At 36.3% G+C, this 109112-nt stretch overlaps 3 protein-coding genes across 8 annotated transcripts; 2 read left to right on the top strand and 1 right to left on the bottom strand.

The window, feature by feature from the left end:
* The first annotated feature begins 12164 nt into the window (after positions 1 to 12164).
* Positions 12165 to 63054, top strand: LOC121411282 (aminopeptidase N-like). Of its 3 annotated transcripts, none has more exons than XM_041603915.1 (19): positions 12165 to 12354; positions 30347 to 30768; positions 31124 to 31449; positions 33605 to 33881; positions 35713 to 35833; positions 36416 to 36570; positions 37515 to 37628; positions 38200 to 38334; positions 38632 to 38763; positions 39135 to 39310; positions 40143 to 40234; positions 40560 to 40696; positions 41482 to 41685; positions 42518 to 42600; positions 42998 to 43138; positions 44057 to 44224; positions 44927 to 45067; positions 60247 to 60328; positions 61629 to 63054. In XM_041603915.1, exons 1-19 carry the CDS (start codon positions 12351 to 12353, stop codon positions 61773 to 61775), a joined length of 3057 nt encoding a protein of 1018 aa, XP_041459849.1. In that variant the 5' UTR covers positions 12165 to 12350; the 3' UTR covers positions 61776 to 63054. The 3 variants fall into 3 exon arrangements, with proteins under 3 accessions (XP_041459849.1, XP_041459848.1, XP_041459850.1); XM_041603914.1 differs by lacking the exons at positions 60247 to 60328; positions 61629 to 63054 and adding exons at positions 52102 to 52183; positions 54008 to 56901 and having other exon boundaries at positions 12170 to 12354; XM_041603916.1 differs by lacking the exons at positions 12165 to 12354; positions 60247 to 60328; positions 61629 to 63054 and adding exons at positions 23635 to 23734; positions 52102 to 52183; positions 54008 to 56901.
* Positions 63055 to 66777: 3723 nt separating this feature from the next.
* Positions 66778 to 76743, top strand: LOC121411281 (RNA polymerase II degradation factor 1-like). 4 transcript variants are annotated; one of them, XM_041603913.1, is made up of 8 exons: positions 66778 to 67182; positions 69075 to 69375; positions 69710 to 70240; positions 71133 to 71266; positions 71625 to 71745; positions 72701 to 72906; positions 73525 to 73775; positions 75552 to 76743. In XM_041603913.1, the coding sequence occupies exons 2-8, from the start codon at positions 69115 to 69117 to the stop codon at positions 76199 to 76201; spliced, it is 2154 nt and encodes a 717-aa protein (XP_041459847.1). In that variant the 5' UTR covers positions 66778 to 67182; positions 69075 to 69114; the 3' UTR covers positions 76202 to 76743. The 4 variants fall into 4 exon arrangements, with proteins under 4 accessions (XP_041459847.1, XP_041459846.1, XP_041459845.1 ...); XM_041603912.1 differs by having other exon boundaries at positions 66778 to 67189; positions 69078 to 69375; XM_041603911.1 differs by lacking the exon at positions 66778 to 67182 and adding an exon at positions 67246 to 67471 and having other exon boundaries at positions 69078 to 69375; positions 72704 to 72906.
* An 8365-nt stretch (positions 76744 to 85108) lies between these two features.
* On the bottom strand, positions 85109 to 94813 carry LOC121412225. The gene is made up of 5 exons (XM_041605130.1): positions 94058 to 94813; positions 87964 to 88008; positions 86573 to 86625; positions 85924 to 86004; positions 85109 to 85493 (listed from the first exon to the last, which is right to left on the bottom strand). Exons 1-5 carry the CDS (start codon positions 94197 to 94199, stop codon positions 85407 to 85409), a joined length of 408 nt encoding a protein of 135 aa, XP_041461064.1. The 5' UTR covers positions 94200 to 94813; the 3' UTR covers positions 85109 to 85406.
* Positions 94814 to 109112: the final 14299 nt, after the last annotated feature.

Here is a 109112-nt window from a genome sequence, read left to right as displayed (position 1 = left end):
CAAAAAAAAAGCATTAACAAAAGCAACATCAAAACAAAATGTCGATATCGATTTGATGGGAGAGAGGATGTGGGTGTGTGTGTGAGAGAGAGAGATAGGGGGGGGGGGGGTCATAGAAGAAAAGGAAGAGAGGGGGGCTACCTGAAATACGCAAACAAAATATAAAAAAAAAGAACATCACCGTCATAATGCAATTCCAAAGATAATTTAAGAAAGAAAGATTGAGTTGCAGAAAAAAGTCCTGTATAATCAATTACTAATTCCATTAATTAAATGATACCTATAGCGTACAGGAGTATATGAATCCATATGTTGGTTACGGTGTTTTCACCTCGGCCTTCATTCGACCATGCAGGGATGCGCTCTCACGGAGTCGGAATACACAGGGCTTGTGGCCATGGAGCCCCAAAGGGATGCTCTGTCGAGGGTTCTTGTGTCAAGAGGGGTCCTTAGACAGTAGCAGGCCTTAGGTAGGGGCATGCTCCATGGTATAGGGGCGAAGGATGGGTGACGCTAGTGCACAATAGAAATATTAAAATGAAACAGTGTGAGTGAGAGTATGAGAGGGGGTAGAGACATGATAGAGAGAAGATAGAGGGGCTGGGGAGGGGGAGAAATAAAGAGAGAGAGAGGGAGAGAGGGGGGAGAGAGGGTTGGGGGTATGGAAGAATAAAGGATCAAGATGGACTCTAATCGACTTAATCAACGCAAAACCATGGAACATCAATTCATGGACTATAATTTTTTTCCAGAACATGATAGCTTGAACATCTCAACAACAATGACTTCTGTATTTTTTCTAACGGTACACAGTAATGTTCGATCATTTTGTAAGCAAAATACTATAGCTTTATTTTTTTTAAATAATATTTTGATTCTCGCTTTCCTTTAAAACTAGGTGATATTATTGAACATGTTTTGCCTTTTCAAGAAAAATAAGCCCTTCTTTATACCGTTACTTCATCTGGGGAGAAGTTCATATTAATGGATTCGCACAATTCGTTTCTTATTATCTATAAGAATAAACAGGATCAACGAAAATCGTTCTTTACTATGACACCGTTAATATATTTAAAGGTCCTGAAATGTCATCGAAAGAAGGAGGGGGAGTAGTGTAATCCCAAAATGACTTCGATAATGCTGTCCAAAAAGTGTGGAAAAACTCTTTAAAGACTCTCCGATTTAGTTAGTGACAAAGATAAGTGAGGCAAAGTGCGTGGGTCGAGTTGATGCTTTGGGAGGAAAACTAGCTCTCTATTATTTACGATTAAGGCGAACCATGCACGCAGTGAAATACAAATATATCACTCATTAAAGAAAGTCTCATAATGTGAATTTTGGTTTGGACTCGCTGACTTGCACCAGGTCTGTATGTATTATTCCACTCATTTGTCATCCTCTTTCAATGTATAAATAAATATATGAAAATCATCTCCTTTAAGAATATCATCGATGCTGATAATGTTCTTTCTTTCCTTATATTGGCCTACGAAAAATACTTTGTTAATTTTGGTGGGTGGCGAGCACAAACGGAATTGTGAATAACCTAAATAGAGCGCGCGAATCGGTCTCGAAAGCCAATAGATGATTTCAAGAATCTAGGAGAGTTTTTTTTTCTCCCGCCCTATTGAACCGAGGCCTAATCAAAACATGCAAGCGCGAAGCGCGAGTCAAATCTTTTATGATACTGGCCTGTAAAAGAGCCATTGTAAGCACTTTCATTATACACATAAATACGATGCATGTTTCACTTAACAATAATGGGAGCGCAAGCTGAAATTGTTTGATTTACTGACCTGCACTGAGACGGTTTGAATGTATTCATGAATAGACCGAGTATCTCACTGAAAATGATCATGCGAAAACGGAGCATGATGAAATATTTTGACGAACGGAACTGAAATCTGGATATTATTAATATTATGTATTTGTGGAGAGAATATTAAGACTTATCTCATTAACCTGCATGAAAATGAGATGTACTGTAATTATTTTTTGTGGTTAATGTTATCAAAATAATGCTATACCCTTTTTGATGGGGACCGTGGTGTTGAGTCTTTTAAAACACCAACAACTGGGGGTGTTTCATAAAAGTTGTCGGCGCTGACTAAATAGTCAGTGCTGACTATTTCAGTGAAATCCTTGCATTTGATTTGCTGAGAAGCTCTGGCCTCTGACTGTTACTATGGTAACTGTCGGGGAAAGAAATCTTGTCAGTGCCAACAACTTTCATGAAACAGTCCCCCGGACAGCTCTTACACAGCAAACTTGATCAAGGAAAATGATTGTTAAAGGTCAAGTCCACCTCAGAAAAATGTTGATTTGAATCAATAGAGAAAAATCAGACAAGCACAATGCTGAAAATTTCATCAAAATCGGATGTAAAATAAGAAAGTTATGACATTTCAAAGTTTCGCATATATTTAACAAAATATTTATATGAACGAGCCAGTTACATCCAAATGAGAGAGTCGATGATGTCACTCACTCACTATTTCTTTTTTTTTATCGTTTGAATTATACAATATTTCAATTTCAACGAATTTGACGATTAGGACCTCCTTGCCTGAAGCACAAAATGTTAAATTAATGGAATTCCATTGTTCAGGAAGGAATGAAACTTCATTTCACATGACAATGACGAGAAAGTAAAGATATTTCATATTTCATATAATAAAATACAAAAGAAATAGTGAGTGAGTGATGTCATCAGTTCCTCATTTGCATACCGACCGAGATGTGCATATAACTGTTTTGTGAAATGAAGCAAAACTTTAAAATGCCATAACTTTCTTATTTTACATCCGATTTTGATGAAAATGTCAGTGTTATGTTTGTTGAATTTTTCTCTTTTTATTCAAATCAAGTTTTTGCTGGGGTTGGACTTGTCGTTTAAAGAAACTAGGTAGGTAGACAGAAAAGGGGGAGGGATTTCTTCAAGGAAAATGCCCCCCTTGAAAGAGAAAGCGAAAATTTGGATTTTTCATGAATTTCTGATAGAAAGAAAACGATTTGTAGCAAGTTTATCTACTCTAGTATAGGTTTCCCCGTCCATTTTCGTCAAAATTTCAACCGATTTAATGATGTAATAGTTCAATTTGCAACTAATTCGAATGACCTATGAGATCAACATTTAAATACCCAAATACTTTATTTAATTTAATCATATTGGCACGCCATTTCATGGTTATTTCATTTAAACAAGTATAAAGATCGATCAAATTCAAATAGCCGAAAAGGTGTTTTCAAATTCGCAACGGTACCCTTCTTGCGAAGGTTTAGGAATTCAAAATCATTAATATGCGATCACTTATAGGATATGCACAGTGTTTTTCGGTTTTTTATTTTTTTATTTAATTGGATGTTTACCATTATACTGAAATGTATCATCCATCTGAAAAACCATCATCGGAACAACAACTCGTTTTTCCACTTTCATAACTATAGATCGTGGTCAATACCGTCTCTTCCCCACTACGATATAATTTACAATAGTATGAAATAAAAAAAGAACAAGATGATGAAAAAAAATACCTACCATTGGCACAGATCATCCACCCACTCACTGGCGGATCCAGGGGGAGGGGGCACACCCGGCTCGTGTCCGTGCCCCCCCTTTAGAGCCACAACTAAAAAAAATCGTGGACCGTCCCTTATTCTTTGGTTAAAAACCTTCTGTTTTGCTCGTCAAATTCCTAGGGAAAATGCCCCCCTTTTTTTGGAAATCCTTGATCCGCCCCTGCACCCACTCATTAATCACTAAAAGAATAACCGTTCACAACCATATCCTATAAGTATTAAATGAATTGCGTCTTTATCAAACATAATGGAATAAAATTATTCTAACTGAAAGATCAGAAAAAAGATAGGGTAAAGTTTGGAGAAAAAAAATGTATAACGTTATAAAAGAAAAATGAACACAGAAACATGTTATCTGAATTTGGACGTTTAAAGTGCAAATATGTGTGCCGATTAATGAAATTGAAAATGGTATTTTGGGTGAAATTAAACGATTAGTTCGTCGTTGCGAAATTAAATGACAACTTTTGGCCATTAATTTGAACGAATTTCTCCCTAAATTGAATTTCTACCAAATTCAAAGGAATGATATATAACGGAATTAAATGATGAATAAATGAAAATGAACCGTGTGTGCAGAGGGTTGACAAAATATTTCGAATTTGAAAGTCCTTTCATTAATTTAAATGCAACCCTGATGAAATTGGACGGGAAAACCTATATTAGCAAGCAACAAATGGCATAGTAAATGAGATAGAAATGCAATTAGGTGTAAAATATATGAAGCAAATGATAGTATGTTCACAAAATGTGTATTTCTATCTATTTGGTTTTTATTTTCCTACAATACAATATCTCCCCTCCTCCTCCTTTCTCCTTTCAGACCCTCCCCCAATAGTGCCAACCGATTTTTTTTTTTTTTTTTGGGGGGGGGCTGGCCCGGTGCCCTATCCCCAAGTTAGGGCATTTTCAGTGTGTGAGAAAGATGAGGACATGTGTGAGACACTTAAGTGGTCTCTGTGGCACTTTTTGAGAATTATGATTACAAAGCTAATCTAAAAGGCTCATCACTTACTTCTTATCAGAGTAATAAACCATGAAAGCACAATTGTGAAATCTGCCGCGCTGCGAGTGTATTTCCTCGTGCGTAAAGCTTTATCGGGCGATGCTCCGTGTTTTTCAAAAGGATGTCAACTCATTACAGCCCTAGAAAATTTCCGATAAGAAAAATACATCAATTTTCTTCCTCTCCATGACCTTCGTCAAACACATGAGATAGATGATGGTAGTAACCTTAACTCGATGGAATTTTCAATCAGAATTCAATGATGCATCTATCTTCTTTGCTAGTTTAATATTTTATCATGTCGTCGAACATCACGTTTTTCCAATTACGTAGACGTGTGTTTCAATCATACTCACCATCATCAAGTGATTGGATCGATGTAGAAATGTTTAGAATACACTTCTCGTCTCAAAGTCTTCTTTAACCACCCAAAATATCCTGAAAATCAATTTTCAAAATATGCTTATTTCCTGTTACGTTCCCGTATTAAATATTTTGGATATGTTTCTTTGGACGAAGGAGCTTAATCAAATTGGCGTTAACGCTTGACATTTACATTCAGACTACTTTTTTTCTTTATGAGAACAATTTTGTTATTGTAAGCGGATGGTAAAACCAAACGTATATAACCGCGATTGAACTTTGCACAAGTGGTTTTAGCATTTAATTTACATTGAGGGTTGGTTGCTGTGCTAGATAATATATTTACTGACTGAATTATGAATTTGACTAAATTAACGCAGGTTAACATTATACAAGACATGCTGTAAAGTATAGGATTCTTGCATGAAATTAGTTTGTCCTTTGATAATTTTGACAGGGCTGTAGTAGGCCTATAGCAGTTTTATATGTTAATACAGTGCCCATGGTGGGGGGGGGGCGTTTCATGAAATTACTTGTCGGACGTTTTATCCAACAAATCTCACTTTATCCGACAGTTACCATAGGAACAGTGCCTCTCAGCCAATCAAATCAGGGAAAGATGTCAGATCTGACAACTTGTCGGATGAAAATGTTGATGAAACGCATCCCTATGGTGTTACATCCCCAGCATCATAATTACATTTCAATCTGACCTCACATTCCATTTTATTACATCAGATTATTAAATTTGCACTGACGATGATATGATTGTATATTCATCGTTTTTTACGAGTACAGTCAAAATTGAGAAATTCGTTCCTTTCACGCCGCTCTATAACATGAAAAGAAGACAGAACTGTATCGAGGTACCGGTAATTTGTAAACCAGTCCTGGTTGTTTGAATATTTTATGGAGTCGTTGATTTTCTTCACACATTGCTCGTAGTGAAGAGGTTACCTTTGGGTTTTGATTTATTTATCAAAACGTATATCCGATGTATGGTCACCATGGTCATATACTCAGATCTACTCTGCCTATATTAAGTAGGGCCTACAACGAAAGGGATGATAATATTTATAAAGTGGATTTCATATATACTTGCCAGCTCCATCATGTAGCGCTGTGGCCCAGTGGATTAGTTTCCGGGTTTTGGCGTAATTTTCTTCAGCAAGAAATTGATCTACAATTTAATGCACTCATCCCAGGTGAGGTAAAGGGGTACCTGGCGGGAATTCCTGGCGGGAATTTTTTCCTTGAAACGTATAGTGCGCGTTGCATCCGCTCTGGTATAAAGCAAGTGTGATTAATGATGCATTACTGTAGAGCGCTTAGACACTTCTAATATTTTAGGTTCAGCGCCTTATAAAGAAATATAATAATGGTAATTATTATTATTACCGCTTTTTCAGATATATTATACGAATTCCTCCATTACGTCAAATCTATTTAACGGGCTGTTAACACCCTTAAACCAAGAAGAGATAGCGAAATGTTCTTTTGCCATGTAATCTCTTAAATAAGAGCGACATAATGCAAACTCTCCCTCTATCTATATTATTATATTTTGTGAAAGAAATGAAAGTGAGAGAATAATAGATGTAGAGATGTAGCTTCACTCAAGGTCCCTCAGAGCTGTCATCGATTCTGAATCATCAAACTTTCAACCTTTAAGGTTGAAAAATGCCTTCACCGGGCATCGAACCCGGGTCCCTGGCTCTGAACGCCAATGCCTTAATCACTAGACCACGGAGGCGGGCCAGCAGCTTGGCGAGACCGAGTTCAATCAGCCGGCGGGAAAATTTCTAACCTTTCTCTGATTCCTTGTCTTTTGGTGCAGATGAGTTAATGAACAATGAGTAGCCGCGTGCCGAAGTTGGATCCCAGCTACATGTAATACATGCCTTAATGCATGCATTCATCCGACAGGAGACAATGCATTAAAAGAAATTAAATAAATGCAAACAATTTTGGGGGACCGAACTCTATTTTCCTGATTCAAACCTTTTTAATGAAATAAATGAATAAAATGAAATAAAATGAAATTAAAATGGATTGTCATATCCCCGTTATGTGATGCAAGTTGTCTACCCTCCCCATCAGTTTTTTTTTTGCTCATCTCATTACGCCACCGTGTGTCATTTTGTTCCAAGTGATACGTTAATAGGACTTATAAATACAAGTTCAATTGCATTCTGATTTATTCGAAGAAAGCTTCTTACTTTCTTATATACATGGGGATAAATACTGCATGCAGAGAGAAGACGGCATGCTGTTCCCTCGACAATTGCAATTACAATAGAGCGCCAGCTCTTGTCAGTGCCATGCATGTGTAGATGTACGGATTTACAAGTAGGACATTGAGGAAGAGGTAAATGAGAGAGCTGGGGGTAGGAGCGAGAAAGGGAAGGTACAATGGACGAGCAACAGACAGGGAAGATATTGGGATGGCTGGAGAGAGAGAGTGAGAAAGAGAGAAAGAGCTGACAAAACGTGTGATAAGTGATAGCTTCTTTAATAATAATAATTATAATAGGGATTAGAGCATCTCACGAAGCTCCTGTATCATATTGATGACATAATTCTGTTAATTTGGCACGGCACATCTTCAATTGAACTTTTCAGTATTGAGGAATGAACCAGTTTCTTTGTAAAAGGTATGCGATTATTGACATATGACTCTCACCAGGTGGTCATTTGGCAAGTTTAGGTATGTGCCTCTTGGCACAAAAATGGAAAACGGAAACAAACAAAAAACATCGTATATGATAAAATTTAATAAGAGGGGTCACCCTCTGCTTTAAGGTACGCGCGTGAACCTTGTAAGTACCCCTGCGTACATTTAACAGAAATATTTGCGATGTATCTCAGAGCGGCGTCCGACCTATTAGTACCCTGATCGGGCGCCGCTGGAATTTAGGCATCAGCCAACGATTTTTGTAGAAGTCATATCGGTGACCGAACAGTGCCCTGTTGATTCCCCATTACTCAAGGCCAAATCTGGGGAACTTTTCTGCTTGGCGTTCGAGCAGTGATCGGCTGACGACCCACCGACTCCCGGGCGGTATCCAACCGGCCAGTCGTCGGGCCGATTTTGAATCTCGAACGGCCGGTGACCAATTTTTTACCTAAATCGTTCGACGGCGACATCTCGATTACTATACGTCAACCACCCGGGCAGCGAGCGCATTTAGGGCGGCAAGTGAAAGGTGAGCAGGCGCCGCCAGATTTGAGCGATGACCGTAGCCCTACCCCCCCCAAAAAAAAAATAGCCTGGTCGGCGACCTAAAAGGTGGATCCAGAATCCAAAATTTCATTTAAAAATACTTCTCGCCCCCCCCCCCCAAAAAAAAAAATGTCGAAACTTACCACAAACTGTGATTTTCATTAAAATGTCAACATTTTTGCTCGCTTGCACATTTTGGGTCCATGGGAACACTCAGTACCTTATATGCAATGATCTGCACCCCTCAAACGGCTTATTAGTCACTTCACACATCAAACAATATTTTCATTTATACATTATACGCACACGCACAGGGGCCGCGTCGTGGTCTAGTGGTTCTGACTCTCGCCTTCCAAACAGAGGGTCGTGGGTTCGAATCTTAGCCATGGCGTGTTTTCCTTCAGCAAGAAATTTATCCACACTGTGCTGCACTCGACCCATGTGAGGTGAATGGGTACCCGGCAGGATTAAATCCTTGAATGCACCAAGCGCCTTTAGCAGCTGGAGCTACAGCCGGGGTAATATATAGTGCGCCACTGAAAAGGCAACTAGATAGATCGGCGCCTCATAAATGCTATATATTATCATTATTATTATTAACGGTTTTCAAAGTGTGTGTGTGGGGGGGGGGGGGCTGAGCCAAAAATTGGGGGGGGGGGGGGCTGACCATGCAAAAAATCACAATCATATGGTTATTTTTTCGTTTTTGTACACGGTTTTGGAAAAAAAAAAAGGGGGTGGGGGGCTGAATCCCCCTCCGCCCAGCCCCCTCCCGCTTCCGCGGCCCCTGACGCACACCCACATGCATAACGTGTAGATGCATACATGATAGAGCTGGCCGATTTGAACCCCCCCCCCCCACGGTATGAAGACCTGTCTACGCCACAGGTTCGTTCTAATATCCATACATGTTAGCTTCGAACGTCAATGCTATATACTGTAGAGAGGGATGATCTAGACGAAGAGCCGAGAAATCGGTGAAATGCAGTCAATATTTACGAGTTTGCGTCATTGGAATAACTTCTCTATAATGATCCATAACGAGCACGGGAATGGTTCGTGGTACAAACAGGAGAGAGAAATAAATAGAAAGAATGAAACAGATTGGGAAGAAGAATGAGAGGGAGATGAAAGCCAAGGAGATAGATACAGAGTGCGATAGGAAAAAGATGAAGAGAAATAGAGAGAGATGGAGAGAGAGAGAAAAAAAACAGGGAGATATAAAATTATATTTGAGAAATTAATCCATTAAACTTCATTTTAAAAGTGTCGTGACTTTATTACAGTGGCAACACCTCTGTCATGTCTTTCATAATTATTTGGCATCACACTTTTACAACGAGCTTGAAAATGACTTTGAAAATTAATTTGATGTTTTTATATACCGGGCATGGTGGATCAGCGGTAGAGCGTCCGCCTCATGAACGGGAGGTCGTGGGTTCGATCCTCGGCCGAGTCATACCAAAGACTTATTAAAATGGGACCTTCTGCCTTCTTGCTAGGCGCTCAGCGTTTAGATTGGAGAAGGGTAATAATAACATGTTATGTTATGCAGGGCCTGCTGGTAGAGCAGTTTCCTAACTGAAGTGGCTACCCTGGGTAAATAAAACGTTATTATTATTATTATTATAAGACTTTGGAGGTGAAGCGGTCAGACGGTCTTGAAATAAAGCTCCTGAATAATGAATATACACATGAAAATCCGGGGTTCGAAACCTAGTCGTGACATTTATGCTCATTTATGCTTATTTACCCAGGGTATGCTCATGAGCAAGGCGTCTTACTTTCATTGCTCTTCGCGTCTATTGGATGGTAACATTAAAGATTTGTCCCATACGTAAATATTCGCTTTAAAAAGTCTGTCAAAGCCCCCTAAGACACATTCAACCTACCCCCCATAGATGTGAGAAAGTGAAATCCAGGGTCTTTAATGCTGTATGTTTCATCTGCTGCAAATAGAATAGAATAGATACACAGTTTGCGTGGTTGCCCCCGTAATACATCATTAACTCTGAGCAGACATATTGTTTAACCCTCGTTAACAGAGTTCCAAATGGATTTCAAAATGGATTTCATAACCCCAAACTACTGTCTACTGTTACAGTAGCTGAAAACACATGTAAATGAAAAGAAGCCATGAGAAGCTATAGCATAGAGAAAAACGTCTTTTAGATGTATTAGGTTAGGTGATCGATTTTTACAGAATATTGACTGTTGATGTGACACCTTGTCTACGACCTGAAATGTCAGCATGCAAAGAACATGTATATGATTGATACATCATGATAAAAGAACGATGTAAAATAATATCCACTTTCGAGAGTTTAATTACGTATGTTAACAACTGTTTGATATTCTTTGCCATCCATCCCTTCATGATGAGAGCAGGTGTAACATTTTGTTAACAATGCAGTGTAGTATAGATCATAATTAATTAATTTGGATTTCGATTAATAAAAGATAACGTTTACATGGTTTAGGAACTATACTGAGACAAGAGCAGATATTTTTCTTCAGTTTTCCAAAATGATAACATCACATAATCCAAGGAAAATTTTAATTATTCAAACATCTAATGCAGTAATTTTTACTCAAAGTATTCAAAGAGATTGATTATTATTATTCAAGTCATATCAGTGCATCCATCTTACCACTGTGAATAAAATCGTGTCATGAAACGGAATATAGGCTATATATATCCCACCGCTGCCACCGAAAGTCGATTATTCAATATGAATTTACCAATGGAAAAAAGGGAGGGGGTATAGATGGACTGACGAATGTAAAGAATACTAAGTACAGGTATATCACAGCTTTCGATATATTTATAGAGCTATTATATTGTTATCCATTTGCTTTGAAAATGAGAGTCAAGTAACAGTCTCGACTCGAGACTTAACATTTGACACATGATATCCTTGTTGCTCTGACTTTTGATCCAGGCCTTTATATGACATTAACGATAATATTAAGGCTATGATTACTTGTTAGTTTGCTAATATAAGGCCTGATACATTCCCTCACTCAATGTTGCACTGTTCAGCGACCCTTCTCATCAAGTGATGTTTCAAAACAACAGCTTAATCCAAGCAATGCACGTTATTCGTGATTCATGACACTGACTCAGTCAATGACTTATGGCTCAATTAACCTGCGCTGAGGTACCAATTACTTCTTCCTGTACTTTTGATTCCAACGAAATAGACTTAGTACTGGCCCAGCCACACCTATCAAACAAACTCCATACCGCCGAAAACTATTACGTTATTATCAATGTCAGGGCATTTATCTGTTTCGTTGGTATGACTAAAGCATAACATCAAAATGATAATAGCGCGGCATATTATCCTGATTATGGAAAATGTTAATACCCAACAAGAATAATTAGAAGGCATTTATAATAAGAAAATTAATTTTAACTTAGATAAATATTACCAGCCAGAACTCACATCTAGGATAGCACATTTCAAAACCTTAACACGTTATGACAGCAGATATTTGGGTCTTAGGAGATTTAAGTGGCTAAATAATCTGAGCTAGATTTCTTTTAAAGGTAAATGTGTTTGTTTTTTCTTATAGCATATTTCTAGAACTATGGATGAGGAAAATAGAGATAACAGTAAAATCGTTGCCCCTCTTTTGATATTCTCAAATTACACGCGTAAAAGTTTAGGAGCAATCTAAGGACTCAAATGAATGGAAGACAATTCCCCGACATCATCTTTTTAAGAATTAATTCTTTTCTTCCCAAGAATGGCACTAACACGAGACACAGCCCGCAATGCACAGGCTAATTATTTACAAATGTTAAAAGTGTCGTTTGGAAAAAGTGTCACTCTTAAAGTACTTTCTTTGAGTACCTCAGTCATTGTCTGACTTGTCTGACGATGTAGCGAATAACGTGCGGATGTGCTCCTAAGCCACTCGGTAACACTGCCTTTCCTATCATTTCCTTCCATCCTAACACTAATTTCTAGATGTGGGGCCGTTCCACATTCATCAGTAGTGTATTCGCAGATATCCACAGTACATTGTGAAAGGTGACTGCGGGAGGAGAAGGTTGTTTATAGACTATGTTCAGGAGGTAAATAATCACAGGATATACGGAGACTACCAGCATACTAACAAGTATATATTTTTTTACTTCTAAAAAGTAAAAGGATTCTTTTTGTTCCAAGCATGGGTGAGTCTCTACTTTTTTTTGTTCTTTACATTATTCGATCATGATTTATCTTCATGAAAGCTCTCCCAAAGAAAGAGAAAGATAAATGTTAATCTTGACAATTTTACATAATCTTTATAAGATTGTGTTACCCCTCTTTACCAAATGCGCCATCACTGATAAAAAACTTTTAAGTTATAGGCCTGTACCGAGTCTTCTGGCGACTGAAATATAGTCAGTTAAAAGTGAAAACAGATATTAATTGAATGAACATAAAAATCAACGCCACACATCGAAGCTAGAATAAAACGTGCCTTCTCATTTTTGTTTGTTATGAAGTAACTAAAAATAATACGTACTAAGTTTTGAACACCAGCATGACAATGTACATGATGTAAGAATATGTCAGCTTTTGGCCTGAGTTGAACTCAATAGCACATTCGACTCGATCAAAACTTTACGAAATCAATGGAAGACGATTAATAAAGCAAAATATAAGCAGGTTTGAGGAACTTTTGCAAACCCAGACAATGTAGGCCGTGTTCATTGAACATAAATATAGTAACGGAGGAATAAGCAGTAGTGCAACTGTGCATCTTTTGAGTGCGTCACATAATGTCTACCCTTGCAATCGTTGATTGACTCACCCCTCGTAATATTGCTCAATAATACAGATAGTAAATACAATTTCAACCATAGTTATGAATGCCTTTGAAATTCAAGAGCAAATTACAAGCTTTCTTTTTTTTTTTACAATTATCTCTCTTTTAACATAAAATAATAATGTTGGTGTTCAATAATGATATTGAGAAGAGTGATTTAAAGGTCAATTTTAGCATCTATTGTCTTGGGCTAACTGGAGTACAGGTAAACGGAGGCTTGAGCGGGGGAGGGGTTCTGCCACCAAATTTTCACGACCAAGAAGAAAAAGGAGAAAGAAAATGAAAAGGATGTTAACTATTATGTCAGAATCTATCACAAAATTGGCCAATATTTTCGCTCATTCACAACTTCAAAAAAAATTCCATGTTACGCCCCCTCAAAATGTTTGACTCATTACGCCAGGAGAAACTAAATGCATTAGTCTGGATCTGACCATCTCTATCTTTATACGTTAGCGTATATTAGCATCCACTTCGCAGACGCATTTTGGAGCGTTGAGAATCTATTGAAAATGCCCATCAAATCACAATGGAAAGATTAGAGGACTTTGTCGAAAGTTGGTGGACCGGGACAGCACATCGTCTTATGTAAGATTCAGACCGTACGAAAAATTAGGAAAAAAATAGGACGACACTGTTGTTTTGATTCATGGACTTTCGACAAAGGCTTTTGACAAAAGATTATCAGCGTTATAAAAAGAGTCTGGGAAGTAATTGCTAAATTGTTCTATTATTTTCCATAGACTGACACCTAGAATCGATTGTACAATTCATCGTCATGATTGTTGTGTCATAGAGGTGGAGGTGCCGTGGCTGAGTGGTCTAAGGCGCCTGGCTATACATGGAAAGTCCGGGGTTCGATCCCCGGCCGCGGCACCTATGCCCGTAAGCAAGGCATTTAATCTACAATGCTCTTTTATCCTGCTTTCAAATAAACGGAAATGCTATATGCATTATTGGTAACTGGGTGTGCACTAAACAAAAAAAGTCATAGAGCCGTGGGTATACCTTCTTGAGAATTGAATTTGTTATCACTTCTCCCAATGGTTTAAGGAAGACGTAGTGATTTGAATACATTCAAGAATTTCGTTTTTACACGGAACACACATTGATCTCTAAATTATTGTTACAATACAAGGGGTATGTTGAGGAAATGATTGTGGGCATGTGTTGCGATTGGTGAGATTTTTAGTCCCTCTACAGGCAACGAGACGACCGATGAACAAATTTCGGAATGCGCGGGGGGGGGGCACATCCCCCGCTCCAGGGATTACCTCTCATGGTTAAGGGCACTCCTTGGTTGTTTTATTCACAATTAATCGATAATCATGTGTAATATTCATTAATATTTGTAATCTACCAGAAACGGGGATTGAAATTCGAGAGCACTTTTCTGATAATGAACCTTGTACGTGCCTATTTCCTTTTCTTTTGTTTAATACTTAAAATGCCATAACGCCGTCTGTTTTCCATAACTAGAATGTTTTCTATAACTAGAACCCTCCAACCCAAAACCATGTCAGGATTGTACTGCAGCATGGTGTGGGGATATTTTGATTGAGGGGGGGGGGGGACAACCGATTTGTGACGTCATATTTTGTCATTTAAATAGCAGGGGTAACGTAGAGTAAAATAAGTCAGACCTCTCATTTTTATACTCGCCTTTCCCGTTTCCTTCCATTGTCTCCCTCTTTTTCTATTTTCTCATCCCCTTTTCAATCATAAAAATAAACGTAGGTAAGGAAGGCGGGTTGCCCCGTACCCCCACCTTATTGGATTCTCTCCTGTTTATAAAATGACAATCATCGGCGGATCCAGGAATTCATGAGCAAGGGGGGGGGGTGCTGAATATTGATTGATTTCTTGAGAATTTTCCCACAAGCAAACGAAATCATTACTGAAAAAAAGACAAAAAAAAAATTGGACCCAATTGCTTAAATCTGGCGAGTTAAAAATGATGATGACGACAATGATGATGATAATAATAACATCAAACAATTACAATGATGACACTACTGAACTTTCTAATTCTAATAGTGATGATTATGTCGATTGTATACGAGAAAACGTCATCGGTAAAGCATCATTTTTGTGGATATCACTTGAAATATTATTACAATTCATTTGATCATGTCGATGCGGAGTGGCAAATGACTCAAACCGTTTAGATCCTTTACTTTATAGAATCAAGTAAATAATCGACAGCACCATTAAAGTCAAGGGGTTACAATAGTATAAATAAAATCATATCATGACATTGTTTACAACATTCATTGTGAGTAAATAATTAGCGATGTTTATTATAATAAAGTACAAACCCATTAACACAGTTCAAATTTCAAGTTAATGAAATGGTGAGAAAAGATAGCTAATCTGAAAATGATATCAAGTTAGAGATTAATGTCTATTAGGATAGATCATCGTAATGGTTTATTCACAATTAAGCCTACTGTCGGTTTTAAGTTCAAGGGTAGGACTACATTTATCTCATTTATAAACAGATAAAGAACGTGATCGTAATATTTATAATTACTATTACCTCCAAAAACTATGACACAGAATCCAGTCCAGGGGGTGATTACCCTATCGTTCTAAGAAGAAAGAAGATAACTGGGTGGAGAGGTAGAAGAAAAACAAAACTGGAAAAGAGATGACTTCATTTTCTCATAGTATTTAGAAAATGTATTTCTAAATTACACCCAACAACAACTATATAGCTTTTGTTTGTTTAATAAGTACATTGTTATATTTTGGTTTCTTGTCCCTTCCCTTAAAACAAAAATCCTGGCACCGCCTGCCCGACGTATATGCATTTTTGTGATGATATATGGCTCGCAAACGGAAGGGCTGTATACCAACTATCGTGTTAAAAGTTGTCATGGTTTAACATTCAGCATAACGTACTGGTCAATGACTCCTTGAACGATATGTGAGGTACTAAAGTACCATTACTCGCTTTGAATACTAAAACCCATAACAACCTTGATCTTACGAAGGGGAGTGTCAAATGTTAGTTCTGAGAAAATCAAGGTCCAACAGCTCTCGAAAAAACAGGGATTTGTGACAGTTCTAGATAGGGCCCCCATGGGACACCCTAATATGAAAAGTGTAGAGTATGGGGTTCTTAACTCTCACTATTAAAATTCCCATGGTAGATACACGAGTTGGGCAAAAAATGCCCAACTTTTAGCCAACCCTGGGTAACATACTGTCCACACAACTATTGGTTAAAATCTGCCCAAATTGGGTAAGGAATTTGCTCCATTTGATAACAATGGGCCAGAATATATATATATATATATATATTGTACTAACATACATTACCCAACATAGTGGACAGTATATGTTGGCCCAACATTTTAGGTGTGTTTGAGTAAATGTTCGCTTTGAATGATGCCCTTTCTATCTTCACAACTTCATGCATTTCACATGTTTATCACATCAACTTTTTGCCCCAGCGTGACTCCGAGTATGATTAAAATGCCATACTTTACTTAGATTTTCATAAAAGAAACACCCCATAAAAACATTTATGATGGTTTATATGAAATATGATATAATTCATACTTGAACAGTACAAATAGTACATGTATATACAGTCTGTCTGTTTTTGTGAGCTCGTCAATAAATGCAAACTATCTCAGAAAAAATTTACTCGATTGAGTTAGCAATAAAGACATGGATTTTACTTTTTATCAAAGGACAAGTCCACCCCAACAAAACTTGATTTGAATAAAAAGAGAAAAATTCAACAAGCATAACACTGAAAATTTCATCAAAGTTGGATGTAAAATAAGAAAGTTATGTCATTTTAAAGTTTCGCTTATTTTCAACAAAATATTTATATGAACGAGCCAGTTACATCTCAATGAGAGAGTTGATGACATCACTCACTGTTTCTTTTGCATTTTATTTTATGAAATATGAGATATTTTTATTTTCTCGTCATTGTCATGTGAAATGAAGTTTCATTCCTGAACATGTGGAATTCCATTATTTTAACATTTTGTGCTTCAAGCAAGGAGGTCATAATCGTCAAATTCGTAAAAATTGAAAATATTGTATAATTCAAACAATAAAAAACAAAAGAAATAGTGAGTGAGTGACATCATCGACTCTCTCATTTGGATGTAACTGGCTCGTTCATATAACTATTTTGTTGAAAATAAGCGAAACTTTGAAATGTCATAACTTTCTTATTTTACATCTGATTTTGATGAAATTTTCAGCATTGTACTTGTCTGATTTTTCTCTATTGATTCAAATCAAAAATTTTCTGAGGTGGACTTGACCTTTCAATATTTTTTTCGAAATGATAAAAGTGGGTATGATCATTTTGATTAAATCAAAGTATATAGATTTTATATTTATCCCTTCAGAGATACATACGTGTATTTCATAGTCAACAATTTGGAACAAATTTGGATTTTCGGCAACGTCATTCCAATACAAAATGCGCCCCTTTTTGGTAAATTTTGTAACACTTATCACATGATGAATATAATGATAGCTTACGAATTCATCTTGCTGTAATGTCTCACTGTTTTATTATTGAGATAAGGGGGGGGGTACGATGACAGGTTGTTCATTTTTCTCTACCAATAGTGATAACTTATCCATGTATTTATTTCAAAATATAGAAATATGTATTAGCTTCTGAACGCTGCATGCAAACGACACTGCATTGCAATAAAACAGAAAATTCACATCGTATGCGGTACATAGGTATTGATAATTGCTTGCCATAAGTTGATCTTAATACGTGATCAACATGGAATCAATAATCAATAAAATCAATGATCAATAATAATTTTACCCCATCATTTACTCTCAGTCGTTGCGATTTTGTTTGACTGAATATGATTGTTTTTCTTCCGAGGAAGCTATAACGCTTTTAGGTAAGATTATTATATTACATTGAGGACGATAATGAGAATATCATAGCAGACAGGTCTTGTGGCATACATACATGAATCGTTCGAAAATCTGATTTAGTAATCATTTGAGAGTGAGAAGCTTTTTCAAAAGACGTGACATAAGCCAAATTTTTTGCTGTGTCATAAATAGATTGTCTGCGTAGAATATAGCCTATGATATATTACCGAATTCAAACATGACGGTATAAACTATCGATATGATTTGTGTACTTAGTCAAGTATTAAACACTCCAAATGGATCTGTCGATTTATCTAATTATATTTACAGAATACAATTTGTGATAATATGAAGTACAACGATTTGGTTGTACAAGAATTCTTAGTGACAGTATTTTATACTTGTACCATGTGTACGGTGTTTATGAAATATTTGAGACAAACATAATAAATAATGATATTCAGAAACTAATATTAATATAAATTGTTGATTATATACATTTGTATGAATCGGATAACCAAGAATAAACATTTGTTTGACTGATCATTGGTCTGCTATTATCTCCCAATACAAGTGTCACCATTTTACACTCCCCGCATATGATTTGAAATAATGACACGTGATTTAAATGTATTGTTTAACTTTGTGAGCAGCCGATTTAAAAAATTCTCAAACCAAGATGAAACAAGTGTACAAGGGCATGTATTAGAACTAATAAACCCTGAAAACAACCATTATTGAGAATGAAAAGCTAAAACTACAAGGCAAACCCCGATTTTGTAAATATGCGTCTTATAGACACCTAAACAGTACACATAAGTGTATGGAATGAAATTAAGATGGTGTTTCCGGTCACTTTATATTTCAATTTTTGAAGCACTAAATAATTATTTTCGAACGCAATTTTTTCTGGGCTTCATTTTTGTAACATATCACAGACACAGGTGACAAGTGTGACCTTCTAGCTCATATCTTTTAAAAGTCAAACCAATGTTAACCAATCACTTTAAGTTGATAGATATTCTGTTTCAATGGGATCACCATCGCATTGAAGTCAGAGACTTGGGTTCATATAAAAAGAGACTAGATAAAAGAAAATAAAAGCTCTATTAAAGGTATTGTTTAACTTTGTGAGCAGCCAATTTAAAAAATTCTCAAACCAAGATGAAACATGTGTAGAATTGCATGTATTAGAACTAATAAACCCTGAAAACAACCATTATTGAGAATGAAAAGCTAAAACTACAAGGCAAACCCCGATTTTGTAAATAGGCGTCTTATAGACGCCTAAATAGTACCCATAAGTGTATGGGATAAAATTAAGATGGTGTTTCCGGTCACTTTATATTTCAATTTTTGAAGCACTAAATAATTATTTTCGAACGCATTTTTTTCTGGGCTTAATTTTTGTAACATATCACAGCCACAGGTGACAAGTGTGACCTTCTAGCTCAGATTCTTTTAAAGTCACATCAATGTTAACCAATCACTTTAATTCTATAGGTCCAACGTAGTTCTCTACGTATCAATACTTGTTCCCGATGCTGATTTGAATACTGTCTTATGTGTTAATAATAAACTATGTATTGAATTTATAATAGTTAATGAAGTAGAAAAGCCTGCATCATTATCAGTTTTGTTATCTTGCAACTGGTCATTCTCTGTAAATATTCGTAACACCCATGCAAGTAAATAACTTTGTCTCTATACACGTATTAGTGTTAAAGGGCAATAATATTTGCAGCTACATCCGTTTATACAAGCGTGTGATATGGAGCTAGGTTACTTCTTTTGTGGTATATACATGTATATTTTAACTAATTATCTTTTTCAATGCTATTTTGTCAATTTGAAGAGTCGCCGGAGTAGAAAAAAAAATCGCTCACTGGTACTGGGACTTTCAAACCATTCATTAATAAGATCTTAATGACAGTGTTTGAATGAAATGATACCCAGCCTTTCATACATTCATCAGTGGGTGAGGCGGCGATGCAAAAGTGTGCCACCACCTACTGTGGGGGGGGGTTACACTTTTCAAGTAGAAAAGAGTTCTTAGAGGGTTCTATGCTTGTCCCGTATCTGGAACCTTTAAAGATTACCTCAAAGGTTCTAAATCATCATAAACAGCCACTTTGGAATCATTTTTAAAGGTTATTTACAGAACCATTTCAGGTTCTTGAGTCCGTAAAAAACCTTTTGAGAATATTTTTCTTCTTCGAGGGTTCCAAACTGCGGGATAAAAGTTTTCCAATTCGCACCTTCTCTTTTCTAAGAATGTATATGCCCCATGATCAGGGTAATTCGATGTCCTCATCTCGAGTCGTCATCCTATATTCTTTTCAGTTTACATTGAAAAAAAATGGGGTAAAAACCCAGTTCTCTCATAACGTGCAATGATGATTGAGCTACTATTATATACTGTAGTATCTCCGTCAAACTGACCTGTCTCAGTATGGTAGCCACCTTACAATTATTCACAAATTGGGTTCAATTTGGCAAATTCAAGGTCCGAATCGTTTCTCCTTGTGTCGCATTTCTCTCTTTCTCCCCCCCCTCCTCTCTCTCCCCCTCTCTCTCTTTATCTATGAACACATCTCTACCCCTCTCCTTCTCTCTGTTGCAGTTTATTGGGCCAAAATGTTGCACGAATCAGTCTTTAGCGTGGTATTATTGTGATACATTTGGGGTCTATGAAAGTGTAAATAAGGCAACAGTGATAATAATAATTTACGAATAATATAAATCCTGTTTTATTAATGACATTTAAACCATTAAAACAATTAACGTTTCGCTGACATAGTTTTATTGTTCTTTACTCCTTCATTTTGCTTAATACGCCAGTCGGGTTATTACGGTTGTAAATCAGAAATTCTGAGATGTAACGTGAACTTTGTAAATTAAAATCCACATACTTTTTTTTCGTTTTAGAAGAGTTGTTTTCAGGGTTATGGAACCGCGAGACTGTTACACATTAGGACAAACACTAAACCAAACACCCTATATCACAACAGACTACATAACAGACACGTTATATAACAGAATTGATATATGACAAAGTCCACTAGGACAATCAACTCTAGGCTGATTTCCATCTATGACGATTACCCAGGAAATTGAAAAATTACCTGCTAGAATATATATCTCAAGAAGATGATGACTATAATGATGATGATTATGACGATGATGATAATATTAGTAATTTTAATAGTACTGCTAATAAAAATAATAATGATGATGATAATAGTATACTACTCCTCCTCCTCCTACTACTACTACTACTACAGCTACTACTACTACTACTACTACTACTACTACTACTACTACTACTACTACTACTACTACTACTACTACTACTACTACTACTACTACTACTACTACTTCTACTACTACTACTACTAATAATAATGATAATAATTATAATAATACTACTAATCATAATTATTATAATTAGTGATGACAATAATAACACAATGATAATATTTATAAAGATAACAGAAACTACAGTTAAAACATCGACAAGTATATGTGGCTGTGATAAATAAAGACAATGTAAGAATTCTTTTTGGGAATACGGTATTTATTTATTTCCACACAACAGGTGTGTGACACAGGGAAGGAGATAAGAATGACTGATACAGACTCCCCCCAAAATATTTTAACAAACAAATTCATTTTGAACTTTAACCTCTTCTATTCGTAGAGCAAACTGAATAACATCAAATATCAATACTCTTTGGAAAGAATTTGTTGACTGGTAAAATAACCTCTTTTAACCATCATCTCGTAATAAAAGATCTACTGGTCTTTTTGAAGATTAGAAGTCGGCTAAAGAATCAAATGGAATTTTGCATGTATTCAATATATTGACTTCTTTACTTATTTTTTTAATAATTCACCGTTTAACACTCGATCATGAGCAATGTAGGCCGGATTTTATTTCTTAATCGTAATAGATATTAAGGGATCATTTTCATTATTGATTGCAGTTATACAATACAATATCTTACGCAAGTTCATGTACCATTGATCACGTTTCTGTATTAATTTGCCAGTGTACCAACATTGCAATATAAGGAGTAAAGTAGATGCATATAATATCGTATATAAATAATTTTACTCCACAGATTGACTTTTGAATATTTTCTTTTTATCGTCAAAGGAAAATCATACCTAAAAAACCCAGAGGCATCAGGCGAGTAAAAGTGGGAAATGAAGAGACGATTTCGTTTGAAATGTGATGAAAAAAAACGGACAAAATAAAAAAGTGAAGCTTGTGTATAATATGTGCCCATGAACGATATCAAATATTATATAAAAATCCTGACGTAACAAAGGGAAATAGAGAGAGATTACAGGAAGGAAGCAATATACCATTCCAAACAAAATTAGAGGAGGTTATTTTGTGTTCACCATAATTTCAGGACCGTAGCTGTAGTATGCATAAGTTCCCTAACACTCAACAGATTTAAAATATCACGAATCGTCAATTATCTTTTTAAAATGAATAAAATTCTTATAGATCTAGTTCTTGATTTATTAACTAAGAGTATCAAACAGACGCGGAGTCATGTTTATAAGATGGTGCCGAAAACGATTTTTCAAATTTTTACCCATTATAGAACGTATAAAGTTAATGAAAAACTAATCGTCATAAGAGCTTATGTATAGAATTTTCTAATTCATCTCACTCCAAGAACAGGAGCTACTAGTTCGTCGCTGACCCGATACAACAACTGCTAATTACTTTGCAAAATAGTCATAGGTTTCGTTCTTAAAAGTTATGACTGGATTCTATGTTATATTATACAGTTACAGATAAGTTGTGTAAGAACTTTACTTGGTCATTCTTGGTATTGACAAAATATTGTACAACCGACCCCCTTTATCTACTTTTTTTGGGGGGTCACCTTTGAACCATCTGGGAGTAATATGCAACGCCCATTGAGAAGCAAACCCCGTTGACACTAGAGGATGTTTGCTTCCTGGAGATCGCACCAGATCGCATCACTATGACGCTCAAAATGTGAACACATTGGTTGTATTCTGAAATTCTGCAACCATTATATTTCTTTCAAGCTGATTGTGGCTTGAATCCATGATGATATGGAAATTTGACGGTATCATGAAATCCAAATGAACACTAAAAAACGTTAGTATTAACTTAATATAGAAGAGAAACCACTCAGAGACTATATACGCCACATGCCATAAAGGCCAATCAATGGTCCGGTTTTAGCCCCGTTTTTAAGTAGATCATATTGAACCTCATTGCAATATTTAAGTTCAGATCACGACGTACCAAACTTCCATTTTATTATACCTAATTTTTCTTTAAAACTTTCAAGAAAGTTCATGCCACGCAGATTTATCGCATTTTTAACATGGGGGAAACTGGTGTACCATTATTTATTTAAACATTATTTTTGTTTATGTTACAATGAAACATAATATTATGCTATTCCATTTTTGTATAAACATATTCATACAGACTTTGGGTCCTAATAGAAATAAACACCGTATGGTGTATTATCGTACTGGTGAAGTGAAGTGAGGTGCAGTGTGCGACACTTTTACATTTCATACGATTTCTAAATCATTCAGTGTTCTTAAAACTCATTTTCAAAAAGCTATGTTCATGTAATATATATATTCTGCCTAATCCATCGACATTGGTATATAATACTACTGGTCCCATCCCTGAATCAAGTGTAAACGAGGTCTAAAGAGATCTGTATCGCAGAATAAACACGGCAGCGACTGGCTACATTTCATTGCACACAATAAACCAAATCAGATACCTATTATCACAGGACCACTGCAGTTTGGTCAGTGACTCCGCTGGAAGAAGCAGCGTTTCTTGTTTCGTAAGTCTTGAATGTAACTTTTTTTAATCAATAGTTCTATTTTATGATATAATTATTCTTTGTCTCAGTGTTATCATTGCTGATTTGTGAAAGTCAAGATCCAGAAAGAGCAGCAAAAAATGATACTAATCTCCGCGTTGTTTTTTTTTACCCTCTCTTCTGTCTGGATTACCCTTCGTTTGTTTGAAATCTACCCCTGGCCCCGGGAACCTACCTCCCTATAGGCTCTAGATCCTTTAACAGTCATCCATTTGAGATAGCTCAGTTCAACTAATAACTATTATCACGTGTTGTATTAAAAGGAGGTAAATGCAATGGGTAATTTTATGATTAGCAGTACTTGTTGTAATATGACTATCATCGGTAATGTAGCTTTTTTTGCTGATCGTATGGGGTTGACGAACCGTGTTACTAAACGTGAACCCCCATTGGTACCCGAGGTTCCTCCGAGGGGTCGCCTGACCTGTCTTGTCCCATAAGATCTCAGAGACTTGACGCGCATGGGATGCCACGGGGCAATTTCTGCTTTTGTTTCCTTCTTCATCCCTTGTATTGCATTTCACAGTATTTTTTTTTAACTTTTCAATACAAGGGCGACACCGCATGGTGAGCGGGTGTGTGTATCGGGTGTGTGTGCGGGGGGGGGGGGGTGCATATGAATTCTTAAGAAATGACATTAATGAGTTAATGACACTTGTAAAGAACTTATCATTCAAGAGTTCAAATATTACAGTGCCTTGTGCTCATCAATAAGTATTACGATTGTAACAGTTAAAGCCATTGACAGAATTTCAGTATTGTTCAGATTTGTTTCGCATAGTGACATGAATTTTTGCTAAATGCATGGATGAAAAAAATCTGACAGTGGTGATTGTCCATTCACATGGGGAAGAAGAGTCTATCAAAATACTATCATCATCGTAGGCCTATATTATTTGTCATTTTTTATTTTTCATATATTTTTGTTTACTCAGAAAGTGGTCTTTATAAAACATGTGGTCATGGTATATGTGATTGCTTAGGGTGTACTGGTATATTTGAACCCTTTTTGGTAATGGTAAGGATCGTTGTCATTTTCCATGCAGTGTCTAGATAAAGATATAACAAGAGAGAAAGGGAGAGACGAAGAGTGGGGGTGAGAAGAGGCTGTACAGCACATCTTGCCACGTGATACAAAGTAAAAAAAATGTCCGAATTGGCGTCATTACAAAATCTACTTCTTATCGCAAGGTGTTCATAAACATGATAAAGGCTTGCACAGGCCATATAGCCGAAACGATCCGATCTTCTGATGGCCATATAAATGCGAGTTTCCACTCACATCCCCAGGCCCGCAGACGTCATAAATGGCTACTGGGAAAACAAATAGATGACTCGATTTCAAAGTACAGAAATATACATCTCCAGTCTATCTCCTTCCGAATGCGATTTGTCAAGCGCTTGAAACAAGTTGGTATATTATATTCCCTGGGGCGAACAGACAGTAATGTTACTCCTTATCCGGTATGTCTTCATGTTCAGAGTTGTTTGTAAGGCAACCCTAGATGATATTTCCTCAGTCATACAGCAGTGCTGTTCTTGTTATGTCATCCGCTTCCCTTTTTTCGTCAGTACTTGTGCATCCGACGCGAGAGGGCAGTGTGAATTACCATAATGAGGCTTTGAATCGGGTCACAAACCTTGGACTTCTATTTATTTTTTCATATAGTCTTGCCTCAATTTCTAATTGAAAAAAAATCTTTGAAAATTGTTCTTAGCGATACTAGAGCCTGCATGATTGGCTTACTGATTGAGCCACACCAATCGACATGATCGAGTTGATCATTGGGTCGGAAATGACGATAATTATGTCATCCTCAGCATTCAAAGTCATATAAATAAGAATATTTAAATCAACTGATCGTTGGATAATTATCAATATTCGTCCAAATAGAATCGATCAGGAATGTTTTTCTCTTATCAATGGCAAAGGAAAATCTTGAAATTATGCTTCTACCGTAAGTGTTTCTGGCTTATTGCCATAGTAATACAATAGGCCTATAATTGAATAAATAGAAATTGTAAACACATTCAGTATTGCACTTCTTGTAGTTCCGGAGAGAGGATAATACGCACAAAGAAACTATTGTTATATTGTAATTTTACCCTGATTATGATTTAATGATATAATAAAACATACAAGTAAAAAAAACCCTGTTCTTATCAAACAATATATGTAAAATTGTCGCAAAAGGGAAGTTAATATATTGATGAAATTATCACTTGTATTTTATAAACCCATTTGAGTGTCTTCCAAATTACCTTGAGTCTACATAATGTACACAACTTCTGAAACTAAAACATCACATACTTGGTAAACGAATAACACACTGAAGAAGTCAATCAGAATCTAACTGGAATGCATGTACGTGGAATTTTAAGTCCATTTTCGGACAATCAACTTTGCAATGATCTTTGTCATGATTTATTGATAATAGGATCATAATTAGGATAAAACATGATAATGATTACAATGAATATGAGCATCGTCTTAATGAAATCTGTCTTTATTTTGATGAGAATGTCGTGCTGATTTCGGCTGGATTCTATTTTTTTTTAAATGTGACTGGATATGTTTCCATATAGCATCAACATGTATGGTTCATAACGATCAAAACCTAATAATGTACATATAGGTCAGGCGCGTGTACTATGAATTCCTTTGGGGGCATAATGAACGCCAAAATATAAATATAATCAAGCAAAACATGCTTCAATTGAAATGTCTGTAAACAACTTTTGTTATAATGTCGCAAATTTGAACAATAGTCACGACCACCACCATATTCTGTCCCATATTTTCCATGTCTTCGGACTTTGTTCCTCATGAAGATCTTTGAAACGAATTCAGATGTTTCTTAAAGATGAACCTCCCTGGTAAATATTGGCTTTTTGAAGAAAGAATCTGGCAAAATACGATCATTTGTGAAAAATATTATCACAACATAAGGAAGGAGGAATCGATGGCTGTCCTAAATTCTTTCAGGTCCATGGAGTGCGAAAGAAGACACTTAATTGGCAGCCTGGAGGCGATGTATTAAAAAAATACATATTCCACTAAATAAAGTATTTTCTTTGTAGTTTGGTCAACATGTCACCTGGTGGATGGATGTATGACATGTTGCATTAGTTCAGTCAAACCATAAATTAATGTATAACGTTATCATAATCCACGCTCGATTGATTGAGATCAAAGATTCTACTTTGTTTTGTACAATACATAGCATAGATTCAATTAAGCAAAGATAACGGGTGTGGGTATCTGAGATGAATGTCAAACATGTGGGAACGGTTGATTTGATTTGATTTGATTTATTGTTTTCTTCTGCATCCATAACATTTGTATAATACATTTTTCATAACATAATAAACATAATATGTTAGCATTTTTGGCATAAATTGTAAATAAAGATTACTAAAAAGATAATTCCAGACAAAAATGATTAACTATATGATGTTCACAATTTGCAGGAGAAGGACTGTCATCATAAGCAGATTGCTTGAAAAAAATGACAATCCCAAACTTATACTAATTGAATTAATACATTTTTAACATTGATAAAGCAGAATGGGCATATTCTTTCAAATAGCTGAGGGTGATGGTGATATGATGATGATGATGATGATGATGATGATGAAGGCCATGGAGATGATGATGGTCAAGATGAAGATATTGGTAATGACTAAAACGAAGGAGGAATAAATTCACGATAAAAAGGATACGACACAGAAATTTTACTTCAAGTATTCTGATAATAACATAGATTTAACGTTTGCCTTAAATGAGTGAAGAGACGAACATTGTTTAACAGGCTCTGGTAGAGAGTTCCATAAATCTGGACCATGGTGTCTTATGGATCTCTGCGCAATAAGCAATTTGGGGTTAATTAAATGGAAATTTGAAGAGTTACGGGTAGGGTATGAATGAATAGATGTATTCAGAGTATAAAAATTGTGGAATGAAGGTGGGAGCATGTTATTTACGTACTTAAACATAAGTAGTAAGCTTTGAAGAGTATTTATGTCAAATACTGTTAGAGTCTTTAGTTTATGGAATAATGGATTTGTGTGTGAAAAATATTGGGAATCAGTACAGATTCGAATTGCTTTTTTCTGTAATAAGTATATTGTATTAATTTTAGTTTTTGCACATGTTGCCCAAACTATGTTGCAATACGATATATAAGGCAATATTAATGAATTGTATAGTATGACAAGAGTTGTATGTGGAATTATATTCTTCATTTTGTAAATGACACGGTGACACCGTGTCATATTCAGATCTTTATCCTTTAGGTGGCAACATTTTTCAATGTTACAAATAAATAATTGAAAACTGGGACCAACATATCTTACTATAAAGTGAGCTCTCTAGTGCATCAGTATAGATGTAATGTAATGCAAGCTTCAGTAGATTCACTATTTGGGTCAAGTGACTTGATATTGCAGAATAATTTATGATAGAGAAAGTTTACAAAGGTATACTTTTCTTGGTCAAATATGGCTTTTCAAGTTGTTTTCTCTGTAGACAACTATAGAAAACAGAAAAAGGGATCGGTTTTGCTTATTTTCCCTTGGCGATTGACCCTGTGATTGAACTTGTGTTGAAGCACAGGTCACTGAGAAGTCCAAAAAGATGCGACAGTTAGTCTGTATCTCAGGATACGAGAACTTATCAACCCCCCCAAAAAAAAAAAATAATGTTAATCCTATGATATAGATAAATCAATATCAGTCACCTAAGTAATGTTTTATTTTTTTCAAATTCATAAAACACAAATGACAAATAACAAATTGCTTAAATGATTCAAAATAATCACTTGAACCAACACAAATTATACAACAATATTGAAAGAAACAACATTTTACAGAATGAATAACGGAGAACACTTTCCATTTGTATTGAAAATTTTACATTAAATTTAATTGAATGATTGTCACAAGATATAAAACAAACATAATTATGTATAGCTCTACAATGGCATTCTTACTAAATTCTTCATGGAAGGGCCTTTGATTCGATGAAAATGTTATTAAGGAATCAACAGCTGCATTTTTTTATCGTCTGTTGCACTCGAGAATGAGATTATAATAATGTGAGAAAATGAACTTTGTCAAGCGACCGAGTTGGTGGTTCGCAATACAGTGCGTATCAAAAAAAGTTTACACTTAGAAAAAATCCTGTAAAATTATATTTTTGTAATATCCTGACGATTTTTCCACATTTTAGCATTGGTACAGATCCATTTAAGCAAATGACGATATAACTGTAGATAAATATTTCCGCTTGAGTGAGCACGGCTTACTTTTGAAAAGTTGATGAAAAATGATTTGCGCAGAACTTTGAAATAGGTATGCGAATAAAAGTAGACTTTAATCATGAAGAACACGTAGAATTTAGCTAGTAAAATTGATTTGAAGATATCTTTTACCTTTTTAAACTTGTTTCCTTGCCCAAAACACTTCGAAGAGTGTATTGCGCCCCACCCCACTCCCCCACACAACGAGGCAACCGTGACGATATTTCCTTTACACTGAGCTGTGATTTACATGAAATGGCTTAGGCTTGATTTTGTTAATCATTGTCAAGCTTGGGAAAAGTGTGGAGAAACAAGTTTGAAATGAAAAATGAAATGAAAACCCACTTTAAATGATAAAAACTTTATAGTGAAAATGCTGGAGATGTCTGATATAAACTTTTGTTCAGATTCAGTTATGTTCTCAGATCCAGCTGGCACTAAAAGGGTAAAGGTTGTGCTTACTAAGTGTTGAAATTTCAATTTGGGTGGCAAAATTGTTACAAAATGCTTAAATGTATCCATTTTATTTCAATTGGCTAAAAGTGCCAGGGACATTTATGAGAAATGCTTTGCAGGGTAAGTTTGTTTTCGCCCTTTCCCCTTGACACAGCGTGAAAACAAGCATTTCCGCGCAAACAGATTTCTGCGAGCTTTACAAAAATGGACAGTGCCCACTCAAATGTAACATTCTGTCAAAACTTTTACTTTCATTGGATAGATAAGACCCAAACCCAAGATTATATGTGAAAAAAATTACCCACATGTTGTATATTTTGTAACTCCCAGGGCTTTTTCAAAGTGTAAACTTTTTTTTGATACGCACTGTAGAATGTATTAAGTACTCACTTGAAGACTTGTTACTTCAAGTGATTGACACAAAGCCGTGACTGAAAAGTTCCAGTTATAAATTGAAAGAAATTATAAATAATGTAATATTCGAAGATACATTTTGGTCAATTGCTTGTTGAGCTTTCATCTTTCTCCGTATAAAAAGTTGGAAATATTTGTGTATGTTAATTGATAAACTTACCTTAGTGTGTTCCTTTATTCTTAACATGACAAATGCTAGCGAATGACACAAATGAGAAAAATAGTGTCAAGAAAATACACAATCCACATCATTTTTCAGAGAAATAGGCTATTAGAAAAGTTAAGGATGAAGGCCTTGGAGTAAAGATGGTACATCTTACACATGCATTTACGATTAACTATCAATAAATAAATATTGATAATGCACTTTTTATGATCCCTCTATCTCTTTCTTTGGATATAGCTGGTTCAGCGACGCAACCCACTGAAAACAGCATGGCGATGGATGGAAAGTTTGAGATTGACGAAGAAGGAGGCCCCAAGAAGTCGAGCGGTTACTACTGCACGACAGGTCAGCTCCTCTTTCTCGCCATAGTCGGTGCTGGTATCATTGCCGGTGTGGGATGTATGGCTTACTACCTACCCGACCGTTCCTGTGAGCTACCTCCCACCGAGGAACCCGGGAAGGTCACGGAACCTCAGGTACAACCCACGGAACCTAGGGTGACGGAACCACCGGTGACGGAGCCACATGCGACGGAACCGCGCGCCACCACGCATATGATGTCACCAACTCCGACCGATGGAATATGGGACGGTCGTCTTCCCCGTGACCTCATACCAGAAAATTATCAACTTTACCTCAAACCCTACCTGTATGACGAGGTGATTATCAACAAATTACCACATAGTTATGCGATTGTAAGATAGGGGATAGCGTGAAATAGTTTCATCTTTTATATCTTGTTCTGTTTGGAATGGAGTTGGCGTTGATAGCACAGTCCTTATGCGGCGAAACGTAGACAGAAATAAGTATAATAATACAGTGTTCAATAAGCACCGTAGTGCTCTTGACTATATAGAAGTTGATATGCATATAAGTTCTACGTTTTAACTATGAAGCACTTTGAATTTAAAGTTTGGTACAAATTTAGAAAAAATTACTCCTTCAATTGCTTATCGCAGTAGCAAGTTTTAACAAAGATTTCCCTAATCGATTTTCCGTCTTGTCTACCTCCAGGACCTTCGGCCAAATACGGACGACCGGAGGTTCACTTTCGACGGTAGGGTAAAGATCGTGATGGAATGTAAAATGGATACTGACGTCATCACCCTCCACATCAACAACATCACCATCAGATCGCACAGCCTCGAGTCGAAGAACGGAGACATGATCGACGTCACACACGTTAGCTACACACCAGAGTACCAGTTTGTCCACTTCCACCCCGCTACGATGTTGAAGGAGGGAACGGGCTATGTACTGGAGATCGAGTACCTAGGAGAACTGTGGGACGGTCTGGCTGGTTTCTACCGTAGCAGCTACACGGAAGGAAACGAAACTAGGTGAGAGGTGATCGATCACGATATCGCATCATGACGCATGGGTGTGGCTGAGGTATACTTGCCATGAAAAACGGAGGGGAATCGTATCGGCAAGGATCTCCGGGATGATTGTATGGGGGCGGGGGCGGGGGGGTGCGGGGATTCCTCTGCCTCTTGAATTACGTTTTCTTTTACTTTTTTCCATTTTCACTTTATGCTTCTACATTGATTCAGGATGTTTTGACTTTTCAATATCAATATTTTTGTTACCAATCGTATTTAGTATACTTTTATCATCATTATTATTATGATAGTTATTGTCATTATATCATTACATATTATTTTCATTATCTTGTTATTTTCATTATTATTAGTAGCATTATTATTGCTCTTATCATCATGATCATTTTCATTTCATTGTTACTGTTTAAAGTGTTATCAATAAATTTGAATGCTTATCTTTATAAATAAACTTCGTTAATGAGTGTTGTTGGCAATCTTACATATTCTAAGATTAATTTTGTTTTAAAAAGTGGGAAGCTAGCTTTGATTTTTGTGGTCCCAAGATGCGATGATAGTTTGTCACCATCTACTGTCTTGTAATTAATTCATTTAAGAGGAATCTTACTACATATATATTTTGATATAGTGTACAGTAATATCGTAGAGCTGTATGTAGAGCACATATAGAGAAGGATAGTTTTAATGGATTAAGCGTTATATCAGTTTATTATTATCATATCATTATTTGATTTATTTTATTTTACATATATCTACACCTAATAACGACAATGACAATGAAAGTTTGTACAGTGCTTAAGCACTCTGCAGCATAATTACACTGGTATTATTAGAGCAGCTGTTTCGCTCACTGCACCTTAAGGAATAAATTCATGTCAGGTATCCATTTACCTCTCATGGATTGAGTGCAGCATAGTGTTTATCAATTTTTTTGCTGAAGAAAATAAAGTCATGGCTGGGATTCGAACCCACCACCCTCTGTTTCAAAGTTCGGAGACTAATCCGGAGACCGGGCCTTACCACTCCGTATTGATTTTGTGTTTGATAAATCTATTTCGTAGCATTTGAAACGAAATGTGTGTAATTGACAGAAGAGTAAAAAACCGTGAGAGGTAATTAAAGGGAAATTGATGTTAGTAATCGGCTTTGATAACACTTGCATAGTATAACTAGAGTGTGAAACATCATTAACACTTAAGTAGACTACATGCATACTAAATAAAAGCCTGGGAGCCCGCTCATAATCCAAAGCTTCAGGCTATAAACTAGTCCTGGTATAGAAGTAGATTTTGACTATTAACTTCTTAACTGGGTGCTGTTTAGTCACGTGTGCAAATAAAGATATATTAAAGCATCGTTAAACAGTAAATTTGTTAATTTTTAAACCGAGTTGTAATTTACGGTCACACAGGTAGCAACATGAAGACGTGAATCTACCGAAATGTGTATTGATACCTGATCACTGGACGCATTGTCTCACGTCATTTTATATCATTGATCAAATATAATTTGCTAACTTCGTCTCACTTTGAGTAATACTCTGGGCGTAAGTAAACAGATAAGAAAATTTGATAACATCGGCCAGATACTCGAATTCGGGGTAAAGTTCAATTGATGACCAATCCAGCCATAAACCTATGCCTAGTCGTGTAAAAACAGACTTGCAGGACTTTCAGATGATGGGTGGGGGGGCTCAAAAGTCGCTGGGTAATAGTTATGCTACTGGTATGTCATTGGGATAGGCGAAGACACAAAGGGATTAGGGGGGGGGGGGGGGGGTGATTTGTCTATAACAAGTCTGCCCTTGGATCTACCTCTCATTCAAAAAGATTTGTGTTTTATATAAAAGTTTGACTGATTCTTAAACATAATGATGATGATAATTAAAAAAATGTTTAAAAAAACATATTTTTCAATTCATTTTTAACTAAACATATTTTTTTTAAAATGAATAAAAGAACCATGAGCAAACAGAGATGCAGTACCCCCCCCCCCTTCTTTGTGTCCAAACAATCCTAGTATGTGTCTATAATGCTATACCATAGAGTTAAATACGTACTAAATTTAGGTTTATATAACTCTATGTGCTATACTTATTTCTTCTTTCCAACTTTTACGCCTTCCGCTCTTTAACTTCCTTCGACACCCCTTTCAGATGGCTCGCCACAACCCAGATGCAGCCTACCGATGCCCGCCGAGCCCTTCCATGCTTCGATGAACCCGATCTTAGAGCTATCTTCTACACCGAGATCGAACATCGTAAAGACATGGTCGCCCTCTCTAACGGCATCGAGGAAGGCGAGAGGGACGGTAGCAATACTGGCTGGATGATCACCAACTACAGGGCCACTCCCAAAATGTCCACTTATCTTCTTGCTTTCGTCGTCGGCTACTTTGACAAGACAGAAATGTATACTGAAAATGACGTCCGTGTGAGTTACAATCATTTTCATATCGGTAGCATTATTTTCAACTCAAACTGTTTCCATATTCTTAAAAAAATAATAGCACAGTATTAATACAATAATGGTACAATATTATTAGCCCTTCGTCTGTTTCATTACTTTCAAAGAATTACCGACCACTTGAGTTCACATTATTTCAAAACCATGATATAATTCTATTATTTATCTATATAAATGAAAAATCAAATGCAAGGTTGAGTCCATCTTATCATGACCATATAAGTAAGCAGAAACAATGCATGATATATGCAGTTATTACTTTCTTCCTAGGAACTGTGTATTTTCATACACATAGAAGAAAATAATTCAATGATATCAAAAGAAAAAAAATAAAATCATTTTATTATTCCAGATAAGAAAAGGCCATCCTGTAAAGCATACACTTATATCTATATATTATTCTATTTCCGACATATACATAACCAGAGTTCTTGTGTCTCTTTAATCAAAGTTGTTGTAGTATGGTAGTGTTGTTAACATTTTAAAATCACCTTTGAAAGATGTGTTCTTTAAGAAAATACAACGTTGTGGTATGACAAATCCAACATAATTCGGTTTCCTCTTAAAGGGGAAGTTCACCCTGACAAAAACTTTATTGTAAAAATAGCAGAAAAAATAATAAAAAATATTGCCGAAGGTTTGAGAAAAATTCATCAAATAATTAAAAAGTTATTAGAATTTCAATTATTTGATTTGTGACGTCATATGCGAGCAGCATTCCTACATAGCGAATGGTAAAAAATCAATAAAATGTCATTTTCTCAGAAAATTGAAAATGGTTTTCACTGTACCTTTTGTATATCAATAGACAAATTATTTCACACCCGATCATGAATAGAAAATTAAATTAAGTCATCAGGAACCATGCAAAATTTGAAATTCATGCATTTTATATTACTTAACACATGGGGCAGCTGCTCGTTTATGACGTCACAAATCCAAAACTTTGAACTCTAATAACTTTCTTACTCTTTAACGGATTTTCCTCAAACCTTCACCAATATTTTTTACTATTTTTTCTGCTATTTTTGCATGAAAGTTTTCTTCAGGGTGAACTTCCCCTTTAAAGGGGAAGTTCACCCTGACAAAAACTTTATTGTAAAAATAGCAGAAAAAATAATAAAAAATATTGCCGAAGGTTTGAGAAAAATTCATCAAATAATTAAAAAGTTATTAGAATTTCAATTATTTGATTTGTGACGTCATATGCGAGCAGCATTCCTACATAGCGAATGGTAAAAAATCAATAAAATGTCATTTTCTCAGAAAATTGAAAATGGTTTTCACTGTACCTTTTGTATATCAATAGACAAATTATTTCACACCCGATCATGAATAGAAAATTAAATTAAGTCATCAGGAACCATGCAAAATTTGAAATTCATGCATTTTATATTACTTAACACATGGGGCAGCTGCTCGTTTATGACGTCACAAATCCAAAACTTTGAACTCTAATAACTTTCTTACTCTTTAACGGATTTTCCTCAAACCTTCACCAATATTTTTTACTATTTTTTCTGCTATTTTTGCATGAAAGTTTTCTTCAGGGTGAACTTCCCCTTTAATTAAAACTGGTGGACTTCTTCCTCCTTCAAACAGTGCACAGATAAAATTACTCTGACCGAGTGGAAAATAAACCAGTGACGAAAATCATATCAAAATGTGACTCTACATGTATTGGTTTGCAAATATGTTTTCGTCCGATTATTTTAATTAATTGGATGTAGAATATCATTACAGACGGTTCTGTATATCAATTTCTCATTTATTGTATTTTCTCTTTCTTTTGCCGTAGTTCCGAGTATGGTCACGACCAGAGGCGGTCGAGTCGACAAGATACGCTTTGGATATTGGAGCTAATATCACCACATACTTTGAGAAATATTTTGATACACCTTTCCCTCTTTCAAAGCAAGGTATGCCACCATTTACCCAATATCACACCTGCAATAACATTTCTAGTGAAACATTGTGTTGTCCTTCCGTTATGTCTCTGATTCTGTTTTCTTGGGAAACTCTAAAAGTGCCATTTTATTTACGAGATTGCGAGATATTATAACTTACCATTCCGACTTAATTGTCTTATTTTGGTAATATGGGAACATAAGATATCTTGACAAGTTGACTTGTAAAATACTATATGATTTGATATTCTTAATAGTCGACTTGGCGATTTATGCTTTATATCGACAGGACGGCATATATTTTTTAGAAGTCAAGAAGAAGAAGAAGAGAAAGAATTAGAATAATAAAATGACAAATAAAATTGATAGAAATTTTGAAAATAAGAAGTACTGATTAGTTAACATGATTTGATATGTTTAATAATCGACTTGGTAATATATGCTACATATCGACAGGACGACATATATTTTATTCGAAGTCAAGAAGAAGAAGAAAAAGAGTTAGAATAATAAAATGACAAATATAATCGATAAAAATTTTGAAAATAAGAAGTACTGATTAGTTTGTCTGTCTTTTCCTTTTTCTCTCTATAGATATGATTGCCGTACCCGATTTTTCAGCTGGAGCTATGGAGAATTGGGGTCTTATCATTTACCGTGAAACCGCTCTTCTCTACGATGACAAGGTCAACTCAGCAAGCAACAAGCAACGTGTTGCCGTTGTGGTGTCCCACGAACTCGCTCACCAGGTAAAGTTCAGTAGTTTCTGAAGTACGTTTCAAGTAAATGGTTAATTGGTTGTCGCATGTGGCGACACCACGCGACCACAAATGCTACCAACAAGTGTTGCCAAATGCCGATGGTACCAAGTCACAGCACGAACAGAGCCGACTCTAAACCGGCCGATGGTTTGTCGTTGGTTATAATGTCAATGCTCGTGTGGGTCTGGAGTTGGCTTCGTCGTTGAGACTGCATGTAGCAATACGATACGAGGTTCAAAACCTCCGCAGTACGTCGCGTCGGTTGCAAGCCTAACCTTTATAAAGGTTCACGCTTTTATTTTATATGGTTGAATTTCCTTGGCAATCAACAGTCATCAATTCTTAATATATCCAATAATTTATTTGGTTCATACGTGAAATTTTTCACCTGAATGATTCGACAGTATCCTACGGTAGGAGAATAAAGCCAGCAAAATAAAATACATATTTTTAATGGTATCTCAATCAATGTTTGGCATGGAAAATAATGTGACCAGGCTCCGATATATAATTTGTTATCATATTATGGTGTTTATTGACCCCAATTAATAATAAATTTAATTTGGCATCATCAAGACCTGTTTGACAGAGAAGTTATCGTATTTGCAAGCAGCGACTACAATATCGGCAGCAATGACAACAACAATAACGATGAACAAGAAAACAGGAAAATCGACAGAAAAAAAACATTTCGAGAACAATTTTTTTAATGAGCATCTACTTTATGGACAGATGAACAAATACGATATTAGCATATTTTATAATCTCTTTGTCCCCTTATTTTCCTTTCTCCCTTTTTCAAATTCCAGAATGGTATTCAATTACCTTCTTTTTTTTACTTTCTTACTTTGACATCATAACAAAACTTATACCTAACGACTGTATGATTTTATATTAAATATAATATTTTCTTTTTCTTTTATTTTCTCCAGTGGTTTGGTAATCTCGTCACCCCTATATGGTGGGATGATCTTTGGCTCAATGAAGGATTTGCAAGCTATGTTGAATACCTTGGTGTTGATTACGTGGAACCAGATTGGGGAATGGTGAGTGAACATTGCACCCCGGATGGTAGATAGTGGGGATGGGGAGAGGAGGGGGGGGGGGGCATGGGTCATTGGACCCCATGGGAAAGGGTGGAATATTATATCATTTTCTGAATATTATGTAAAAATCCTCCACAAAATTAGATTTCATGTCAAAAGTCAAAATTTTCTCTCACTCGCGACCTTTTAAAAAGTTATTTTGTTCTATACGCCCTGTTGTGTGCCCCCTTCAGAAATGTTAGTTGATTAAAACCACTAAACTTCAGTTAGAGAGGTCCTTAAGTGATTTAAATTGTTTTGGAAGCAAAGTTGAATGATAATTTTTAAAGTATTTACTTGTTATTTTATATTATTTTAAGAACAATGAAAATTAATATGTGTACACTATAATCTACTCTTTTAAATGCTATAGGATACACTGATATCAAATATACAATATTGGTGATTGATTTCATCATTATCAAATATGGGTATCCGGAGGAAAACAATGAACATATTATCTATTCTGATCAATACAAATAAAAAGATTCTCTGTAATCATGATATTGTGGATTTCTTCGCCTTATAACAGAGAGAACAATTCGTCGTTGTGGATCTGCAGTCGGTATTCGAACCAGACTCTCTTGGTACGTCACATCCGGTCAGAGTACCTGTTAACTCACCAGATGAAATCAATGAAATTTTTGATTCTATTTCATACAGCAAGGTAAGTACTGCATAATCACTTTAGGTTATTAACTATAGAATATAAACTATAGCTGAATAAAATTACACATAAACAGTTATTGAATATTTATCCATAGCTATTTCTTTCGCGTCAAGTGTTTTTTTTTAATCAGGGGGAAATTTATCAATAACAAACTTGTGAGATCAAATATTTAAGATGTAATTTGTTTAGTGAATCTCGAAACTTGACTCAAGCCTCATCCACTAGACCATGACACTTAAGATTTGCTGATATCGATTTTGAAATAATTAATCATTTATATTATTTTTTTTCCAGGGAGCTTCAATTATCCGTATGTTGAATAATTTCTTGGGTGAGGAGGTTTTTGTTGATGGTCTAAGCTACTACCTCAATAGTCATAAAGAGAGTAATGCTGATTCTGATGATCTATGGTTTGCTCTCAAAGAGGTAAGTCTATCTATCTATCTATCTATCTATCTATCTATCTATCTCTCTATTTATTTATCTATCTATCTATCTATCTATCCATCCATTCATCCATCCATCCATCCATTGTGATTTGCTGAGAAGCACTGTTACTATGGTAACTGTCAGATAACACGTCCGCCAAGTCCTCTCATGAAACGCTGTCAAAGGAAACTCTGTTTCCAGTTTTTTCTCTTGATTATTCCATTTCATTAAATTGTTATGTTTTATTTCATTGTTCTTCGAAATGAAAATAAAAATGAGCAAAAAAAAAAGCTACTGACACAAAGTTATGATCAAGTCATATGGATTGCACTTCATACTGTACTATTTCCTCTCATTGCGATTTGAAGGCAGATGTAGGTAAGGGTAACAACGACGTCAAGGCCATCATGGATACCTGGACATTACAGATGGGTTACCCCGTCGTCGATCTCCGCCGCCACGGCGCTAACCAACTCAATGCTTCACAAGAACATTTCCTCGTCAATCCAGAAGCCGGAGTCGATGACAAATATATCGACCTCGGGTATGTAGTTGACACAAAATCATCAAGATTAGATGGTTATGAAGACGACAGGGCGGCGTCACGGGGAGGTGGTTTGGGGTAGGGGTGTGGGCGGCTACCTCTTTGACTTTTGAAGTATGGTGAACCAAAAAAAAGGGAGGAAGGAAAGGAGAGGGGAAAATGATAAAAGAAGAAAGAATAATAATACATATCAGGGGTTCGTTGCAGAAAGAGTTGCGTTTAAACGCAAGTCAAAAAATCAATCGCAAGTCCCAAATGCGCGCTGTTGATTGGTTGAAAATCAAGTTGCGCATGAGTTTTAGAGTTGCGATTGATTGCAACTCTTTCTGCAACGGACCCCAGAAACAGGAGTCTGTGCCGTAGTGACATAACGATCTATTATTCAATGAAAACGTATCATGTTACACTTAGTTTGTCTTCAAACCTCCAATATCACGTTACCCTGGCGCCACCCCTGAAATAAGCTAATGCTTTATGGCAATTTTGAGCAAATGTCAGCAAAATTATACCTTAATTTCAAATGCATACCATTTGATAATTGAACAAAAATTATGTATGGCGAGTGGAGAAAAATCAATTGGATTCATAAAAAAAAATACGCAGAGAGAGTGGAAGGATGTACTCAAAAGTAAGGCTTATTAAGTATGCACCTTTAAATAATTATTGCAATGAATAAAGTTGTAGATGTACGGTACAGCCCAGAAAAAAAAACGACCGTTGATGAAACGATTTTAGTAGAATTCTTCGTTTTAGGATTCCATTTAGTATATTAAGTCAGATTCAATTTGAAATTGTTCTCTCATTCTAATTTATTTCTTTGTTCTTGTTACAGATATTTGTGGTATGTATACCTGACCTACACGCAGAAAACAGGAGCCGATTTCACCACACCTCATTATACGTGGATTGAGAAAGAACCTTGGGGTAAAGTAATCTTTGTTTGGATTTGATTATGTCAACGAAAAATAAAACTTACTTAGATAAAATAACTGTAATGTTGAACAAGAATTATACTTTCTTACGAGTATATGTTCCAATACCTGCTAGAAACGCATAAAAACGATTGTCATTAAAAACAGTTGAAAATAGCATACTATGGGAAAATATGTAGACCCCGTTGATAGACCCTATTGTAGTGAACAGTAATATTAAAGATATTAAAAGATTCAGTTGGATATGGACATAGATTTTGAGGTTTATTTGCCATAACAATTGCGAGTATCTTATCCTTTTTTCTTACTTTTTTTAGCCCTTGTCAATCTCTCTTCAAGCATGGCTGCTGATGACTGGTATCTGGCTAACATCCAACAATTTGGTTTTTATCGAGTAAATTATGATAATGAAAACTGGGCTCGTCTAAGTCAACAGTTGGTACAGAATCACACGGTAAGCCAATACACATTCAAATATTGTTTTTCATGGACTCATGCCATAACCGTCCTTGGAAGGAATTTTGAACTCTTTTCATTTTTGGAGGGGTGGGGGAGACATTTTAGGAAACGTTAATAATTGATTATGAAAAGCATCGGTGGCATTTCAAGGATTACATTCGAGTTGTCACTTTCTTTGCTAAGAATGGATCAACTATAATATTTCGACATTCCTAAAGCTATTTGCTCATTTATTTTGATGTTGTGATTAACGAAGTCTCAGGTCGGCAAATGTTGCCCCAAATCATCTTTGCAGATGCTACTCACTGCAGATTTCCAATTTTCCTATCAATCATTCATTAAATCTTTTATATAAAAATATTATTTTGAATTAATACAATCAGCCGACCCCCATACTCTTTGGCTCGAATTCACAAAGGTGGTTTTTGCAGAAACCATGGTTTCTAAAACCCACGGTTTCTAAAAACCATGGTTTCTAAAACCCACGGTTTCTAAAAACCATGGTTTGAAACGAAACCACCTTTGTGAATTCGGGCCTAAATGTCTCGGCAAAACCAAAATGTATATTTTTTGTTAATGCAACATATTAAGCTCGCCGATAGTCGTTTGAATATGATGTTCCATAAATGTATACGAAATAAATGTAAGGATCACCCCCCAATAAAAAAAAAATACAACCCAACAAATTACTAAAATCTAGTCATGAAGAATTTATCAATCGCTTCAGCCTCTGACCACCCCTCCTCGTTTCTCTTTCCACCTCTCTCTTGTTTATTACAGGTGCTCCCGAACGAGAACCGCGCCCAACTGATCAACGACGCCTTTAGTTTAGCTAGGGTGGGGCGTGTGGATTACCCCATCGCTCTTAATATAACCCTCTATATGGATAAAGAAATGGATTATATCCCTTGGGAAGCAGCACTTGGTGTTATATCCTACATTACAGATATGTTTAGCAGGTACTCCGGCTACGGACCTTTGGAGGTAGGACGAAAATGCATCTTTAGTAAAAATCATTCCTTTTTAAATTTGTTCATCCATGTCTTCATAACACCCAGAATGGTCTTGTACACGTTTGGTGCACTCTTGCCGAGGTTGGGGCTGGGAAAAACATAACAAAGTGATAGTTATGTTAAATTGCTGTAGTACTGCTTAGGATCACAATGAATTCAAATTTCTTTGAGTAACGGGACATTTTCATACATGATTTTTATACATGACAGACCAAAACCGCCTTTTTTGGGCCAACTTAGGGATAGTACACTGTCTCAAAAGCTCAATCTTTTCCATTTGCAGTGCCTGTCTATTTGTATCTTATCATGGCCCTAGGAATATATAACTGTCAAATACAAATGAAATGATCTTCTAGAAAAGATAAAGGGCCATAGTAGATTAGTGTTTAGTACCTATCATGATGATCACTGAGAGGTAATTGAATAGTAACAAGAAGAATCAGGAAATGATTTGCTATATTTCCCCTTTGTATTTAATTTCATTAGTCTATCTATATCGATCTAGTCTCCCTTCATATGGACAAACGACAATAATCTCGATAGCATTTTACAGCAGCACCATAGTAATACAATATTTTCCTAAGCAAATGCTGAAGATAATATTGATATTAGTCTATTGTATGGTTAACTCTATACACTGCTTGTATGAATAAGCTGAAGGAATTAGCTATTTGAAATCCTACCGACCATAGTTTGATTAATCACATTCTCATGTAGCAAACATGGAGATTACAGAATGAATGATTTCAATAAAATGTTGATTGTATTTTCTCTCTTCCTTTTGTTGTATTTTGTTTTGTTAGAGGTACATGCGCAAACAAGTTGAGAACCTGTATAACTCACTGGGATGGGAGGACGATCCAGTCAATGACCCACATCTTACTCAGTAAGTTTCCAACAACATGATAAACCAAACGAAGAAAATATACAATTTTTCTCAGATAAAGCGTTGTCTGCCGTCAAAATAATCAACTGATCCGTGGCCGAGTTGGTCTGAGGCGCCTGAATTTGCACATGAAAAGTTAGGTTGTCAAAGTGAAAAGGCTTTAGGCATTATTGATTCCATTGTGAGCACGTAATTTATGAAAACAATTTTCAAAATTGAAAACCGGCCTCGCCTTTCATTATTTCATATTGTAGATCTGCTTTATGCACATGATCTCCATGTATATGAATTCACGTCATCCATGACAATTATAGCTGTCTTTTTGAAGTGTTGATCTTCTTACCTCGCTATTTGGTCATGACATTTGGTATTTCTGTGATTTGATTCCATCATATAGGTATAACCGAATCAACGCCGTTGGAACTTCATGTAGATATCGCAACCAAGATTGTCTAGACTACGCCTCAGATCTATATCACATGTACATGGAAAACGATGCTAATAATACTGCAAACCTACCTGATTATGAAATCAACCCGTAAGTAAAAGGATTATGGCTTTATTTATTTTTTTCTTTACTTTTCATGAAATTTGCCATAAACTTCTTTCTATCATCATGGTCGTATTATGCTATAGTCAGTGGCCCGTATTCTGAAGTCAGGTTTAACTTAGACCACGGTCTAATTCTGTGCTAAAGTTATGGAGAGCCAAAAATTTTGTTTTTATTGTATATTTGTTATGTTTACTATTTTGTTACTTTTTGCTTTCATAATGAAGAAAAATACCCCATGCAGTTATCCTTCCCAGACAATTATGAACAATTTGAGCGACAAATGAGTTGATAAATTGAATGTGTACTGTTAAGGATTTGTGCCCCGATTGGCTCTCCATACTTAAACCACTACTTTAAACCATGGTTTAATTCAAACCTGAGTTCAGAATACGGGCCTCTGTCGTCAGGTAGATATATTTCTAGCAAAATGAATATTTGTGGTCGCAGATACTGTCTCTATCTTTAAATACATTTCCAGCAGAAAGGGAAGAAAAGGTGACCTAATTAAGAAAATAGTACCAGTCAAGAAATCAACATCAAAGGAGGCAACAGCAAGAGAAGGTTGTATCAGACACATCAGAAACTTCAAAACTTAAAGTCCATGGCAAAAAAGCAGCAAAGTCAAAGTGATTTCCGCATGCTCAAATTGATTGACATGTTCTAGATGTTCTATTTCTTCTTTGTTTGTATATTTTTTGTCATTCACATGAATTTGAAATAGATACTGGGTTCAAAGAGGATTCATCTGTTTCAGAATATGAGGTTCATGAATAATTTCTGAAGGCTTTACCCTTGCCCATGCTAAAAACTTTTCTGCATAGATGGCGTCAATCTTCTCTTGTGATGAATCAAAAGAAAAGATCAAACGTCTTTTAAATTTTTATTTATTTTTTGTCTCCATAGCATTACACCTAACCTGAAGACGACTGTCTACTGCTATGGAATCCAAGAAGGTGGCCAAGAAGAATGGGATTTCGGCTGGAAGAAATACGGAGACACTAATGATGCAGCTGAACAAAATAAATGGCTCTATGCCTTGGCTTGTTCACAATCACCATGGATTCTAAGCAGGTAAAAGGACGCTAAGGGCCTGAAGGATGGTGTTGATGGTGGATGTGATGATGATGATGATGGTGATGATGATGATGATGGTGGTGGCGGTGGTCGTGATGATGATGATGATGATGGTGGTGATGATGATGATGATGGTGGTGGCGGTGGTCGTGATGATGATGATGGTGATGATGATAATGATGATGATGATGGTGATGACGATGATGATGAGGAGGAGGAGGAGGAGAAGGAAAAAGAGAAGGGGAAAAACATTGCGCCAAACAAATATACAAATGATACGCTTTCTCACCAAGGAGATGATTGTGATGGTTATGAATGATAGTGATATAGGTATGATGGTGGTAATAATGTTGGTAGCGGCGGTGGTGGTGGTGGTGGTGGAGGTGATGTCAGTGGTTTTGATGGTGGTGTTAATAGTGATGGCATGCAGATGATGATGATGTTGATGGAGATGATAATGATGATGATCGTGATTGTGGTGGTGGTGGCGATGGTGGTGATAATAATGGTGATTGTGGTGGTGCATGGTGGAGGTGATGATGATGGTGGTGGTGATGGTAGTGATGGAGATGACGGTGGTGTTGTCAACGACTTTTGTCATCTCATTGAAGCTTAGCAGTTTACAATGCATGTCAATCTTCTTGATTGAGTGGGCTACATGGCATTAAAATTAACTTCATTCTATCTATTTTCCATCAGATACCTGGATTATTCTCTTGATCAAAATTATCTTCGAAAGCAAGATTCATCTTACGTCATAAGATACGTGTCACAGAACTACATAGGCCGTTCGTTAGCATGGGACTTCCTCCGAAACGAATGGGACACAGTATACGATTAGTAAGACCTTCTAATATATAATTCATATAAACTCTTTATAATGTTGTAAGTGGTTCGATTCACGCCTAAGCTTTGACCATGTTTAATTGCAGAATTTTGTCTAGCGATTCCGATTCGGGGAAATCTGAAAAAGCATATTATATTCCTGCAAAAGTTTTTAGTAACAATAATTTGTGCCGGTGGAGCATAATGCTTTTTATTTCTATTATAGGCCCAATGTATTTTTAAAACTTCTGATATTAAATTTGGCAAAAATGCCTCCTCTGATATGAGGATACATATATATATATCACTATGTTGATTATCAGGAAAATATGTTAAAACAACAATTAAGAAATCTATAAAATGTAGATTCATTTAATTCAATTACGCTTTTTGTTCCAGATTGCTTCTCGTTTTTATAGCATCAATATTTGATAGCGTTATTTACATCAATAACTGGGATATACCCATTTGATTTGCTAGTTCATTACGATGAACCTGCGTGCCGAATATAGAGTACACAATTTTTCCTGCGCGCGCGCTGCATCTCCCTACCAACGCACTATCCCAAGATCGTCGCGCAATTTGGCGTCCATTTCCTCTTTTACTTTCGCCTGCGGTCGAGTGCAGTCGCAAGCTAAGTACACTCTCAAAATTGCATTTCTGTTTTCCGTTTGGATACTTTATTGTGCAATTCTTCCCTTATTTCAATCTTATTTTCTCTCATCTAAGATTGTTATAGGATTATCACGTCGCGCGGAGCTTCCGTGATATTATTTTAACGTTTCTTGTCCCTCTTCGTGAGTTTGTTTTTTTAAAGATACGTTTCTCACAGGCGGGTTGTCTTCACCTCTCCGCCCCATAGCTCCGCGCCTTCCTGCTCGGGCGTTGTCTTCGCTCCTTTTTAATCCTTTTAATTCTTTTTATTCACTGACTTCTTCGTTTATACGACTCGTCGTGAATTTAATTGATTTATTTCTCCACAGATAGGTTCTGTAGGACGTTAGGAGCGTCGTATTCCAGCCTCGTTTCAAGTTCTTTGTCTCTTGTTTCGAGTTAGTTGATTGTTCTTTTGTTTCAATCAATCCTTTGCTCTTGTATTTATTAATTGAATTAATTGGTTAATTGATTAATTAATTAATTGATTGATTCTTTTAATTCTTGACTTGCTCCTTTGCCTCGATTCAAGTTCTTTGTTTCTTGTTTCGAGTTAGTTGATTGTTCTTTTGTTTCAATCAATCCTTTGTTCTTGTGTTTATTAATTGATTAATTATTCAATTAATTATAAAAAAAAAAAAAAATATTTTCTTTCCTTCACAAGAATACTTAGAATTTTTTTTAGGAAGCCGTCTCCTGTCAGCGTTCGTCGCCTTTGACTCGGCCTTCCTTCTCGGGAAAGCTATCTTTGTTTTTCCCCCTTCCTTTTCAAGTCAGCTACCGGTCTCTGGACTTATAATTTTTTTTTCTTAAACTTCTTGTTTATAAAAAAAAAAAAAAAAGAAAGGGAATCTTGCTCCCCTTTTTTCCTTAGCTGATCCTCACCTCAAGAAAAATTATTATTTTTTTTTCTTTTGAACAGGTGGACACAACAAAACAACAACAAAAAAAAAAGAAGAAAACTTAGTGTTTTCTTCTTTTTAGATGCTTCCCCCCTTCCTTCTTTTCAGAATTTTGGCGGAAGCAGATTCTTGTTGTGATAATCAAATAATTAATTTTTCTAACGGACTTCAGGGACAGTGTCTCTTAATAATTCTCAATTATTACTGTTTCCTTTGTTCTGGGATTTTACCTTGTATCATCCTTGTGAGATCCGTTTTTGACTCTCAAAAGTCCGCTTTTTGAGGTCCTTGTCTTCTGGGTTGGGGTTTGTTCCCCCCCTACCCCCTTTGCTTCTCTTTTTTTTCTATCTTACTACTAGATCACCCTACGGCAATAATGAGCCTTTCGGACTCTCTTTCTGAAGAGCCTCAGGCGGCTGCTGTTTCGGGGCCCGACACCGGGGTCTTATCCCCCACCACAGGTAGTATAGATAGCGAGAACAGAGTCAGAGCCCCGTGGGCTCTCAAAGGGGTGGAACCGTGGACGCGCGTTCACGTGCCCCGCTTAATAAGGGTGGAACCGTGGATTTGCGACCACGTGCCCGCACGGTGATGGCCAAGGCTTCCGTCCCGGAACCTGAACCTTATTGGGGAGCGTCGCACTAGTACAGAAAACGGCGACTCCTCTAGGGCTGTCAGACCCACCGGCCATCGGGTCACCTAAAGTCCGGGGGGAGAGCACGGGTCTCTCCACCCGGCAAAGACTAGGCTCGATGCCGTGTAAGACCCCTCTAGGGAGCGTCGGCAAAGGGCTACCAGCCCCTAGTCGGAAGAGGCACCTGAGTCCGACCGTGTCGGACTCTCAATTCAATCTGACGCCGTCAGATTCGGCCGACGCCTCCTCTCGCTCGGCTAGCTCTCCCCGTGGGAGAGCTAAGGAGAGGAAGACAGGCGCAGCCCAGCCTCTTGTCCCTTCTTCCGCTCCGGCGCCGGAGCAACCGAAGAAGAAGAAAAGAAGAAGAGGAGAACCACAGACGTAAGCCCCGCTCCGTCGGGCGGTCTGTCCTCTGATTCTTTTGATGGCCAGGCCTCTCAGCTTCTCAAGCTAATCTAGAGTGCCCTCCAGCACTGCGGGTTTTTACCCCCAGGCTTGCCTGCTTCAGCCGACGGTACTACCAACCGAGCGGATCAAGCAGACACCGGCCATCCAACACACCTCGGAGAGTCACCGGCAATATCATGTTTCGCCGGCTCACGCACCTGCAAGGGAAATTCCCGCTAATACACAGGTGCTATCGACATACGGGCGTCGCCCGCCATTATGTCACCAGACTCCCAATCATTATACCCTCTTCTGCCCCCGGCGGGGGCCGCATAGAAGAGGAAGAAGAAGAAATTCTAGGTCGCTAACCCCGCTGTGCGGGTAGACCTTCCCTTCTGATTCTTGTGCCGACGGCCAGGCGTCGTAACTTCATGTTACAACAGAACGCCCTCGAGCACCACGGATCTTCATCCTAATGCTCTCTGTCAGCTAAAACCGCCGTGTCGAGCACCAGGCAGGTCAAGCAGACAGTCGCCGTCTCGCACCTCGGAGAGTCACCGGCAATATGATTCGCCGGCCCACGCACCTGCAAGGGAAATCCCCGCTAATACACAGGTGCTATCGACATACGGGCGTCGCCCGCCACTATGTCGCCAGACTCCCGATGATTGTTCCCTCTTCTGCCCCCCGGCGGGGGCCGCACAGAAGAGGAATAACAAGAAGAAAGTCTAGGTCGCTAATCCCACTTTGCGGGCAGACCTTTCTTTCTGATTCTTGTGCCGATGGCCATGCGTCGTAATTTCATGTTACAACAGAACGCCCTCGAGCATCACGGATCTTTATCCTCATGCTCCCTGTCAGCTAAAACCGCCGTGTCGAGCACCGGGCAGGTTAAGCAGACATTCGCCATCTTGCACCTCGGAGAGTCACCGGCGATTTCATGATTCGCCGGCTCACGCACCTGCAAGGGAAATCCCCGCTAATACACAGGTGTTATCGACATACGGGCATCGCCCTCCATTATGTCACCAGACTCCCGATATTTGTGGGTCAGGCGTCGCACATACTCCCATGAGCAGTGCGGGTAATTCACCCACGCTTCATATCAGCTTCAGCCGCCTTGCTAAGCACTGTGCGGCTCAAGCAATCACCTGTCCTCTCACACCGGGCATTTATTGAAACGCTGTTCACCTACACGGTGACCCCCGTTTCTATGCAGGTGCTTCCGACATACGGCTTTCAAGCATCAATATGTCGGCAAGCTCTCGGTGACCGACGGCTGGACTTTGCATCCGTTCAGGCTGCATCTATGCGTCCCCGAGCATTACGGGTTCTTATCCTCGTGTTCTCCGTCATTATAAGACCGCCGCGGTCTTATTGCTGGCGTCGGGTATTGAGCGGATTGAGACTTCTCTCGCCAACCCGCACTCCGGGGAGCCATCGGCGAGTTACCTGCATGGGTATTCCCCTTTTTATGCAGTTACTCCCGAATTCGCCCTCTACGTCAAGCCCACGTACGGCGACGACTCCTTCAGCGGTAACTCTCTCCATTCTACCCCCTAAGCGGGCCCGTAGATTGGAGGTAAGAATCTCTTACATACCGCATGCCGCACTTCTCTCGTGAGAATGTTTGGCTGCTTTGAGGGGGCAACCTATCACGTCCGCGGTCCGTCCGCCCAGGCGACGGGACCGTCGGTTTCTGGCCTGAACCTCACTTTCTATTCGAAAGTAAGGGTGCCCTGTCTTACTTAGCTCCTACCCTTGCAAGGCCAGAGTCAGGGCTAGTACAGACACCCGTCCTCCAGCGATCGCCGCTGAAGAGAGGGCGACTCCGATATGAGCACCATCACCGCTCAGCGGTATGTCTCACTACCTCATAGCTCTCCGAACTTATGAGTATGTATATCGGATCTGAATGTCACGGCGATTTAAAGTTCTCCTGTGCTTAGTAATCGCTACGCCTTCACCACCGGTGCATTATGGTTATGTTAACCTATTGTCTCGTATTCGGGCGGCTCGTTCGAGCCCTGCCCGAGCTGCCATCACCGGTCGTCCAGCCGGACACCGCCGAAAGCACCCGCACCGAATACCTGGAGGGAATCAGCTTTTCATATGCTAGATATCCCTCCTGTTGACATTCACAGCTGTTCCCCGAGTCCTTCCCGGTCGGGTAAGCATCATCTCGGAGGAAAGAAACCGCCGTACATCTCATGAGATTATTGGCTATGTACGTGCGTTCAAGCTTGTTTAAAGCCCCAGACTTCTCTGTCGGCATTCTATGCCTATTTTCTGGGCACACCCACCGTACCGGGTCGGCGAGTTTACACCAAACAGTACGCCTTCAGACCATCGGTCGAGCTCTAACAGTCTATGTTATAGACTGCTCTCTATGTGGGTCAAGCTTGCGGGCGTCTCCGCCGTTTCCTCCTTGTGTGGAGTGGTCTACGGTGGATGTCTTACCGTGCCCATTTGTCGAATCGTCTTCTTATTTAGAAGCTTTTTCACTCGGCACACTCGAGTCACCTCGCATGCTGCTTTCATCCTCCCTCCATGCAATGCATGTGGCCATGGTCACCGCACGACCGAGGATGATGTAACCGTGGATGCATGTATGCTTATGCCTACCTAACCACAATCACTACGACCCGCTTTTTCTCGGGCCGACTGCGGATGAGTCTCTCCATGTAAGTGATTTACTTCACTGGAGTTCTTCTTTTAGAAACTTAGATGCTCATCCCCCACTGCTTAGGGCGTCATTTTTGCCGCCCCCCGCAGCTTTTTGGAACTCCTTATTCTCCGATATCGGACTGTTCCACGCTGCCGCAACCGGCGCCGGCGGTGCTTGCTCTTACGATCACCTGAGAGACCAGGCCTCGTGGCTGTTTTCATAAACAACTGGTTCTCACCGCAGACTGATGGAAATTTTTGTGTTTATTTTCCTCAAGTCTCCCTCCTTCGCTTGTTTCTTCAAGCGAGGACATCGACACTCTTAGCCAGTTTCCGTCCCTAACTTGATAGGACAGGGCCGTTGCTACCTCATTCGATTCCGTTGGGAACGTACTGTTGAGGTATCATATCTGGCGATGTCTGTTCGTTAGAACATCTCTTGATTGTCGCCTTCACGTATGATCATGACAGAGACTTTTCGCCAGCTCCCTCTGGCGTACACTTGCTGCTGCTAGGGATTCCCCCGCCCGGCGGTCATCCATCGCAGCCTAGCCTCACGGGCTCTCTCGGCAATGGTGGCTTGAGCCAAGCCACCTCTTCCACCGCGGGCACTGCACCCTCAGATGGGTGCTTCGATCAGTACGGGAGAAAGGGGATCCTGAGTTCTCTCTCGATCACTCGGTCTATCACACTTTTGTCGTGATGTGTACCGCGCTGTTTCTCTGACACGCCCGGTTGAGCTATTTTAACCAGACTGCTTTATTCTACATAGGCAGCAGGTCCGCGGTATTTCTTATTAAAAGGATGGCACTCAGTCGCTTTCTCGACCCTTGACTGCCTTACGAGTGGTTTTCTTAAATCCCTACTCTCCGTCGTTCCTAGTCCCCTTCGGACCGCTAGTAACTTTCTGCCACAGCTCTCTATCAGAATTCTGCAGATGTTCTGCCCTCACGCATTTGAGACGGATATCGAATTCTGGGCGCTTTCTCCCACGCGGAGGCTTCTGAGATCTCTCGCCTTCTCAGATTGTTCGATGGATCACTTACTGAGCCTTAAAGCTACAGTTTTCCGATCACGATTCTTGTTGAAAATTTCAACAAATTCCGAATTTTACGCTCTAGTCAGCTGGTGATGTTGTTCTCCTGACACTAGGCCGAGGGCCCATGATACTTAGTATCATTCTTCTTGGGCTCTTTCTTGGAATCGTCGTTCACGACTTCTCGAGGTCCGTCTATTGACGCCCCTCTTTCCTTCACTCCTTGCTCTTAAGGACTTCTTCACATGAGGCTTTATCGCCTCCCCTGTCCGTAAGGCAACGGCCTTTGTGTCTTCATCTCCCTATTTTAACGCACTTCTTAGTCTAGACATGCCTCCCTTCACGTTGAATCCGTGTTGGTCTAGCAAATCAAATGGGTATATCCCAGTTATTGATGTAAATTATGAAAATACTTACCATGATTTTCTTATTTACGAGATAACTGGATATACCCATTTGAACCCTCCCTCCTACCCCTCGCCTTGTGTGACAACATGTCTTGCCCGCAGGCTCATGAGAGGAAATGGACGCCAAATTGCGCGACGATCTTGGGATAGTGCGTTGGTAGGGAGATGCAGCGCGCGCGCAGGAAAAATTGTGTACTCTATATTCGGCACGCAGGTTCATCGTAATGAACTAGCAAATCAAATGGGTATATCCAGTTATCTCGTAAATAAGAAAATCATGGTAAGTATATTCATATTTTTTGTGTTGATCGTTACTTTATATTTTGATTTGTTATGCTTCATTTTTCAATGCGAATGCACAGTTACGGCGGAAGTTCGTTTTCGTTCAGTAATATAATTGCTGACGTTACAGCAGACTTCAACACCGAGCTCGAACTACAAGAGGTACGTAAAACGTAGAAAGATAATATTATTCGAATGCATTTGATTTGGTCTTGAGATGGCATGGGAGTTTCATCTTCACAAACGCGTTGAAATCATTACTGAATTTGTTTATCCACATCTGTCGAGTTTTCATTCTAGTGACCAATAAGTTTTGTACTTCGATTGCTTCATCAAAATGAATTACCATCGCTCTTTTGCATACCCGATTTTCATTTAGTCTATTGTAGTCTTGCCACTAGTTGTAAATGTTACATATAAAATTGTCTAGCAGCATTCTTTTCATTCTGGTCATATTATGTCCTCCTGCATTTATTTATAGTAGCATGCCACGTAGTCTTGTAATTGTCTTGTAATTGAAAAATGGTTACTGCATTGCATTTTGTGTGTTTTTCAAACATATTTTTGTGGATTGTAATTTGGAAAGAATTGTTGTAGTAATATCTTGATATAGTATTAGTATATTTTATAGGTCTTGATGCATTTTGTGATTTAAAGAAAATCCCCTCGATTTTGATTTTAAAACTGTTTTTGCTCTATAGCCTAAATAAATTCCCTTAATTTGACGGGATGTATTCAATCATTGTTTTATATGAATTCAGTTAGCACGCTTATATTCTATTCCCGTCAGGGTTATTAAAATGTAATTAGCGTATAAGTTCACTTCCATGTGCGATATTCTTATGTTAAAGTGTTGCATTTCACACAGCTTCTTATTTACGGTGATGGGGCATACTATTACGAATGCATCTTTCATCCCTCTGAAATTGTGATGATTTTTTTATAGAATAAATTTTCAGATTTAAATGGCCCCCTTAAAATGCTATTAACCACCATGCGCTTTATCTAAAAATTGATCATGGAATGATTTCTTTCGTTTATTTTTTTAATTGTATATCCCAAATTTAAAGAAATATGAATGATACAAAAACTACAAAAGCAATAGTTTTGACATTGCCCCAGCCCATCCTCATTCATTCTAAGCCCAATTCTTTCTAATTCTTTCATCATCTTGAAAATTACGCTTGATTCACTGAGCAATAATGCTGTCATTGTATCAACAGCTATTTTGTAAGTCTAAATATTCATAATATACACTTTACATAGCCGTTCACAACAAAATATACCACAATGTGTTTCATTATCATCTATTTTAAGATTATTATTCAGATTAATAAATTCTGTCAGTTGTTTTCCAACACAGTCAACAAAATCATCCAAAGAACCAAATTCAAATTACCTGCGAGAATATAAGCTTAAAAAACACCTGTATTATGCACTACCATCTGAATGGATTCATACATTTCACGTTTTTATTGTATACAAAAAAAATATTCAGTGAATGTTTGCATAAATTCCTAGGAATTACGGCAGTTTGCGTGTACTCCTTATTCTCGAATTTACTTGTATAACTGTACGTAGACCATACATATTCGTTTGAACGAGCCAGGATATTTTTGATAGCATGTGATTACTCTCGTTTACTTCGTTCGATAGAAGATGTGCATGCAAGAATTAAAAACCCTTGCGTTATCCATGTCAAGAACGCCATCCCATTCTTGTTTGGTGATTATTGAAGCTTATTTTAATTATTCTAACATTAAAATATTGTTGGTGGTCTCGACCGAAAACAAAATGCCGCTTTTTATTGTTTGGCGACAATATCTTATCCCTGTTTTTTTTTTTACATTGTACTTATTGTAGGTTATTGCATTACTATTGCGAAAGTTTGGAAAGAAAAATGATAATTCGAAAGCAAACCATACAAGATAAATGAACTCTTTTTCCGAATTAACAGGATTTGATTTTATGTTTAATCCTATATAGCTGAGGGATTTCGCCGCAGACGGTAAGGATTTCGGATCTGCAGCAAGGACATATGAACAGGCTATTGAGAAGACAGAAGCAAATATCGCTTGGATGAATAATAATGCTATGGATGTAGCAAATTGGTTCGAGGGAGCCGCACCCATGATTGGAATGTAAAGGCAGACCACGCCCAAATTACCATTCCCCGATCGATGAGGGCGTCAACCCCCGGTATACCATCATGACTACCACTGATATGATATCATCATCGTCAGAATTATCATCTCCAGTTCTATCGCCCGTTGTAATGTCTAGAGGAGTTTTATCGGAGGATTTGTCAAGCTCAGATATGTCAGAGACATTTCCCCTCTCTAAATACATGGATATTAAGCAATCCGATACACCCCTTTTCTCCCAATGAAAGACGAAAATTCATAAAGTTAGTTGTTTTTAAAGTGGATTATAAAGATCTGTGCGGTTTCTTTTTTAGGATTGGTGAACCCACTTCTGCATAACATGTCTCCACACCAATTAATATATTTGTTTTTTTCCTTTTAACACTGTAGCAATTTCTAAACGTTTGTATTCATAACAATTTTATTCTAAATTCCTCAATTTTACCGAGTTACCACCCTTAGCATCCATATTTTGAAGAAAAGAAAGCGAACGCTGTATTTTTAGATATTTTGTTTCCTTTTTCACAACAAACAACAACACCAAAACAAATGCTACATGTTTGCGAAACCGTACCAGTATTTCGCGAATAAGAAATAAGAGTCTTTTTGTTGGTCGTCAATGTCTTAATTTAGTGTTCTGTGTCAGAATGTAACAAAATATTGTGAAATATTCAGATTGTATATCAAATTACTTGAACTCGTAGTTTGTCTGAGACCACTGGTGTTTTTTTTCTTATACTTTGTCTTCTTTTCTTTTATGATTCACGTTCCTATTTTTCCCAATATTTTCATGGGCCAAAGTGCTTTTGCTGTTTATTTTTTATTAGTAGTATGTTTTTTCATCTAGTTAGAAATAATAAAGACATACATTTCAGGAATGTATTTTCACATGTGTTTGATTGTAATACATAAGTAGTTTATATAACAGAATCATTTTGGAAAAAAACTAAATGAGTGATAATGTTATTGATATCCATTGAAGATATCATGTATTCTTTGTGGCATGCATATTCAATATTTCTGATACGAAAAAGAGCCTTTGTTGTAATGACAAAGGGAATTTGAATAAGATATAACCTCGTCTATTGGCGCTACAGACTTGTGTGTACATAATGGATATATTATGCGAGAGAATTGTATTTTCATCTTTATCATAATAGAATTTAATTGTATAGAAAAAAATGTTTGTGATCTTGGTATAAGTAATACAAACTATAATTTCTGATATAAATCTAAACCAAATACAACCAAAGCAAAAACTGTCAAAATCAAGACGAAACAATGCCAGTGAGTTGTTTTCATGATACTCAATAAAGGAATTGTGCTTTGGTTTTTCAATCGTCTTTGAAAGCCGCTGTTAACTACGATCAAGGCAACTCTTAAAGTCCGAGTCTTAGAGAAGAAATGGGTCATTGTATAAGACGTCAGGATATGAATTTATATCCGTTACACAATTTATTATTTTAAGAATGATAACCGATCTCAGTGTAATTAGATCTTCCAATATAATCAACCAGAACAAAATCAAAATCAAATAAAAATCGAAGACAAGTTCATCACTGTTTATAGGAAGATTTCGTGAAGCGATTAGAATTTTTAAATCCAATTACGATGCTGAATTCCCTCAGAAACAAATCTAATACATTATTCAATTTCTGGTCATCGAAATGGTTCATATTTGACTGTTCATGTCTGCTGATGATATTATGGAAAAAGAAATCGGGTCGTAGTTACATCGTTAAGCGTGCACTTGACTAGAAATTATTAAATACTTAGTAATTGTCTGTAAATAAATTTATGTTTTTTTACCAGACATAATGTACGTTTTTCATTTACAAATATATGTATATAACTCGAGAAATTTCTTGTCCATGTCCACGCTGGGCGTGTATTAGCTAGGAGTTGTCATCGATTTCATATTTAGAACCAATATTTTATTGAAGTGATTGAACTGTATACGATGCTTACTGTTTTGAGATACTAAAATGATGGTTATTCATGAAAAATGACACATGATGATGCCGCGCTCTATTAATATTTCATTTTGTTTGGTCGACCCCAAAAAGAGGCATATACGTTATTCGCTTATTTACATCAAGACATTGTTTGTGATGTCATTTCAACAAAAGACACTTCTTCTTTTACCGCCATCTCCCCTTTTCTGATACTATCACCTTCAAAGATCATTTTGGAATATTTTTCGTCATCAATACAATTAGGCTTACATGTTCATGTGAAAGTACGAGTTTATTTTGGAAATGGTATAAGTCTATATACCACCATGTTCATTTCATGCAGTCTACTAGTCGAATACAAACTTGCATTAAAAATGCACTTCAAATCACTGATTACTTAGAAATTTTATTGATTACCGGATGTTCCTAAATGTTATTGTTATCTCAGAGATTTCTTACACTCAGTCTTTTAGAAATAGTATAGAATAGCTGACGTTTCAAACGCAATATACATAATGTTTAGTACTTGTATATTCCGAAAGATTTGAATGTATTTGATTGCCATTGTCATTCAACTACCTTGTGTATTTTCAAATCAACTATATATATATAGATAAATTCAAAGAAAGTCGCTATCACCATTGATTTTTTTTTCAGTAAAATGTGCACATTTTTGAATTTGTATGAAGATATTTGAATTGATCATTATTACGAGGTATCAAGTGATGTATTTATAATGATTGTGTTATGAACTATGTTGATTTTTATTGAATAAAATATACTAAGTTGGATAATCAGAAAAGAAAGACAAAGAGAAAATTACATTTTTATTTCGTTTGAGTGGAAGAATGATTAATGATAAAGCGTCATGTAACCTTACTGTAAACAAGAATTATTTACGAAGATTAAATATTTATGGAAAGATTATTTTGGGATTGGTGAAAACACATATTTGATTGATTGAGTCAAAGTGTCTTAAGCAAGTTGACCCCAACATGTACACATAGAATAATTGACACACCTAAGGGGTGAAACTAGGACTTCGGGGGGGAGGGGGGGGGGGGGCGCAAGGGCATGGGTATTGAAAAAAATGGTCCACGTACTTTTGGTAATTTCTTATGAAAAAATAGGTTCAAGTTGGGCCCCCCAAAAAATCATATCGCCGATAATAATTTTGACAAGCATGAACAATTTATCATGAATGAGTAAGCATTGAGTGATAGATTGTCATTTTTCAAAGATCATGTAAGACTTTTTTAAAAATCAATATTCGAGTAAATCTGATAATTTCGTCTCATTTATTTCATTATGTGGTCAGTTTAAAAGTTCATTGATTTACACAACAATTGATAGCCCTATTCGTTAACATTTCCCCAATAATTTTGAAGGATTTAGCCATGAAAACAATTTTGGGAATTTTCCGAAGAATATCGTGTTTATCGAACATTGCAAAATGTACTTTAAAGGGAGAGAATATAGGTGTATAGGTCTAGACTTGAGCGGTAAACAACTACAGAAATTACGATATTTCAAAGATGACTCTTGAGACATCAAACTTGGTAGGCTAATGTTTGTTCATTTATGACCCATATACACTCTAAAAAGGTTTACCCAATATTGGGTAAAATGGGAACATGCATGTTGGTTGGGTAAAAAGATACCCAATATATTGTAAATTTTACGCAATGTTGCGTTGAAATAGCCCAATTTGGGTTAAAAAAGTACCCAGCAAACATGCATGTTCCATTTCTACCCAATTTGGGTAAAATTTTACTCAATGTTTTTAGAGTGTAGGATCAACTATACATTTACACTCAGAAGTTTAGTGAATGTCGGTGTGAATACAGTGGTCCTTAGTTTGTGAACCCGATCAGAAAATGAACATACTTAAAGTGTTACAAGTTACAAATTTAAGCGTGTATTCAGGTGATAAAATATTACATTCAATGAAGTTTGTTTCTCTTGGATCACCGAACATTGTAGTGTTGCATTCAACACTCAGAAGCATGAAGGAGTGTCTGGTTAAGAAATGTTTTTAAAAAATATTTTGGTTGGAAATTTTCGCAGTATGATTAAGGTGGGGGGGGGGGGCGTGTACATGGCATCACGGAAAAGGAAGGAGAGGTATCTTTTTTAACACCCCGAAAAACTAATAATACAAGAAGGAAACATTGAAATACAAAACTAATAAACATGGTCAACTTCAGGGACGAAAATACACGAATTTTAAAAAGGGTGCCCCATACCCCCGGCTGCAACGTCCCTGCTGCCACTTGCAAAAATACTCATCGTATATAGATTTGAGAAAGGTACTTTCCAGTGGCGTAGCTAGGATTTTGTTTCCGGGGGGGGGGCACTGGGGGGGTCCTTGCTTTTTCAGGGGGGGCACCATTTTGTCCGATGTGTGTGTATGTGTCACAAGGGTGGATCGACTATCGCTAATAGGGGACGGGGCCCGAAATTATCTTCACCTATATTTCCCACTTAAGTCACTTCTTAGTTTTATTCCTATAAAACAACATAAACATGAAATAATCTCATAAGCCTTATAAAAAGTGCGAGCGCGAAGCGCGAGCGATTTTTTAATTCTTTTTTACTTTCATGTATTTTGTCCTTAAAATTCAATATTCTGGGCAATGTTATGTGTGATCTTTAACAAGATTCGTATGTAACTAGATGGTTTCTGCGAACGCCAAGCGCGAGCAGAAATTTTTATTAACTGTTCTAGCATTATCGAAAAGGGACATGTTATGAACTACTTACAGTTACCCACGAGGACGAGATATATTTCAATAATGCGAGCGCGAAGCGCGAGCAATTTTTTTGACATTCCGACCTAAAAAATGGTCTTACTAAGCAATTTTTGTATAAATAAATGGGATAGATGTGTAACTTAACAATTGGTGCGAGCGAGAGGAAGAAAATTGACATTTTAGACCTAAAAGCGGGACACTCATATTCATATTTTGTAAATCATAAATAGGATATAATTAATTGGGTATCATTAATAATGCAACCGTGAAGCGTGAGCAGACAATCGATATTCTGATGTGAAACTGGATAATTTAAGTACACTTTAAATAAAGAACATGCAGGCTATTGCGCATGTTTTAGATTTAGACCTAGAATCTGAGCATTCTGAATACATTTGTTTAATGGAACATTATGGAATACACGTAGACAATAGGGACTTGGCAAATCAAATGACCAGGCAGCCTGAGCTTAAAATGCTAATATGTAGACCATAAAACGGGCAGTTTACAGAGCACTTAAATTTTAATTGAAAAAAAAACAATTAAAGCTCGATGTTCGAGGTAAAATATGTATTGTACAATGACTTCAAAACTTGTTCCATATCAGCCTATCCAGCAAGATATGAATCTCATCAACAGGCAATTCTGGCGCGAAGCGCAAGCAAATATTGTATATAGTAATGTGAAAGATTTTTTTTTTGCTTCCCCTCACATTATTTCATTCACTCGTCTTCCTCCTTTTATTTTCCTCTTAGTTTTTTCCTTCTGTCTCTCTTCTTCTTTTCATTTTCTTCTTTCTCCCCCTTTTTTCTTTGCTCTGCCAATTTTTTCAGGGGGGACACACCAGATCTCAGGGGGGGGGGGGGACGTGCCCCCAGGCCCCCCCCGTAGCTACGCAACTGGTACTTATCCTTCCAAATCTCGATGTATTTAGACACGTTACTAAAAAAAGTGGATGATCAGAAGTGACCCAGGATGGCTTGTAAAGATTTTCTTGTTCCTCTATACAATACCGGAGGCGAGACGAGGCTCTACCATACTAAGCTGCAGTACAAGCTTTGATATTCGATCCCCCCCCCCCTTTCCCGGGAGCGATCGCCGCCCATGTCGCTCATTGCCATACGTAACTTATCATCTCAGACAATTTTTGTGTGTGGTTACCCCCATTGTGATGATTTTCAAGTAGGGTAATTTGTGTAGGATGGTTCAGGATATCCGACAAAAAGTCGGTTGGCTTCATCGTTTGCGTCCAGGCTTGGCCTAAGGTATAGAAATTATAAAGGCCTGTCACAAAAGCTATTATGTCTAGAGACTTCATGGGATGGTAATCTTGCTTTTCTTTTGTTTTGTTTTTCCCCGCCATTTTTCTGCAGCTATGGAAATAGTTTCTTCGTCATGCGTTTAATAATCCAGGCAGTCACCAAGTACATGAACACTCCTGGTGAACTTCAGATGGTAATAACATTAAAGGACAAGTCCACCCCAACAAAAACTTGATTTGAATAAAAAGAGAAAAATTCAACAAGCATAACACTGAAAATTTCATAAAAATCGGATGTAAAATAAGAAAGTTATGGCATTTTAAAATTTCGCTTCATTTCACAAAACAGTTATGCACATCTCGGTCGGTATGGAAATGAGGAATTGATGACATCACTCACTCACTATTCCTTTTGTATTTTATTATATGAAATATTTTTATTTTCTCGTCATTGTCATGTGAAATGAAGTTTCATTCCTCCCTGAACATGTGGAATTCCATTATTTTAACATTTTGTGCTTCAGGCAAGGATGTCCTAATCGTCAAATTCGTAAAAATTGAAATATTGTATTATTCAAACAATAAAAAACAAAAGAAATAGTGAGTGAGTGACATCTTCGACTCTCTCATTTAGATGTAACTGGCTCGTTCATATAACTATTTTGTTCAAATAAGTGAAACTTTGAAATGTCATAACTTTCTTATTTTACATCCGATTTTGATGAAATTTTCAACATTGTTCTTGTCTGATTTTTCTCTATTCATTCAAATCAACATTTTTCTGAGATGGACTTGACCTTTAAAGCACACCCGAATTTTTTTTCAATGTCCCATTGTCAAATATTTGACTCGAACCAGTGGCGAATTCTGACATCAGTTCATATTAAAATGAGTTGAATTTTTAATATGTTTTACTGTTATTTTCATTAAAAAAATTGTTATCATATTCATGATCGAGTTTAAAGCATAATGATGTCATTGTTTTGTGTTTCAAGAAGGGTTTTCACCCCAATCCATCCTATCCTCAAAAGAGGTATTTTAAGTTGTTTTATGGGCTATTATGTATTCATTCAAAGTTTGATCGATAAATGAATTAATACATGAATAAATAAATTATAAAATAAATGAATAAATGAATGAATGAATAGATAGATAGATAGACAGATAGATAGAGACAGACAGACACAGACAGGCTGAGACAGAGTGATAAAGAGATGGACACATTAAATGGAGAGAGAGAGAGAAAGAGGAAGGGAGATGGATGGTAGAGAAAGAAGGTGAGTGTGATCATAAACACGACATTAATTAAGAAGTATCTGTTGGGTGGGGAAATGATTTTTGGTGAAGGATATTCTCTACAGAATTTCCGCCTAATTATTGACTATTGATATTCTCACCGTGAATTTTATTGAGCTCATCTGACTGGTTGATTATCGATGATATTTACTGACATTAAATATACATTAATCTATATATCCATGTAAAAAAATACAGGTACGAGATTTCAAGGTAGGACGGGACTTTGGAAGTTCTACAAGGACAATGGAACAAGCTGAAGATTTGATTCAAGCTAATATCTGGTGGATGGATAACAACGCTGCTATAGTTGAACAATGGTTACGGAGCCAACCAGGGGAATAAGAATATAATAAATCTTCTTTTGTCAATGGTGAAAATGGGAGAAGTTTGATCCCCGTACCTTGTGTTTTGAAGACAAGGTTTAATTGAGGCACAAACTCTTAAACTTGTCTTTCTGAAAAGAAAACGTATTTCAGCAAAGTCAGAAACTTCCCAAAGGTTAGAGTTCATGTCAACTTTACTACTGTAAAAAAATAGTTAAAAGCAAAAAAGTACGAGAAATAATTACTGATTCCAAACTCTAAAAAGCGATCATGATGATGATCAAAACAAATGTGATGATTACTTCAAAATTTTCGACAATGAATTTGATAAAACCTGGGAGCAAACAATAATTGTCATGTTCTTCCTTAAAAAGTACATATATCTTTAAAAATATGTGAAATTGTTGATGCATAACTTCGGTAAGAGGGAGGGGCGATCCCCCTGGATATGAATTACACAGAATAAATTTATTTTCGATTTTTTTAACAACGTAGAGAGCAAATAGTCTACTTTATATGATATGAATAAGGTTGAGTATTGGTTTGCCAGACGGGGGGGGGGGGGGGGGGTAGAGAATGTATGTTGGTGTTGCTCTGACGTCACAGCAAGATGACATGAGTGAACTCTAAACGACCGTCTTGAAAAGTATATTTTGCATCCTGACAAAGTGAAATCTGTAAAAAAAAAAGTAATATGATACATTTTATTGTATTGAAGATGCAAGGCCCTTGGAAGCGGGGGTGCTGAAGTACCCCCAATATTTTCGCCGGGGTGCTGCGTGTATATTATTGTGTATAATTTCTCATAAGCAGCACCCCATGGAAATCTTGTAGGTGTACCAAATTGTAAAATAATAGTGAACCCCCCTCGTTTTTGTGGCTTGTCGAATTTCTCGGAATCAAATTGACCTTCTTTTATAGCCAAGCCCCCTTTTTTTTACTAGTCAACTTTACATCAGCACCCTCTGTAAAAAGGATCGTTCCCACATTACATTTCAAGCACGTTGTTTAAGCCCGTCACACTAACAAGTATTGTTTAATCTTTAGTAAACGACTGTTAAACAGTTTCAACAATTAAGTTTAAAGAACTTGTTGTTAGAGTGACAGGCTTAAACAATGTACTAATTTTCTTTAACTGCGCAGGATCCTCTCAAGATGTGTACTTTTATCATGTATTTATGAAAATTTCAGTTGCATCGTCCAACACAGCTATATGCAAACTGTAGACTGAAATTATACTTAATAGGGCGTAGTTAGAAATATGAACTGAAATCCTGTATTAAAATTTTGAAAACCTATGTTGCATTTTTAATCCGTTTTTAATGTTGTCCTACATTTCTTTCTATACACAAAAAAAGTAAGTCCCCCTTAAACAAACATCAATAATTTACGAACCAATGCGAGTTTTTGATATATTTTTACATGAGCATGCATAAGCTACCCTCTGGTTAAATGTTATGGACGTATTTTACGTCATGCTTCAGTGAGCAAAAATGTCACAAGCCAAATATCATTACTTTGATTCCATTTTATCGGAAGTAATTCCACATTCTCATCATGAAAAATAGTCAGAAGGCTTGTAAATGGTACTTTCTAAAAGACGATAGAAATTTTTTTTGCCTAAATTTCACGGTTGAATAACCACAAGTCCAAAATTGCTATAATTATTGGATAATTTGCCCATTTCTATCAATAAAAATGATAGAATATGATGACACTTATTTTTTAGAAGAGCATCTTCAACAGTATTCATCGTTTCACGGATCAATGAACATTTATTGAAAACAAAAAATACGATTTTCAAATATCGTAGGCAAGCATTGTTTCATTTTGGTAACTGAAAATGATCTTTTCTCAACTTTTCGTAATGTTCATGACCAATTAACATGCTTGAATGATTCAAAGGCGTTTGATTAAACATTCACGCAGCTTGAATGAACATGTGGAATGTGATTAGCTCTTTTTTACGTTATTGGAAAAAATGCAATTTGTAACTATGGATAGCTGTCACAAACCTTGCATAGATCATTTGATTTGATTTTTATGAAAATCCCGATGTTTAATGCATCAGTGAGCACACAATGTTCGAAAAATATGCAAATGAGAAGAAAGTTCAAGGCCTTGGCCTCATTCTTTGCCGTATCGAATGGTTATTTCGGTGTGCGCGCCTTTTGGATAGTACTCTGAAGCCATGTGCGAAGTTTCATGAAATAACTGTTGGCAGAAGTAACAAAAACCGTCCATGAAACAAACACTCTTTTTATATTTGTTAAAATTTTGACTTTCTCTCTCATAGACTAAAGTACATTGGGCGCATATGTTTAAGAATAAGTAACCCCTTAGTCAGTATGGTGGAACTTTTTTTCAAGGCTGTCTTTAGCAAAGTCATTTGGCAGTAATGTTTATCAACCTATGGACAGAATTCTGTGCAAAAATGAAATCGATTTGCTCATTTATGGATGAGTGAGCACGTATCAAAGTGGGAAAATTTGTATTTTCAATGTCACAGACTCATTGTAATGGGTAATAAAGTGAATATTGGGGGCAAATTCGGTTTCAAATGTGACTTTAATTGCTGTTGTTTTTATCATCCATCATTTCTATCACCACACACTTTCCGAACTTTAAACATTTTACTGGTTGAGCGAACTTTAAACATTTTACTGGTTGAGCGAGCACATTCGAAAACTTAGGAATGAATACTCTTTATACTGCATACATGTATTCTTTTCCTATCAATTTCTCATGATCAGCTTAATTTATGGACAAATCAGTGGTGGATCCAGAATTTTAAAATGGGGGAGGGACCTATATTCGGGGAAGCCACCAACATTTTCAAATTTTGATAAGATCTAACAAGTTGTAGAGGATACTTCCATAAACCCCTATGATGATACGTCACAATACAGGGGCCGCGGAACGGTTTTCAAAAAGGGGGGGGGGCTGACCATGCAAACAAAAATCACAATAGTATGGTAATTTTTACATTTATGTACATGTACATGCTTTTTGAAGAAAAAGTGGGGGGGGGGGGGGGGCTAAAGCCCCCCCCCTACTTTCATTGTGCTCACTCAACCATGAACATACAATATCAAAACTATGTGTATAGAGTAGCTAAACGGATAGTAAAACAGCATAACACCATAAATTCAACTAAACACAACTTTTGCCCAACTTTGTATTTGCACAAGCTAAAAAACGACTCTGTGACTTTAAAAAATGGTCATCTTTAATTCAATCTTTAATTACTCATGCATGACTCAACCGATCAATCTCATTTTTCCCCAGGAGCTGCTTAATGAGTGTAGAAAACCACCTAAGAAATATAATATCTGAAAATAAATAATTACGTTCAAAAGTTACAGCAATTGATTTAGGGGAACTTACTTTTTTTGTTGTACATTCATTCATTCATCATCCATTCACTTCATGTCTATCCACATTGTATATGATCCGAGAGGTTTACTTGTATCTACGGTATGAATTACTATGCCTGGGATGTTTTCAGTAATCTCAATATGCAACAATGACCAAGATCTACTTTGTTTGTAGGCCTATGCTTGCCGTTGTTTACGTTTTATGAAATACATATAGAATTTAGACTTTAGTTGTTCAACTCTGATATTAAGCTAGTGGAGATCATGAAGATGAAGTATTTTATCAATTCGATGAACGATAAAATACCATGTTACGTGAGAATGTTATTCATAATACATTTTCATGATAGATAGTATAAATTATGTTTCAAGTTTACCCGCTATTGAGTCGAATATGAAAATTGTATGTTTTCTATGTGACCATGCCCATGGTCAATTTTTAATTATACTCATGTCAGAAGCGATTCCAGTATCACAGTTTGCTCTGACGCAATTTATTTATTTTTAAACACCAAAATGTGTAACAAATAAAAAAAGAAAGTAAATGGAGGTTTGACAAAAATCTAAAAAAAAAACCCATTTCAAGCAGACTTTTGATTTTCTTCCCCCAAAGTTTCATTTTTGTGGAGTCAGATATAGCCTTCTTGCACACTGATCTTCCATGTAAAAATCCTGATACAAAAAAAAGAGAAGAACTAAATCGCACACCTCAATTAAAAAGTTCTTTGACAATATTTACAAGACAGTGATCCAATAATTGGACACAATCATATAAAAAATAATATGGAAGGGGTGGCAGAGAAAAGGGCATGGTAAAATAACTATTGTGATTGTTTTAAGATTGATTTTATTCACCAATAAAAAATATATACATATAAAGTGTATAGTCCTTTGGGAGATTTTCGCCAAACCTCGATGTCACTCTCATTTTCTGTTTTATTGAGATGCATTTGATTCGAGGGTGAATTTCATCTGTGTGTTAAAAATCAAATAGTGCCAGTGCCCCTTTTTTTCATTATAATCTGTTCGATTATGATCTATAATTTGGTGTGACGAGAAGAGGAAGAAGTGGAATAAGGGAGAGACAGACTGAAGGAAATATCGAGAGAGAGAGAGGGGGGGGGGGGGTCGAGGGGCGGTAGAGGAGATGGAAAAGGGATGTGTGTAGGGGCAGAGTGCAAGAAAGGGTTAAGTTGGTTTTCTTATCTTGAGAGTGTTCTCCGGCTGAAAAAAAAATGTACCCATTTTTGATGTAGCTTACCAGTTAACTCAATGTTCTAAAAATGGGCCTATCAGTTTTACCAATCCTTGCATATAGACTAGATAAAAGATAAAGTCATAACAAATTGTAAAGGAGACTCAGTGGAGCTTTCTTGGTTGATCGGGAATTTACCCTTTCCCTCGCTTTTCTCTGATTGGTCAATAGTATTGTACTACTTCTAGCATGGAGAGTCTCTTTCCACACAGGGTACACATCAGTATGCACCTGTTGTGTGCTGACCTGGGGATGCACCCGTTTCGTACCCCCTAGCACCCCTAGGACACGGGGGCGGCAAACCGTATCACATGTCTGCATTTGACCAATCCCAACTCACTGTTCTTCGGTGACGTACGAAGTTGCACCACCCTAGCGCGTCCGCTCACGTCACGTCACACGACCCCACGCATACTGCGATAGGAATACGAGGGTGGGGAAACGCCATTCCTCTTGGACTCTTTTGGACAGATTTTAGTGATAAAAAGTTAATTTCTTCACCAGAGAAGCTTTGAACTGACATGGGAGAGATTCTGGAGGTGACCCAGCAATTTTGAGTTCTGTTCTAATCATATAATCTGTGTTGTTTTAGGTGGTTTCTGGTAGTGTCGGGGTGACACTTCGTATGCCAAATATCTACGACACACAGTCACACACTGTACGCCATACAAAAAGCGATTTGTGCATGCAGTACACAGGACTCGGTGTATGATAGAATGTGAATACTGTGTGTGCGAACAATCATCTGAGCTGAGTGAGAGCTAAACCAGTCAGACTGGAACCGAACAAGACACTTACAAGGTAAGTATTAATGTGAAACAACATTTTCAACGTTGCTAATGCCTAATGCGGTGCTAATGCTAACATAAAACGGCGTTGATCTTAGAGCAAGGGAGGAGGCGAGAAAGGCGCGGGGTGATGGTGGGTCGGGGTCTGGGGGTCACGTGCGGGGTCGATTCGGGGGCGGGGTCACATGTGTGCCTTGATCGGTAATTGGGGGCGGGACCAGCTAGGCCCATACATTGGTATTGGTACTTGGAATTGTGTACATGTAGGTGGTGTAAAAAGAATGATGTTTTCAAGGTAAGTTGTTAACTACATGTTTAAAGGTGAATTAAAGAGAAATAGTTTTTATAGACAGAAAAAGGAATTTGAAAAATATTAAAGGAGTGGTTGAGAGGGGGGAGGGGATGTGGGTCATGATGTGTTAAATTTGACCAGACTCTGCCCAGACTCAATCTGAAATTCTTTTATAGAACATACTGTAGGGTAAAACAGGGGAGGATCCAGGATTTTCTAAAGGGGATGGGGCGCATTTTCCAGAGGACAAAATTTACAAGCCCTCCCCCCCAAGAAAAGGTATTCAACCAAAAATTAAGTACATTTCGTCCACACAAAAATTTGACAAGCAAAAAGAAAAAAGAAAAAAAAGTGCTCACTTTCAAAGGGCGGGGGGGGGGGGGACACACATTTATGTTTTAATGGCTATTTTTATATCACATATTTTCATTTGTCTCTCAAAATAGGGCACAAGCTGGCTGGGCTGCCCCCACCCCCTGGGATCTGCCAGTGGGGGGGGGGTGGTGGTATGTCTTGACCATATAGGTACAAAAATGTTTTTTGAAAGAGCTAACAAAAATCTTCAAAAAGTTGATAACCACCTCATAATGTTCATAATTGAATTGTCTGCTGGGTAGGGCATGATTGGAGAAGTGGGAGAGCGGGAGGGTGATGTTTACACAGTCAGAGAACTTTTAATGTACAATATGATGTGTTTACATGTGCATGTCAAATGATAACAATGACAAAGTGAAACTAGATATAGGATGATAAAAATTTGTAAAATAAAAAGGGGTATAAATGTTAAACATAAAACTAAATACATGTACAGAGAAAGAAAATACTGGAGTAATTGAATTTTTAAGTTAGCAATATTTTGTGAAAACAGTTATGCACACTGCGATGATTATGTTATTACATGAGATCAAGTATTACCTTCAGTGTTCATATATTTTTACATATGTCTGAAAGATGCTTACCAATCATATAAGTTTTTAATCCTTTTTTTTCATTCTTGGAGGACATGATTTGAAATGATATGATTTCCCACTTTAATTGTTTTTTTATAAAAATAATAAAATATATGTATTACATCAGCTTGCTCTATATGTTCATTGTAATGAAGAATGAACAGTCAAGACATACATAGATCAGTTCCACCAAAATAATGCAAAACTTCAAAATGTCACAATTTGCTATACTGCACCTTGTCCAATTTTGATAATATTTGACAGTGTTTTGTGTTCAGATTCTTTTATCTGTTCACAACTTCACATCATATTATTTTCAGCCTGGAGTACCCCTTTAAGATACAAAGGAGAGATGAATAACAGTGTGAATACATGTGAAAAACATATTTACTGAACAATGAAAATTTAAGAAAAATAATGGCATTATACCCTGGGCAATTGGGCATATTAATGGTCATATGATTTTTTTAAAAAAGGAACTATGATATATGTATGTATTTCCTAAATACATACATGAGCAGTTATTACCAGAGATAGGTTATGGTTGTTTGTATCATGTACCAGAGAAATCAAGCCAAGTGTTAGGTCTAATAGGTATTTCTCAAATCAGTTTCATAGTTTATATGGCATAGTTAATAAATTCTCTATTTTCATTAAAGAGCCAGCATAAAGAGGAACCAGGACAAACCAGATATTATGGCAGAAAGTCGACGCACGTCCATGCCCCAGACCCTAAGTGAACTCCAGCTCTATCGAGTCTTAGACCGGGCCAATCTCCTCCCTTACTATGCCAACTTCATCCTTCAGGGTGGAGATGACGTTCAGCAGCTCTGTGAGGCAGGAGAGGATGAGTTTTTAGAGATCATGTCTTTGGTCGGGATGGGAAGCAAACCCCTCCATGTTAGACGTCTGCAAAAGGCACTGCAGGAGTGGGTTGCAAATCCAGCAGCTTTTCAGGTATTGTAATAACGTAAATGATTTCTGATAAAGATCTCTTGTCTTTCTCTGATGTACATACATTTAAGTGCATACTGTACCTGTACTGTACCTGTAGCTTCAGATTTGTTATTTTCTGTCTTATCACCACTGTTGTTTATTTCTTTTTTATTATTTTGTAAAAAGTTACATTCAGTTGACATTTACATAGAAAGTCATACTTGTAATAAATATTAGATTGGAGAGAATCCAAGAGATGATTAATGAATGAAATTTTATTTCAGGTCTTTTGGTGTGAGTCCTGTTGCAAGAATGTATTAATCATTCTTCTTAATCACCTGTCCTCTATTTTCAGGAACCGCTAGCATCTCAGTCAACCCATCCAGGTCAGATGTCTGGTATTGACGTCCCTCTAGCTGTCAACCTCCCATCCCATGGTCATCACTCCTCAGGAAGATGGCAGCATGGGAACGCATCCACATCATCCTCACCGGGTCATCCGTCTACCACCAGTGCCACACCAAGTCGCATATCACCAGGAACCTCCCACCAAATATCTACCACCACCCCACCCAGCTTCCGCCCCATTGGGAACCTGTCATCCCCTTCCCCTGCTGTCTTCAACGCAGCCCCAATCGCTCGCTCGGACAACCCGGTCCTGAGCAGGGAGATTGTCGAGAACATCCGGGCTTCGGCGGAGAATGTTGTTCACTCGGAAGGACTGTCTCCAATGCCTCTTAACAAGAAGGTCACGAGGGAAGTTGAGTACATCCTTAGTATGTCTCCAGATCACCCAAGCAGGATGGATGAGATACGCAAGTGGTCAAGCATCTATGGCAGATTTGACTCCAAGCGTAAGCTGGAAAAACCTCTCACATTACATGAAGTAAGAATCTTAATTGAGGTTTTTGGATATTGGTGAACTGAACTTGTCAAGGCATTATTTATATTAAAAGGGTGTGGGTTAGACAATGCCTCGTGTAACAATAGAAAATCCTCTGAGGCTATGCTTCAAGGATAGGGTCACATTCAAAAGATTATACTTTATACTGGAAAGTTACTGGTACCAGTATAAAAAGTTTTGGCTTATTATGGTCACAGACAGATGTACATGTACATGCAGGTAACAGTGGAAACAAAATTACATCAATTGATAACAAAAAACAAGGCTGCAACAAGTGTACAAACTTCTTTAAATTGTGCAATAATGTCTTTTATGAAACAGCCTAGAGACCTAAAACATCAATTGAAAACACCCCACAAAGACTCCAGTATTTTATTCTGTTTTTATTATTCAGTGAAGTTTGCTGTATTGAATTTCTCAACGGACTCCTAGTAATGTTCCTTCATTCTAAGGACAATGGAACCACGTGCATGGCAAAGTTATATCCCACTTGCCTTTCAGCATTCAAAGCAGCTGCACTCACATTCATCTGTTGCCTAAAACTGGATCTCTTTCCCTTTTCAATGTGTAATTCCATTGTAGAATAAGTACAACTTGAAAAAATCAAATGTAACATTGTTTTTGATTTGAGTTGCTTTTAAAACATGATGTTCTGCAATGTGCCTTGTGACTACATGTATAATGGAATTCTTCATCATTGATCTTCATATTGTTCAAACCAGTACATCCTTTTTGAACAAGAAGATGGAGGGGAAGACTTAACTAGTATTAGGTGTAAATGTTTATGTAAACATGGCATATATCATGCAAATATATAGAGGTACGGTGCAGAAGCGAGATCAATGCTGATGATATGCACTGTTTATTTTTACAGGTAACCGTCAATGAAGCAGCCTCCCAGCTGTGCAATCTTGATCCTCATCTGATCTTACAGAGAGAGAAACTCTTTCCTCTAGCCAGACAAGTGGTCAGAGACAGTGGTTACCAGTATAAACATGGACAGTCAAGGTAAATACATATAAGTCAGCCCTTGTTGCCCTGTGGTTGTCTTTTTAGAGTTTCAGTGTTATTTTGAAATTATAAGTTAATTCTAAATTTCATCATCAAATCATGTGTATATAATGCTATGGAAACATTTGTAGACTGTGTACATGAACTTGAAGTTTTTGTCTTAATTTTCTGAAAAGATGATGCATCTTTCAGCCATTATTCACTATGCATTAAATGTTGAAAATTCTAAGCCTGAATGCATGTTGTGAATTAACCTCACAAATCACAATCAGAAAACATGTTTGTATTAATTTTTCATTTAAAAAAAAAATTATTTGAACACTTTTTTCAATCCCTTATAAATCTCTGTTTTTAGATCATCAAAAGGCAAGTCCAAGGGCGAATCCAAAAGCAAGAGAGCAAAGATTAACAACGATCCGGATCTAAACCCAAACCCGCGGACGGTTCATGCAGAGATTATGAAGATCAGGAGAGAGGTAAGATAGGGCTCTCAGGGAACATTGCAAGAAAACCCTATAATCGAATCTATCAATCTTACAATGTAAATAATGGAATTGCAAATTGCAGCTGATGACAGGTCTGCTATGTGTACTTGCAACTTAAATTATTAGCTGAATTTGAATTGGATCTGCCAATTGTATATTTACAAGTGATATTTGCAATCAATTTCAATTGATTTTATGCAACAACCCCTTAGTTACATCTTTATATAACATGGTGGCATGGTAAATTGCCCTTTTTATTATGATATCCTTCCATTGTGTTTTGCGTCACATTGTTGTCCTCTTAGACAAATATAAGAACTTGTTCCTTTATAGTTGCATTTAGCTATTATTTCTTCATTCCCATCGACTATTCATACACACAATGAAGATGAGTTTTGGTCATAATTATTTTCTTTAACATATTTTACATGTAGTTATTCAGTACATGTACTATTGAGTCTATTTGCATTTGTAAAATACTTCCTTTTATCATTTGTTCTAACTATTTTTTGTAGTGTAAGGTTTCCTGGTATGTAGTAAATTTGAGAATCTGAATAGATTGAAATTGGTTTGCTAAAGGAAGATGTATTGACACACATACATTAGTATGACTGTAGTCATATCAGCTATCTCATACATGTAGTTGGACTGACCATTAGGGCACTACTAGCAACACTTACACCTGTACCTCTCTTAAAGTTCTCAGCTGTCCAGAGTATGATAGCCATTTACATGTCCTTTATAATATCCGTTATAATGTTCTTTTTTATCATTGCTAAAAAAAGTCCTACAAATGTGATGTTGTAAGTTGAAATTTTGTAATTTTGACATAATTGTTTAGCCCATGCTTTGTTTTTCCTGGAGATTAAATTCCATTAACATACCCAAAGAGATTCAAATAAGTTACAAGCAGAGAATGATAAGTGAATTTCTGTTTCTTTGGAAGGAGAGGTTGAACGAGATCACAACGCTGTTGAGCAACATCAAAACCCAACAGTACGACCTGAAGGCCAAGATATCCATCGGCAAAGCAGAGGACAATCTTCAGAAGGTCTACGATCTACAGTTAGAGTTGGAGAAACTGACCACCCAACAGCTGGCCTACATGACGGAGCAGACAGACCTGATCAAGAAACAGAAGCGATCAGACAGGTAAAATTGTCTTGTTTGATACAGTGCACACTACAAGTTCACAAGACTATGGTGGGGTTGTGGAGGTACATGTGTAATAAAATATATTTCAGTCCTGAAAGCCTTTTTACCGCACATTAATTGAATTGAAATGAACTTGGTCAGTCAAAGAAGCAATCAGTTTTCTTGTTAGAAAATGCAGTTTACTTGTTACTCACTACTAATAGTCAACATAATTATGTCAGCGCTATTAAAAGAAGTAGAAAATTGCAGCATCAGGAAATTAAAACTTTGAAAAGTAACTAGAGAATACATTTTTTTACCTTATGAATATTTACTTGCTGTTACAATTCAGTGTTTGGACTAGAAAAAATGTGTATTTTGTCAAAAATGAGTTTGGATTTAAAGTATTCCAAAGATACAGTATTAAAAGGTACTTGGCCAATGTGTTACGGTATTGAAAAACTAGGCTAAGTGGATAATGATATATCATTAGGAAGTGAGCAAGTATTTTATTGTTTGTTGATGTGGCTGTTCTTAGCTAGGTTCTGCATATTAGTCCTTCCTGTCCAGCTTGAGCCCTAGCTGAGTGGTTTCAAAGGGTTAAGATCTTATAATCTTCTTTTTAATCTTCACCAGGTATTACGTTGCTAAAGCAAAAGCTGAAGGAAGGGATGAAGATGACGAAGAAGAGGATATTTTACATGAAGGTTCAAACAACATCTTGCAGGACGACCAACAACAGCATCAGTCTCAGCATCAACAACAACAACAACAGCAACAACACCAACAAACACAACAGCAACAGTCACAGCAGCAACAACAGTCACAACAACAGCAACAGATGCCTCCACAGCATATGACCTCACAACCAGGACAACAACATCCTGGTGAGTCTCAAAAATACATGTTAATACTTTGTGATTTGGTCTTAAATCCTTTCTTTGTTTTAAATATGATTTTAGCATAGCATACATTTAATACAAAGGAAGGTATTGAAATACTAAAACCTAAAAATACTGGTTTAATTTGTATCAGAAAAGTGAGATTATTCTCTTGAGGGGCAAGTCTACTAAAAAAAAAGTTGATTTGAATGAAGAAAAAAAATAATCAAACAAGATCAACACTGATAAATTTCATCACAGTCAGGTGTAAAAGAAGAAAGGTATGACTTTTTGAACTTTGAAGTATTACTCATTTTCACAAAACAGTTATATGCACATCTTGATCTATATATATGCAAATAAGGGAACTAACAACATAATCCACTCACCATTTTGTATTATGTGAAATATGGAATATTTTCTTGTGTGTGTGTACATGAGATTTACAGACCTTTATTGGTCAGATATCATTATTTATATCGGGAACAGACTATTTATGCCACCATCCAAAAGACGTGACCATGGCTTAAACCTCTGCATCAATTCATAACTTTCCCCACCGTGCCCAGTGCACTCATTTTTTATCGTAATGTAGCCTTCTGTCAAGGCCATCCACTGTTTTATTAGTGTTTAAGGTCTGATAAAGAATAATGTTTGGTATTGAAATATTACACTCACAAGCTTGAGATGCAGCGAGCCATGGACCGCATGTTGAAAATCCGCTACAAATGTGGCAGAAGCCAACCAGGAGCCATTGTTCTTGATCGCTCACCTCACACACACATTTACAATGGACAATACAAAACAGTAATACTCATAGTTCGATTGGTCAATTGGCGTAACGTTCTAGTCATAAAAGTATTTTGGAAGATGCGAAAACGCAACCCTTTTTAAGGACTTCGAAGGGCAAAGGGAGATTTTATATCGGCCGGTTATTTAGGATAGAATCAGGGACAAGAGGGTTTCTTCAACAATGCTGTGACATGAGCACATTTCAATGAGGAAGAGACATGTGACTGCTTTAGACTTAAGTTAAGGTAAGAGAGAATAGGGGCGAACATGGAGGAAGTAAATATGATTCCTCCGTGAACATATTGAATTGCCATTGTTGTAACCCCCACTGTGATTTGGTTAAGAATCTCCCTATTGTCAAATAATCTGCAAAAAGTGAAATGTGTGATCCATACACAAAAAATATACATATAATTTTGATCAAAATTTTAGCACTAAGCTTGTTTGATTTTTTTCTCCTTTTATTCAAATCAACTTTTTGTTGGGGTTGACTGCCATTTAATTACATCCACTGAAATGATATCCATGTTAAATTTTATCATGGTCTTATGATTTTCTACATAGTTTTCTCTATTGCTTTTTAACCTATTTTCCATTTTGTCCAAATTTCCAGTTAAAATACAATTACATGTAGACAAAGTGGAAATTAGATCAACTGGGCATTAGACTCAGTGGGACTTAGTTTAGGTGGGTATTAGAAAAAGTGTAATGTGGACCAAACAGCATACCAAATCGGTAGTAAACCAAAAGGGGCTGAACTTCAGCCCATGTGGGATAAGAAGTAAACCAATTACCTGCAGACTGAGTGAATATTATTCATAATTGGTGTTTTAATTCAATTCCAGAAACCTGACTGTAACATAATTCTTTGGTAAATAATGCCTTGAAAAGTTAATGTAATTTAGGAAAGTGTAGGTGTAAAATAACATTTGTTGAGCTGGTCAATTTACAGCAAAAACAGGTCTTTGTCTCTGACCCCATGTTTGACAGGTCGTAGGTCAAAGTGCTCCTCGCCACATGTTGATCAAGGAGAGCAACACAGCACTGACAACACCAACAACCAACAACAAAGACAACAGCAGCAACAACAACAACAGCACTACAACTCTGCATCAAGGACTGATGATAACGACGCACAAACCGAATCCTGTGGACACATGCAAAGACAGATGAGCAGTGGTCAGTCAGTTGGCCAACAAGGTAGGAGGGGTAAGAATCAGCATAGTGGTCATTCTGGTGGTCACTTGGGTAGTCAGACCAGGGGATCTGGTCAGCAACATCAACAGCAACAAGGGAGTGGGGAGCAACACTACAACAACCCTACCACCAATCCAAACAACACTCTATCCGGCAATCAGTACAACCACATCTCTACTACCCACCAGCAGCATCCAGGTCCTGATGATGTCGTCCACGCCGGTCTGCCAAAGAGGGCGGCATTCAAGGCCCAACGCCAGATGATGCAGCACCTGTTAATGGATGAGGGGATAAGATTAGCACAGACGTTTGGAGGCTACCATCAACCGCCGGTGACCTTAGTACCAAATATGCCTCAGAGTAGTCACTTCCATCATGGTGTTGTTGAACAACGTCAAGCAGTTAGCTCACCATCACAGCCTATGAGAGTCATGCAACATTAGCTTGTATGATTATCATTGACCTTCTTCTGCTCAACTTGCCATGATATTGAGGCTCGACACAGCGGATCAGCAGCAAATCAGATGGAACTTTGTGCTCGAGAGATAAGACTGTATGATTTTCATTTACCTGTGGTTTATGCATGTGCCAAAGTAATGTGCCATTAGTGACAATCTTGATATCGAAATGTTGTTCATCTACCAACAACAAATAGAAACGATGACTGCTTTGAAATTGTTCTTACATCTTTAAATTTTATTGTACTATATTCAATCATGAAGATGGTTGTGAATTTAGATCCAGAGTGTCTCTCTGCATGAAGTTGTTACCTTCCAAGTCTAATATGAAATATGAATGTTCATGTTCTTTATCTATTACAGGGAAATGATATTAGATAATACTTAAAATCAGTTTGTCATCACTTAAAGGATGACATACATGTATTGGTTAAGCAGCATAGTCACACCACTTAATGAGTTGAGGGAGAGTGAAAATACTCTCATTTATTTCTTTTAATATATATATATACCGGTATATGTAAAAACATACAAAATATCATACATTTCAATGTCAATATACAAATATAATCATAAATCATTAAGATAATGAGATTTTTAAAAAGATAATGAAAGAAAAAAGGTGTCCCAAAAAGCCACAAAGGCTTGAAAATAGGGAAACCAAGAATAAAACATAAGAATAATTATGGGAAATGATTCGCAAATATAGCAGAATACCGCAACATGTTGTGACAGTAACAATCACACACAGAGCTAGTGACATGTGTTAAATAAAGGTATAAGACTAGAGTTCGATTGCGATGATCGGCAGTCACTAGGTTCAGCTTCCTTTTCTAGTCTGAAAATTAGATAAACTGAAGCCAGGCTGTGATCTGAGACTCATCTTTTTAAAGGGATAGTTCACCCTGGTGGGAGGTGGTGTAATAACAGCAGAAAAACAACAGAAAGATATTGGTAAAAAAATTGGTGAAAATCCATCAAATATTAAGAGACTTGATGGATTTTCAAAGTTTGGTTTTGTGACGTCGCATACAAGCAGCTCCCCCATTGGTCATATTAAGGTATATATGCAGTAAAATATAATGTTTCCCAAGAAAATTGAGAAGGATTTTATTTGTGTTTTCATTATATCAACAGAGATCAGACACTTCATTTCACACCCACTCCTATAAGAAAGTATTTACAGTCGGTCTGAACTATAAGAGCATGTGTCAGTTGAACTTTGTCGAACATATTTCTGTGGTCTTCGGAGATGACTTCGGCAGGCTCAGCTGAAATCAAATGGACATTTCCACCCCAACTTCCATGTTTTGACTCGTTATAATGAACCTTTTATTGTGAGTTGTTGGTCATGTTGATATGGAGAATTATGTATTGTAAATTCAATTTAAATGATTGTAGTTTTATATAAGAAGGTTATGTCCCCAGCAATAAACTGAAATTTTACAATTTGTACAAAATCGCCTTTAAAACAAAGAATTACATAAAAGTTCAGGTATACACTGTATGTATTATCTTCATATGAAGATTTCCGATATAGATGTTATCTGTTGAAGTTTGATGGGAAGTTTGGTGGTATGGATGACTCTTGAAAAGGTTTATGATACATCATGTGATGAGTCCTAAATGGACTAAGAAAAGTCAACAGAAATAGAGGTGAAATGGAGAGACGAGAAGGTGGAAGGTTAGAAAGTAGACTATTCTTTTCTGAGATGAGTGTAATCCTTGAAAGGACTGTAAACCAGAAAAGGTGAAAGGCTTGAGTAGTTGGAGAGATGAGAGAAATCGCCTCTCCTGTTCTACAACACATATTTTATATACATTTTTCACTCTCCAGGAGCTATACTGCACTCTCAAAAGATGTAAATCCCCCACTTCAAAATGGCTGCTCCCTTGTCTCACTCCAAGAGTAGTGCGATTAGGGACCTGGGGGTGTTTCACAAAGATTTGAGTACGACTTGGAGTCGCACTTTATTATCCGAGTTGTGTACGGTATGAAAGTCTTGACTGCATTGGTCAGATCGTGTCATGAGGACGCGCACTATTACGTACATGTATAGATCTATCAATGAGATCGCGCGTTGCACATCATGTATGCGTGAGCATTTGAGTGTGACTTAAGTCATACTTAAATCCTTGTGAAACACCCCCCAGATTAGCTCTTTTGAATTTAGAGTGTATACTCCTCGATTCAAGCCAGCCTTCTCCCATCTCTCCAACTACTTAAGCCTCTCACCTTTCTGGTTTACAGTCCTTTTAATGACTACACTCTCACCTGTCCATTTCACCTTTACCTTTATTCACTTCCTTAGTCCATCTAGGACTCGCTACATGGCTTGCCATAAATAGAGCAGCCAATTAGTAGGCTTTTACCCTAGTTACTATGATTATTAAAAGGAAGTGAAATTGAATAGAAAATTTCGCCACAAAATAGGATTTTTTTATAAAATTGTAAGAATGATTATTTTCAATATGTTCTTCAAAATTTTAAAGAAAAATGATAAGGCTGGAAAATAGGATATAAAAAAATAGATAATTTTTCATTCCCACAATTAAGGTTGGCAGCTGTGCGTGAACCTCTGCCGAGGTTAGGATGATATTGATGGGATTCTATATGTGTAAATTAAAAGATCAGTTAGAATATGAACAGTCACTATGGGTTGGAAGAATGTATTGTTTCCAAATGAAAGTTATTGGAGTAACACCGACTGCTATTTATTACTAGAACAATGATCTCCATCATAAAATTGTTTCCATGATCAAGTTGTTCTTTGCTAGATGGGAGAAAATTGGCACACAACCAAGAACTTTGCTATATTGTCTTCTCAGATCCAAGGTGGACGGAAATTATCAATGCAAGAAATGGTTAGAATGATTGAAAATAATGGTTTATAAAGAAATTGTATTTGATGTCATGGAATCATGAATATCTATATGCTCATTCTTGTATTACTGGAGGAATTATTGCTTGTTCAGTTCAGTTCTTTCTGTCTAATTGCAATGAAAAACTTGCGTCAAATTACTATCATATAACCGACTTTGAATCCTCTTTAGAAGTGATGTAAAAGTGTGCAAAAGCACCGTGAAATCATCATTTTAGGTATAAGGTGTGTTGTGTTTTACCAGTGTTGTAGGCGTCATATCATTCCAAATAACTTAAACTGATTAATCAACTTTGTTTCTTCTAAAGTTTTATAAAGTTGGTTGCATTTTATAAAATTCCGAAACATTTTTATGACATAAGCATAGACGGTATTGTGTTATCTGTATATATTGATACTTTTCTATGAGAGTTGAGTGTATTTGTGCCTTTGAAATTGTTAAAGAATGTCTCTATATATTTTAAGATTTATTGAGTGTACAGCAAAATTAAGTGCTGTGCCCTCTTGCATTTTGTTGTTCAAACTTGTTTGAGGGACTTTGTTATGTCATGTGAAGCATGATGCATTTTTGAAAAGAAGATTGGGATACTTGAATAGAGCGTTTATTTGTATTTCAGACTCTGCCGTTATGATTTTTGCTGTATAAATGATGTGTAGTAGAGGAAGAAATATATTGCTCATTTATCTCATTTGCCATGCTAAATAAACTGATGCATCATGTACAACCCAAACCCAAGAAATTGATATGTTCTTGGCTGTTTAATTCACGTTAAAGTGTTGATATTTACATCAAGCATAAAATATTAGTTAAAAAGGCTTTTACAGATTGCAATCTTTACAGTCCATAACAATGTAGAAGTGATACACGTGAGCATGATTGCATATATTCATCATGAATTTCAAACCTGTTTATTATGAGCACACAATGGAAAGAGAAAATGAGATGAAGAGCGAGAAAAAAAAATGTGAGACAATTTCTGTGATATGTTTTCTCTATAGAGAGATGGCCCGCTGAGACAGTTATGACTTTGGTGAAACCAAGAAATTTTAGCAGAAAAACAAGCTTATTTTCCTTTCATTTCATCGAATGTACCAACGGGATACTATTATAAAAGTATAATGTCTATTTACAGAGACATGATGAGGACTGCATTACTTCTCATCAATCGTGAATGATTAACTCTAGAATTCTCCCCTTCTCGGTCCCAAGTAGTTGAGAGGAGTTCATCAGAATTGAGAACAAAGAAAGCTTGAAATTGAAACCATATTATTAAAAACATTTTCACTGTTTACTTCCTCTGTTAATCTTACTCAACTTTAGAACAAGTTTAATTAACCATTTCGTATTATTGGTGATAAGTGAAGTGGGATGAATTGAATTATGAGACCATATGTAGCAGACAAACGTGTTCGTATTCAAGTGATGAAAAAAGCGGAGATTAAAAGGGAGAGTAGAAAAATAGATGAAAGAATAAGTTGGATTAAAGAATTGTGCAATGCACTACTCTTAAATCGTTGGTGAGGACAAAACTGACGTCACCGTTTAGCTCCTCTTTCTCCGTACACTGGCACAGCGCACCGCCAATATTAATTACTTCTCAGAGATAACACGTTTGAGAGATTCATCATGTTTTTGTTTGTATTGTTGTTGTTTCCAAGTTGTCGTAAATTGGTGTCCTATAGAATGCTATAATCTCCACACACCTTTAAGCTGGCAATGATGACAAAGATGAAAACAAAACAAAGGTGACAATGACAGCTTAAAATCAGTATTGATTGAATAGTTTCAAGGCAGTTTATTGTTTTACCACTGCAAATATGAACATCGGGATAAGAAAAAAAGTCGAAACATGAAAGACATGATATGCATCTGACAGATATATACATACAGATCAAGGATTTACATTCAGTTAATAAATAACAATCACAAATAATTCATATAAGACAAAGCATGACGCAATAAATACATACAATATTATACACAATTCACGTACACTTATTTATGCCTTTTTAAAAATTTGTTAGACCAAAATCTTCCAGGTCAGACAGAAAATAAAATATAACACGAAGGATGCGAAGGAGAATAAGGAGGGGGAGGAGGAGAAGAATACACAAAAGGAGAACAAGGAGAAGAATGAAAAGAAGAAAATGAAGAGCAGAGGGTAGGATAAGGAGAAGGAGAGGAAGATGGAGAAATGAAGGGAGAAGAAAACAAAGGAAAGAAAGAGGAAATGAAGAGGAGGAGTCACGGGGAGGTGAATACGGGAGCTCCGAGCAGGAGGAGGGGTAATTCCCCTCAATATAATGATGCACCAATCTATATTTGGTGTTTTATTCGTTGTTGTTTTTTGGATCGGACCGGAACGAAACCCATTTCCCAGGGATACACTGAGATGAATATCATTATCTCCATGAAAGATGGTTAGAAATTCATTTACATGATTTATGAATCAAACTTTTCTTTATACCGTACCCGGATTCTCCCTTTTCTTGCAACTGAAATCATTCATAATCACGTGCTGGGAATGTAAAGAATTATTGACATTTTGTCTAAAGACAAAAAAAGATATTATTCTCCCGAAAAAACACGATGGGCTGGGCGCCAGTGCTGCTCTAGTGAAGCGGACAATGAATGTCCCTACATAATACCAAATATTATGCCCTTGAAGCTATGACATTTTTTGCCTATTATTAAGATTTATAACATGGTCGATTCCGTATACCTGGCATTCCTTCCTATTCTGTATTTTTAAAACTTCTTTTTGTCACTTGTATGTATTCATGATGTGCAAAATAGAACAAAATGTAACTACTTGAATAGTAAAAAAAGAATAAAGAATAAGCGTCGCCTGGTCTTGAAAGCACTGTGAAATATATTTTACTTATTTTTTTTCAGTTTTTTATTCATTTATGGATTATTATTACCATTATCATTATTATCACCACCGTTATTATCATTGTTATTCATATTTTTATGAGCATGTTGCTCTATAGAAGAATAAAATAATCATTTCATTGGAAACTTATCGATGGGGGGGGGGCTCGCTCACTTGTTTGATTGCAAAGTTTTCAAAGGCGTGCATTGTATTCAAAGGGTCCTCATTTTTATTTATGTATTTTTATTCATTTTTTTTTTTTGGGGGGGGCTCGTTACGTCACTGACGAAAATGTAGTCTGTTTCAATATCTATTCCGGGTATAATCAGGAAATTGCAAGAAATATATTTCAGTTCCTCATAGATCTTACTTTTATTTACATCGAAAACTATGATAAAAGGGGGAAAAATGAGTGCTCATTGCACGTGAAATATTGCTAATGTCTCTTAATCTAGATATTACATGTATGTCAGTACAGATACTTTTAAAACAATAAATCGAGGTCAGATTCGATCAAAATTTTGACTAACACGATAAAAAAATAGCACATTGTTTAAGCCTGTCACTCTAACAACAAGTTGTTTAAACCTTTTTTTATAATTGTTCAAACTTTTAAACAACTTGTTTAAAAATTTAAAACAGTGAGCGGGTGTTGTTTAAATGTGTAAACAGTTGTTTAAAAAGTTTAAACAATAGTTGTTAGAGTGACGGGCTTAAACAATATGCTTAAAATATTAAACAGCGTTTATCAGTATAAGGCGTCCAAAATCAAGATAACGATATTGAGATTGGTGGTGATTTTTTACCTGATTGCTAAGAAAGCATGAATGCTTGTAGGCAAGCAACCAGAGGACCGACGGCTTAAGGTCCTCTCCGAAGGACCTGGTACTGAGGATTAATGCCTTACCAAAGGGCACTAGCGCACCTAGTGGGAATCGAACCCGGGTCACCGAAATGACGAATCCCCCGCTCTCCCAACTGAGCTATAGCGCCGCCTCAAAATATGGTTAAATGTATATTGAAAATATGGTTAAATGTATATTCAAATCTAAACTAGAATATGATGTTGGAATTTCCCTGAAGTGTAACACCTTTTGATGATATAAATCCAGGATTGTGGGGACAGAATAATTGAAAAAATTATATGCTTGGTGTTTGAGCAAAAGATATGTGTTTGGATGTGTTTAGTCCTCAGAATGATATAACTTCTGACACAAATTAAGATTACATGACCGCTTTCTATTTAAGCATTGATCGGGCATAACGCTATTCCAAATTGTTACCAGTGACAGAGGTGTACATGAAAATGAATATTTAATTTGCTGCATGTATTTCATTATATCAAAGAATCAAAGTTTTTATCAAACAAGTGGAATGCCTCTGGCGGTCTCACCTGCATCACGCGATTCAATATAGCAGCAGTGCTGACTTTGAAAACTAATATAAAATAATTATTCACAAAAACCCCATTCATATAATGATACAATACTACGTTCATTGACATTTGACCTTGATGTGACCTAAAACTTGTCAGTGATACTTGATTACCCCTATATCCACATTTTATACACTATATCTATAAACTGTGGAAGTTATGACAGCAATCTAATAATTACCTCTAAAATAGCCAAAGTTCAATGACCTTAAATGACCTTTGACTTTGGTCATGTGACCTGAAACTCGCATGAGATGTTCAATTATGCTTGATGACTCTTATGTCCAAGTTTTATGAACTAGACCAATAAACTTTCAAAGTTATGATGGTAATTCAACAAATACCCCCTATTTAGCCAAAGTTCATTGACCCTAAATGACCTTTGACCTTAATCATGTGACCTGAAACTCAGGCAGGATGTTTAGTTATACTAAACCTTAACCTTATGGCCACGTTTCATGAACTAGGTTCATATACTTTCTAACTTATGCTGTCATTTCAAAAATGTAAGCTTCGGTTAAGATTTGGCGTTGACGCCGTCGCCGCCTATACTCTCACTATGCAATGCAGGTGAGACAATAAAAAACACGAAAAAAGACAGTCGCGTAACGAAAAACAGAGTATGTGGCACGTGCGAATTTGCACCACTACGCACATTTTTGACAGAAAATACGCTGAAATCACGCCTCTTCAGTCTTTTCACAAGCAAATTATGCTCTCTCTCGCTTCTGATGCTTGTCAGATTAGAATTCTGAATAATTATGGCCCTGTTTTGTTTTAATCTAAACTGTTGCCCTTTTTGCGATCCCTGAAACAGACACACGGGATTTATGTCCCCTTATTCCCACCCTATATAGATACGCCCCAGAGTGATACAGCCTCCAATACACCCATCTTGTTACAAATCAATATGCTTTTTAACTAAACTTGCTAATACTTCACATGCCAACTATTCCGGTTTCAAATTAAGATAACTCGTTGCCCGATTAAGCATTGGAAAAGAACGTTACGGACAACTACCTGCAAATTTGAATGGACACCTATTTGTATGAACGCAAATTACAAAACATCTGGACAAAACATCATGATACTCAAGGCTGAAAATATACATTTTTAACAAATAAAGTAGCATTGAACGTGCAAACACTGACAATTTGATCAAGGAGGATGAGAGTAAGCATTATACATCACGAAATGCAATGAGCGAGCTGATGCTTTTTATGTCGTATTTTATTTTATGAAATTACAGTTACATCAAAATTTACTTTAAGAATGTGAACCCAAAAAAAATTATTACTAATTTATTGTAAAATACTGTATACAACTCGGCTTATATACACAATGAAACAACAGCTAATAACGATATTGTACAGTATAGATAAAAATGTAAAGGTAGCTTTGGACGCGACAAAATTACTTTACTCATTGCCATGGGCGGAAATCCCAGGGGGGACGTGTCCCCCCTACTCAAAATAGTAGGGGGACACAATATCAAATGTCCCCCCTACTATTTTGGGTCTTTGGTGATGCTAAGAAATATATCACTCAAAATGTGAACAAAACGTGCGTTTTCGGACGAGATGACCTTTTTTTCTTTTTCTTTTTTTTGCTTGTCAAATATATTTTCGTCAAAATGACCTTAAATTTCAAGTAATAGCCTTTTTTTTTTTTTTTTTGCTTGTCAAATTTTCCAGACCCTTGTCCCCCCTACCTTTTGGGAGAGATTTCCGCCCCTGCTCATTGCATATTCATGATGACGGCATATTGCCGATTCACCGAAATATTAATAAGTTCGTAAGACAACTTTGTTTGCATTCGATTTCGATGCAACTTTCAGTGTTTGGTTCGTTCACGCTTTTTATTCAAATTATTAGGCCTAGTATTATTCAGCAAGAAACGTTTACGAATTGGATGTTAAAAATATATAGAAAAATCAGTTAATCGTAGTCGTTGGTGTCGTTTTAGTACTGATCAAGGATTTCGATTGTTCGAATGAATCATGATTTTTTGCTGAAAAGTCGATTTTCTAAAAGCTGGTGATCTTTCTCCGATGTTTCATGTTTGCGTAGTTTTGCAACTAATGCCTGTAGGATTAAAATGATATGTGCAAATGAAATAAGAAAAAATTGTGAAAGACAAAATACAAGAGTCTTATATTCTATTTAAATACATTGAAAAGTAGCATACATTTATTGACAGTGATAATAAATAATTTATCAATAGAAATAAATTTCTAAACGATGACAGAAGTTTTATGAAGACATTGAAAATGTAAAATGCTCAGCTCACTTTTGCAATAATTGAAAATATATCTGCATGCCCCCCCGAATCGCCAACACTGGTTAAGACAATGCTTTACCTTTGCAGTGTATGTCAAGTTCAATTTTTGATTCTTTTGCATTTTGCCCGACTGTTCTTAAGTGCTAAAGTTGATAAAATTATATTTACCATTTCTTATATGAACACCTGAAAAAAAAAACAATTTATTGATATGCAAATTGAAAAAAAACTCACCTTCATAAAACTTTGTTTTCTTTCTGTGGAGAGGCGATCCAAACGAGAATCAAAAAGAGAGATTCTTCTCCTGATTGGGAACTGTATTGAAAAAAATATATGTATTATTTTCAGGTCCATTTAAAAAAAGGAAAATACACACAAACGAGGACTGTTTGGGAGTTTCCCAAAACAGTAAAAAGAAAAAAGAAATGCGTATATGACCATTGGTGACGTACTCCCGTCATAATGTTATTTACGTCATGGTTTGGAATAAACGATTAATGAGATGAAGTACTCCCCTGGTTAAGGTGGCGATGACGGTAACAATAATGACTGGACATAAACTTTCATATCATACAAGTATTTACTTGTTTTCTATTCCCGCCATTGTTCAGATTAATGAAAAAAATACTATATTATCTTTCAAGAACGAATGTCAATCACACACTGCCTATATAAAGTCAACTCGTTCTATCAGCGTAATAGACGATTCTCGTAAGGAGACAATAACTCTTTCCCCAACACTATCTATCGCCATTCCTTAACGCACTATATGCCCCGATCTCAATTATCATTACACTTGAGTCATCAATTTAGAGAGTTATTTCAATTTCATGTGTCTGAGTTGTTTCTAATTATGTGTTATTAATGTGCTGTCAAAACTCACCTTTTTTCTGATGACCTGTGAATCACTAATTGAACGTTTTCTCCCACCCGGCGCTATAAACAAAGAAAATGGGAATATAATTATGAGGATATATCAAGAAAACCACTCTAGTCTAATTGATGCCCTATCCATGTTTCAGGTTGATGTGTCACCCATTGTATTTCAATGGAATCATATAATTGTTGAAGTTTTAAAGGTATTCAGTCACCGTTTTAAAATTGCGGATGTAAGCGTTGCTCTACCAATACCTGCTCGAATATACCGAGAAACGACTAATAATTACGCATGATTACCGATACTGGTAAGTACTAATGTGCGACATGATTAACCATGAAAAAGTCAAATGTAAATGTTTACTAAGAAGCTAATTTTCCTATATCTTGGCACACTTGCGTACAGCTGCTTATATGGGGCTTAAGAAATTTGAAATTATTATTGTTTTGAAATATTTTTTTTTCAATTTGTTTCCCCTCCACATGGATTTTATTATTATTCAAACATGACAAGATATCTTTTCAATGACAAATCAAATTAATAACAACGAAATACAGTACAAGTTTTGAAATATCATTGTTAAAAAAGGAGAATGAAATCTTTGGAACAAGATAGCTTGTGTGAAAACAGAAAAATCAAAGAAACAGATCAACGAAAGTTTGCTAAAAATCTGACAAATAATGAGAAAGTTATGACTATTTAAATATTGCGATCACTATAATGCTATGGAGATCCTCAAATTGACAATGCGACAAAGATGTGTGATGTCACTTGTGAACAACTCTCCCCATTACTTTAGTATATATTTCACTTAAATTGCCTCTTTTATCACATCTATCCATAGATCATGTGTTCTTTTTAGAGGACGGTATGTAATACAGATTTCTAAAGTATACATCATGGATAAAGAGTTTGTATCACAATAAGAAAAAGCAAAAAGAGACATTTTGAGGGTATTTTATAGACCATCAAAGTGAAAGTTGTTCATACGCGACATCACACATCCTTGTCGCATTGCCAATGGGAGGATCTCCATAGCATTAGTGATTGCAATATTCAAATGCTCATAACTTCCTCATTATTTATCTGATTTTTCTCAAACTTTCTTTGTTCTTATTCTTTGATTTTTCTGTTTCGACACACGCCTACTTGTTCCAAAAGTTTCATTTCCCTTTAAAGTTTTGCTGGTTCTGGGCTTAAAAAAATATTTTTGCCCCATTGTGTTGTCTCCTTCAAAACTATTTGACAACTTCTTCACACAATTAAAAAATCAGGAATAGAATGATTAAACAAGTCATTTCTTTCTTGAAATTGATATAAATGATTTTTAAAAGGGTATAGCAAATGGCCCCAAATAAAAAAAAGGTGGGGGTGACTTGTACTTGATATCAACTTACTTCCACAGTACATTCGGCATAATTCTGTTCTGCATCTTGAACAATCTGAAAAGCAAGAAATCCGGAATAGAAGTGTTAAAAAAAATGCTTTTGTTTTTATATACATGTAAATGCTTCGATGTCACCTTTTCCGCAATGTTTTTGTGACGAAGCTATTTCATATAATCATACATTAGCATGCAAACTAAGTCATTATCTTTCCAGCGCATCACAATATGAAGAGAACTTCAACCTGAAGTCGCTATAGTTTTGATGAAAGCAATGAAGCAAATAAATGAAATAAATACATTAAAGGGGAAGTTTACTCTGATGGTAACTTGGTTTTGATAAAAGTAAACATAACAAAAATATACATTAATACTGAAATGAAATAAAAATATAAATAAGAGAAAAACATTGGTGAAGGATTGGTGAAAATCGGTAAAAGAATAAAGCAGTTATTCATTCTTTTAAACATTTTGTGACATCACAGACGAATAGTGCCTCCGTAGGTCGTGATGTGACGGTGATATAAATCCCCCAAAATGCAATTTTTAAAATAAAAATTGAAAATGATTTTTATTTATGCCGGGAATATATCATCAGATAATATAATTTCATGCCACTTCCATTAAAAAGACTGAATTTTTTGGAAATTACACTAAAATGGGGAGCTGCTCGCAATTTCACATTTTATGAAAGTTTTACTTGAATTTAGGTATGGCTCCTTGGCTGAAATGTTTATCTCGCGTAAATAGAAGTTAGATCTACATGTACTTTTGTTACAAACATCTCGACTGTATTTATTTATAAAATAAAAGTCAAGTCCACCTCAACAAAAGATAATTTGAATAAATAGAGAAAGATCAAAATAATCAAAATGCTAACATATTTTCTTTTAAACAAATCAGATGTTATATAACAAAGTTATGACATTTGGAAATATCGTTCATTAAAAAAATATGTGCACAAAATAAGTGATACGCAAATGAGCGAATGGATGATGTCACACACTTACTAATGCTAAGAGTTATAGAAAATTTTATATTTTAGAATTTACAATGAGGAAGCTCATTTATTACATCGCATGAGGTACCCCCCCCCCTAAAGGACTCAAAACTTGTTTCACACAAGAGTACATTCATGTTTCATAAATAATAATATTAAATAAATAATGAGGAAGTGACGTTACTGGTTCCGTCATTAGCATACCGACCACGATATCTGTATTACTGTTTTGTGAAATAAAATTAATGAAGGTTATGTGTTATTCATTTATTTTACATTTGATTGTGATGAATATTATATATAATATTATGCGTTTTATTTTCTAATGTTTTATTAAAATAAACTCTTTGCTGGTATGACTTGACCTTTAAAACACAGATGGAGACTATTTGTAATCTGTCCCGTTCTCACTTTGAGATTTCAACCCCCTTTGCAATAATTCATACATCATTTTTCCACAAATCACTTAAAAGGAATAGATAATCAATTCAGTGAAGTTCATGAACTCTATTTTGAGCGATCTATTTTCTCAGTGACAGTGTTCGACGCTCATAAAAATCTCTATAACAACATTTTAGAGTTAGTCCTCAGTGGTTTCATTATTCTATAAATACCCCTTGTCTTCTAAGAATAAAGAAGCAATCCCATTTTTTTTGCAATCTCCGAAACCCCATGGGGTCTAAAGTCATGAAAAGGAACATGAATTCAATTACTACAAGTTTCTATGCCATTTTGTTCGGAAGAAACATTATGATCAGAGTTGTATGACTCGAGATGTGAAACGTTTTTCTGTGCAACCCCACCGCTGCATGTGATTGAACTATTGAAAGATCATAAATATATTTGAATGATTTATGTTGGATGATAAACTGGAAATAACAATACATTGTTAATCATTGCGCACCGTTGTAATTTCAATCTATTATGACTTAATTTCTTCTTTATCATCAAACCTTAATGATAAGATGATGTGCCCAAAATGTGTTCATGAAACAATGACCCCCAGGGAAAAAAAAATGCGATGTACGTATCGACAAGAAATTCGTATGCACAACTTGCAGTTTATGATATTTAAAATTCAATGTATTAAAAAACAAGGAAAAGTGAGTATTTGACATCATTTACATCCCGGGTTTGTTATGCATATAATTTTGCAAAGTGCCACAACTTCGTATTCGATTTTTTATTTTTGTCTCACTCAAATGCTGTTTGCTTTTACTTCAAAAACTATATTCAAATGAACCTGATATCAAGATGAACATGGCCATTATAGTTGCACAAGTAGTCCCGAGGGGGGGGGGGCATGGGGACAATCGCCAAAACTTTTGAGGTCGGTTTAAGTTTTATAAATTTGAACAAAAAATGAATAGATAATCAAATAATTTTCCAAAGGGAAGGGAAGACACCCCTTCCATAGGCTTACCGACGCAGAAGACAGTTGCTTCCCAAAAATTCAAAGACCAGGGGAAGTGGTAGGTTTAGAGAGTGAAAATGAAACGGAAATTTGTTTTTAAAATAAAATCAGTTTCTGTAAATTCCGTTGAATCTATCACAGAATTTTATTTTCATTTTAAAGGATCAAAGTTCGTGCTCGCTGACTTTGCTTCGCGACTAGTTTAGGCCCCCATCATGAACCATGTTCCGCCTTTGATATTTCTTTATATACGTATTACGAAACTAATTGTATCCCCTTCTAATTTTAAAATCTGGATACGACCCCGATATGAGCTTAAGGGGAATCCCCACTATTGGGACCCACCTGCATACCCTCATCAGTTCTAACATGATATGAGACAAAAAGTTATCAATGATTAAATCTCTTCTAGCCCTAGCTAGCCCCAAGCAAGGGTATAACGCCAAGCTACAATACGACTGTGAAGAATGTTTGCAATTCACACTTTGATGTGCCGGCTAACAATGTAATTATGATGTATCATACAATGATCTGAATCAAATCCTATTCTAAAATCCGTCATTTTAAGAAATCAGCAAATCCATCACACATCCTAGAAATCTTTCTCTTTTACTGAAGGCAAACAAAATAACAAAGATTACGACGGTCTGGTTTTCGTTGAAGTACATTGAAATAATTATACATGAATTCAGATGAAAGTCGCAATGCTTAAGAATGTGGAAAGTACCTAAATAATTAAGATGCATAAATCATAATAGTGTAACGGTTATAGGTTCAAAATTATTTTCATTTGGTTCAGCGGAAGCTACATGTCTCAATGGTGTTTTTTTTCTCAAAAAAAAAATCAGGAAAGGGTCAAATGTTAAAGCCTCTCTTATGCTTTGGTAACTCAAATTGTTGGTCCCTTTTTTAGTTTGTAATTAAATCATGATAGAAATGTATTTTAGAGGATGTACTTTTGTAATTTTAAAGAAAAACGATCGGAGTCCCGACAAAACTGAAAATAACCTCTTGCAAATTTTGGCCTTTTGACATAAAACAATGATACGGAATAGATAATGATATTATAACTTTAATGAAATTATGTAAGACACAATGTTCAAAGGACCTTCTTTAAAAAAAAATTACCGAGAGAGGACGCTAAATATATGTGAAATTTCATCTAGAATCAACGGATGAAAAATAATTATAACAATTATATATAAAAAGATTTAAGATTAGCACACTTGAATTTGAATTTTAAATGGTGCGCCACTGTACAACACCTTGAATGTTGCAGGTTATATGCCTCATGCATGTTCCCTTGATTGAACATTTACTGACAAGCTTTCGACAGGTATTTAATGAAGGTGAAATCAAAGAGGTACTCCTTGCTGAAATTGATATGATTCGGAAATCAGATAAACATCAAAAAGATAATTTCATCAAAATCAGACAAGGAATAACAACATTATATAATTTCAAATTTTCTATTATTCATGTGAAACAATTAATCTATGCATGTTTTAATCAATATCTAATAAGCGAGCTGAATGATGTCATCTTCCCCTCATGCTTTTCCATGTTATTAAACAAAATTATATTTATTCAAATGTCCTCCAAGAATGTAACAAATACGATTGACTATTACGTGTTTTGACTTTATTATAAGAGAGACATGTTGCACACACGTGAATGAAAATATGAAATAATTATGATTTGGAATGGAAAATAAATAAATTGAGGAAATGACATACATAGCCTACCTGTGGCTAAATTTGATATTTAAAAACCTTGTTTTTTTAAATCTGATTTTGATAGAATTTCAAGCGTTTTGCTCTTTTAGTTTTTACTCCATTTATTTAGTAATAAGTTCTGTGCAAAATGCTATGCTCTGGTGCAATGTATTACCTAAAAGGACACTCTGGGCTGAAAATACTTATATCTAAAAAGGAGAGTAAAATTAAGCGAGCAAAAGGCCGAGGATTTCATCAAAATCATGAAAAACTACGTTATTGAGCTTTATGGTAAACAAGGTTTTGTGAAAACAGGAGGTGGGCTGATGATATCCCCACTTTCCGTTTTGAAATGTGTGTAAGTCTGTCAAAAATAAATTTACTCTCCCTTGAAACAAAATAAGCTACAGCAATAATTTTCTTACATATTAGATCAGTATAAATAAAAATTAAGTCAATCCATTTTTTTCATTTTTAGAGGATAAAAATTTCTTAAATATAATTTCATAAAATAAACAACAACAAAAAACAACAGGGGTTATTGCATCATCAGCTTGCTCATTGCATATTCATGAAGACAAACATAAACCTGTTTCACCCGATGATTACAAAATTTCAAAGTGCTATAACTTTGTTATTCCTTGTCTGATTTTGGTGGAATTTTTAAGTGTCTGTTTTTTGTCTGATTTTTCTTTATCTGGTCAAATCATATTATTTTCAGTTTGGAGTCCCTTTTTGATGGCATGATCCTACGTCTTTCATGGTTTACTTCTTGATAAATCATGATCCGTTATGTTCAGCCATAAAAAATTAAAGGTCAAGTCCACCCCAGAAAAATGTTGATTTGAATCAATAGAGAAAAATCAGACAAGCACAGTGCTGAAAATTTCATCAAAATCGGATGTAAAATAAGAAAGTTATGACATTTCAAAGTTTCGCTTATTTTCAACATAATAGTTATAATTATGAACGAGCCAGTTACATCCAAATGAGAGAGTCGATGATGTCACTCACTCACTATTTCTTTTGTTTTTTTATTGTTTGAATTATACTATATTTCAATTTTTACGAATTTGAGGATTAGGGCCTCCTTGCCTGAAGCACAAAATGTTAAGATAATGGAATTCCATGTGTTCAGGGAGGAATGAAACTTCATTTCACATGACAATGATGAGAAAATGAAAATATTTAATATTTCATATAATAAATTCGAAAAGAAATAGTGAGTGAATGATGTCATCAACTCTCTCATTTGGATGTTACTGGCTCGTTCATAATAACTATTTTGTTAAAAATAAGCGTAATTTTAAAATGCCATAACTTTCTTATTTTACATCCGATTTTGATGAAATTTTCAGTGTTATGCTTGTTGAATTTTTCTCTTTTTATTCACATCAAGTTTTTGTTGGGGTGGACTTGTCCTTTAAGAAACCAACTTCAGACCCGACAATGCGCAATTACGTTATTCTCAATGACATACCATGGATCGGTTTGGAGTCGTTTTTTTTAGGTGTGACTGTATAAGATTTGAGTGAAAGCTTACTTTCCTAATCATGATACGAATGCATGCATGTATTTGAACAAAGCTTAAATAAAATCCGAGTAACTAGCAATTACACCACTAGTAGGAATCTTAAAATATGTTTAAGTTTTGTTTCGAATGCAACGATATTATTGTATATAATTATATCATCGGATCACATTCAGATACAAAAATAATAATTGCCAGTTACTAGTAATGCTAGGTAAAGTCAGGACAGGAGCACCGCGCTAAAGGGGGCAGGGGCGAACCGGGCGCGGGTGATCTTTTCAAGAAGTGAAAAAAGAGAGGGAAAAAGAGAGACCAAAACAGACAAACATGAAAAAAGAATAGTACTAAAGAGAAGGTTCTTGATAATCAATAAAGAAGGAGGCGTCACAATTAGGAATGTCTTGTACCCCTTTCAACATATTTTGGCGTCGCCCCATAAGAACTTACCTGGGGGACCTCGCCGTACTCGTAACGAGGACAGATGAAGATCATCAATGAAATCACAAGTCACCACATCGGTTATGATGCCAACAATGACGACGAAGACGACCAGATGTACATTACAACTAAGATTCATTAACCTCGTCATAACCGATTCCTGAACTAAGATGTCCGGTAACAAAAATGGTCGCAGATGTCTAAGTGATGACGAGCTTGACAATGATTTCGAGCGTGTTGTATTTTTCGATAAACTTCGATAACGGTTTCAACAAGAGTCGTTGGTGATCGTTGGTAGCTAAAAGCTTGGTAATTTCGAGAACACCCCAGCAGTGATGGGCTTGTTGCAAACCAAACTGTATTTGTCATAAGCTTGAAGTACCGTGAGCCATTGAATAATGTCAACCATCTCTTCTTGGTCTTGCGTCGAAATGGTGTCAAGATTGGCAACATCTCCGAATATAAACGATGTCAATGATGTCCAAAACAAACCGAAATGATTCCGATACATGGATATAGGTAATGAAACAGATTAAGAAATTAGGAGGGGAGAAAGGGGGGATATATACGATGATTACTTCCGGGGCCTTTTCCTTCTTGCTGAATTAATGCACCGATTTGCGCATGGGCGCCTCGTCTGGTTCGCCTATCTGGAAAAAGCACAATGAGGAGAGATCGCTACTTATATCTCTTTAGGGTTTTCCCCCGTTTTCCATTGGCAACGCGATCGAGGATGAATGGGAGGGCAGAGGGGCTACTTTCTATTTCATGGCATAATATCTTATATTTTTCTATATAAAAAATAATTGGAATAAATTGCTTTTATTTTGGAAGTGCGCATTTGCATTTCCGTTTTTTTTTAAATTCTTCCCGCCTTTGTTTTTAATAGTCATCCGCCCACTGTAGCGTGTTCAATTCTCGCTATAGGCCTACTATAAAAACGCTGTTTAGGGGATAGTGGGGGTAATGACGAACATATTTCTGATCAGAGCGATAGCAAGAATCAAAGTGAGCCTTATTAATAATAATAATAGGCATTTGTATAGCGCCATCTATCTAGAAATATTCTATTCCGAGGCGCGTTGTTATTATTATTATTACCCCGGCTTTAGCTCGAGCTGCCTTTCAGCGCTCGTGCATTCAAGGAATTAATCCTGCCGGGTACCCATTCACCTCACCTGGGTCGAGTGCAGCACAATGTGGATAAGTTTCTTGCTGAAGGAAATTACGCCATGGCTGGGATTCGAACCCACGACCCTCTGTTTCAAAGTCAGAAGACTTATCCACTGGGCCACAACGCTCCACATTCCAGAACTAGTACATAATTTGATTAAAAAAAAACACACCATATACTGACTGTAACAACGTCTTTATTCAACATCAAGCATTCCTTTAGAATTTATAGTACAAAACGCAGATTTTCGGGATTATCCCGCACTTCCGGGCCACATTCGTGGAAACATAAACAAGTAAAGATATGTAATTTGGATTCTTTTCGATTATTCTTTAATCGGAAGAGACAAGTCAACAGATCCCTGCATGGAAAGTCAGACAACGTTCTGTGTTACGGCTATTATGTCGTGACAGCAGAACCTCACCTCTCCTAGGAGATATTGAGATGTTCGGGATTACCCCACTCTCCCCTAATATTTTAAGCATGTCGTTTAAGCCCATCACTTTAACATCAATTATTTAAAAATTGAAACAAGTTTTTTAATTTTTCTAACCAGATGTTGAAAACTTTGAAACAATTGTGTAAAAGTTTAAACAACTTGCTGTTAGAGTCACGGGTTGAAACAGCGTGATATTTTTTTTTTACTGTGTAGATGTAGAATAAGATAATGTAAATGAATTTAGTGTGGAAATTTCATATCCGGTAAGTTAAATTGATATTTTCGAGAAAAAAATCGGAGGCGGGAAAAAAATCAAATGTTGATAGAAATTTTCGTTCCTTGACTTGGGTTTTGCAATGTAGACAAGATCAAACCCTTCTTGCCTAATACACACTGAATATCGATAGTAAAAGGGCAACAGCCTCCACCCTGACTAGCGTGCATTATTTTGCCTGATAGAATTCAATTAATTTCATGATTGGTTCATACGAAATGATGCAATACTTCGGGTTTTTTTTTTTATTGAGATGAACATGATTGTGTGATTTGATGCAGACAAGCCTGTTTTTTTTAGATGTACACTCTGAAACAAATCAGTCAAAAATGAATAGTTAATAGGTTCAGCTGGTTCAATCGTTATTTTGTCATACTTGACTATTTTCTAAGCTTTTACTACATGCACTCTAAAAACAAATCAGTCAAAAATGACTAGTTAATAAGGTCAGCTGGGTGCAACTAGAACAGATTTATTTCTGACTGGAATATATGTCAGAAATGTGACTATCAGTGATTGCCATATCAGTTGCTCCCAGCTGACTACTGGTCTAGTAAATTTGACTGATCTGTTTTAAGAGTGTAGAACAGAGTTATTTCTGACTAGAATATGTGTCAAAAATGTGATTATCAGGAACTGTCATGTCAGTTGCACCCAGCTGACTACTGGTCTATTTGACTGATTTGTTTTAAGAGTGTAATTTTTAAAAATCATTTGGTTTCTCTGACTTGTACTTTCTTTACATGCGATTTGTTTTTGGTTATGATAAATTTGCAACAGCAGAATAATAATGATAATACTATATAGTGTGGGGTTTGGTTTTTATTTTATACTCTCCGTCATTTCAAATTATGCTATTGTCCTTATTTTCAGAAGTCGTTGCACCCGAAAACATGATGGATGATAGCATATACTTTTAATAATAATTGCATGGTCGAATCATGCCTATAGATCACACCCACAGTGATTAAAAATTGTTAATCGACATCGAGAATGGCAATGTAATTAGACATTTTTAGTCCTATATCTGAAAATAGCATAATTAACCCTTTTAAAATACCCAACATTGAAAGGTCAAATTAATACAATCATAATGTGAAAGATAATCATGCATCCCCCGCATCAGTTCCATATTCCACCACACCTATACACACCCACACACACAATACCGCACGTAATTTACAGCACACGCCAATTCAAATTTACCAATCACTAAATGCACCTGCATGCAATTCACGAGTGATATTCATAATAGAATATTGATGTTTCAAAGAAGGACAATTATTTCACTTTCCCAATCATGCAAAGTTTCAAATTAGGATTGATGAATATACCTCTATCACTTTGGGCAGCAGATAATAAGAATTTATGCAATTAAGAGCAGATAACTTGTAAGATTTTGACAAAGGCTTACTGCATGTAAAAAAATGTGGCCAAAATACTGAATTTCCTGCCATTCATCACATGACAATGAAAAAATAATTATCCATACTTTCTAATTTGGCTAATATTGCGTCATTTTTTTTTTGCTTGTGTTTCCGTCAGTCTACATGTACGTCTGTCCGCTATTCTCCATTATCGACCAAACTATATAGAATTGTGCCCATTCCCAGTTTTTAAACTGTAGGTTTTCGTTTAGTACATTTAGGGGGTTAAATTCAAACTATGAAGTTTATATCAACTCAATCAGCTATAGAGTCAAAAATTCTTTCTTGCAATCAAGATCCACACTGTTAAACCCCCCTGATTTTACAGAAAAAAAGAAAAAAAGATTTTGCAAAAAGCAATAACAGAATCATTCTGTAAATTCATAAAACGAGAATTTTCAAGTTCTGCAATTCAACAGAACAGGTCTGTTTAAAAAGGGAAAAGGGTGTTTTATTAAAGGAAATCTGTATATCAAATACCAATTTCCTGTAATTTTACGCAATCTGGTAAGATTTTAGGTTTTCTCAGGACTTTGCTGCAGGAACTTCTTTTATTTTAAGGATAAATTTTCTAACAGTGCACACATCTCATGCAAAAATTAGTTGTGAATGAAAACAACAGGAAAGTAGAAGGGACTCTAATGCCGATATGATAAATTCAAAGATTTTATTTGGACTCAACATGGTCCGAACCAGCTGAAATAAGTTGAGTTTTATTACTGCTGAACTATACCCCCCCCCCGTTTGAGGCTTTTTTTTCACAATATATCTAATTTTCTAAATCCCCAGCGGAAACAATTTTATCCGATTGATAAACTATTAAGAAATTTTGTTGAGCTTTCAAATTAATTCCTTGATAAAAACAAGATTTCCCCTCGCAACTAAAAATTGCATGTAAATCAGGGCGGCGATCATTTTTATATATTACTACTTAAATATGAATGAAAAAAAAAACTTCGTAAGAATGGTCCTACCTGCCTTAAGTTTCATAAGTCATTGTTTCTTTGTTTTTAGATAGTGCTCTTTTTGAAAGAAAAATTGCCTTTTTTCCCTTTGCCTCCCCCCAACTTTCAAATTCGCTCCGCCACCCCTGATTTAAACCCCCTTTCCACTGTCTACAGAATGGGGATAAATTGTAATTGTTCCTTCGTGTAATTCAATATCTTTTGTCAGCGAGCCAGTTCAATGTGACGTGAAACATGCATGACGTCATTGTACACTTATGAGGTCAATCGAGGCAACAGAAGCGATGTGCAATGGATGATGGGTACGGTGCGCGTTCCGCATTATGTAATCGACATGCGCAGTGCGGAAGTTGAGCTGATCACGAGGCGGTTTCCACTCCATGACGGGCTCCATGACTACCATCATCATGACAACAAAATAAACAAGAGAAAAATATGCAGTATACAATATATATTTTTATCTTTAAAAAAAAATATATATATACTATTAATTGTAAAGAATCAAGTTGTAAATCATGAACTTCGATGTCATTCTTTGTTAATATAAGATCTTGATGTGCCCATTAATCTATTATCACCCGGGGCATCATGATTTACTATAACAGTTTGATGCAATGTGAAAAATTGATAATCCAACCAGAATGAATAGGACTATTTCAAACTTTTCAAATGACTACACAATCCTTTATATGTAATCTTTATTCAATAAAACTGTGTGATCGTCATTTAATCAAATTCAAATGACAATTGGTACTACTTTTAGTGTTCCATGTACTTGATAAGAAGAGGCCGCGGGGCACGACCTCCTTGGTCGAGAATGCCCGGCTCCATTGCTCAGTAGTGAGAAAATGAACAGTGAAACGTCACGTTGAGAGCTTATAGCTATTCCTAAACACACACACACGCTTCACCATGGTAACATTGTTGATTTTCATTGCAAAAATGGTTATGTAGGAGAAAATGTGATGCCATGCCAATGATAAGGATAAAATTAGGCAGATTTGGACTAACCATTTTTATTTAAAAAACTTTGCATTGCGTTGCCTCTCTCCCTTCTCAAGAATACCGTCAAACTATCCCCCCGGGGGGGGGGGGGTAACTGCATGGCGTACATGTAGATAAAGGTGCTATAGGGGCCATGACCCCGAAAACTTTCACGACCAAAACAAAAGGGAGAAAGGGGAATAAAGGAAAGAAAACGGGATGGAATATGACCATATTATTTTGTTAGTCAAGATCCCGCAGCGTTTCAAAAATAAATGCCCCAAACGCCATGTCTGCACCCTCAGTTTTTTTGCTCATTGAAAACTATTTGTTTTTCAGTACCTACTAATTCTGATTTTCCACTCAACCAACTTACAATCAAAGCATCAACCTCTCAGCAGCAACTATAGACCCATGTACGATGAGGCCTGGGCCCCGTTGCATCAAAGTTACTATTGTCATGATTGTAGTAATTTTGCCATTCAATAGTAACTGTCATGGTAACAATGCTAATCAGCCAATCAGAATCAAGGATTTTAGGGAAGTTGTCAGTGCATGGATGGCAAAGTTACTATAATTTTTATGCAACTATGGTACCCTGATGACGTGATTCTTCGTTTTTGCACAAAGTAACAGAAGCAATGGGTGGACATGCGCAGTACGCAGGGGCAGATCCAGCTTTCGCCATAGGGGGGGGGGGGGAGAAATATTTTCATCAACATTTTTCTCGATTGGCCGCCATAATCTTATTTCTTTGTTGTTGGTTTTTCAGGGGTAGTCCTAACTAAATACTGAAGTTTTAAGTATATGTTAGTTTTTATTGTTATAAACAAGATAAGGTATCTCATGTGGTCTTAATATATAATGCGAGCGGGAGCTAAAAATTCTTTGATACTTTATGTCCTTAGAACTGAAGATTCTGGGCAGTTTTTAAAATCATGAACAAAGATAAGTATCCAACTAAACAATGCAAGCCAGTGGCGTAGACAGGTCCTTAGACCTGGGGGGGATGATCCCTAGCTGGGTCATACTTTATATATATATGTATATATATATATATATATATATATATATATGTATACATATATAAGTATGATATATATATATATATATATATATAATTAATATATAAATATAAAGAATGAAGGAGATAACGTACTCGATAAAAACAAAATATCATGGGCCAAAGCAGACGAGTTAAAGATAACAAAATAACACGATCTGCCTCATGGATTATCTCGTGTGTCTTTTAATCACTTTGCTTTCAGCAATAAACAGGGCATCCGGTAATAAACAAATTTCCTTGCACATTTTTCATGGCAGTAATCTTTTGTTTGATTAATGACAATGAGTAAAGATGATCATAAGAGAAATGTCATTTGTCGGATGTCTAGTTATCATCTTGGTCATGACAGTCCTGCTAAACATGATCTAGAATAACTAGTATTCCTTATTTTACTAGTATAATAGTATACTCTTTTAAAAGTAGCGATATTGTTAATGATCAAACGAATGAATCAACAACTAAAGGAATAAACAAATAAACAGCCAAATAACTAAAAAAAATATCAATTACAATTATAGTAATAGGGGTAAAATAAAAAAGCTCAACATTATATTTCTTATCCACGTGCAGATATGCGGACACTACAATGATAAGCACACTCTGTTTAAAATTACCATGATTACAAAGGCTTGATTGAATTAAGTATGGAAATGAAATAAACCTCACCGGGTTGTCGGGAGTAAACTATATAGATAGTAACTTGTTATAATTTCGATTCATTTCTTATTATGTACCTTGTTATGATGATTATGATAAAAAACATAGGTAAGGAAATGTAACAGTTTATAACCTTCAAACCTAGAAGACTGCGCACGTACAGAAATCACTGGTATAAGTAATTCCAAAATACATTGCGCCTCGACTTACTTCTTCTTGAAACTGGAAGACGTTTATTTTCACCCAATATAGTTATGCAAAACAGTCCTTAACAGTAAAGGATTATAATGCCCAACATGAAGGAAAAACAGGCATACTTATGTATCAGGTAACACGCTCGAAAGGAACATACTTGCTAAGTTCCTATTCTCTTGAACGATTTAATAATCAGTACATGTATAAGTACAAAAGTATGAACGCTTAAGTGCTTAATGACTAGGAAATGTACTTGGTGAAACTCTGAATAACGATCCTTAAATGTATATGACGACGCAAGACAGTTGTTATTACTTAAAACTTGCAAGTTGTAAATGCATATAAGATGATTGACTCTGAATAAAAGTCCAATTTTGATCATGTTTGTCATTGCTGTACGTTATGATTATTACTGCTATTATTATTGATTGATTTTAACTAGCATTCATTGCTTTATTACTGTATAGTTTTGCTTCTTCCCCCACAGAAACCTGGGGGGGGGATGATTGTACACACCATCCCCCCCACCTAAAATTCTGGGGGGGATGCATCCCCCCCATCCCCCCCCCCCCCCGCTATCTACGCCCCTGATGCGAGCGCATGCAAAGCGCGAGCCTAAACTTTATTATAGTAACGTGAAAATTAAGGAACTCAATTAGGACTGTTTTTAGTGATTAATGAAGAGGATACAAGTATCACCAATTAAATAATGAGAGTGCGAAGCGCGAGCTCAACATTCTTGATATTCCGACCTGTAAACTAGACGGTCTAAGCGCGTTTTTATATAAAATTAAAGAACAAGCTTGTGTGTCTCAAACAATTGAATGCAAGCGCGAAGCACGAGCTTAATTTTTTGATATACTGACATGATACAGGAGCATTTTGACAAATTTTGGAAAGAATTTTTAAAGAGGATAGGTATCTAACAAATCAAACAATGCAAGCACGCAGCGCGAGCTGAAAATTTTGATATAACATTTTGTGTAAATCAAACAAAATAATGAAAGCTTGATGTGCGAGCTAAAATATTGTGTGCATATTGATTTCAGAACTGGATATAATTATGAAGTGCCATTTAATCCTTTTGAATGGGATTCATTACACAGGCAATGCGAGCGCGAAGCACGAGCGAAAATTTTTATATAAAGTCTATTTTCCAATTCTTCCCCTCATCTTTTTCTCGTTTCCTTTCGGGGTCGGGCCGGCCGTTACGAGGCTGTAAATTACACATGGGTATAATACCTCTTTATTACTTTTCTTTCTGTTTTTTTTTCGTAGTTTCTATCAAGATAAAGAGTACACTTTTTTCTGCAGGTTGTCAAAAAATAGGGGATGGGGGCCGGGGCCGACTCGGCCTACTCCTGGATCCGCGCCTGGTACAAGAGTTGAGCTGAAGGCGTTCCCACTTCATGACAACCATCATTATGACAACAAAATAAACAAGAGAAAAATATACATATATAGATTATCAATACAGAATCAAGGTGGAAATTATGAACTACGATGTAATTCTTTGTCAATACAAGATCGTGATAATCAATCTGTCGTGATAGCACTGGGGCACCAATTATTGTATTATTGATTTGAATTAAAGAATTTCCGACCCAAGTCGTTTCATACAATGTGAAAATAATGCAACCAAAATGAATAAGACCACTTTAAACTGTGACAGTCATTTAATCAAAGTTAAATGACAATAATTTTATAATGGTTCTGGACTGTATGATGCGCGGGCCTGGGGATCGACCATAATTATTAACCTGCCCCGCTCGGTTGCCCCGCTCCAATTTATTTATGTCATGAATGGGAAATGAGATCAATGAAGTGGTGAGAGCTGCTACAACCCTTTTTTTCTAAACACAGGGGCCGCGGAACGGTTTCAAAGTGGGGGGGGGGGTGACCATGCACTAAATCACAATCATAATTTATGGTCATTTTTACGTTTTTGTACACGGTTTTGGAATAAAGTGGACGCTGAAGCCCCCCTCCCCACCCCCGCGGCCCCTGAAACATACACATGCTTTACCTCAGTAACGATTAAACTTTGAATAATAATGACAGGGAAATTAGAACTTTGCTGCTAATTTGATAAATTCAAAATTTACATTTCGTCACAACATGTTCCAACCAGCTGAAAATAAAGGGCTCGGATATAAGGGGGAACTTTGATATTTAAAAAAAGGTTTATATTGCATTGTCTCGCTCGCTATGTCAAGAATACTGTCAAATGTATTGAAAAAGAACCTTGGGAACCGATTCAGAATGGATTGAAAATAAATTGTATTTTAATAACTGTTTATAGCAATGCAATTGAAAGGATTTTGTCCATTTCTATAACAATAAAATTATTTCATTAAGCTAACAGATCCACACTTTTCTGATTTCATTTTAATAGGGAAGAGTTACTAAATTTCCCCTCTTAACCCACTTGCATTGAAATTCACTCTTTCAAACTCAAATAATTGCTATTTTTTCCTTTAATATGACCATAATTCCATTTCTTCTGTATCATTCTCTCAGCTTTATATCCAGGTATATGCCTAAATAACCTGATAACGTCATCCTATAAAAGCAATGGGTGGACATGCGCAGTGCGAGAGCTGAGTTGAGGGTGTTCCCGCTCCATGACAACAAGATAAACAAGAGCAAATATCTTAAGAAGTCAATAATCGATCTTCCTTGTATATGGACCATGATCATATTTATATACAGAGATTATTAATTATAGAGAATCAAGCTGTAAATAATGATGATCTACGATATAGACCCTCTCATTAATCATAAATAGCACCTGGGATATTATTTTGTTCTAAAGAATGTCCGACCAAAGAAATTTGATACAATTTGAAAATAATGCAAACAAAATGAATAGGACCATTTCGAACTATTCCAATGCCAATGAATACACCGTTCTTAAAACGTCATCGTTATTTTTAAGAATTCTATGTGACGGTCATTTAATCATATTCTAACATCAAATTGTTATACCGTTTGATATTACGCAGCATGAGGTCAGCCCCGCTCTGTTTACCTAAATAACATGAATGAAAAAAATAAGAAATAATGAGAGCCTCTTTTCTATGCAGACACAAGAATAAACGCTTTTTTAAAATTTTATAACAGTAAAGAAGGGCTGTGGTGCTGAGCGTCATTTTTTTTTATAAGGAATCAAAATAATTTATTTAGCAAGAAAAACCCGGTAAATTCCATTTATAACCAAACATTGAATGCAAATCCCCCATTCTACTAACTGCAAAATTTCAGTTAATTTTCCTTTCACTTATGACCACAAAATATTAAGCTATATCATCTAGCCGGCCCGTCACAAACTTGTGATGTGTACCCTGCATATGACGTCATTCTATATACGCTTTTGATGCGACATTACACAGTGCAGTACATAAGAGCGTTCAAAGGTAATGGACATGCGCAGTACGAGCGCTGAGCTGAGCTACATGTATGCATGGCAACCATCATCATGACAATAAAATAAGCAAGAAAAATATACCTGCAGTATGCATTAAATCATCCATGTATGTATTGATCTTAATATAGCCTATTAATAGAGTACCGAAGCGATGACGTCAGTTGCCATGGTGACACCATGGCAACTGACGTCACACTTCGGTACTCTATGATAATTATATAGATTCAAGTTGTAAATCATAAATGCAAAATATTCCCATTAATCATCAATGGTAGTTGGGCCAATAATGTCCTAGATATTTATAATGCAACCAAAATGAATAGAACCATGTCAAATTGTTCAACGAGTAAACAGGAACACGTCGTCCTTATGTAGTATTCATTTTAATCAAACTCAAAGGAGTACGTTTTAAAAAAGTTTATGTTTTGTTAAGTGACACGATTTGCCCCGCTGCCCGCTTCATCAATGTACTAGTATTTATTTTTACCAGATGAGATCAGTAACACGAAAATGGGATTTTATTACCGTTTATTTTCTATGATTTTACCTTACATATTGTAGTACATCTTGGGGAAGCAGTGCAAAAATACATTTAGATAAGATACAAGAACTTCAAAATAAATATGCCAGGATGCTTTTGAAAAAAGATTATAATACATCACAAATTTCTTTATTGCAGTCACTGAAGTGGCAATCAGTAGATCAGCGTATAAAATATCAGTATTGTGTTCTTGTATATAAAATAATGAATAATTTAGTTCCAAATTATTTAAAACCTTTAGTATGTAAACGGCCCGTGAAATACAGGACATGGTTTTCTTTGCGATGTCCCCTTCAGCTTCCCAAGGCTAGAATTGAATATGAAAGAAGATCTTTCGCATATTTCGGACCCAAATTATTTAATACACTTCCTTCAAATTTACAAGCCTGTATCTCCTTGTTAGTTTTTAAAAAATTATGCAAAGCCTTTCAAACGAATTGATAAAGAGCGAAGTAATATTCCATTGATTTACAATGCTATATGTACCTGTATGTTTAAATTGTCACTTCCCACTTTTTGGTGTTAATTGTTTCTGATGTTAAATAGTTTGTATTTTGTATTTTTGACGTTGATTGTTTTTTGATGATATATTTTATAGTTATCTGGACATGTATTTTAAACTGCAGGGCGCCTTTGTAAAGCACTTTTAAGAACTGAACAGGCCTACCATAATAAAACAAAATAAAATAAATAAATAAATAAAATCGCAATACCTCGCAATGCTTGTTTTACATTCTGATCTATAATGACATGACATCATCTTTAAATGCCGATAATTCCTCATTTTTCCTATTTCTTTAACAGTTACAGGTCATTAAATTCCCCCACATAACCCAATATTGCAAGCAAGTCCACATTTTCCCTCTTTAGAGTGTCCCTTTTCCTCTTTATATCACATAAAAGAATACATTCCACCTCTAACAAACTATTATACTGTCTATAGCTACATCCTATATAGTTAAGTTCAGCTCATAATTTTACAGTGACGTCAAATCTATATTAAAGTCTTCATTTTACGCTCTTGATGATGCAACAAAAGCAAATGGGCGCGCATTCCAAATAAGGCAATGGATATGCGCAGTGCGAATGCTCAGCTTCTTTTGGACGTCCGAGCTCCAGCTTCATTACATACCCCTAACAACGAACTAAATAAAAATAAATCCATCCATACAAATGGGTTGAAAACTGAAGTAAAAAAGGGTACAATTTAAATGTAAAAGAAGTGACCAATACTAATATTGATGGCGTCGGACGTGCAACATAGAAATTCGGTAAGAAAGAAAATTGTGATTTTTTTGTGTAGGTCTATTTCTCAAGTTTTTTTCAGGGGCCGCAGAACGGTTTTGACAGGGGCGGGGGGGGGGGGGGGATGGGCTGACATGCAGAAAAAAAATCACAGTAAGATGATAATTGGTTTACTTTGTTGTACGTCTAATTTATTGACAACAAAATGAGGGAGGTGGGGAGGGGGTGGCTCGAAGCCCTCTTGTTACTGTTAGCTCATTTTGATCATTGTTTACCGGCGATAGAATGTATATTGACATCTATTTTCATCAATCAATATTTAATCGAAATTCACTAATAGTATTAGCCTAAACCCTTTTTAAATTTAAAATCCATACCAATGCAGTAATTGACTATATGTTTTACATTATTTTAGAATAATACAAAAAGGCTAGACTACATACAAACTGGTTGCTAAGGAAACAATGTTGCTTAGCAACTGTTAGTATGCATGTTTGGTTGGAAATATCGCTTGGATTATGAAGGAAATATTAAGATCTTTGGAACTCGAAATGTGTAATATAGAGTGTATAATACTGACTGGTTGCTAAGGTAATTATGATACTAAACATCCGTTGCTACAACAAGGGACCTCATGTTGGTACCCATACCCCTGCTAAAATGTCTAGTACGGTTTACACTCTGCCCCTCTGCTAATTTTCAAGCTTTTACCATTTTTCTGAACATTTTCTTTTAAAATATGAACAGGAAATTTGCGTATCACTCAGTGATAGTTTTCAATGTCACACTCTTCGAGCAATTGGCTGGGATTTGTCGGGCTGGATTGGGGTTGAGTTTGCCGACTTGGAAACTAAAGCATGAAGAATTGAGTAGAACAGTGTACTAAATTGTGACGGATTCGTCCCTTGGCCGACTCGGTGGCTTCTTGGTTGGTTGCTCGGGGAGTGTAAAAGTAAATTCGTAAACATGTGAACTTTGATGCACACAGCCAGATCTGTTTTGGTTAGTCAAACGCTAATGTTAAGTATATAGAATGGGTGTTTCCGTATTGGGAATGAGCTTTTTTTTTCTAGTTGCTGTCTTTGAAAAGGAAGAGAGAGAGAGTAAGAAAAGAAAAATAATTTTAGTATCATGGTGGGAATGATACCGCTAACAACACTCGTTTGAATTTCCATCAACACCGAAAGATTATAGCTTTAATGCTGTATATAATTATGTAACAGATCGTATGCGTGGTTTTCTCTCTCTTTCTCTCTCTCTCTCTCTCTCTTTCAATTTACTTCTTTCTTCTTTTCCTTTCCACCATGAAAAGTATGAATTTTTTTATTGGAATGCTTACCTACAATGTGCTCACTATTTTTTTCTCTCATCATGCTCACTGTGATGGTACTGTATAACATAATTGTTAAGTTCATTCAGTCAAGATTATTACAAGATTTAATTGCAAATGATATTGATCTTTGTATACTTGTATAGGGCATAGGCTGAAAGCCACAGCTGATTTAGCTGCCATCTACAGAGGAAAATCTACACGTATGCTTATCGTTGTAGTTATATGTGCTTAAATTTTCCGTTCAAATTCATGTTCTGTTTATTCGTTCTATGTGGCCTTCTGCAGCTGTTGCCTGAAGTTTCTCTGGTGCTCCTTATTTGTTTAACCTCAATTGATTATGTAGTCTTGCTTCACCTGGAAATATTCATTTTTCAGTCTTGTTTTACTTGGCATGAGTAGTTTTCCATTTAGTGATGTCAGTGACTTTGATTTGAACCTTCTTTTTCAATTACAGCAAAATGCTGGCAGTTTTTCGATTTCTGACGAACAATATGAACAAAATATTTCTGACACTATGAACAACAACGTAGAAGAATTTGAATATACTTTTGATGTCAATGACAAATCCTTTGTTAAATCTCAATACTACACCCAGAACCAATTTGTCAACAATTTAAAGTCAGCTGGAAAGAATGACTTGAACCTTTTGCATCTTAACATCCGCAGTGCAAATAAAAATTTCGAACAACTGAGCTTATTATTAGATAATACTAAAGTAGATTCTTTTGTTATTGGCCTGACCGAAACCTGGTTTACGGGTGCTCCTCACACTATACATTCCTTGTCTCACCATAACCTTATATTTAATAATAGAGTAAATAGGCGAAGTGGTGGAGTAGCACTGTACGTTCCAATACACCTGCATTACATTGTACTTCATGACTTAAATCTGATGAATGAAACGATGGAGACGGTTTTTATCGAAATAACATTATCCAAAAGAAAAAACGTAGTTATAGGTACAGTTTATCGTCCACCTTCTTCCGATCATAATACGTTTCTAAATGAATTACAACAACTGCTTTCTAATCCTTTGCTTCAAAATAAACATTGCTTTTTGATGGGCGATTTTAATGTTGACCTCTTAAAATGCAGAGAGGATAATTTCTCTCAAGATTTTCTAAACACTTTATTATCATTTTCATTTATTCCGTTGATTACCAGACCCACTAGATTTTCTTCTCATTCAGGAACTTTAATTGACAATATTTTTTCAAACGTTGAGAGAGAAATTGATTCTGGTGTCATTCTGTCTGACATCTCTGACCATTTTCTTATTTTCGCTAGGATACTATCTCTCTTTGATAACAACTCGTACTCTTCTCATGTAAAAATGG

Source organism: Lytechinus variegatus, chromosome 3, assembly GCF_018143015.1.
Source record: "Lytechinus variegatus isolate NC3 chromosome 3, Lvar_3.0, whole genome shotgun sequence".
NCBI classification, from domain to species: domain Eukaryota; kingdom Metazoa; phylum Echinodermata; class Echinoidea; order Temnopleuroida; family Toxopneustidae; genus Lytechinus; species Lytechinus variegatus.
Note: the sequence above shows the minus strand (reverse complement) of the source record. Positions and strands in the feature narration are given on the sequence as shown.

Excerpts from the sequence above, each read along its gene's own strand:
- LOC121411282 (XM_041603914.1), top strand. Across the intron at positions 40,697-41,481 it reads AGTTGGTACAGAATCACACG|GTGCTCCCGAACGAGAACCG; the intron begins GTAAGCCAATAC and ends TGTTTATTACAG. Across the intron at positions 41,686-42,517 it reads CCGGCTACGGACCTTTGGAG|AGGTACATGCGCAAACAAGT; the intron begins GTAGGACGAAAA and ends TTGTTTTGTTAG.
- LOC121411281 (XM_041603910.1), top strand. The coding sequence starts at position 67,362 with ATGTGTGCCTTGATCGGTAATTGGGGGCGGGACCAGCTAGGCCCATAC. Across the intron at positions 69,376-69,709 it reads CAAATCCAGCAGCTTTTCAG|GAACCGCTAGCATCTCAGTC; the intron begins GTATTGTAATAA and ends CTCTATTTTCAG. Across the intron at positions 70,241-71,132 it reads AACCTCTCACATTACATGAA|GTAACCGTCAATGAAGCAGC; the intron begins GTAAGAATCTTA and ends TTATTTTTACAG.
- LOC121412225 (XM_041605130.1), bottom strand. The coding sequence starts at position 94,199 with ATGACGAGGTTAATGAATCTTAGTTGTAATGTACATCTGGTCGTCTTC. Across the intron at positions 86,626-87,963 it reads ATGCCGAATGTACTGTGGAA|CGCCGGGTGGGAGAAAACGT; the intron begins GTAAGTTGATAT and ends CTTTGTTTATAG. Across the intron at positions 86,005-86,572 it reads CACAGGTCATCAGAAAAAAG|TTCCCAATCAGGAGAAGAAT; the intron begins GTGAGTTTTGAC and ends TTTTCAATACAG.